Consider the following 144,179-nt stretch of genomic DNA (forward strand, 5'->3'; position numbering starts at 1 on the left):
ACTTTGTTTCCAATAGGTGTTTAGTGAATTCAGGCTATCAAAGCTCGCTTTGAAGTTGTTACTGAATGGGATTTAAACATTTTAAATGAAGAGGGGGGAAAAATTATAATGTAAGTCTGTGATTGATGTGGGTGGAGAGTCAGTGTGACCATTTGGAGACCCACTGAAAGACAGAATCTGAGATAAACTGCTCATGACGAAACTACTGGAAGTCCAAGTATTGAAATACGACGCAGCAAATAAGATACGGTTAGGAAAGCAAGCTATCCAGTCCATGAAGCCTGTGGAGAACATCAGCTTGAAGAAGATGAGCCAAGGGGATCAGGGCTGAAAAGTGTGGCTGGTATCAAAAGGTGCAGCTACTTCGCCAAGTGGTGCCCGCGATGCATACATCATAGCTGCTAGCAGTTTGCACCATGCGAAAGTGAAACAAGGATACCCACACAGCTAGAAATGGTTACGGCAAGCACACGGGGGACTTACAGGTGTTCAGAGGTGGACAGGGCAAAATACAAGGTTTTGAAGTGGTTTGGGGTTCAGGAGCTACAGTGACTTCTGTGGGAGCAGTGTTATCACAAGAGGGAGCTGTCCGCCTGTGTGAGATTGTCACCCCAGAAAAAAACACGCTGCAGAGAAACATCAACAAGGCTTTCAAACCCTGAGAGGGCCAGGAGGCAAGAGGTCCCGAGTGCTTAGACAAGCAGTGGCCACAGCAGGCTAGCATGGGAGGGCATGGGCTGAGCCGGGTTAGCAGAACTAATCCTTCAGGGCAGGCCACCAACGCTGAACACTGCTAGTCGCTCTTCTGCAAGTCAGATCCTGCATTATGTTAATGCTATCAGTTAATTGTTTTTATTTGTAGGCTTTGCTGAGAAGGGAGGTGAAGGAAAGGTGCTTGGTCAAAGTCAAACGTGGTGCTGGTCAGAAATTCATGTCGTAATGCAGGTGATCATGGAGGCTCAGGCAGTGAACAAAGTCAATGTGTGTCAGTCTGCCGTGAGCAGTATCTGAACACAATAGGGCCAGCGGAGGGCATGTGCATGCACATGCACTCACTCCTACCTTTACCTTTGGGACATCATTTCTTAGATAATGAGCATATCAGTGCCCTCAAATGCTGTGTAAGTAGTTACAGGACAAAGCCAGAGGCATCAGCCATTCTCCTTTGAATACGCTGTGGTTTCTGTGACAGGGTCCAAACCCACCCTTGATTTTCATTCTTGTTTCAGACAAGGCCCCACTGCAAGAGGTGCTGAACTCCCATTTCTGATCAAGATCAGTGGTCCAGAGGAACCAAGCCACAGCCCTGAGCTCAGGTCTAAACACTAGCACCTGTGTTTACTACGCATCAGGGAAACCAGCCTGTAACCTCCTCACCCTGAGCTTAGTTTCACCTTCCCGGTTTTCCTCTGAATGCCTCATGCCTAATTTTGGTAGACATTTTACCGTAGTCTGGGACTGAGCTGAAAGCTGTGTTTCCTGCCAAGAATCTTGAGAGGATAATACATACCCAAGCAGTTTGCATCAGTGCCATAGCATCTTAAATGTCCTGTAGAAGACTAACACAATATATTTGTACGCTCTCTGGGCAGGAAGACAGACAGTTCTTCCAGTGGATGCACTAAGGTAAATAATGGTTTGTGCTATATATGTTCAATGATGGGACAAGGCACAGAAGATCAGGCTAAAGGGAGAAAACCACCCCAAGTTGAAAAGTTAGAAGGCATTAAAAATACATACAGAAGAAAAGCATGTAGTCTTGACGATGGAGGAATGGATGGAGATCAGAGGTCTGGGCTCCTTGCTATGGGCTGCTCGACCTCAGTCAAGGCTTCTGAGATCCCATTTCCCCTCCTACCCTTTGTCTGTGCAGATCCCGGGAGCTTCTAGGCAGGTTTGGTCTCCAGTGCAGCAGTGAGGGCACTTTATCTTGGTCATTGCTTCTAAGACATATGATAAAATTACTTCATGTATATATATATATATACACATATACATATATATATATGCACACGTACATAAAACAATCTTCAGGATGCCTATTGGAGCAAAAAACGAATAAATGCAGAATGCCTCGGTAACATGTGGGAGGAGCAGAGTTCCCAGCCGGTTATTAATCCACTTGCAGGACAAGGCTTTTGCTGAAGTTTAAAATTAATTTTTTTTTTTTTTTTTTAAAGAATTTTATCCCGAGCCAGAGGTCTGGCTCCAGCCTCAGCCACCCGCCCGCCGTGACGCCGGCAGAGGGGCAAGCCCCCCCCCCCCCCCCCCCGGCAGCGGGCGGCCCCCGCTCCGCTCCGGCCCGCCCGGCCCCCCCCGGCGCGGCGGCGGGCGGGCGGCTCCGCGGAGCCGCGGGCGGGGGCTCAGGAAGCGCGGCCGCTTGTTGATCGCGGCGCCCGGCGCCGCTCCGCGCCTCCCGGGCCCCGCTCCGCGCCGCGCAGGCAGCCCCTGCGCTTGCCGCTGCGCTGCGGCGCCGCTTGCATTCTTCCATTGCAACATTGCAAACCCCTCCTTTTTTTTTTTTTCTTTTTTTTCTTTCCCCCCCCCTCTCTCTGCCTTTCTTTTTTTTTTTTTTTTTTTTTTTTTTTTTTTGCATGAAGATGGCGGCGCCTCTCGCCAGCAAGGCAGGGTCCGCCGGCACCAACAGCAAACCTCCCTTCCCGGAGCTGGATTTCCGATCGGGAGCCAGGGTGGAGGAATTGAATAAACTCATCCAGGAATTCACCAAACACGACCAGAGGGAGTACGACGACCAGCGAGCCCTGGAGATCCACACGGCGAAGGACTTCATCTTCTCCATGCTGGGTAGGGCAGGGACCGTGCGGGGCGGGGGCGGGGGCGATGCCGGCCGGGGACCCCGGGGCAGGGCTCCCCGATGGTGCGACACCGGCGGACCCTTTCCCCGCGGGCGCGGCGGGCTGGGGGGGTCCCCGGCCGCCTCTCACCCCCATGAAACTATTTTTTCCTGTCCTATCCACGTAGCCTTTAGCAGCGATATATTTGTAAGCGCAGAGGAAAGGCTGGGTCGCAGAGCTGGCCGGTGCCCGAGAAAGACGCCAAGCAAATGGGGCTGGAGGCGAGGCGAGCCCAACCCTGTATTGTTCCCCCCCCCCCCCCCCCCCCTCCCGAACTATTAAGGCTGTAGGAAACACAGATATTTTTTTCTGGACCGCTTATTTTGGTTATTAGACCGGTGGATGCTTGTGCAGGAGCATCCTCTGAACTGCGTTTCTTGCTTAGGTTGCAAAACTTGCTGTGAGTGGAGCAAGTCAGATTGTGGCGGGGGAGTCTTCATCTGCGTGAAACTTTGAATGGCGGGCAGGGATCCTTAAACCAGGGTGAAACATGTGTTGACCCTTGCAGAAATCACCTGGGCTCTGGCACGACTAAGGCTTCTTGAGATTAACAGCGGAATGACTAACGACTCTGAATCTCTAGGTAGTCACTTCCTGATAAATATTTACCTTGTTTGGACTAAGAAATCACTCACAGGAATGCGAGCCTTCAGGATACGAAAGGATGCTCTTTAACATGAAGGTTGGACCTTGAAATCAGCCATCCAAGTTTGAAAAATCTCAAACGTTTTTGCATGTAAAAGAACGTAGGTAAACAGCAGGTGTGGCCAGTGGAAGGTTCTTTGTAGCTCAGAGGTGCACATACACCCTTGAAGCGTATGTGGCACAAACCAAGTGCGTGATCGACATGTACACTGTGAATAACCTACATCACTTTTCTCATGCAAAAGCATAGAGCTATCCTATTGCAATAATAATTATTTTCTGTATTGGGAGGTAATCACTGTAATAGACCACTTCCTCTATAGCCATGAGCACATCTGCACTCACTAAATGAGAATCTACCTCTCCAGCTGGTTATCTTGTAAGGTACCTGGATAAGTATAATAGCCTGCTGTGGGATTTGCACAATTTTGTGTGTGTATTGCTTTTTCACCAAGGGCTGAACGCGATATAGCAGAGTAAATTTAGCTTGAGAGCAGGGAGAACAAGTTGAAAAGTCAGTAGCATGTATATTTATAGTTGCTGTTATAAATACTTTTCCCTTCCTGTTTAAAAACAATGATGTGGTGAAGCTGTGGTTGCATCAAAGCCTGTAGGATTTTTGTTATTGAAAACCTGATCCTGTGGAAGTCATCCACTATTATGATCTGGTACATTTTTCAATCAGGGCTTTAAATAACTGGCTGAGAAGGCAGGGCTGGATGGGATGAAGCAAAGAAGACTGGAGAGAAAAAAGCCAGAGCAGCAATTCTGGGTGTGTGGCTAGCAAGTAGAGAAAACTTTGTATGATCCTGTTTAAGCATTGCTAGTCTTTGCAGGGGACAGGGACCACAGCATTTCTTACTGCCTCGTGGAGGAGAAGGCAATAGAAGAAAGGCAGAAGAACAGGCTGGAGCATGCCTTGTATTTCTGCAAATGCACCCTAATGCCTTGCTGCTGTTCATGAAAACAGGGAGCCTTAGGCTGTTTAGAAATAATGTAAATTAATGTGGCTGCCTTTGTTAATATAATGGCTGGGAGATGTGTGTTCTTCATTTTAAATGTATAGACTGAAAACGGGGTTTAAACAAAAGCTGTATTTCTGTTTAAGTTATGCCTGGCAATTTTCAATGAGACTTGTTTCTGAATAAAAGAAGAGACCTGAGGACCAAACCCAGGACAGAAATGGAGATGGGGTATCTGGTTTGTCTGCGTTAGACCTAGAAGTTGCGTTTGTGGATCAGACCCTTCTTAGCCAGAGAGGCTTTTGAATCTAAAAGGATTTAACTTATTAATAAATAGCTTTTTCCCCTGTGCCTGATCCTTCCTGTATGTACTGCTCTTATCTCATCGGGTGATGATAGGAAAATTAAACGTAGCTTTCCTGATTTAATTACATTGGTGTGTAATTGGTGGATGAATGATAGGCGAGGAGACTTTGTGCGGATTCTCAGATGTTTGTGCTCTGCGTGGCTTGCCCTCTAGGTCAGATTTTTGCTTTCTATTTATATTAACTCTTTTTCATCTGCGTTGTCTTGCAGTGGCTATTAGTGACTGAACTCTGGGAGATCTCAAGAGTTGGGCTATGATAAAATTAGGGAGAGGTACTGCTTGTCATGCCTCTGTCCAAAATCTTGCACCCCAAACATTGGAATAGGACTGCAAATGACCTACCTATCTGGTGGAGGAAGTGAGTATTCTCTGAACATGGGCAAATCTTGGGCATCCCATTCATAGTCACCAAGGCCATGTGGTCTTGCTAACACTCTACGCTGAAACAACAGGTGCCTTTTGGTGCCTTTGCTGGGTGACTTCCTGTACTCCCACTGAGCTGCGCCTGGTGGTTACTTGTCTCTTTGACACAGGTATAACTGAGCCTCAAAGGAGGGGAAGGCTCTATTAATCAAGAAAAGGAGTGAAGGAAAGACAGCCTTGAGTTCTGGGCAGCGGGCTGGCTGGGAGTGACTGAGGGACCAAGTCTCTGCTTGCCAGTTGTGGAGGAAGCTAATCTCCCTCTGGCTCGGTTTTGGGTTTGATTTTTTTTTTTGTGCTTAAAGAGTGATAAAGGAGTATTTTTATCAAGTGATGATAGTACAGTTAATGGTATTTTGTTTTTTAAAGCACTTGTCGCTATTGTGATGAGGGATGCGTAGCACTAATATTAAAAACCTTTTAGGGGTACTTGACCTAGAGAGTATTGTTCCTGCAGTACAAATACTTCCAGGAAGCTTCTTTAATAAACACTTTCTCTTCAGCACCTAAGTAAAAAAGTGTGGTAATGCATGGATGTGCTAAGCTTAAAAAAGCCATTTATTACACTCTTGGGAAATAGAACATTGCATATTAAATAACCCCTTGAAACTTCTAGTGCTATTGCTGCCTCAAACCAGCTCATGTGATTAGGGAAACTGACTCTTGTGTTTTACTTCTTGACAAGAGAAGAGAAAAGAGCAAGGAGATAGGAATAAATACAGGCTATGCAGAGCTATTTTGTCCACTCCAGACACACAGGGGCACTCAGTCATCTAGAGCAGTTTTCAGGCTCTTCAGGTTGGTATTTTGTTTCCCTTTCCTATCATGAGATTTTTTTCTTCTCTGTAGAGTCAGAAGAAGGATGCTCAGGACATTTCATGCCATTCTCTTTCCTTTCATTGCCCCCAAATCAGGGGAAGGACTGGTTTAAATTGGTGCTAAAATGGCTTGCCTTTTTTTATAAGGCCTCTAGTGTATCTTTTTGTCACTTCAGTGGTTGCATCTCACTTCTGCAGGAGCTGCGCACCAGGACAGGTCACACTTAGAGGATCTGCAGCCAGCTGCAGCTTAGAGCTGGTGACAAGAGCTTTAGAGAGCTTGTATCAGCACCTGATACAGGAGAGGTGGTGAGCCTATCCTGAGAGCATTTCCCTTTTCTCTGGTGTCTGCCTGCTGCTGAGCTGGCTGTGCTAGCAAGTGTTTGTGATAGAGGCAAGTCTCATAGTAGAGCCAGAGCTGGCATCAGCAAAAGATTTCTGCTGCCAGGATCATCTTCCCAAATGGAGTGAGTTACCCTGCTGGGCCCCTGCATCTGTAGCAGGGCTTCCAGCTGTGTCTTGCACTGATGGGCCCCTAAAATGTGTGCAGTGGAGGTGCAGATTGCTGTGCTGAGAACACAGGTGTCCTGACAACAGCTTGCTTTTATTAGCATCTTCTACAAAAGAAGCATTTTATGGTTCTTCCCTTTACTCAGAACAACATGGTAGTGTGACTCTGTCGTGTGGGTTCATGTGGCATTTTTTTTCTCTTTCCCTACCTGGCATAACTTGCTGATGAAACCTGCTATTGTAGATTAGTTTTCAGGCATTATTCGAAGTGCTACCTGTTTGTCTGTGATACATCAAGGAGATTCTCTGGTTTCTGTTGTGGTGTTGAGCTGATGAAATAGCAACAGGATTGGAGTGATCTCTCTAGGGTTAAGTCTTTTGTGTGTGTGCGCCTTTTCTCAAGAGAGGCCAATCATGATAGGAGCACACTGTACTCTGAGGCCTATGTTAATAAAGGCTCCCTGCTGGCATTCCCTGTGCTGCTGAATGCATAATGCACAGCTGTTAAAAACAACCTTACTGTATTGCAGATTTTATTTCTAGCTTCTGTTGAATCTCCTCTCCCTGTTTCTGTATTTGCATTTGAGGTTGCGGGGGCGTTGTGTTGTTTTTTTTTCTTAAGGGACAGGGTGCTAGGCTGGTAGAGGAACCCTAGCAAGGCATTGGTAGCTCCTATTTGGTTATAGCTACAAGAAGTCAACCAATTTCATCTAACGGGAATCTTTCTGTGTAACTAGTTAAAAAGGATTGGTAGCCTCCTCTATCTCTTTGTTCAAAGAGGTTACTGCTCCATATATGTGTGCAGTGAAAATAGCTTGAAAATCTTTCTCTCAATTTAAGATGCTTGTACTTCACTTGCTCAACTACTGTTTTGAAACATTAGACAGTGATGCAAAGTATTTAGTGTAATAGCTAGGAACATGTCCTAAGGGCACAAATTCTTATGGCAGGCTTGTCAGACTGCCCACCGCCTGTTCCTTTAGTCTGTGGAAATATTTGTAAAAGATTTGGGTGAATACTTGCCAAGCTCAATTATGCAATTATGTTTTAAGGGCAATTTTATAATTATAGTGGAGGATGGTAACCAGGATACGTGAGTTGTTGGGGTTTTGACTTTTCCTTTTTTCTTCCACGTGACTTTGTGTTAATGCTAAGACATTCGGAGCAATTCTAGTCAGAAACCAGTTGTTCAACTTTCTTTTAGGCAGCTGCCTATTTTTATAGGTGAAGCTAAATTAAAGACAAATACCACATTGCTCAGGAAGGCTGGAGGACATGTTTTATTATAGCTTTGGTAATTTGTAAAACGGATGTGTACTCGGAGACCCAGAGCAGCCGACGGGCAGAGCCCAGTCTATAGGAGACTCAGGATGTAATAGTCCTGCCTGGACTTCTCAAAGGGAATCTCCAAGCTGGGAAAGTTTGTTTTTTTGGTGTTTTGGTTTTGGTTTTGGTTTTGGTTTTGATAGTTGGGACTGTCTTTCTTAATTTTTCTTTGACAAATGCCAGGTTCCTGCTGGCTTTAACCATCTCTTGTACAACTAAAACTTGTGCTTCTTTCCTGGGGCTTTGACATTTACACTTTTCCCCCATGCATGTCCCAGTCCTTTTGCTGCAGAGATGGTTTTCCCAGGCACATCTCTGAAACCCCTCCCCGTGTTCCCTTCTGTATTCAGGTCAGACCCTAGCTGTACTCTCCCAAGATCGGTTAGGTGGGAAACTGCCAGGAAGAAATGTGGTTAAGGCCAAGAGATTAGCTCTCGCCTCCAGTGAAGGGGGCTTCAGTTGCAAGGGCTGCTTCAGCATGACACTGAACAGTGATTGAGACGGCGACTGCACCTCCAGGCATGGCTATGTGAGACCCTGTGGTGGCAGATGCAGGTAGAGGCTCCGGCATAGACCTCAACTCTCTTTGTGTTTAAGAAAAATGACCTGCCACTGAGTCCATTACCTGTGGCTGGGTGATGCAAGTGTATGAAACTAACTTGAGAAGCAAGAGCAGTAGCTCATTTCTTGTGAAAAGAGAGGCTTAAGAATTTAATGCGTTATGTAGGATGACATACCTCCTGAGCTGGGTTTTCCCTTAGCAACTTAGGGCAAGGATGGGTTAAGTTCTATATCCTAAAAGAAAAAGGTTAATTCTGCCCATCAGTAGCTTTGCCTGCTATCCTCTGAACAAGGAGATAAAATTCACTCAGAGTAACAGTCTGTTCAACTGCACAACATGCTGTATTACATTCAGACTTTCTTTAATTTGCTCGTCTTTGGGGTATGAAACAAGCAGTAGCATAGATGGAGTTCCGGGGAAGCAAAGAAGGGTATCTGCACTGCTTTTTTCCTCGGAAAAGCAGAGAACCTATCATGGGAGCTAAAACAGAAGGTAGCTTTGGACATTGTACTCACAGAATATCCCTTATTGAGAAAAGAGGAGTGTGCCTGCATGGCAGGAAGGGTGAGAGAGCTGAAAAATGACCTTCAGGTAGATGTCTCAAGTTATTTGCCCAGGTCTTGTTCTGATCACTAGTAGTGTGATGTGAGTTCAGGAGACTGAACTGTAGCTTTATTGGAACTTGCAACCATGCTTCATAGGTTTCCCCATCCTAACTATAGATTTTATAGCCAGTGAAGGTTTATGACTGCTGTTAGCACAGACCTGACTAACAAAAATGTGAGGTTGGCTTTTTTTTCTGCTAATGCAACTGGAAGACAGTTTATGAGACTTTCAAAATAAATCTTTCAGCAGCAGCTGATGTTCCAATTGACAGATGCTGCTATGGATTTTGCTCTCTTTACTAAAGAGAACTCCACTGTTTGCTTTCATTTCTGCCATTCTGTTGCATTCCTTTTTACTGCAGATAGCAATTGTCCTGGACTGAGTGGATTAATCTCCACCTTAGTGCTTCAGCCAACCTGACAGATCCCTGAATCATGTACTTCTGCATTAGATAAACTTTCTGAGGTTCTTTCAAAGCGCTATTTCAGTGACTTTCTGTTTGTGAGGGAATCAATATGTGCTGTAGCATTCATTTTGAGGAGGATAGGTTCCCTTCTCCATGACATATTTGACTTTTGAGCTTTTAATAAACACTTGATGCTAAGGAAGTTACAACAATCCTGTTAATGCATTATATTTCACCTGTCAGACAGTATGATTTTAATCTAATTTAAAGCATTTAATTAGAAGGTTGTTAATGCATTTTGTTATGAGCCTGCTGGTGTTGAAAGTACAATTTGCATACCACTGAGTGCGGGTGATTAATTTAAGGTTCATAATATCCATGTCTTTGAAACAGCAGTGGTAGCTACTTCCACCCACTCATGTTTAGGGCTGAGGGCAGAAGTTTGCACAGCATTGGGTGGCTTCAGCTCATAGGACAGGAGGTCGGTGGCATCCACTTTGCCCTTAGAAAAATAGTCTGTAGGTAAAGCACCGAGTCAGGACATCCTAGACCTATGTTCCATTCTGAGCTGTCCCCAAATTTACACAGACCTGGACAAATTTGTGAATGTAATGATATTATTAGTGGGACCTCGGTACTACCAGAAGCCTTCCTCGTCTCCACTCTATGAAAGGTGGGGTGGTGCCGGAATAGTGGAACATCGTGATGTTGCTGTTCATCATAGGATGCAACCCTCTGAGACTGGAGCTGGAAAAGAGTATGTTTTTGAGAGTCTAGCTTCAGAAAGTATTTAAATAGTGAAGGCAGATAGTTGCTCTGTCATTGAGTGTTGATCTAGTGGCTTCGAAATCAGGTACAGTTCAGCCTCTGAGAGAGAGATTACAACCTGACCCAGTTAGGCAGTTCTAGCAAGTAATCTTATTTTATACTGAAGGGATCCCAAAGCAAAAGTGGGACAAATTAGTTTAAAGAATGCATCCTGGCCACAAGCTGCGTGCTGATGTAATTTGGCAGAGTCAGGCAATGCCAAGCAGTACAAGGTAGCAGTTTGGGACAGAAAGCAAGGGAAAAATACAAAACATGTCCAAAGCTAGAAATCCTGCTGGGGTAGCCATAAGGAATTGGCAGAGAGTAATTTTTTTTTATTATTTTTTTTGTGTCCAATGACACCTTTCTAAGGGCATGATTTAGATGAATAGTAGAGGTTTGTGTAGGATGTCGTTGGTCTGCTTAGATCTTCTCTACTGTGGCTTGCAGTCAGACCATGCAGAATTTCTTCCAGCTGCTGACGAGAGTGAGAGTTCACAAATTATTTGGTCTGGAACTACTGAGCAGCTGGGGAACACTTGCAGTTGCATTTAGAAATAACAAAGTTGATTCGTGCTTTACTGCATAGTCTGGTAGGCCATGTGCTTTTGTGTTCTAAAAGGTCTTGTCTCAACTCTCCTGTTCATGTTGTAGGATCTTTTGACAGTGCTCCATACCTCCTTCAAGGAAGGGTGTGTTTATTCAGTGGTGCATATATGACTTTGTTTAGAAAATCAGGCGCTGAGGTGGTGAGGAAGGAGTTGTATTAAACAGCTATCAAAAACCCTACGACAAACATTGCAATTAGCTTCTGTGCTTTTGCCTTCAGCGCTTCTACTCTTTGTGTTTTAATGGATCTCGTGAAGAGCTGATGATGCTTTGGGTGACTCCTCTTGGAAATGAATCCTATGCTAATAGCTCTGGCTAGGCCTGATCCACAGACAGATGCTTGGAGATATTTCATGTTTGTTTTGTACTTCACTAATTAATGTATAACTTAGTGGTAGAACAGCAGGAAAGCTACGTTTGCTGACACTTCATGATATAATGATTTAATCCTTTGTGACACGTTCCTGCTGAGTGTCAAAGCTGATAACTCTAATCTCTGTCCCTAGCTCAGTGTGACAGGAACCTGTTCTAGAGGACATTTTGCAGGAGCTTGCAAGCTCTTGTTAGGTACTTTGCCACCAATTCGGGTAAACTTTTTTTTGTACGTTGCCACTCTTGAACGTGATTGTACAGGATTGCCTGGTGCACTGAGGAATCTGGAGTTGAGTGCAAAGGCACTAACTGACTGCATTCAAGTGAAATAAGGCTTGTCCTAGGAGGAGGGGGGAAATACCCTAGTGTTCTTCTAAATACATTTCTTCCTTTGCCAGCATTGAGAGTGGTGTGGTTGTATTGATTCAGAGGTACCTAACCCCACTGGTCTTTGTTATATATGGTTCTGAAGTCTGGGTATGAATGCACATCTGCAGCCAGGGATAGCTGTACAGCTACTCTCCAGCGGTTAGTCCTTGTGACAGAACCAGCAGAGCTTGCATCTCTTCCAGCACAGACAGTGAATTGCTGTTTACTTTAAACTTTTGGTTGAATGATATTCATAAAACAATTTGTAGCTCTGCAAATAGAGGAGGGAATGTCACTGTAATAACACTTCAGGGGCTCTGTTGCCTTCTGTCTCTGAAATTTGCCTTTTGAAAGTTGCACACAGTGTACTGAATGGCAGATCAGGTATTGATATTGGCCCCTTGGTATTAGGCCCTCAAAGCTGGAGTTGCTGAAATGTCTGTATTTCATAGACAGTAGAGCAAACATGTGCTAAGCAATCGGTAACTTGAGGAAAATAAGAGGAATGCAAGTCTCTGCAAGTGCAGCATGTCTTGGAACAAGCTGCACCTTCTGAGTTAAATGCCTGGGTTTTTTTTTACAGTGTGCAAGCTGTAATGCACATCTAAGTGCATTATTGTGAAAAAGGCGCTGTTGCAATTTGACTGAGCATCTGTCAGAGACTTGTTTTGGGTACTAAATTGTCTGTAAAAGCTAGACCCTGTACCCAAATTTTTCCCAATATCCTGTGAATTTTGTGAATGTGCAAATCATGCAGTTGAGGCAGCAATGTTATACTGAAAATAGCCACTTTGACACAGGCTTGTAATATCAGAGAATGACTATGTCAGTGCAGTTATTTTAATTATCTTGGGGAGGATTCATATGTACTGTGTAAGCACTTAGCAAAACTATTTGCATATCATCAGAACTGCAGAGTTAAATTACAAGTTAGTCTGGAAAACCAAAGTTAAAGTTACTTTGATCTGAAACCTAAATTCTGGTTCTGGAAACATAGGGCACTCCTTAGTTACTTTAAAAGATAGACAATCCTTCCAGCTCCTTCACCCAAGCTGCAGACAGGAGATTTAGAATAGTTTTTTTATCTAAGCTGCTTATTAACAATGCAGGTAAAGAAATCGGTGACTAAAAATCTGCTCTGATGTTGAGACCAGTCTTGTAAGACATGGCTTGTGTATATGAATCGCTCTGTTGTTCTAGTGTATGTCACCCTGAGTTCTCAGCTTTTTTTAACTAACCCTTTCTTTACCTTGAAACCTGTATCTGCCTTTATTTTATTCTATTCTCTGTCTTATTTTGCCCCAAACAAATAATTTAGGTGGAAAATACTTGCTGTTCAAGGGCAGTGATGACAGTGCTTTGGAGTGTAGGAGAGTGCTGTTGAGAAGTGGTATAACCTAGGTTTGCAGATGGAGGTCTTCTCTCCTGACAGAGCTGTTCCAGTGTGGTAGACTTCACTTGGCCAAGGCCAGCCCTCCTCAGCAAGGGTTGTAGGAGTCCTATGGAAGAGATTTCTGTACTAGTTTCCGCTGTTGTGCACCAAGACAATAATAAATAACAATCCTTAGTGTTTATGTATACCAATTCACAATTTTCAGTGTGTTCAACACACATTAACTAATTCAGCTGAGGTGCAACTATTCTGTGAGCAAAGCTACTCTTCTTGCTGCCCAGGGGAACCTTTCATTACAGCTGGGACAAGGCTTTTCTTTTTCCAGTTAACTGGAGCTGTTGGCAGGAATGTGCTATACAGGGACAGTGTCTTTCTTCCTGAAGTTTTTAAGCCTTTGCATGTACCCCTGTATGCACAGGAACTGAACTACTCCCAAGTCATATGTGGTACTATTAAGAAAATTTAAATTATGCAAGAGACTAGTCTGTATGTTCTGTGCTGCAAACATGCAGACCCACAGTTAACAGATTTGTGGTTTCACAAGCTGTTGAGATAGCAAAGATCTTGATGCATTAAGTGCATCTGTCTGTGCTTGCATAAGGCCTTGGAGGAACACCATCTCCAGTGGACCTCAAGGCTAAGGAGGGGAATAAACATCTGTCAGTTCCAGCTATGCTGGATCATCAGACCATGTGCTGAAGAGAATTGAGGATGCTTGGTGGGTGGCTTTGGTCAATGTTTCACTAGATCTGGCACCTACTAGAGCACTAATCTGTTTTTTGGGGCAGGAGAAAACCCAACAGAAGGCCTATTACCAGGTAAGAGATGTGTTTTGAGGATGATTAAAGACATTATGTCCTATTGTTCATAATCCTGAATCCCAAACATGGAGTAGTACACGCATTAGCATGAATCTAATTTGTCTGACATTTGACTCACTTTCTGCCTTGGCATTTTATGTATGTGTGTAGAGCTGGTGAGAGGGAGTTTGATGCATCTCTGTCTGTGTCTCTTTGCTGGGCAGGATTGGTTCTACTTTTTATTTGCAAGAATAGCATCTCTTTTTAGCATTCCATATGGGTGACTAGAAGATAAGCATCTTTTTTTATTGGGTCACATAACCTGGGTTTAGTGGTTTACCTTGGAAATAACTATTTGGTAGTCTTTGTAGACTGATGCCTGGTGCTGTAGAGCTGCCCGCATGCTTTTTGGTTATAACCTCTGTATAATCTGTGAGGCTTAGTTATAACTAGGTGATGGCACTTCTGGATTGCCTCTTTGTCTACCCTTCTGGTAACTTTCTTTTTCAGAAGTGATGCCTGCAGGTATGACCTGAAACTGATTGTGAAAGAACAGCATAGATTATAGTTTTCGTATAAATACTTGTATGAACAGGAACACCATTAGCCTCTTAGTGACCTAATTATGCAGGGAGGTAGCAGCACATTTTGAAATCAAAACTCTTATCTTGCTACAGCTTTCCCTTCAGCTAACAGTGCATGGGAGAAGAACAGCATGTTTCTTGCAGGTGATGATTTCTCGTTCTGTGGCTTTGATATCCTCATTTTCTGTTTGAAGCTAATGTGCAGATTGCTAGGTGGCGTCAGTCAAAGTGACTGACTGAGCTGCTGTTGTATGTGAAGATGTCTCCAAGACAACTAATTTCCTGGTCAAACAGCACATTGGCTTCTGCCACAAGACATGTTAAGGGAGCTGGTCAGCTGAAGGAGCAAGATATTTTAACAGTTTATTATTAGCTGTGTAGCTGCCAAATGCAGCTCAGAGTCTAAGGCTGAAAATGTTGCTATTAAACCATGCAAATGAATAGCTTAAAAGAAAAAAGATTGTGCAATTTGACTAGCAGACTGGTTTGTCAGAGAACTTCTACCAAATAACAGGAATTAAAACTCAACCTGCACAGTTCATTTTCTCCAATTGTGGTACATGTTCCTATGCTGGAAACATAGGGAATTTAGGGACCTTCTTTCACTTTTCTGTTTTGTTGTTTTATGTCCAGACTTCCCTGCTCTCTTTCAACTCTGCTTTTTTGGTGTTAGTGTGCCATATTTTTTCTAAAATATACCCCAAAATCAAATGTTTGTTTCCATTTCTCATCTGCTTTAAAACTCGGAAGTGTTCAGTGACTCCTTCCTGTTCTGAAGTTAGGATAAAATAAGCTTGAAGCATTGGGGTGTTTTCCCCTGTTTTGTCCCATCCTCCCAGTCCCCTTTGTCTCCAGAGGAGCAGTGTTACTGGACAGGTGTAGAGCACTTACAAGTGTTTTTCTTCTGCGTTTCCGGTTTTTTTTGCTTTTGTTTATAAAATACTCCTATGGTCCATCCTGTTTCAAGGGACTCAGTCCAAAACAAAATTAAAAAACCTCATATTTTTCCTGCCTTCCTTGCAATGCTTGGCTGTACTGCCTGGCTGAACAAACCCCACCTTTGTCTTCACTTTGGAATAAGAAACAAGCAGGCTTGTTGATTCCTGCTGCATTAACACTATCCTCCTCCCTCACACTGATGTAGTGGTTATCAGGGGGGGTAGGGTGGAAGCTGCTTACTCCTGTTTTCATGAGACCTCCCAGGAGGCTGCCGCAGTGTGGATCTCCTGCACTCTGGCCTCAGAGACCTTACAGCAGTTACTCAGGCTGTAACAACGGAAGGAACACAAGTAAAAACGGATTTGTGCAATAGTGGGTGGAGAGAGAACACTGAGGGTGCTATGCTGAGAGTGCTTGAGGATTTTGAAGTGAAAGTCCAGGAAAATCAAGGAGCTGTATCTGTGCCCTGACCTCAGTCCTGTGGTACATCTGAACCTGAACTCTCAGCTAATAACCCCTGAGCCACTAAGCTGCCTTCTCAGAGTATGCCTGCATGAGCTGGGGAATTTTAGGAATGTGGACTTCAGCACGGTGTGGCGTTGCTGCTGCTCACCCTCTGTTCAACCAAGAGCTTTAGAAGCTGCAGTGGGGTTGGTACGGCCACGATAAAGCTCCATTGTGGCTGTTCGCAGCATTCTTTAACTAAAGATTTATTTTCCCGGGTGAGGTTCCATTAGAACAGCAGGAGCCAACATCAAAGAGCTGAAGAGTGGCCTCTTCCCTTCCCTGGCACAGCACAGCCTCACTCCTCTCTTTACCATCCTCTCTCCCAATCCCTTTGTTTTTAAGGCGTCAAAATTTTAGTGACTGGGATATGGAAAAGGCTGTAGCCCAAATTACAGGGGCAATGGATCTAAGGAAGTAAGAGTCTGTTGGAGGATGGAGCTGGTATCACTGATTCAAACCTCTCTCTTTTGATGTCCCTTCCATGCTGAAGCAACCGCATCTTTAGCCTCCAGCTACTTGAATTGTTCCTATTGGAGGATGTGAGAGGTCTGCTGTTGACCCATATGGGAACTAAGCTGGTCATACAGGCCCCACCTGCTTGCCTTTGTCCACAGCTCCTGTGTGTCTTTGCTCTGTGTGTGTCTCACACAGCAAGGCAGCTTCAGTCTATGGGTTTGTTTTGTAGTGGGTATGGTAACAAGGGGTGAAGGCATGCACTCCTTAGTCCCCGTCTCTGCTTCTGGTGGATTGTAAAAGGTCCTCCTATTTGCTTTGAAAACCTGCTGATGAAGGCAAAGCAATTTGTGTCCTCGGCATGGCAGAAAAAACGTATGACCGCTACCTCTTGAAAGATCCCAACAGTGCATCTTGGAGTCCCAGCCAAACTCTGTTAGCACAAAGTTCCTACACATGCAGGTGCTCAGTGCCACACTTGATAACTAGGCAGTGATTCAAGCTATTTGAGATGCTAAGTGCAATATAAGAAGCAACCTGGACCCAAATGAGAACGCAGTGTGAGTCTGGAGGAAAACACTTAGGGTCATTGATGCTCTATTCTGCACTAAGGAGGATAATGCTCCAATTTTGCACTACAGTTCAGCATTGTTCTGCCTTATTCCTCATTTCTGTCCCATCTATTTGAACTGGGAATTACTGGTTGCTTGAGTACCTCCTTTCCTGACCCTGTATCTTCTCGTTTAGCTCCTGGACAAAGCTGTGGTTTGAGACAATCCAGGGCTTGTGTTCTCTACAAAATACACTTAAGATCATTCCTGGTTGCCTTGCAGCAAATCTATTTCTGCCCTGCTAATGGCCTGGCTTGCAAGCTGACGATGTCTGAATAGGATTTATTATGCTCTGACCATTAAATTTTAAACTGTTTTTAATGGTAGATGTTAAATCACTGCTGTCCCAGTTCCAAGCTCTGTGCAAAATTTCAGAGTTCTTAGGAAGGCATTTCCCCTGCTAGCAACCTTTTGTTTCTGAGAAGGACAACAACAAGTTACAGGACTGTTCAGAGGACAAGGAAGCAGTAGTTTGCTGAGGGACCTGTATGCTGGCCAATGTCCAGGCATCTGTCTGGCTCTAGAGAGCGGAGCCAGGCAGACCTGGTACGGCTGAGATGTGATCGAGAGATGTTTGTATTGGTGTCTGGGTGCAGACAGTCCACTGGGACACAGCGATTGCGTGGCTCTGCTCTTGGCTATGTTCCTCCCTAATTGAAGCAGCAAGAAAACTGAAATTCAGTGTTTCAGCACTGAGCTTCTTACAGCGAGCTATTTTATTTTTGTACGTGTCTAATAAATAGTGAACTGTTCAGTGTTGTGACTCAGTGTGGCTTTGTCCCTCACTCCTGGGAGCATCTGTATAGATTTCCCTTGAGACTGGCAAAACATAGCCGTAAAGTCCTGTGACTCAGTGTACAATGCAGGCCGCTTCCTTGAGCATGACATGAGAAGTGCACTCTTCTAGTGGGGGTTGTTGTCTGTCACCTTTGCCTGGAGAGCACTAAAAGCAGTAAACCAGAATCTAGTGTTTCTCAAAACCACTTAATAGTCTTAAAGCCATTTTCAGCTACTTGCAAAGACAGCTGTGGCAGGTCGGCAGGAGATGACTTCCTGGCCAAGGAGAGGGAGATGCTGCCTTCTGTGTTGGATGCGTTTGCAGGGGAGGCAGTCAGAGCACCGCTCGGGGCTTCCCACTCTTAAGCCTATGCATTTCACACTGCTCCATCTTCCTGGCGGTACTCTAGCACAGGGCTTTCCTTTTCATCAACATAAGTACGATTTGGTGTGTTCTGCTTTCTTTATCCCAAAGCTGGACATCATACAAAAGAGTCATCCAGCACTAGGATGGTTGAATATGTTTGAGATCAGCATGTAAAAAAGACTGCAAAATATTACTGTATGCTTCAGCAGTTTTCCAGAGCTTGTGCTTGACCGAACCACTGTTCGTAGCAGTATTTGCAATGATGGCAGCTAGAAGCAAAGCTCTAGACCCAAGTAACCAAGAGCTTAAAACTGTCTTGTATTTGATAATTTTCCGCTTCTAGAAGATCTGTGCTCTCTAATCTGGGGTTATTTCACTTCACTTACAGTGGGAGAAGTGTGCTATCATAAGTAGAGACTGGTGATACTGGACCAGGGATTTAGGCAAAACTACTTCCAGCAGGAACGCTTTCCCCAAGTGGGTCTGCCTGTCTCAAGATAAATGGAGACTCTGACTTTTTCTCTGCTTATGCTCACACCTGTAAAGTCTGAACAGACCGTTTTAATGGTGCTGCCGTATGGCTTCTTCCCATATTAGAAAGGAAGGTGCTGAATATGGACATCCCAGTGTGCATGCGTCTGTCTGTCTGGACCTGTCCCATCAATTAAACAGGAGCTGACGTCATATTTGAAGGTCAGCTGTTTTATAACCTAATATTACCATTTTTTTTTCCTCTGGGTTTATTATCTCCCTCCAACCTGCAGCTCGGCACCATCTGGTGCAGGCACACAAGGGAGAAAGATTAGAGGAAAGTAAAGCAGCTTTGTTCGCTTCCCCCGTTGCTTCCGATGTACAGAGGAGTCGGCAGTCTCTTACAGTATTGAATTTTAAGTGGTGGGAAGGGCTGGATCCTTTTAGCTGTGTAAGGGAGGCAGAAATAGTCTGTCCTTACCAGCGGTTTGTCAGGAAACGTCTCGTGATTTCTAAGGGACTTATTGTGGCCACAGAGTGCACTTTGCTGCATTTTATTTTATATTTAAATAGTCTTGGGTTTTTATGACCTGTTTTTCCCAGAACCCATGTTTTCCTTTCCTGTAAATTGCCAGAAGCCCTCCTGAATGCGGTACAGACACAGCGCTAACCCAGGCTACAGTCTGCTTTGGTAGTGAAGTGCTGTGAACACCTGAAGTGCATTTAACACCTGACAGAGACGCTAGACTGACACACCACAAGCGTATTCTTCCACACAGGAAGAGCTTCATCTTTCCTGGTAGCACCTGTCTGCACAGACCAAGGAGGTGCACATTTACTTGTCCAGCCTCAGCCTACGGTGAAAATGCACCAGTTGTTACCATTTCATAGGCAGGGTTGGGTTTGCACTCAAGCTTCACCCCTTCTCCTGACCTCCCTCCCTCTTTTTCTCCATCCATCTGGAGGTGTGATCGCTCTCTGTCCAAACGGCATGATTGTTTTCTGTAAAAGCAAAGCTCTTTTCTTTCCAATAAAAAAATGATAATAATTCAGAAATGCTGATCTCCTAGGCCAGCAGGATTACTTGTGAACTAATATCTTGTTGTTTTGCTTCAATGTTGCAAATTTTGTGTTGGGCTATTTTGGAACAAAATGTCTCTAGCCATAAATAACTATTGTAGTTAGCTATTTGGAAAGGATGGCTAATTGGTGCTCAGTGGTTGAAACAAATATACAAGCTGAGTTATGAAAACATTTGGCTGACTGTGATTCATGGTATGTACATGGCGCTGTATCACAAAGCATATAATGTGCACATAGACTCTTTTTTGTTAACCTTTGCTGCTGTGTAGTGTTCTTCTAAACTGTAATTTTGTCAGGTGAAGGACATGTTGTATAGAGAGGGAGCGTTGTACAGAGAGGGTAAGCTTGGAGGATTTTGGGGAGGTTTATTTTTGGTTTTACTTTTTTAAAGAAAAAAAAATATTTTCTAACCCCTCTCATTATATAAAGAATCTTGAACCAACAACAGTGGATGTTCAAAAGAGGAAGATTTATTTGGAAACAAGGAGGGAGTTCAGCGTTTGCCAGTGCTTTAGGTTTAGCTCCGGTTTGTAACAGAAGAGTGTTTGTCTCCTTTCACACATGTTCTGATGCAGTTCTTTCCACTGTAGTCTTTGGGGATGGGATTGGACTTTCTCCTCTTCTAAATCAGTGTAATGCACAGTGTTTCTTCAATATCTGGTTGAGCTTTTCCTGTCCCCAACACCTTGATTTATACAAGGTTCTTCCTAGGGAAGATCCATAGTAAATGGAGCCATGGTTCCTGCATTTCTTAACAGGTGCAGTTTTGTAAAGTGCACTTTTCCAAGTAGTGAGATAAACCGAAGTGTCTGCACGTGACAGTGAAGAGTTTAGAAGACAGACACACACTACAGGGGGCCTCACCAAGTTACCACAGTCATCTTAACATGAGACTTAGCTCTCTTGAACTGAGCTTGAAAATGGTACTGTAGAGTCTCATTTGCAGCTTAACTCTGAAACTAATCGTGGTATTTCCTGTTAATTGCCTAAAACGGTGTTTGCTCTTTTTTTTCCCCACCCCCATTTTGTTTATAAGGCCATTCCTGAAGTAATTTTGATCACTGTCCACAGCAGTTTACAGCACATTTTGTTTCCTGTCCGGACTGAGTCAGTTTTCTGTATGCCTCAGCACTATATAAGTAAAGAAAACCCCTTCTTTGGGCTAGCTTGCCATGAGGGAAGACTAGATCTGGGAGATACTGAAATGGTAGTTGAGGAGGGAGAAGGAAAGCAAATGGAAGGCTTGACTCTTTTTTGCAAGTTTGCTTAAATGTTTTTAGTGCCTGAGAGAAAACGAAGGAGGAATTTTATTATTCGGGTCATAATGTGGCATTTGCAACCTAAAATGCTCCTAGACATATGATTTTTGTACTTCTAGTTGCTCTCTCTGAAAAGTTCTCTCACTTCCCTTTTCAAGGACAGCATAAGACAGCAGTGCTTGGTTTGGATTGTTGCAAAATCCCCCTATCTGCCTGTTCACACTTTTGTTTTTCTTCTAACTCTTGTCTTCATTGGTGTTGAAAGCATGCAGCCTAGGGTGATGAGGAGAAAACTTAAGCTATGGTCAGTCTCTGCTTAACTCTTTGCAGCTTTTCTTTAAGGAGTGTGAGTGAGCAAAGCTACTAAATCTCTGGGTTTGATTTGTTTTTCTTTCTGTCCCAATGCAACAAGGAGTTTTAATCTGCCTTTTGAAGAGCTGAGAGCTCAGGCACTGATCTTAAATGGTGTCCTGTGCCTAGTGTGCCTGATGCTCCTCTCTGCAGGGAGCTCAGGTTCCTCCTCCATCTCTGATAGCTGGCTTTGCTACCCAAGATTTCTGCCCCAGAAGACTGTTCTGCTGACAGATATCTTCATGTAGCTCCTGGTGCTGCAGCCAGAGAGGCCCCCACACTACCTGGTGAGGTCTCAGCAGGGAATGAACCATCAGTACTGTTTCATCTGATACACATCCCAACAAAGCCACCCCACAAGTGTCAGGTTAATGGTTGGCAGCAAACTGGCATTTCATGTTGAAACAGAGGCTTTTGGTTTATATTGCTAGTACCTGTAGGAGTTCTTGGTTGGAGACAGAGCCCTATAGTGCTCAAGTCTGTCCAAAGATTAATGGAAAACTGTGATCTTTGCTTTGAAGATGTCTTTAGGATGTAAGTAGCAGAAGCATTTTAAGTACTCGCGTGCTTTCTGCTGCTTTGCTAACTTTCACTTTCATTGGGTTGTTTTAGCCATTGACTGGACTGTTTGCGGTTACGTGGTTTTTTGATTGCTCCTCTTTGCTTCTCAGCAAAAATCCCTGCTGATCATCTTTCAGGGTTTGTCTTATTTGTTTCTGGAAGCTCCCCTGTTGAGGAGCTTGGCAGGGGTTTGCTCACTGTCTCTAGCAGTAGCTGAGCTGGTTTAGTGACTTACAGAGAATAAACTGGATTGATTTCCCTTTTGTAGTCCGGACTAGAAAAGCTGATTCCCTTGGTCTGCTGTACACTTAAGGCCATGAGCCAAGATGCTATCAGTTTTACCTTCTCCTCCTGTGAAATTGCTAAAGAAAAGATGCTTTCCAGATCATGTGTGTGGAGCAGATGTGACTTATATTACTTGATGATTCAGCTAAAACTGATGCCAAAACATTTCCAGAACTCTCAGCTGGCTGTTGGGTTGAGAAAAGGAATAACTTGGTAGAAATGCTGGACTGGCTCTGTTGTCTGTCTGTAACTGCAGTCATGTCAGGTACAATTCCCTTTGATTAGGAAAGGTCAAACAGAGTGATGGGATGAGGGGTGCACGCAGAGGTCTTGTGCCATGAGGCCAGGGAGGCACTGGAGATGTGTGTCCAGAACTGCATGCTGTCAGCCTGGGAGCGTAAAAGGAATGCAGAAAACTGATTGCAATAGGCTTGGTTAATATGTGGAGGTACTTACACCCAGCCTGTGCCCAAATTATACATGGCTTCTCCCACTTCACGTGTTCCTTTATTGTCAAATACTGTCAGCATAGAGATCACTGGGGTCTTCCTGGCCAAATGTATTTCCTTCCACCTTCTGCTAAGATAGAGGAAATTCTGCTTTTGTAAATAGGAATGTGATTAGCTCACCTATTTTTCCCTTTGCAGTCACACTTGGCGGTCTCCCAGAAAGCCACTGAAATAAGTTTTTTTTGAGGCTAGATGTGTGCACAGGCTCATGCCAGAGATGAGGCTGGGCAGTTGCCTGAAATTCTAACACTGTAAATGCACATTTGTTTGTTTAAAACTTGCCTATATGTAGACTGAGAAGCGCAGAGAATGAGCAGAAGTGCTTGATCAAATTCAGTCAATATGTCTTAACAGCGCGGCTCTTTGGACTTCACTGCTGATGTTGTAAATTGGAGCACTTTAACCCTAAATCAGGTTAAACTTTTATACATGGGTGAAGTCCAAGTGAAGTATGCTGCTGGTGGTGCTTGGGGAATCCAACCCAAAGAGCAGAAATTGGCTGTTTTGTAACCCGTAATAAGGAAGTATTAATCTTGACTGATGAACAGCTGAACCAGACATGTTTTTTACTGCACAGAGGGCATTTATAGTGAATACAGAGTAGCAAGTCTTGGCACTGGAGAACGTGGAGTCTACAGTGTTGTGTCTATGACTGTCAGAAATCACATTTATGCAAAATGATTGCAGGGTACCAGCTGCCTCCAGCAGCCAGAACATGAGGTGCTAGTAGCCTCACCCATGGATGCATCAAAGGGAAGAAACGTCTACAGGTGGTGGTGGTGGTGGTGATTATCTCCCCTCCCTGTTCTCAGAAAAATGTAAGCTCTGTCAGAGTCTTCTGCTGAAATTTATACTACATTCTGCCTTAATAAAGAGAACTAACTATAGAAAGAGCTGTGGTTTGTTTCTGGATTGCTGAGTCAGGAGGGGGGTGGAGATGAGCAATGCAGGGTTGTCATTCTGTTCCCATGGGAAAGCTGTTAGCACCTTGGCACAGTCGTTCCTCTCAGTATCTGTCCCCTGGGAGCGCTCTCTGTGGTTCAGCAGCCGTACCCGCCTTCCAGTAGAAATTGGGATACCTCCCTAATGTTGTTTGGTTCTCGACTGTAGTCTATAAACCAGGTCTCCTGTGCCAGTGAGCAGGGCAGCCAAAAAAACAGTCTCTACTCAATTCCTCTGGTACATCCTCTGGTAATTTGGGAGAGGTCTATGGCATGCTTGGGCTACCATGCTATCACATGTAACCTTGGTGTTCCATGGGAGAGGATGGTCCTTTACACAGTGGGTCGTGCTCCCCATGCTCTGTGCTTGTGGAGTCCAGCTGCTTGGGGAGAGAGCAGTGTTTTCAGAGTCTGGCTTACCTCTTCCTATGTCATTATTGAGTAAGGCAGTTGGGGTGCCAGCTGAGCCTCTCTGGTTTCTTTTGTATTTGATGTTGTGTCTTCTGTTCTCTACGCAGCCACTGAAGATTTTTGTGCAGCTCAAAGTGCAAGGGCTGGTGATTTCAAAGCAGAAGGCTTGATGTCCTTTCAGGTTAGTAAGGGCAGGCTCTGTCAGCAAAATCTTGCCAACATACTTGTAGTTTTTGCCAGGAAGGCTCTTTCCTACTTTTGCCTGTGTCTGAGCAAAAGGCGGCACCAAGTGGCAAATAGACCAGGCTCATACTGCACAGTTTCAATGGCAACACTTTGCTGATCATGAATTGCATCTCTTGCACTTTTTGGCAGTGCTGACAGAAGAGCTTGCAGTAGAGAGGCTGGGTTAATAGTGCTTTTGTGTTGCTACCAGATTCTCTTTAATGATAGAGTAGTTCGTGGTCCCTTGAATTTCACTTAGGACTCCACACATGCTTTGGTGCTAAACAGTAAAATGCTGCATATTGCAGACTGAAGTGTGCCTTGGTAGGCTAAAAATGGCCCAGTAAACACAAACTCATCCCCAGGTGGGTACAAAGATGAAGTAAAATGTATTTACCAAGCTTTTATTTACTTTTACCACAAAGATTTGAAATGGATGCTTGGGTGCTAATTGGATAAAGAGGCTGTTTTGTGTATTTGAAGTGTGAAAGTTCTTAGTCAGTTGTACTCTGAATAAGTTGCTGCAGTATCAGGAGTTTGCAGTTCCCTCCTGAGCTCTGCAACCATTGAATAGTGGAGAGGATACAGCACGCTAAAAACATAATTTGGAGGAAATTAATTTCTCTCTGCTCCACCTCTTCCTGTGAGCAAAAGGAGGAGGAAGACACAATGAAGACATCTGTTCCTTTGAACCCACTCACAGACTTGCTGGGTAATAAAACTGGGGGAGAGGAGGAGAACCTATTGCTGCTGTTCAAGTGGTTGCTAATCGCTGATTGTTGAGTACTGAGCGGGTGAGCTTTTCTCATGTTGACCTTCTTAGGGGATATTGAAAAGAAGCTGGCACTGACCTTTGCCAGGATTTAAATGCAGGAGACTCAGAATCCCTTTGTGCCCCATTCAAAGAGGAGGCAAATCTCCGTGGTAGCCATGCTTTCCTCTCTGCCTCAGGGTAGGTGCCTCTGCTGTACTGACCCAGATGCTGCACTCCCCTTTCCTGGATGAGCCCTTCACTGCCATTATATGACCATGAGCTGGGCTGCAACAACTAAACAGGAGTCCTGCAGAAAAACCAAAAATTATCTTGTCCCCTGGACTCCAAGAATGCCCTACCTCCCATCCACATTTTGCTCTTGTTATGTGTAGGGCTTAAAATCTTGTGGGTGTAAGTATAGGGCTACGGGGTCCTCCCCATCCCCCTGCTCCTCCTGCCTAATCTCATTGTGCTGCTTAGTCACAGCAGAGACCACTCTAATGGGTTTAAGTGGCCGTGCTCCTGGCGGGGTGTGTTGTGCTTTATGTTCAGCCTGGGACGGTTGGTGTAAGGAAGAGATCAGGTTGCACACATCTACTGCTTCAGAGTCCTCCTCTTGCGTCAGCACGTGCATGCATGAATGTTAAGTTTCCCTCTAAGTATCCTATCTGAAAACAAAAGCTGTGTAGTAACCAGCATGTTAAAAAATGCCAAGGGGGTGATACAAACTAATAAAATGTGGTCAACAACCCTTTTATGAGCTCAGCCACAGAATGCAGGGGCGGGTGGTCCCTTAAGAGTTTTCCCAGGCCCTTAGAAGTGTCTTGATGCATAAACCAATGGTTGTGGCACCCACTGGCGCCAGTAAGGTTGACAGGGGCTGTTCTTAAATTGTGGATTTCGAGTCTCCTGTGTATTCTTCCATGACATTCTCCCTTAGCTAGTGAGGAGCTGTCAGAGAAATGGCCGTCTGGGAGACGGTATAAAGTCTATAAACCTGGGATGTTTGTTGAGAGTGGGAATGGTTCTACCTTAACCAAAGGCAACAAGCAGGCAGCTGCTAGAGAAGAAAGATGGCTTTGTGCAATGATGTGAAAACTATGAGCCAAGAGCCTGCTGGCAGGTATTTGCAGGGCTGACTGGGTTGGACAGGAGAAGTCTCTTAGGGGTGTTATGAACACAGAGGTATCTCTCTATTAATGAATGGGACGGAGACCAAGACTGGGCTGAGCAGAGGCATTCAAGATGAGAGAGCAGTTCCAGGGTGCTGAGTGAAATGGCATGTTAATGCATGCCTAGTGATTACAGCTCTCAGCACAGCTGAAAGCTGCAGATACACAGTCCCTGAAAAATTTCTCATACAGCCTTATAGAAACAGTCAGAAGTCTCTCTGGCCTTTCATTTTCTCTCCCAAGGTGCAAGTTTGATGAACCCACACAGTGGAGGAAAAATAGGGACTTTGTTGTTGTAGGTGGCACTGGAGCATGATGACATGATTTAAAGTGATGGGATTCCCTAATTTGTGTCTGTAAACCACATGGACAGACATATTATGTTACGGAGTTGAGAAATGAGTACAGGAGCCCCCAAACATCTCCCTGAAGTGTAATAGGTGGCATAATGCGAAAGGAAGAGACGGCATCACAGTATAGCAGTACATATAGTGTGGCCTATGAAGCTGAGCAAGCTAAGGGCTAACTGACCACAAACTGATCTGATTATGCAGATGGCTACTCTAGCAGTATGTTTGCTTAGTTTCAGTGCAAAGCTATAAGCAGAGGCAAGCAGGGAGGAAGGAAATGAAGGTCAAAGTAAGTTCCTTTATAATAGATGCATTAAAGTGGTTAAAGGGTAGTGGCAGATCTCTCAATAACAGATTGCAGCACATTCCCTAGGCTGAGTTAGTTTTAGTTTTAACAGAGATAGAAAACAGCAGAGCGAAGAACACAGGTTAGATAAAAAGGGATACTCCGTCTACCCAACGAGGAGGAGGAATTCAGGCTGATAGACTTTAATGGCATGCCTGGGAAAGGTTTGATCATATGTGCCAACATCAGGAGCATTCCTCATGCTTGAAACCCATTGCTTATCTGGAGTAAATATGAAATGCATGAAAATGCAAAACTTAGTTAATTTTACTCATTTGTCAGTGCACTAGATGGGAACAGACTTTACAACCGTATTTAGGGGAGGTTACAACACTGCCTAGCAGAGGCTGTAATGCTGTCCAGTCACCTTCATGGAAAAAAGGTTTTCACACTGCAAGGTAGCTTGAATAAATTATTTCCTTTACTGAAGCAGCTTTTCTGGCAACACAAACATTGTGCAACATGATTGTACAGCATACTATATTCTATCCTAGAGGAAGAGCCACCATGGATTTCGTTAGCAGATCATGTAGGGGCCTTCTAAGTTGATAGGATCATCAGGAGTTCAACCTGTACTGAGAGTTTGTCTGGGAACAAGCCAGGTTTGTTCTTTCTTTTCTCTATCAGTCTCTAGCCAGTACTGAGTTGGTAGTTAACATTTGAATGCAACGCTACTAAGTATGGACTCCACTGTGTGCTGGGACTTAGAGGACACTTGAAAGGAAAGGCTGGAAAACAGAACCTATGAATTATTCTTCTCCTTTGTCCTTTTCTTGAAGTGTTAGCCTTGGGCTTGAAGTGTCCTGGATGGAAAAATTGCTTCTAATAATCCACGATGCTATTGGCTTCATGGAAGTGAAATGTCTGGGCAACACTGCTCTCTCTTTGCCCTGCCTTTCAAGAGAGAGTTTGGTGCAGACCCCTATGATGCTGCTAGGAAGAGCAAACAAAGGGCTGCAATAGTGTCCTGGGAGCTGCTGCCTGGCCATGCCATAGTGCAGCAGGCTGAAGGCAGGGATCTGAAAACATTCATGAAGCTCGGTGTGCTCTCAGGTGTGAATTTTACTGTTCATACCAGCCAGGGTGTGATGGGCAGAGGGACCTCTCAGCACCCTGCTTACTATTTGGCTAGCCCTGTGTGGAGGATGGATTATTTCTAATTTGAGAATTGCGTTGAGTCTAGAGCTCCTTCTGGAGTTGCTTCCTTTTGCTTTCCTGTTCAAGAAAAGCACTGCAGCACAGGTAGACTGGATCAGGAGCCAGGGAAATGGACCCTGAGAAATGGACCTTAAGTCTATGATTCTGCTTCAACAAAGAATAAAAAATGTGCTACAAATGTCCCATTAGGCTGCAGATTATTGCCCACAGATTTCTCTCTAGTTGGGAGCTGACCCCCATGCTTGGGAGCTTGCACCCAGATTCCCAGTGAGACCCATGCCAGATGGTTCCTCGGGAATGTGAGTAGCTGCTGTCTTCCACAAAGCGTAAGGTCCCAGCCACTGTGTAGGCAACCACAGAGCTCTCAGGCCCTGCTTTGGATGATGTTGATGCTTGTGCTGCTGTCAGGCTGCCTGGGATCCCGAACAGAGACAGGTTCTGGGGAGTGCCACCCCACAGACTGCAAGGAATAATCCTTTTCTGATGTCTTGGGGTAGTAGAGTTAGAAGAAACCTCAGGATCTTGCATTGTCTCCTGAAACAACCAGACAACTGGTTTTACAGGCAGGGTGGTGGACTCAGTAGGCAGTTGATTCTGCTCTGAGGTGGTTGTGGCTCTAGTCTGACCGGTGTGTAGCTATCTCCAAGGTAGGATGGACAGAAAAAGTGTTCTTTGCTAACAAATCCCTTTATCTTCCCTTTCATCCTGACAGCATTCTTCTATTACAGCTCTTCTTACTAATCTCCCATATATCAGCTTTAATTTATCAGTACACAAGCCAGACAGACTAAGTTTGTCATTTCTTTCCCCTGGAGCAGGATTTATTAGCCAGCAATGCTAGAAGGGACGCGTGTGCCCTGGTGCCTTCCTCTCTTTGCCCTGTTCTCCCTTCTGCAATGGGATTTATCTGGACAGATGATACTGATATCACTTACAGAAGCAATCTGACCAGAACTGTCATTGGCTGGTAGAGAAGGGGGTTTTTTTTTGATCATCAGGCCTGGGCCAGAATATAATCTCTCTCTTCCTTCTAAAGCAGCCACAGAGCAGCCCAAACGGTTGAGTTAATGCTTTGGGAAAGAAGCAGCCTAAAATAATGAACTTAGTTAGGATCCATGGCATTTGTGACTGCATTTTAAGAGGAGTCTCCTCTTTGTGCTAACCTCCTTTTTTCCCTGATGGGAATGGCAGTGAGTGGGGTGAAAAGGATGATTACGATATGAATTCTGGTCATCTTCCATGCTGCAGAAGAATGGAGGCACCAATAAATTTACCAGTTGGCCATTGAAATGCAAGCATTTCCCATGACCCATAGTCAGAGCATAGAGCTTGTTGCCCCATGGCACATGAAGGCCAAAATACAAAAGGGTTTAAAAGAGTTGTGCAAATTCATGGAGAATTTGTCTGTCAGTGGCTATTTAGCATTTACAAGTCTGCATGCAGAAACCTCTAAGCCACACACTGCCGAAATCTAGAGAAGGTGTATCAGAGGAGGCATTGCTGTAGGCTACTCTGCCTTTTACACTGTCCCTGGAAGTTTCTAGTCCTTTTCACTGTTGGACAGCCTGTGGTAGCTGAACGGACCCAGGATTGTTTTTCTGATGTTGTTGAACACTGCATCTTGGTTTGTCACGATCTTTCTCCTACCCGTGTCATTTTCGCCTTTTTCGCAGAGACCCGTCACGCAGGCATCCCAGTCAGAGCCCGCCTGCGTGAGGCATCGTCCTAATGAGTGCCGGAGCTCAGAAGTTCCCTTTTCACACAAGTAGGGCAGCTGCTCCAGTGTGGGTGAGAGAGAAAAGGCAGACGCAAGTATCATGAGCAATGAGGGTGTTTAAAAATAAATGGCACAGCGGTTCAGTTGTGCAGGCAGATCAACTGTTTCGCGTTTTCCACCTGTGTGAGCTTCTCTGATGTGCCCGCCATTGTATATTGCAGCTTCATACCTTCTTATTCTTCCTTCGTTTGCTGAGCCCTTGTCTCTGGCACTTCGACTACAAAGGTCTCAAAGTACGTTAAAGAGGTAAAGATATAAATGCCTCAGTTTTCTGGCGTCTTATACTACTGGAAGTAGAATATAAAGTATATTATCCAGCTCCCTTTTCAGCCCCTCTTTTTCAAGGGACCTGGATATGAACCTCAAGAGTTTTGCTACTGGGAGGCTGATGCTGCTTAGTGTTTGAGTAGTGTCTGCATGGGTGGCTTGTACACCACAGGGCCTTCTCTCTGGGACCAGCTAGGAATGTGCTGTGTAGCAGACTGTGGGTCACAGGCTTTATTAAGGATTTTAATCCAAAACATGTAATTCACAAAGCTTGTCGTGCTGAAACTAATGTTATGGCCAAAAATGAACGGCTCTTAGTTTGTGAGACTGATTGATTGTGTGTTTTTCTGCCTTCCCCTCCTTCACCCCTTGTCCCCTCTGCTACTTGTTTTTCATCATGTTTATCTGATATTTCTTAGTAGACAGGAATATCATCAGCCATCCATTAGATGCTTTGGATCTCTGTTGAAATGGCTTCTTCTAGAAAGGGGTTCAGGCTTTGGTGTCCATCCTGCAAAACTTCAGGATGGAGAGAGGCTTCCCATGTTGGAAATGCTGGTCTGTGACCTGTTACCTGCTGCAGTTGGATACCTTTTGGCCTGGAATGCTAGGCCTGACAGTGTTCAGAGCCAGCTTTTTTCCTCCTACCAAGCTCTTCATACAGCACACTAATGTTGCTGGTTTTCTATTCCAGTTTTCTTTCTGATGCATGCACCTGTCTTTTTTTTTTTTTTTTTTTTTTTTTTTTTTTTCCCCCCCCAGCCCTTGCTCTATTCCTGTCTCCTTAGCACCCACCATGGGGCTTTGGGTGAGACTTTCAAATGCACACTGGGTCAGCCTCTTCACCTCCAACAGCAGGTGAGACAGAGACAGATGGCTGGGTTGATTTTTAAGGCCATACATATGTGTTAGGTTACCATACTGTGTTTTTGTGACTTTAGGGAGCCTGTATACTCGGGGATCATACAATGCTAGTCTATACGCGCTACAAAAATTTGCAGCTTAAGCTCTTTCATTACAAAGAAATGTTGCATTCCTTTAGGATTACTTGTATGTTTCATCTAAACTCCCTTCTGAAAACATCACATTAAAATGTGACTCTGTTACCAAAAGCAGCATGCATAGCCTTTCTGGCATATGCAGAAGAGGTACTATTGGTTTTGGTTTTACCTTGCCTTTATTCCCTAGCTAGTCATGAGTTAATTTGTTTATTCATGTTTATTTATTATTTGCAATGCCCAGCTATATAACCTCATTGCTTACCTCATTCTGTAATTGGTTCTTCCCATTTAGTAGGAAAGAAAATAAGCACATGCTGCAGTTTGTGTTACAAATTGCTGGCATGCTTGTGTGGCTGTTCTGTGCCTTCGTGTCTCGTGAAAGCTCACAGAATAAATGTTTTATAGGATCCAATTCCTACTTAATGGAAAAAATCTTACTGGTTTCTGTGGTATATGGATCAGTCTTCTAATCATATGAAGGAATGTGGCTGTATTCTTCTGTGGATTTTAGCATGACTGTATGCTGAATGCCATAATGACTGCTGCAATATTAGCCTGCATATTTTCCATCAGGGTGTGAAATCATCTTGATGTTTGGAACTGCTCAGATATTTTTCTAAACCATTGCTTATCTCTACATGGGAGCACTGTACTGTAATAGCCTTAGGACTGATTGAATATTGGATGCTACTGGACTGTGAGCTCCCCCTTAATCCAGGGGTTTCCTACAGTCTTTTTGAAAGCTAGGATAGGGAAGGGCGAGGAAGATGTGAGAGAGGTTTTGTTTGTTTGTTTGTTTGTTTGTTTTAAAGGAATTTGTAATGAATCTTTGCAGACAAAAAGTTAGGTATTACAAGTCTGTTAGTGTGGTTTTCTGCATAAACTGACTGATGTCTTATTTTGAAGCCATTCTGTGGATTTCCATCATGTTTTTAATCTTTGTAGCGTTATTGAAGCACACCTAAATGCTACCAAGAAGTTTTCACTGACTTAAGATATGTGGGGTCTCTGACAATGTTTCAATACAATATGTAAAGATTTTTGACAGGAATGCTGCATATACACAGAGATTTAGAAAGGAGTTTTAAACTATTTTTTTTTAATGTTGCTAACACAAAGTAGAATCCTATATGGTGGGTTTTCTTTCTTTAGAAAGATGCTGTCTGGTTTAACTTGCTGCAGTGGATTCACACTGAAGAGTTCATCAGAAACCAGCTACTTTCTCTGCTTCTGCATTGAGCCTGTTGCTTTCATGCAGTGCCAAAATAGTGGCTGCAGATACTAACGTCACGTTTTCTGTGAGAACAGTCTTCTTAATAACACCAAGACCATGCAACTTCCCCTTCCCATTCCTCTGGATGTAGCTTTTCTTTTTCTGCCTGTAAAAACTGGTTAACTTTTAACCTTATTTAGTTTTCCTTGGAACTGACAGCTCCCGCTACTGATGTGCCATTTCTCTGAAACAATTTTGCAAATCATTTTCTTTCCATGGCCGAGTGGATGCATGTCCCTTCAGGGTGGTGGAGGGTACAAGTTACAGTATGCTGGCTGCCTTGTTTTGGTTCCTGTTTCGAAGGGATTTTCCTGTAGCATGGCATTTCTGCAGACCACTTGTTAACCTTCTTGTATCCTTTTGCGTGGCAGTAGGAGAGCCAAATGCCACTGAGTCAGAGGGTTAAACAGATTGTGAGGATCAGCTGCAATGGCTGAATGGGGCAGCAGAAGCCCGTGGCTGAAAATGTGGTGCCCTGAAGTCTCAGCGACCTGGTGCAGCACTACAACAGTTGTTTTTCACAAGGGGACCTACCTTTGACTTTTTCCTGTGGTGAAACAGAGCTCCTTTCATGGGCTCATCCCAGTATGCTGTTAGCGTCAGGACAACAAGATATGTCAATAGTGTCTTCCCAGGCTTTGCTGGCAGATGAGAGCAGACCTTCCTTGGGTAATTGCTGCTTTTTCTGGCTTTTGTTGATCTGAGAGACCCATCTATCCAGCAATGGCAATGAGCTGTAGAGCCCTGACATCCATCCTGTGTGTGGATGTGGCAATAGCAGCTTCCAGGCCACTGATGGTAACAGCTTGGGGAGAATTGTCTTGGCACAAGGAGTGCAGAAGTGCTTCACTGGCATTTGGTGCCAGATGTCTGCTTATTTCTGGCTATTGGAGTAATGTCAGCTCTGGGGTGGGTGTGGAAAAAGGGATTTGGACAGTTAAAAGCAGAATGGGGAAGAGGGGTCAGACCTGTCTGCTCCTCAGTGACTTACAGGATCTTCTTACAGCAGAAGCCTTAAGGAGTGAGTGTCCCGATGCGACACTCCTGGGCAGTTGTGTCATTTGTCCTCAGACTCACTCCTAACTAGTCTCCTTTCTTAACATCCATGTGAAATATGTGGGGGTCTGGCCTCACACGTGCTTGGCACAAACAGAGCCAAAACATGCCTTTAAGCATGGGATACATGCTCTTGCTGGGAAGTCTGGCCAGGAGCGCAACTGGAGCAAGTCAGATATGGATCAGGATAATGATTAGTCCTACCCTTCCCCCCAGTTGTAATTTGCTGTGGTGATGTCACCCTCTGTTCTGACTTCTCGCTGGCATTAATTACAGAGCTGCAAATTTCCTGCCTTTCCTTTTTAATCGCTCTCGGCGAAACTCACAAGTTTACACCCTCTATTTAATGTCTGCCAGCAAACTTCCTCATCACATGCTACAGGGCCTAACCTCTGGCTTGTAGCACCACCTGGAAATAGGCTTGATTGGGAAGCTTGCTGAAGTGCCTTTCTGAATGTGAACACTTCTGGGTTAGGAATGCTCTCTCTGCTTCTCTTGAGCTTATGTCCTTCCATCTCATTTAATTTTGGATCCAGTCCTGAGGAGCAAGAGATAATTAAAGCCCACAGTGCTGTTTCCCCTTCCTTTAAGGGCATTCTGTCCCCTCTAGGAAATGCAATTTCTCCAGCTAAACTGAGCTATACCCTTAATACTACTAACTGAGGAATTGGTGTAGGAACCACTAGATGAGCCTGTTTCTGTTGGAGATATCCTCACTGCTGGTGGGACAGAGTTTGGGAAGTCTGAACTGGAGCAGTTCTGCATAGCTTGTGTGGCATGGGATCTGTCCTAGTCCTGCAAGGACCCTGCAGACCTCCACTTGCACTTCACCACTGGTGGACTCTGCCTGTGCAGCTTAAACCTTGCTTCAGGGGCTCTGGCTTGAACCCAACAGGTAGTGGCTTGTAGGACATCTCTGTCACCCATGGACCCTCATGAGGTCTGTGCAGCCTATAATCATTGGGGTCAGGTGGGAAGGGTGGGAGAGTACCACTAGAGGAATGTGGGAAGGAGATAACAGTGATTGCACTGAGTTGTCAGGGGAGACAAGGACAGGCTGTTGAGGGCAAGTGAGATCCACGGGGCCAGGAATGTCAGCACGAGCTGGCTGGATTTATAACCAGTTCAGAGTAGGCAGTCCTGGTTAAGTGCTGAAGCTACAGATCTGGTCCGTCAGCCCCTGAGCTGGGCTGGTGCTGAGAGAGGGAAAGGAGCCTGTCTCCTTTGTTGGGGCGCTCCTCTTAGCAGGTGGGTATGCAGGGCTGCCTGACCTCGAGCAGGCTACCCTAGGCAGCTTCTGTGCTGTACATAGAAGCTGATGTGGGGTGTGAGGAACCAAGGATCTGCGCTAACACTCCTCCATTTAGACTAGAAGATCATAAAAATAGGGTTCAGATCCTGTTCCGAGGAAGCTAAATCCGGAGCATCTGTAGTGGCATTTGAAGGGTTTATTTTGATGTTGCTGGATGATGTTTGGTCCTGATCTTCATACTTGTTTTGCAGCTGTTTATTTTCCTGGATGACTTCTCAGCCTTGTGCATTTTGCTCTGTACAGACCTCAGCAAGGTGGCCTCGTGGCTCCTTCAGTCAAGCATCTCCCAGTCAATCCTCCTTTTGTTTTGGGTGTCTCACCCCTTTCAAGTGGGGTGCGTCTATCACAATGGATCCATCAGTAACATGAGGGGGAACATATCCCATAATCAGGAACGTTCTGTCTAGAGAGAAGTGTTTATTATACACAACTTGTTAGGGACTGTCAATCAACCAGGCTCCCTTTGTTACTCCATAATGCATCATTAATGATGGCTGCTGCTGTGCATTTAATTTCATTGCACACAAGGGCCTTGTCTCTGTCTCCCCATCCCCTTCCCCGTCTTTATAACCACCAGTGCAGAAGAAATTAATAAATCGATCCAGGGAAGGAGAGCTACAGGCTTGCTATGGGCTATGTTCAGTGTCCTTGTTCTTACTGAATTGTACCTTACTCTTGGAGAAATGTCTTGGATGTCAGTGGAGCTATTTTGGGATTAGTACTTGCTCCCCATCCTGAGGAAGGGGATTGGTATCTGCCCACACACATGCATGAGCATGGATAACTGGCCACATAAAGAAAGAACAGAAACATGAAAGTGATCCGTTGAGTGCCAGGGATGCATATGCCACATCCTTTTCAGCAATTCATTTCTGCCCCCACCCCTCTGGATCTTTGAGCCCTGAGAACATGCTGATGCTTTGCTGATTGTCATTTTGCTCATTCAGCCCAACTCAAATAACTTAAAAGAAGAAGAACATTCAACTCCTCCAGGGCTTGTGAAAGGTGGCTGGGAGAAACAAGCTTACTGGAGGCTATAAATTCACTAAGAAGGTCAGTGCCTTTCCTGGAATTTTTTAGGAAACCACAAATAGTAAAAAAAACCACCAACCCTGAAAATGCCCAGTTAAGACTGTTGAGAGAAAAGGCTAGTTGTAGTGTGGGGGTTTTTTGTTAAATAAACCTAACTATGTGATTTGGGATTGGCCCGTTGGAAGCCCTGAAGCTGATTTTCCCCTACTGTCAAAGTTTGCAGCCGTCATCTGCAGCTGAAATTCGGCATGCCAGTAATGGCTAGGATAATTCTGCCTTCTGGCTGGAGTCTGCTAATTGGTTTTGGTTGGTCTCCCTGCATCGTTTCTTTTTGTTTCAGTATCTCTAGGGCTTTTTTTGAGCAGAGGGACAAGCCCTGGTGTGAGCTATGGATACCAAACTCTTTGTTTTTGTTGCCTTTTCCAGGGTTAGAAATTACTTGGATTGCCTGGTCCTTTCCTGCTCTGTTGAAAATCCAATCCTGTTTTGTGGTCCTGAACCAGCTGCCTGGTGTTTGTCTCACTATCAAATCTTGCATAAGTCTGTGTGTGGTGCTGCCTGCTCATATTATATGTCACTTAGGTGCAGAAGACACTGACTTGTTTGTTCACATGGAAATGGTGGTTTGTGTGGTCATTCCAGCATGAAAGCAAGTAGCGTCTTGCGTTGAGGGTAAGACACCTTCGCAAATATTTCTGCTTCATTCTCCTGGGTTGGTCTAAAGGAGGTCCCCCTCCTTGTCCTGATACCTGTTTCACAGAAAGACCTGTAGCTACTTCCCATTAGCCCTGAGGATGCTGCGTAGCAATGGGAGGAGAAGGAAATTCGGTCAACTTCAGATGGACTTCTTTAATTCTCTCTCCCCGCATCCTTGGCTCCAGGCCATAGTCTTTTGGGATTTCCCCCTGGCAAACAGCTTTGGCAGAGTGCTCCAGGCTGGGTTCCAGCTTGTTCGCCTTTGTCCCGTGTGTATTGGGGCAGCCAAGCCTGGCTGTGGGTTTCCGGTATTGCTGGATGGGATCCCGCTCCTGTCCATCTGCATGGGCACGACCTCTCCCTTGTGTAAAAGCGAGGGAAGAGGAAGCTACTCGCGTGTCCTCTGCTGGTTTACAAGAGGGAAAAGCTTGCCTCTACTGCTCATGGCCAACAGTTTGGCCTTTCAGTCAAGAGTTCCTGTTCTGAAAGGCAAATGCCATGAGTGGAGCTGTTTTAAACACCTGATAAGCAGAGCTGTTGCAAAAACCTTTGATCATTTTCCATCTGAAGGGAGTAACTCACAAAACTGCTTCGCCTCAATTTTCCATTGTAATGGAAAAATAACAAGATTTGACGTTTCTTTTCTGGAACAGAGCACTTGAGGTTTTTTAAAATGTTTTGCATATTTTCTATTTGCTGTTCCTGTACCAAACTACCTGAAATATTTTTAGATTCTTCCTCTTGTGAATAATTTCAGAGATTTTATGTCCTTTGTTTCAACTCCAAAGGAAGTCAAATTTCAGAATGTTTAAATCCTGGTCATAATGGATTACTGTCTTCTGTACTGCTCTGTGGTTTTGTTTGATATTTAGCAAACACAGAATTTAGCACAAAGGAGGGCAAATTTTACCTTCTGTTTCTGATTTTTTTTTCTAAGACCCACCATTTCACTGGAGTCACGTTTCTGGAATTGCTTTCTCCACTCTAAGATTACTTTCTCCCTCCACTCAGCACTGATTCTGGGGCCTCCAGTGGCCCACCAATGGAGCAAATGGTCTTTTGGTGCTGGTCTGTGTGGTGCTTATCTCTTTTCCCAGGACAAGCACATGCCACTTGGCTTAAGAGAGTCACCATGCATTCACCATGGTGCTATAAGTATGAAGTGGCTCTCAGTGTGATAACTTGCGGAGTTTATATAATTTGGCAGAGGTCCTAAATGCACATTGCTGAGAGGAAAGGATGAAGGTGTAGTGACTGATCATTCCTAAAAGAAAAAGAAATTGTTGGCTTAAAATTTTACCGTACTCTTTGGTTTGACCCTGTAGGTTGAATTCAGCCCTTACATTTCAATAAATCATCTAGTAAAAAGGATTTACTGATTTACCTGCTAATACTGTCTTCTCTTCTAGTGGAACGTTCTTCAGAGAAGACCTTGCCATGCGATAATCTGGTAATGAATTTCATCTACAAGACGAACTCTATGAGAAGCTTAACTGTCTAGGTCTTTGTGATGGTAGGAGACTAAGCAAAAAGTTGAGAATGAAACTCTCAACTTCACATTTTGAGTTCTTAGCTGAATTTTGTTCCTTTACACCCAGTGAATTCTCAGGCTTGCTTTATCTTGAGGATGGAGCTATAAACCTTGGTACTTCCCCCCTCATTCATGGCTAGTATGGAGCAAATAATTAATTATGGAGTCTTAAATCGCTGCAGATCATCATTCCCCTTAAATGTCTCTGGCGCTGGCTCACTATCTCTGATTTTCGTGTCTCACCGGTTGCTATTTTTGTGTGTTTCGTATGGAAGAGGCTGCACCAAATAAAGCTATGTGTTGTAGTAAGTGCTTGCAGACATTAAAATGGCTCCCACTCTGTTGTGTGCCTTATAACTTGAATTCCCAGCTCAGCTTTTTCCACATGCCAGGAAATATCTCCTACCTTTGAAACTCCTCTTGAGAGATGAGAGATTAGCTTTATGCTGTCAGGAGCTGTCATTTCAGGCAATTAGAAATAGATCAGCTGACACCTGATAGTTTTGCAAATATCTTGCTTTCCTGCAACTGCTTCATTTCTGGCTGGTTTTGAAGATTACATGCAGGGTAGCTCTTCCTGATTACCCACGTATACTCTTTGTTTCTGCCTGCTTTTTCACTGTTGTTGAAGTTTTTGGTAGCTAGTAATGCTGCTGTGAGGTAGCTTTATTTGTAGCGTAAGAGGGGTGGAAGTGGCAAATTTCTCCCTCCTATTTAACGCAGTCTCTGAAGAAGGAAACAGGAAAAATAAAGTTGTTATTGCTGAAGGCAGAGGCAAATAAAAAAGCAGCTTTTATTATGCTAGAGATCTGTCCTCTACTAGGACTGGAAGGAAACATGCAGCAGGAGCTAGAGAATTGCATCAATAGAGTGAAACTCTTTGCATGCCCTTCGGCTACATCGTTCATTAGGAAGCGCCTGCCAACCCTCTGCTGAGCATGGATCCCGACCCACCTGTCTGGTCTTGTACTCTCTCCATATAGGTGCTTCTGATTTCATCTGTTTCTAGGTTAGATATTGCTGCCTAAAAGACAGTTCCCAGAGGAGACACAGTCAATGTTAGTGAAAGTCTAGGATCTGTTTCTTTGCTTTTTAGGTTGAATTTGGTTTATAAAATCAGTGTGGGAGAAGTGAGGGGGAGGCTGAGCCATTGCATTAGCAGGAGCACAGCTGACCTCTGCATTGCCTCCAAAGCATCCTGTATGTACGTGAAATTACTAACTCTGGGGCTTAATTATGCTGCCAACTCCATTTTGACTTTCTCCTCTGCCTCTGAGCCTATATTTTAACTGAAGTAGAGCTAGCAGGCAGTTAACCTGAGTGCTCTACCTTGGAGATGTGCTACCCTAGATAATAACATAGTTTCTATCAAACTGTTGTTTGAAAGAGGTCTCCTTGACAACTAAGTTTCTTGGCAGGGATCTGTTATCACTGGATGGAAGCTAAACAGAGAGACTGGAAGGTAACCAAATGCCAGGAGCTGGCCTGTCTGCTATGTCAGACATCTTCAATGGTAAAGGCAGAGGAGTGTCTGCCCACATCCATAAATAGTGAGGCAGTGAGGCTCTTGGCTCCCTGTGCGCACGTAGATGTGGGGGAAGGAAAAATTAGTGGTCTCAAGGAGCATCGTGTTCAAAACTTTATTTTGTCACAGGCCCTGAGCCCCTGGGGGAGCCTTTTGTGAGAGACTCTGGGCTCTGGGGCTGTGTGACTGTGCCCCTGATGCATCAGCTGAGTGCTGAAAAAGGCCAGGATTTGGACAGATGGAGTAACGCAGATTGGAGGCGGGGGAGCCTGGCCTTGTGCCAGCCTGTGGAGTGGGGTGGGCAGATCACAGAGAGGAGCTGGCGGGGGGTCAGAGGAGGATAATCCTCAAGCAGTGATGAAGGCTGCAGCTGTTGGTGTTAGAGCATGGCATTGCACAGGTTTTCTGCTGCTGTGTTGTGGGTATATCAGCAGAAGTCTGCCAGCCCTGAGAGCTGTGTGAAGTGGGGTGCTGACAGGCTTGTCCCCTTCCTTTGGTCAGTGTCCTAGGGGATGTTCTGGGACATTCAGTTGAAGGTGGGGGAGCCTGTGCATAGTCCTGGACAGAGCCTTGTCCAGCATGGAGTGGGGTTGAGACCTGTCACAGTAGCTGGAAGGGAAGGCAATGTGCTGCTGGAGCTGGCATTTGGATACGCTGGTGTGTGTTGCCTTAGAATAACTGCTGAGCTCAACTTGCGTTTCTGTACCCCTTTGCGCCAAGTCACAGCACTCTGACCTATCTGAATGCTTCTTCTCAGATGCCCCAGTGGGGCAAGTGGGACGCTCTGGTGGGAATGATTGACTCATGCTGAGCAGGGAAGCAAGCGAGGAGCGCAGCAGTAAAGCTGGTGAGCAAATGAGGGCTCTCCAGGCCCCTGGAAGCCACTTGCTGTTTTCCTTGGCAGAGGGACCCAAATTGGGCTGCACCGCAGGACCTGGCAGGCAGGGCATGGTCCTTGTAATAGAGCCTTTTGCTGCTGCTCTCTGTCACATTTCTAATTCCTCCAGTGCAAAAGTACGTTGCTACTGTTTTGCTTGGAGTCTGCAGAGAGTTTGGCTGGGTGGAAGATGTGTGAAGGGATGTTAGAAAATCCAGCAGAGTTCCTGGTTTGAAAGTGGGCACCTAGAATTGCAGTGAGGCAGGGACAGTTAGGTGCTGGGGAAAGATGCACTGCATCCCTGCCCTCCAGAGAAGAGGTCTTTCTGTCCTGGGAAGAACCTGCTCTGCCCTTGCCATCCTTAGGGCTGCAGGCAGATCCCTTTTTGGAGTATTTTCCCAGGACATCACTGTCCCAGGGAACAATACATAGGATCCTTCTATCCCTTTCGTAGCAGTGCCACCTCTCCACCTCCCTATATGAGGCCCAGTGGGTTTTATTCTGCGATTGTTTTACCTGGTGAATTTGTAGAGAGAGCTGACGCCAGCCGTCCAAGGGGAAACTCAGAGGGAAGAGCAGTGAGCTGCTTTGCTAAACTCGAGGCACTCAGAAGCTGTGAGTTGGACTCTAAAAATAAAAACTCTTGGTGTATTTTTATTTCTGTTCTGTTTTCTTCAGCTTTTTAAGTCTTTCTGAGCCTCATCTCCTTCAGGATATTTTCGGTTCTTTGCAGCTGTGATGGATAGGAATTGCTCATTTCTTTTCATAAATTTAAGCTGAGACTTTTGCTCCATCTTAGGACTCCAGAAACTGAGGTCTTCAGCAAAAAGACTGATGCAGAAGACAAGTAAGAATTGGCAATATGGCCAAATGCTGAGTATCAAACACTTGTCAAGCACCTCCAGCACATCTTTGCTTAGTGCCAGGACCTGAATGCAATACAAACACTTGTCTATGACTCAGGATTTGGAGGCTTTGGGAGGCACAGGCCTCTAGGTGTCTGTTAGGTTGGTATGTGGAGGTGATGGATCAGAATGGATCTTCTGTGTCATAGCCAAAAATGGTTTGTAACAAAACATAACAGTCATTACTGCCCAGCTGTCAGGGGCTGTTGATGGCTGCTGTCTCAAAAGTGCAGACAGGGCTCCATTTTCTTCTCTCTGCTCACTGGGCAGTTTGAGATCTGGCTCAAACTCTGCCAGCAATTCTGTGTGAGAGCTGTCTAAGACCAACCTCAGCCCTGCTTGTTCTCATTCTGTAACTTGGGATGTGCTGGAGCAGGCAGATCAAATAGTTACGAAGGGTGTGAATAAGCCCTGGGAAAGAGCAAGCAGGCAGCTTGTTTTATGTTCGCTTCCCTGTGTTTGTGTGAGTCACAGAGCTGGCAGTGGTCCTGCTTTCACCCCTCAGAGAGCAGAAGTAAGTGTGTAAGAGCCCCACGCTAATTTGCTGAAAATAGCTGAAAGCCAGGCTCTTAAGATACTTACAAGAGATTGCACTCCTCTATCTATTGATTATTTTTCTCCCCCCTTCAACTTAACAGCTTTTAAAAGACAGTAAAACAGGGGAAGAGCATACATGCAGCCCACAGTGTGTGGCTGGCTTTCCCAGCTCTCGCCTTGATGGCATATGTGCGTGACCTTGCAGAGTGACCACAGAGCAGTCAGTGCGATCGTGTGTGGAGACAGACATTTGAAGCAATGGTAAAGAGGTAAAAAAATGTCTTCCTGTTACCTTGGAGGCTGCTGGCATGCCATGCCACTGTCATGGCAGCAGAGGGGCTGGCTCTCCACCGTTGCACACCAGCTCTGCCCTGAGCGTTCAGGGGCCAAGATGGTTTGCAGCTGAGCTGGTGCAAGTCTCTAATGGTTGTGGCATGTCCCTGCCATTCTCCAGTGCAGGGGGCAAAATACCAGTTTAGTGCCTTGCAATGGTGCCAGCTCATAATTGCATTTTTTGTTTCTGTTTTTAATCAAGTATGATGTTAAATTTTATGTTCTCATTAAAGCTTCAGCTTCTGGAGCCAGTAGATGATGCTATGAGAATCCCAGCGTAGTTTCTGAGCAGGGGAAGGAAGTCTAGAAAGGCAGTCTGGCACCTTGTAGTCTGGGGGCAAAGGCAGCAATGAACCCCACGTTCCTTCCATGTTTCCGTGGGCCAAGTCCATACATGAGCTCCTGTTACAGGTTTTGAACACACAGGTTGGCAGAGCAGCCTCTGATCTAGCTGGCGTGTTGGAAAAAGCTGGAAGAATGCTTTGACTTGCAAGGAATACCAGATTTGTGTGATGGCCACATATTCAGGTCAGCTCATCTGAGCAGAAATGGAAGTAAGTGAGAGAGGCTGCCATCACTTAAGCCATTGGTGTGGGGAATGCAGCTGTGGTTTGGGGGCTCACTGGACCAGGGCTGTTGACGTGCTGAGCATCTGAAGCAGACGAGAGAGCCAGCCATCTCCCAGCATTCGTCCTTCATGCAATCAAGCAATTGCTGTTTAGCAACACAGGCTCCCCTGAAGCCCAATTCCTGCGTTTCCTCCCTGCCTTAAGCAGTCTTTGCTTCATTTGTTTCCACATTTGTTTCTTCTGTTACACAAACTCTGGTCTCAGGCCTCTCAGCTGAAATACTCTGGGCTTTCAAAAGCATGACTCTGAATTGCAGACTCTCTGGCTGCTCTCTGCTGTATGCCCAGCTGATCTTACCCTTGGTAGAATGAGCAACAAAGTCAGGGAGCTAGTGAGTGTTGCTCTGCAATGCCTGGGTGTGTCTTCTGAACTGCCACAATTTCGCTTTAAACCCAGACCACTCTCCTTTGGATTCAACAACTATTCCTCGGGAAATCTGCAAGCTTTGTGGCCATGTGAGGGCTCTGTTTGCCACTTCACCCACTTCTGGTTCCCCGGCTATTTTGCGGATGTGTGCCTGTCCTCGGAACCTTTGTCGTCCCTGCTACCCTGACTTCCCCAAAGGAAAGGATTTCCTCCTGTGGTCTGTAAACTACCCTTACACACAGCCCCCTTGCAACAAATGATCTGCCCCTCACACTGGCTGCTGGGGATGGGCAGACATGCCATACACACCACCACGTTCCTTTTAACTGGGATAGAATGGGAAAATGGGTATGGAGATTCAGATTTATCCATCCAGCTCCCTGTTTTTCAGAGAATGGGGGAGGGGGGACACAAGAACATGACAGAACACTGTGTCTCCTGCCCTGGAGCATCAGTGAACATGGAGAGACAGCCATATGCAGTGCTGTCCAGGGGTTATATTCCAATACCTGGAAACTAGTTCTGGAGCTTGAAATGAGCTCACTGGTGGTTTGCTTCTGGGTATGTTTGTCTTGAGCCAGCAAGAGAGGTATCCCAGCAGTGTCTCCCATGAGAGCCTCTAAGCAGTGTTTCCAGGGTGGAGAGTGTTCTGAGGTATGTCTGCTAATGAGAAATATGTGTTTGTGCCATCCATTCTTAATGGCTGGCTTACAGTTAAGGTGTGGGCGTGACAATAGCTATTCAAATACAGCTTCAGAAATATTTGTAGGAGATACCCAGCATCCCCTGAGAGCTGATTGCTGTTGTGTGCGATGGCAGCATTACTAACACTTGCTTGAAGTAGCTAGTTTGCTGCTTCTGTAAACTCAAAGAATACTTGGTTTTGTTCTTTTGATGCTCCCTCATCCCAGATGTGTTGTGCATTGCCAGATGCACACATATCTAAGGCCGCATTCAGTGCACCCACTAACCACTCTGGACTTGTTCCTTTGCTTGCCCATAACTCAGCAGACACACGGACAGTTTGATGGATCTCGGTGCTACTGGTAGAATCATGCTGTAGCCTCCTACCTCTTCCACAGCACATTGCTCACAGCAGAGGGTCTGTATCTTGAATCTCTGAGGAATCACACTGACAAAAGAGGAATAAAATTTCTTTGAGCAAGAAGCTGCTAGTTTTGGCTTCCAAATGTCTTTGCTATTTGGGTCCATTTGAAATTTATTTAGTTCAGAAATTTTATACACTGGATTAAAACATGCAAATAACACTTTACAAGAACACTTTTCTGTTTTTTTTTTCTTAATGCTTTCTTCCCCTCCTCCATCTGGGTGGACTTTCCATTTATTGCCCTGAAACAGCTCCAAAGTCCCAGTCCTGCTCTTTAAAAATATAGCATGGATGTATGTGCATTCCTAGATGACCCCTTTTGCATTTAATTTTGAATACTCCTAGATTACTTTTGTTGTATTCACTCTGTTCTGAGGATGAAACTAAATAAGGGAAACTGATTAGTTAGGTGCTGATTTCACCTTCACCTTTAGTTTGAATCACCAGAGGTCTCTGTCCTTGAACTGAACTAGCTGCAGAACATAGGAACTGCTCCTTTCCCTGTGTGCAGGTGTGTGCTTGCTGTGAGTTTGCTTGTTTTTCAATGAAAAAATAGAAAACCTAAATTTTGAACTAAATTTACCTGCAATGATTCATTCAGAGCACTGCTTTTTTCATAACTTATTAAAATGCATTAGCAATGAATTCTTAACAATGCCTCTATAAACAGCAGTTGTTGCGCTTTGAAGCCATGATGCACACTGCCTGCTCAGTTATGCTGCTGTGTAAAGTGGCATCAGTACTCAAAGAGAAATGACACAAAAGGAGCCCTGTGCAGATGGCTTGGACAAAATGCTGGCCTTTCCCTTCAGTTGTCATGAGCTGGAAATCTGGCATTAAATAGGATTTGTAGACAGGTTTGGTGTCTAACTTCTGGCTTATCCCCTCTTAAACTTGCATCTCACTCCCACCCTGTATGTTGTATACCATCAGAGGACTTCTGACATAGACTAGATGATAATTATATACCAAATCTGGTTTGGTGGAAGATGGCCAGGTGCTGGAGGTCTCTTTCCTCTTCTAGCAATAGTTGTGTCAGAGCTGGCTTCCCCTTCACTGTAAGCCCTAGCAGGTGGCGAGGAAAGACGTTTGTATGCCTGCATGTGGCTTCTTCCCTTGCCCATACTGCAGTGTGAAAACTCTTACTGCCTTTTGTTTTGAACGGTTCTTTTCTCTCTGCTCACAGATCCCATAGGCCTGCTGAGCTCTGCAGCCCAGACACGCTGGTGCATTCGTGCCATCTGCTGTCGGAAGAGATGATTGCATGCAGTACCAGTTTTGCTGGAGTTTTTCACAACTTCTGTGAGGATCTCACACACGGAAGGAAAACGAACATGCACATAGCAAGGGGGAATGTTTCTTCTTGTTAAGGTGGATGAGTAACTGACAGTAAAGATTGAAATAAGATTTGAAGCTCAATATTATGGTCTAAAGAAACCAGCAGCAAAGTAAAATGTCCTCAGCTCAGGAAAGCAAAGAGATGTTTTAGTAGCATCATGATTTCGTAAGACTTGTTTCTGGGAAGGGGTAAAATGGTGCTTCTTCCTCAACCCCAAAGTTCTGTGGAGTATTTCTTGCTTAATTTCCGAATACTCAGAATATAATTTGGGGCAGGGAGTTGTTGTTTAGCAACGAATTCTGTTTTACGGGGTCTTCCTAGTGGTGCCCCCATCTGCAGGCAGAGAATGCCAATGACGTGTTGGAGCACAAGCAAATGTCGCCTCTTTGGGAATCGCCATGCTTCTTCCCTTTTCTGGGCTCTGCCTGTGAATAAGGGCTGGCTGATATCTGAGCTTAGCTTGGAAGTGCCCCAAACGCCATTCAGCATGACACCCTCCATCCCTGGTGGGGCAGCAAATCTGAGAGTTCTTTTTGCCTGATGGCAGCCCTCCTGGTGGGTTGTTTTGTGAGCCAGGGAGGGCAGAGCAGCATGTATTTGGGTAGAAGAGCTTGCTGGGGCCTCAGGTCTGGGCCCAGCAATCATACAAAGGCGCAAGTAGAACAACCCCAGCCGGAAAGGCAGCACAGCTCAGTATATGACTGGTGCTTTGTTGCCAGTTTGGCTTCAGCTACAAATCAGTATATCTCCGTCTCTGCCTCTGACAGCCCCTTCCCCAAGTGCATCCAGGAACAAATAAGTAGGATTGTGCTCAGATGTCTTCTGGGCATGAGCTGTACATCAGCATTGTCTGAATTCGGGGACAAACGTCCTTGTTGAAGGGCGTGCTCACACCCTCACATTCCTGCTTCTACCTTGTGCAATTCTACAGACTGTGTTAGCAAATTTAGGAGGTCTGTAATCTTCTTTGTTTGTCCATTAATTACAGGGTAGGGTGCCAGCTGTCAGTGGGAAACTAGTGGGGCAGTGTTAGTCATTGCTTTCTGTGTAGCAGGAGTGTATTCACACAATATCCATTCCTGTTGTGCTGGGGAAGTGTTTTCATGCAAGGGATAGCAAGCCCTGCAGGAGCTGAGCATCCGCGGAGAAATTTTACAAAGTGTTTTCACGGCAGCATCTCTAAAATATAGGTGAGATTTCTAATTACTGAATTCATTTGAAGGGTCTGTGTTCTCCATGTACCTGCCTCTTCTAAGCTTAACTTCTTTATCAGCACTTGTGAGCAAAGTTTTTTAGCATTTTTCATTATTGCTACAGATATATTAGGGAATTTTTAGGATTAAAGATTATGCATTGTGCAAGACAATAAAGAAGGTAGTTTAATTTTTGAGAGAAACTTCAAATGCAACAGACCTGCTAGGACAAAATTTACCAGTATACTGTAGTTGTCCTTAAGGCTTATTACTGGAGTGATGTGAGATTCTCTGTTAAATAAAGTGTATAGAGTGTAAACAGAGCTTCTCTACTTCTCACATTTTCAGGGGAAAGCTAAGTGAACTAACTGAACTTACTATGTTATTGGGTTTGAATTTTTTGAGGTAGCTGCCTTTCCTCTGTCATCCTTGCAAAAATGCCTGAAGAAAATTAAGATATTGCTATGATTTCATGGCCTGTCTCTTACTTTGTGGATGTTTGGGTTGAGGACACTACCTCCTAAAACTCGGGGGGGATTGGTGAACGGAATCCTGCTCCCCTGAGCTCTTCAGAGTCATCAAGGTGAAGCAGTCCTGATAGGAGATGAGATTTGAAGAGTGATTTTTGGTTGTCATCAGCTTTCCGTTATGACTTTAAGATCCTAGTCCATGAGGTCTTTTGCATAAGTTTCTGGCGGTTCTCTGGACCCAAATCTTGATTAAGTGTATATTCCACTAGATTTTCAGATGAGAAAGGACTTCAGGACTATACTATCAGAGAGAATGGCTTCCTGGAACATACTTTGTGAATTTTACATTTATTCAGCAACAATTGTCCTTTCTTTTCTCTCCTTCACCTTACAATGTAACTATCATGCTGATGAGCCAAGAGATCACCAGGCCTGCTCTAAATATGTGTTGTGTGAGGCTCTGTTTCATGCCAGGTAAGCACAATAAAGGCTTTCTGACAGATGCGGGGCTAGTCTCCTGAGTGAGCAGAGCAGGCAAAATGGGATGAGAGTCCTGGGCAAAGGACCATCAGTGATTCATGCCTGAACTGTTACTAGCATTTCAAGCCCTGTTACTGGTAACAGAGAACTGCTCCAAAAATACAGCCCTCATCTCACTGCAGATGCTTATAGGGCATCAGCTAGCTGTGAGCACCCCCAGCCCCTGATGCAGAGCTCCACCAGCTCCTCCTTCCAGCCAGTTCACACCTTACACAGGAAGGAGGGCAGTTGCAACACCTGGATCTTGCAGGTGACTTATCATCAATACTTTGATCTTATGTGGCTTCTTACTGTTGCTTTCTAAGATCGCAGAGATTCTTAAGAGCACATTTCACCTTCGGAGTCCTGTGCCAGAGTGACAGTGGCATTTTACTGTGTGCCTTCCTGCAATGTGGCCCAGGTTCTACTCTGCTGTCACAGTAGTCCAGTTCTGGGCCCCTCAGTTCAAGAGGAAGAGGGAACTACTAGAGAGAGTCCAGCGAAGGGCTACGAAGATTATTAAGGGAGCATCTCTCTCCTATGAGGAAAGGTTGAGAGACCTGGGTCTGTTTAGCCTGGAGAAGAGAGAAACTGAGAGAAGATCTCATCAATGCTTATAAATACCTAAAGAGTGGGAGTCAAGAGAATAGGGCCAGCCTCTTTTCAGTGGTGCCCAGTGACCGGACAAGAAGCAATAGGCACAAACTGGAGTACATGAAGTTCTATCTGAACGTGAGGAGAAACTTCTTTACATTGAGGGTGACAGAGCATTGGAACAAGCTACCCAGGGAGGTTGTGGAGTCTCCTTCTCTGGAGATACTCAAAACTTGCCTGGACGTGATCCTGAGCAACTTGCTCTAGGTGAACCTGCTTTAGCAGGGGGGTTGGACTAGATGATCTCCAGAGGTCCCTTCCAGCCTCTACCATCCTGGGATTCTGTGGTTGCTTTTCCCTTTCTCTTTTACTCTTTAACTGTTCCAGGTTCTGTGCTTCCTGGCTGCTGCCTGTGCTGCAGGGATAAGAGATCCTTGACAACTGCTGCAGCCGTGGGGTTGGTGCTTGATAGATATCGGATCCGCACAGTGCTTCCTGCTATGCTCTTTAACAGATGACGGTGCTCATCTGTACATAAATGACTATGAAGTCTGAGAATTTAGGGACTGACAGTCCGTGATGCTGACTTTTGTGCTCTGTCAAATATGATGTCTGCGAGATGAAGCTGAGGCAGAAGGGTAGGAGCAATGGGACCTGGACAGGCAGGTTTGGAGGGCTTAGGTTTTCCTCTGTCTGTCTCCCATGGAAAGGGAGGAGGAGTTCTGTTGACATTTCTGCCAAGTGTTCCCATTCATTTCAGGGGAGCTGCTCTGTTTTCTGCTAGCAGAAAATCTGGCCTGTGACTTCTTCCCCTGGTGATGTGGACGAAGAGGAATTCTGCATATATGTCAAAGCCAACCAGCACTTTTCGTACAACTGATGCTGTACCTGGGGCCTTAACAAATATATTTCATATGGGTGACTTGATCTGGCTCCACGTGCTTTGGCAGTGTGCTCAGTGATCTGGTTAGTGCTGCAGGAAAGCTTCCTCTTAGCTTCATGGTCTCAGACACAGTTGTATTGTTTAAGCCTTTTTGATTTCGGCGCTTTCTGACTAAGAATCTGCATGCATTCTCTGCCTCATCTTGCTAGTTCAATCCATGCTTATCTGCAAGGGCAGAGAAAAATTATATTGTGGTTCTGGCATTGGGTGTCTCAGCTGTATTTGGCCTATCTGTCTTGGCTTCCCTCAGTGTTTGGATATAGGATCTGTCAAAGGGGCAAGGCCAGGGCTGTATGGATGGAGTCCAATGAATTCTGGGGGCTAGAGAGAGGCTTCACTTCGTGTCATCTTCTCTACCAGGTGCCTCAGAAAGGCTTCTGAAGACACTTGCTTTCCTTTTGCACTCAGAGGACGAATTTCCCCTGTGTCCAGTGCTCTTTTGGGGCTTGGATGATTTCCTGGAACCATACTTCATTCCCCCTTTTTCTGACCTGTCCCATGGTATAAAGCTAAATAGATTTAGTCATTGGTAGATAAAGAGAATGAAAGTGATTGAAGGGGATGCCATTCTGATCATGACATTGACCCCAGGAGCCACGTTTGATGGATTTTAAGGAAAAATCAAGAACATTAGATTGAATTACAGCTGTGGTTATCCATCAACCCTCTGAAGGCTGTTTGTTGCCATGTATACTCGACATGTAAGTTTTAGCTTTGCTGGATGATTTAGTGAAGAATTTTTGAGTCAAGGACAAATCTCCGGGTGCTCTGCAGCGAGGTAGAGCTGTTATTACAGAACAGGCAGGCACTGAGGATGGGCAGTGTTGGTTCAGGGCCCGTTCATAAGGAATAGTGCTGTGATTTACTCTGGCTGTGACTTATCTTTGTAGAAAACAACTGTGCTGCGGGAACAGAAAACTGGTAGTTAAGCAGCTGGGGAGAGAATTTCCAGTGTGTGGGATAACTGGAAGTAGGAGGCTTGGCAGAGCAGCTCAAAGTGCTCATAGAGGCTCTTGTGTTCTTTACAGGATGTGAGGGTGTGGTGGCATTCCTCTGGGCATAGCCCTCTGCTGGCAACTGAACATAAAGTGGTGTAGCAACTTAGCCCTTTCAGGACAGGCAAGCAGATACCAGACAGTAGTTGAGAAGAGAAAACCATCCCAGAGGAGCCTAAAGTGCTTTTGCAACCTTGGAGTCACATTCTGCCTGATATGTACACGTGCTCCTCTGAATGACTTGGAGCAAGAGGAGAATGTGTTCCTAGGTCTGGAAGGGAACGGCTTTGCTCATCACTGGAGAGCTGCCACGTGTCTTCTGTGAGAGGCACATGGTGCTGACTAGTCAGATTGGGATGAGAGCTTGAGGGAGACTGTGGACATTTTTCTTCTGTGCAGCCTGCAAAACCTTCCCCTATCCTACCTCCACTGATCTTTTCCAGTGTCGTCAACGCCCTTTGTAGAGTGGTGTGATTGGTGTTGGCTTCTTTGGGGGGAATATCCTGAAGGTGAAATTAAATTTTGTTGTTGTCCTTTTCAATGTGAAAGAAAGATGACTAAGCCATGTAAAATCTTGAGTGATCTGTGGAAGGTGCCATGGTTAGGTGGGTTTCTTCATTTCCTAGCAAGCCAGGAAAAGGAAATCCTTTTTGACACGACGTGTACTTTGTGAAACACAGTGCTACAAGGCACTGACTATACCAAAAAAAAAAATGATTTAGAAAGCAATGAGAGACATTCCCAGCAGACACGTCCATCAGTACTGTTAAAGACAAAGCTGCAAATACTGCCTCTGGTTTGAGAAATCCCAAAGCTAGAGACTGCTTAAATCTTGCAGAGGGAAAGTTATTATGCTGTACTTTCCTTGCTTTTAGGCTCTTGGCCTGCAAACAGTCAGCAGCAGTTGCCTGAGACAGGATGCTAGGATAGATGGACATGTTACATACCTCACTGAAGTTGTTATGCTCTTGTAAAGAGCACAGTAACAGTGAAGGGAGTAGGAAAACAAGGGCAAAACAGCCTCTTCTGCAAAGAGCTGTGTGTTTGCACTCAAGAAGCTCAAACTGGTTTGTGCCCACTGTTGCTACTTTGTAAGCAGATCCAAGAGAGGAGTCCTGGTGAGTCTCCCTCCATGTAACATCTTGCTGAATACTTAGCAGTGCTCTATAAGGGTGTGAGCAGAAAAGGCCCTATGTAGCCCTAGTCAAATGTGTGCTCTCAGTCCCAGAGGGTGGAACTGATAGTGCAATCTGTCCCCTGGCAAATTTTGTCTCTGGGATTGCAGTTCCAGGATAAATGGCATCTTGTGCCATTTCCAAAGGGAATTTAATGTGTTACACACACTTAAAAATATGGACACCGCATGGATGCAGTCTACAGTGTTAAGTGGGGTGTAGCAGCAATCTGTTCTTATAAATACCCTTTCTGTCCCTTCTTCTTTCTGTTGTGCTTGTCAGCTGCTCTCAGACCTCATCACCCATGTTCTTCAGACCTTAAAGCACCTCTTTGACTTGCATTTCATGTTCTTTGTAGGCTTTCAGCTTTCAGACACTCTTATCTTAGTTTGGATAATATGACTCTGGAGTAAGTCCATTGGATAAGCAGACTGACAGGCTGGAAACCCAACATCAGTTTGGAGGGTGACTCTTAAACTCTTCACTACCCAAAGCAGAGATGCACAGCGATGCAGGGCCTCCATCTGAAAATCCCGGTTCCAGCTCTGTAAGCAGTCTAGCCCTGCTATTATGGTCTCCGAGACCTGAGCATTTTAGCCATGCAGGTCACTACAGTAACACCGCTGCTGGTTTTGGTGCCGGAGTGGGTTTGGGTGTTTGTGACAGCTCCACCTTTTACTGTACAGGCACACCCTTCAAATCTGGGCTTTTTCTTTGTTTTTTTTTTTTGTTTGTTTTTTTGTTTTTTTTTTCTATTTTCCCCTTGCACCATGAAATACCCCTCTTCGTTGGTATACAGGATTTCAGCTATCTGGGTGACTTCCACCAGGACACATGAAAACTGGAAAAAAAACTGGGGCACTACTTTTAAGATTGTTTTTAAAGAAGACTTTGGAGAAAGAAGCTGATTCCTTTTACGAGGAGGTGCTGGCTCCCTGTAGTGTGTTCTGTCACGGTGTCACAAGATTTCTAAAAGGAGTAGAATCAGTAAGACATCGGTGTATCGGTCTGGAAAGAGCAGCTTCCTTCCCTCACCTCCAATGTTTGGCTAAACCGATACTGGTTCAACCTCCCCACTCCCCTCCCACCCCATGTCTGCTTTCCACCAATAGTGCTCTCAAAGTGTGCTTTGTAACTAAAGAGTCTCCTAAAAAGCTGACTCTTTCAGTTCTTCTGCGTAACAAGAACTTGTGCTGCTCATAAATAGATTTGCAATTACCAAGGGAAACAGAAGAATCAGTGCATCCCAGCTGCATCAGAGCCAGCCTCCCATCCTGTCTTAAAGAAGCCCCTGAAATTCAACACATGTCACTCAGGCATAGCTGGGAGACCTCTGCGGGGATCTTTCCTTTGAACAACGTTCCTCTTCTGCAGGATCTGCTTTTTGCAGCAGAATTGTCAAGGAACCACAGAGTCCCTGTCTAATGTCTTTACGAAAAATGACAAAAGTTCTTTGGTTTTCGACTAGCCTGGGGCTTCATGCATTTCTTACAGCAGTTAAAGGTAAGAATTGCCTGGCCAAAGAGGAGGATCCTGAGATTTATCATGAGCTTACAAATTGGTTCTCTGCTAATAATACCTTGTGTGTGTTTAGTGCCGTCTGATCAATTCCAAGCACTTTCTGAGCATCCAGGAGGTCAGACTTCCTTAGCTTTTGGGGCTTACAGGAGGGTAACAATTGTATACACAAGAAAAAAAGGCATACCCAAGGTTGTGTATCAATCTAGGTAGACCTGGGAGGAAAAATGAAGAGCCCAGACTATGCTGGGTCCTGTGGAAGGATTAAGCAGTAGAAAAGAGGGAGGCAGTGGTGTATGTGGGTGATCCTTAGCCTTGCCTATAGAAGAGACCACCTATATAAGGAAGATACCTTCTCCCTAGGCTGCCAGGGGGCATACACCCAACATAATGGTTTTGGCCACCCTGGTGAGATGAATGGACACTACCCAGTATGTCATCTCCCTGCAAACCTGGATGGGCTCAGGTCTTAGATCCTGGGCTCAGGCTCTGCATCCCTGCATAGGGTGGTTAGTCTCCCAGTGACACATTTCTGCATATTCCAGAAAATGTGCCTGGAGCTGGGGCATGCAGTGCCACAAGGCAAGCATCCCTCTGTGCTGCTTCTTCCTGGAAGTGCTGAACCGGTGAGGACAAATCAGATCTGTTGAATCAAAAGGAATTTGCAGCATTTCTGGTTTCCACAGAGACATGATTGCTTCCTGGAACCCCTCTGGAGAGCTTCCCTGTGTGGGAGTTCACTTGCCCCAGGGCCTCGGATGGGTCTGTGGAGGAATTTAAACATACAGCCCTATTGACATCAGTGGGGACTTTCTGATTTCTTTTATGAGGGGTATGTACCTATGTTTCCTCCCAGGTGCTGGGAGTGCAATAGCAGCAGCGCGATGCTCACTTTCTTTCAGTATAACTTAAAAATGTTTCTTAACACAATGGTTTGGTTCTGTGCAAGACTGGCTGCAAGTAATAGGAGACTTCTGCTGGAGCACAAGCTAATGGTTTGGAAAGGGCACACTTTAAATGCAAGGTCAGCTGATGAGCAGTGCCAGAACACCATATCATTGCTATTGATTGAGGAAATGAGGATCCAAACCTCTTGTTTTGTGGAGATTAAGTTACCTGCAAAGTAAGAAGGAGCAAGGGGAAGAAGGTATCACTGAGAATGTCAGCTCAGGTATTGGATTTCCCTGGAGAAAAATCTCAGTTTTATTTCTGTAGGCTTTCTCCTGGTATGTGAGGGAGAGAGAGGAGCTGGGAGAAGGACACTTCTAATTTTGTCCAGTTCTCCTTTCCCTCCCTTCTGTCCACGTGCATGTGTTGAAGTGTGTAAAGCATCCAAGTGTCCTAGTTCTTTTGATCCTTCACAGACAGCACTCTGTCCCTAGGCTGAACCCATTGTGTTTAGGGTCTTCGAGCAGGGTTGGAGAAGGTACTCTAGCATCTTCTGAACTCCAGTGTGGGGCTGAAGGGTAGGTACCAGGCATGTTTGTTCCATGCTGCAGCTATTTTTAACAGCTGATATTACACAGACTTGTTCTTCTTCTCAAATCAGATTGGATGGCAAAGTCAAGAGGTGAGCAGAGGAGCTCAGTAATTAGGAGCAGCAGCTAACATCACCTTTACTTGCTGAATTGCACTGCACAGCTGCCTGTGGGCTGCAGCCAGCCTCTTGCCATTAATCTGGAGTCTTTTCCTTCTGGAGAGAAGGGGCAAGCTCCTGGCTATATAGCCCCCAGATAAGCTTATGTTCATCATTTACACACGTCTGGGCATCATCATGCCCCTAAAAGCCTTCAGCAGCCTGGCCACGGTATCTTTATGGTTTAGTAACCCCTTGCTTGCCTTCTGTGCTGTGATGTGTAGAATATATTTGTGATATTAAGAAGTTACAGATGATCTGTGAGGGACCACATGAGCTTTCTGAGCCAGCTTGCCAATCCTTCCTGGCACAGGAAGCCTGCAAGGACAGAGTTGTTACAGTAACTCATGGTCTCAGCAGCTTACAGGGAGCCTTGCAGGCTGTGCAGGGAGAGTGGGTGATGCAGGCGTCAAGGTAGAATATCAAGGGTGTGGACTGTCTCCTCCCCAGCAGGCTGAAATGGAACGTGAGCAAGACTACTGCCTTGAGTCTGAGTTGGAGAAAAGGACCAGTGCAGAGCTAGTGCCTGGATCTGGCTTGGCTCCCAGAAGAACTCCCGCGATACGCTTCTGCTGTCTGCAACGTTCTGCAGATCCTCCTTTATGGAGCCTTTCAGAGCACCCCACTGCTCTTTTGACTTCTCTCTAGTTCTTGTGCAGCAGAAATGTCCCTTAATTCAGTGACTGCCCTGAACATCACCCCATTCAGTTTGATGAAACCAGGTTAGACTAGCAGAATGGCATCTTTCTTTGCTTACATTTCCTTTTGGTAGCAATGGTTGCTTATCTAAGGCATCAGGAAGGAAGCCTTCAAGAAGGAAGCCCAAATTAGGAGATGTGTGTGTTAGAAATAAGTTTTTGTCTAATTTTTTTCTTGTGGTTAGTTTCTTCAAAGACAAATCTATGTGTTCCTCCTTACTTACACAAAGCTGGTCATGAAATAGCAGCAGATCCCAGCAGGCACTGCAGTGGTTCATCTGAAATTCTGTAATGGATGGAGAGTATTTTTGTATTGCTTTTTTTTGATGGGAAGAATAGCCTCTGTGTCATGTGCATCAGAGTCCTAGTTCATTCAAGGATGTATCCCAAATGTAGGTGTTATGTAAAAGGAAAATCTCTTTTCTCTGCCTTTGTTCTCCTTGTATCACAGTGCTCAGAGTAGAAATAAATCCTGTTTTCCTGGCACTGAAGGAACAACAATGGAATGAAATTCTGTCTGTAGAACTCATTTGCTCACATGTGTTACTTTGAACTGACTGTTTAGTAAACTAACCAGCAAGCTTGACCTACAGCTGCTGCTCCTAATTCTTATATTCCCTGCTCTTCTCATGTTTGTAAGCATCCTTACCTGTTAACGATGCCAAGTTTTATAGCTCAGGAAGGACTTATACTAATTACACAGCTAGGAAAACAGAGCTCCTTTAAGGTGCTTTAGACAGAATTGGTAGTTGAACACCAATCTCTTACTTAGCAAAATGCCAGGTTTGTCAAACAACTATTTAAAAAGAACGTGTCACACAAGAGATGGCTGCAAATTATACATTTTGCCTGGTAGCAGCAAGAGACTTCTTAAATATCAGTGAACCTATTTTGATGCCATGAGAGCTGGTCTTTCAGCTAAAATGACTTTTTTGTTTGATCCTACAAGTTCTGGGTTTAGTCTTTACAGACAACTCCACAATGCTTCTACAAATTTGATAAGATTATCTGTAATCCCTGTTCTCTTTTCCTCCCAGATGATGATCCTGGTACTGAGATGGAAAGAACAGAACTCAAATGGCCCACTGGTGCTATTATGTTAAGTACTTGGGTCAAGTACCAATCTTGATATTTTTCTTCTTTGTATTTGCACTTACATGCTTGATGAGCTGCAGTGCCTGCTTCTGGTGTGTGTACACATGGTTCTCTCAGCTTGCGTTTGGGCTGTTGAAACTTGGGATGAAAGCTTTGTGCCAGGGTAGTGTATGCCATACAATGTTGGCTAATGGGATTCCTTGAAATCCCTTCACATTTCAAATAGATTTATGAATTAGGGAGAGGGCAGTTTGAACACATTGCAAACCCCTAAAGCTTTAGTGAATCCTGAATTTGGCCGTGTCAAGTATTTATAGAACACTCTATGCCTATTGTAAATTTATTTTCCTCAAGGCGACCTCGTCTCAACCCCCTGCTCCACAGCTTGAGTTGGATCGGCTATGATCTGTTAGCAAAAATTCCTTCTCTAGCTCTGTGGAAGAGCTGCAGATGTTGCTGGTCCAGGCCTTGAAGGGGAAATCCTGTGCCAGGCAGAGCTCAAGGGTTTGGATTTAAACTCTGCAGCCAGCCAGGTAGAGAGTTATTGATGATACATTGGTTCATTTCCTGTAGCCATTGCCTGATTATTTTTTAATATTCCTCCTCTGCTGGTAGGTCTAGAGTTTGGCAAGGGGAAAACCAAGTGACTTCTTGGCAGTATACGGCACCTTTCCCTCTCGGGACACTTCAGCCTTGCAAACTGGGCTTAATGGTGAGCTCAGAAAACATTTTCTTTCTAGAGGAATAGTAAAGAGTACTCTGTGGGCAGAAAGCATTTCCGATTGCAAGGATGCTTGAAATTTGTGTTCTTTTTTTCTTTCTCTGCTATAGGGAAGAGAGATGTCTCTTTTGTGGCAGTTACTACATGACAGTGTTTGCTGTGTCTCTGACTCTACAGGATGGTTCTTCCTGAAATGTTTCCTGCCCACAAGGAGCAGAAGCCTCCCCTTTGCTAGCTGGCGTTTTGTAACCCCTCTGGCAGTAGGGCAGGCTGTGCAGGTTTTGTCCGGTGCAAGCTTTGCTCTGTGTTAGTGAAGGCAGGAGTGCTGTAACGTGGTATAGAACTAACGTTGCAGGAGTGGCTCCTGTTCTTGTTCCTGTTCTTTGGAGGTTGATCATACATGTGCACTGTTATTTTCCAGGCAGATGAGCATGGAGCGTTTAGAAAGCAGGGCTTGAGTCCCACTTGCTGTTGATTGAATGGGGTCAGACTGTCAACTCTATTGCTTCCACATAAAGACAGAGGATCTCTTCAGTCCAAGGAGAGCAACTCATCTCACAGTAGATTCTGTAGTGGAGAACCTCTACCTTTTAGAAAAATCGTATCATTTTCTTTTTCATTTAAAGGCTCCAGCTGTATCATAGGATAGAAGTTTTGGTGCAAAGGGCACACCGCAGAATTTCACAGGACATTTTTTTGTCCTTCAAGTTTAAAAATATTTAGAAAAATACGTAATTTATTGAATTCTATAGGTTTGAACAGTTTCTTCTGTAGGATAGTTACATTCTATCTGCCCCTCTCAAGAATATTTGCAGATCTGCATGGCATGCTGCAGATCACAGCCCTGAGCAGAAAATTTTGGATCAGTGTCCAGTGCTCTTGGAAGCAATGAAACAGATAAAGTGTATTTAACAAGACATTTCACACGGGGGATTGCACAGTTACCCTGAATATTGCCCCAAGACACATTCCCCTTCACACACAGGCCTCTTCCTACAGCCTCCTTCGCTCTTCCAAGGAATCAGTGTTAGTGTAGCTTTAGATTTTGCTCTGGTCATGGGTCACCTGTAGGCAGATAGTGTTTCCTTGCCCCTGTTCTAGCATGCAGGAAAGGACAGGTGAGCCTCTCCAAAAGCACTGCAGTGCCACTCAGGCTAGTGCAGCACTCAGCGCCTTGGAGTGCTGCTGCTGCACTCTTGCTAGGGAGACCTGTTCAGTTCAGGCAGAGTCTGTGATCTCATGGGGATGCATTAGCTCAGGAAAGGCTCTGCAGTACCTGGGGCCATGCCAGGATGGGTGCTCAGACTCTAGTGCTGATCATTTGTGTTAGTGTTACAGTAAAAAAATACTCCTCATGTGTCAGTCTGAGGTTCCTGGGCTGACAGTGTGGCTGGCAGCTTTCTGACTTTCCTTGTCATGCCTCCGTCTAGTTATTCCCACCAATGTCTCTCTAAGACTGGCTTTCCTTGTAATGGAAGGTCTCCATTTGACCATCCTGATATAAAGAAACTATAGTGCCTTTTGAAAGCTACAGTAAGTAACATGTGCCAACAAAAACTAGTACGTTTGGGCTTGTAAGAAATAATATATCCCTTTTACAGTGCTTTTAAGAGATTCAGTCACTGGCCTTAGTTCCCTTGTGCCCTAGATGTGCTATCTGAACTGAGGCTGGGAGGAAATCAAGAGCGTTTAACCAGAAGACGAACACCCTGAGTGAAACAGCCCAGATAGCAGAAGCAGACTGCAGAGCAGTCAAAATGCAGAGCTCAATTTTAAGCCTAATTTGAACATTGAATGAGGTGCTAATATCTGAGATACTGTATGGAGTCTTTTCTCAGTCTTCTGTTCACGTTCTGTGAACAGAGTATAGCGGTATATATAGAATGCACAGTGAAAAACTGGCTTTGTGCAACTGGTGCAGGCGGTGCAGGGTGAAGGCGAGTGTCTGGTTTTGGTGATGAAAATAGAAATCTGTCTTCATGTCTGTGCTCTGGGGAGCTGATCAGAAATTTTTATGGCATGATACTGTCATTACAGCTTGAAGAACCAATTTCAAACCTGGCTTCTCTAATTGCCTGGTAGTTTAACCTGTCTCCATTCCCCCATAAGAGGAGAACATATTGCCTTCATTGATGTTGCCTTGTTCATCAGTAAATGTAAAACAAATTGTAAAATCAGACCTGCTTGAACTAGCATTCATAGCTATTTATTCACTCACATGCAAACCAACCCCCTGATGCTGGTCCAGCTTTTTTCTTATACCAGAGAGAAAATAAGAAGTGAGTCAATTAATATTCTCTTTTCTTTTTGAAGTGTCAGGGAGGTGTTTGGATACCATGGAAATGAGCGACAATGTGGTGAAAAACTGGTTTAGAAAGTGTTTAAGAAGATAAATTTAGTCCTGGAAGTAGCTTTGCTGTGTTTTACCAGAGGCTTCTGCTTTTTTCCATTGCTCACAGGGTGATGTTTAGGATGGACTTCACCCGTTCCCAGGAATGCAGGGAAGGCCCTGCCCCGAGTCAAGTGGGACTAAAGGTCGTCTGAGTACTGGGCTTGATGTATGTTTGTGTCACACAAACAGTGATGGATACCTCTGGTTGCTTTTTTTCCCTGGGATGAGTTTTAATCCTGGTTAAATCCTATATCCCAGATCTGTTTGCCTTCTCCTGAAAGGACTTGTCTTTCTCTCTTTTGCAGGCATGGTTCAGAAACTTGACCAGAAGCTGCCTGTAGCCAACGAGTACCTGCTGCTTTCAGGTGGTGTGCGAGAAGGTGTGGTGGACATTGATCTTGATGAGCTGAATGTTTATGCACGAGGCACGGACTATGACATGGACTTCACCCTCCTTGTGCCCGCATTGAAACTGCATGACCGCAACCAGCCGGTCACGCTGGACATGCGCCACTCGGCTTTGTGCCACTCCTGGCTGAGCCTGCGTCTGTTTGATGAAGGAACTATCAGCAAATGGAAGGACTGCTGCACGATCGTGGATCATATCAATGGAGCTACCAATTATTTCTTCTCTCCAACAAAAGTTGCAGATTGGTTCTATGACTCCATTAGCATTGTCCTCTCTGAGATCCAGAAAAAACCCCAGCGAGGGATGCCAAAGGTGGAGAAGGTAGAAAAGAATGGGACTATCATATCCATAATTTTAGGCGTGGGCAGCAGCCGCATGCTGTATGACATTGTCCCTGTGGTGTCCTTCAAAGGTTGGCCAGCTGTGGCCCAGAGCTGGCTGATGGAGAACCACTTCTGGGATGGGAAGATCACAGAGGAGGAAGTCATAAGTGGGTTTTACTTAGTGCCTGCATGCTCCTACAAGGGGAAGAAGGACAATGAATGGAGGCTGTCATTTGCCAGAAGTGAAGTACAGCTGAAAAAGTGCATCTCCAGCAGCCTCATGCAAGCCTATCAGGCCTGCAAAGCTATCATCATCAAATTGCTGTCCCGCCCCAAAGCCATTAGTCCATATCACTTGCGGAGCATGATGCTGTGGGCCTGTGACAGGCTACCAGCCAACTACTTGGCCCAGGAGGATTACGCAGCCCATTTCCTCCTGGGTCTCATTGATGATCTCCAGCACTGCTTGGTCAACAAGATGTGCCCCAACTATTTCATCCCCCAGTGCAATATGCTGGAGCACCTCTCTGAAGAAACCGTCATGCTGCATGCACGGAAGCTGTCCTCAGTCCGCTCAGACCCTGCCGAACACCTTCGAACTGCCATCGAACATGTCAAAGCAGCCAACCGGCTAACGCTAGAGCTCCAACGACGGGGCAGCACCACCAGCATCCCCTCCCCGCAGTCAGATGGAGGGGACACCAACCAGCCTGATGACCGATTAGCCAAAAAGTTGCAACAGCTAGTGACTGAGAACCCTGGGAAGTCTATCTCTGTCTTCATTAACCCAGATGATGTCACAAGGCCCCACTTCAGAATTGATGATAAATTTTTCTGAGCTTTCATCAATGTTTCTTGGTATTTTTTTCTTTTGTTTTGTTTTTAAAAACTCTTGCAGCGTGCAGGTTTTTTCCTTTGGTTTTTCTTGATGACTTAGTCTCTTGTTTTTTACATATCCAGCGTAGATTGGATCTGTTGAGAACAATCTGAATAAATTATAATTCCTGGTTCTGCAGGACGGTGCAGATTTTGAAACTGTATATTACTATTTCATATGCTGCTTTGATTTTTTTCACCCACCCAGCCCCATTGTCTGTGAGTAGTTTCTAAAGGAGAACATGCACTGTAAACACACATGCCACAGTGTAATGTAGATTTTTTTTTTTTTCAAGCTTGCATAATTTATGAACATTGATTGGCCTGGGGAAGGGACAACTGACCTTCCATTGCTTTGGAAATTCACTCCTTGTTCCATGAGCTTCCATCACCCTAAAGAAATGAGGAGAGATTCTGGGTTGGAAAGCACTACTGGTGATTTGATGAGGCCAGATCTGCTGGGCTGAAGCTCAGTTCATCTGTTCCTCACATTTCTCACACTAGGGGAGAAAGTTGACTTTAAAGATGATGATGCAGCTTTTGGGGGAAAGAGTTGTTTCTGTTTTGATCTACTTTGAATGTAATTGTTCATAATTGGACCTTGTACAGTCCAGAGGGTTGTTTCTGCTGCTTTTCCATGCGGAATAAGGTTATGGAATGTTAGTTTTAGTGTGTGTAATTATTCAAAGCCTTATTTAAATTCTATTAAAGAACATACCATTATAAATGTTAATTGCACTAATGAAATCTCTGCCATTACCTCAGTCCCACTGTTTGTGTTTCTTTCATGAATTAGCATCCGTTATTAGGTCTCAGTATTGCATATTGCTTGAGGCCCCTCGGGTCTCATGGTTTCAGGTGATTTCTTGATTGTCTTTTGTAAAAGGCTCTTCCTTGTTAGCCCTGCTATGTGTGAGAAGTCAGATTTTTGCATTGGCATATTTCTTTGGATGCATACTGTGTGTTGCAGTGCATATTGCATTAATATGTATTGCATGTTGTTGAAACAGGTTTACCGTTAGATAAGGATGTAATGCTAAAGCAGTGGTATGTGCAAAGTGAATCAGCCAGACCTCGAGCAAAGGAGCGACCGTGCTTCTGTAATGCATGTATTAGGCCTGATCCTTTATGGCAGTTACCACTTCCTTGACTCCTGTGGACTTTCTGACTTACCCTGGAACATATGAGGTCTTACTTTGGTCTCATGTTTGCAGAAGTTGTGTTTGTATGTAAACTTGTGGTGCAACAGTAGCCTTGAAAAACACATATGCTTTCCTTTTGTGTGTAGGATAAGATGTATGGTAACAAGGGTTAGTCTGAGCCAAAAATAATTCCAAGAGTTCAAGGACAGAGTGGCTTTTTGTGGCTGGCTGGTCAGTGACTGATATTTAGGCCTTAAATCAGCAATTTGGGCTTACTGATTATCCCAGAGAAGCTGTTCTGATCCAAACCTGATGCATGTTTTAAAATGTGATTATTAGAGCAGGTTGAGGTATTTTTTAAATATTTGACAGACAAATGAGGCGCATATCTAGCAAATTCTAACAGATAAAAATTGTGTATGAAAAATGTGTCACTTTTTTAGTCCAGCCTTTCTGGTAAAGAAACCAGGCTGGTGGAGCAACACACCAGCAGCTTTGGAAACTGCTTTATTAGATGTCAGGGAGGTTTCAATACCTGATCTAGTGCCCAAGTCATGTCTTAAAATGAAACTTTGGCTCCTCCATCTCTTGGGCATATTTGAAAACTTCACCCCATTGCTGTAGCCGAGATGTTCACATTTACCTGAATTTACTGGTGCACACTTACATGAGCCTGAAGAAGCTCTCAGAAATTGCTGGCTAGATGGAGTGGATGAGGATTTAACTTCAAAGCACAATTGGCTAGTGATCGTGATCCCTGGTGCAGCTGCATTTATGGTCCGGGGAAGGACATGTGTTGACTTCAGTGGAAGCAGGACTGGGTCCTTCCAGTGTGGCTATTGCCAAAGATGAGTCTCCATTTAAACCTGTGTAACCTGCCGGGGGAGGCAGGAGAACCAACTGGGAATCCTCTACAGAAGTGCTCGGAAAATGCAGTCGTTGAAATGGTCTTTTCCCCAGTCTCTGGGACTTCCGTCTGTTGGAAAAAGAGTCTGGGCTCCAGGATGAAGTTTCCCATCACCACATGAGAAGGATCTGCTCAGCACAAAGCAGCAGTAGCCTAGCAGGCAGAGTACTTTCCTGGGAATCCCACTGTCCGTGACGGTGCTCCTGAGTTACGCAGAAACACAGCCTTCCTCATGCCAGTTCAATGTCTGGATGACCAGCAGTTTGGCTAGCCCATGTCAAGCTCTGGTGTGTGCTCCTTTTTTTTTGGTTTTAATTAAAAATCATTTTGAAAAGTATCCATCTTGTTCTTCCTGCATTATGGGGAAAATGTGTGTGTGTTGGGTTTTTTTGTGGGGGAGAGGAGGCTTGGGTTTTTACTGGACTGGAAGGCAATTTCCCAGGTAGGTCTGAGAGAACGTTATATCATCTGCCTGGACCACATGTCTCCCAGGAAGGCAGAATCCTAATCTCCAGTAGGTTTTGAATCTCAGTCTACTATTTGCTCCTTTCCACATGCTGTGGCTCAACTTCCTGAAGCAGGTTGCCAGCCCAGAGAGGTGATGTGTTTCTTCATTACCCCCTGCAAGTTTCAAGTGGACCACAGTGCTTTTCCTATTGGGGAGTTCTTGAAAGTCGTTCACACAAGCATTTTAGAGCACTCAACCCCATGGGGTTAAAGACTTGGCCAGTCTGACAAACACTGGAGTAAGAGGGATTTTGCTTTAAACTAGCAATGTAGTCACCTTCCCTACTGACGTCAAGAGGAGACAAGTTAGTGCTGTGAGCCCATGTCTTGATGGGAACTTCAGTTCTGCACCCACTGCTAGGGGGGCTAAGATTTTTTTTTTTTTTTTTTTTAACTTTTGCCCATTAGCTACATTCCTGCTGGCTTCTCCCTGTTGGTGAGTGATGTGGCAAGAAGGTTGGGACAATTAGTGAGTGGCTGGCTGCATATGTAAGAATGTAGGTCTCCTTTATGTGTCTGTGTATTACTGCCTCCTACACTGTTAAAAGGGAGGGGAGTCCCAGCCAGGAGGGTTTGGCCTTGAGGTATCAGAAAGATGGGGAGGAAGCAAAAGTGCCCTTCAGAGGCTCCACTTCCATTTCTCAGTGTGAGCCTCCTCAGGCATGCTGGCTGTGGTCCTACTCTTGGGACAAGCTTTTGGCTTTGCTCTTTCCATAGGGCTTCTGGCCAGTAGCACAAAGGGAGGAGCCGCTAATTTGACTGGTTCCAGTTATTGTCACTTCTGGGAGACCCTGAAGAACCTGTCACTACTCCAGGGGGAAACCTGAGCTGCTGCAGAGCTGACAAAACCATGGGACAGTTGGGGGTTATTCTCTGTGCTGTGTAAGGTGGGGGGGGGGGGGGGGGGGGGTGTATTCAAATTAGAGCAGAAGAGAACAACAGCCCAAGAGCTTTGTGAAAGCCTGCAGTCTGGTCCTTCAAGCATGTTATGTGAAGCCTCAGTCGCTTCTGGCTGGCTGTGATAAATCAGTTTCTCCACGTTTTGGAATACTCTAGCCTGGAGAAATGTTGATGCTCTAACCAGAGAACTACAACTGACTATGAGAGTCACTCTTTGCAGGAGATTCAGCAAAGTATCAGCAGGAGTTTAACCATCCACTGCCTAAAATAGAAGACAATCCCCAAAAGCCATTGGAAGAGCTGTGCTTTAATGGTCTGTCTTTTCTGTTGTCCTTCTGTGACTTGGAGAAATAGCTCTAATTTTGATCTAAATTCTTGGACTTCCCCTGATTGCCTTGTTCCAGTGGAGAGCAGCCTTGTTTGGCAGCTGAGGTGGTTCTGGGCTCGACAGGGACACCTGAGCTCTGTGCCCTTCCACTTCTTGGTCTCCTCATGGAGGCTATAGTACGCTGTGAGACAGGCTTGTGTCTGCTACAAGTTGACAGGTCAGTGACAGTCACTGAAAGACAGCAGTCACTTGACGTGAGATGTGCCCACAGCTCAACTTATGTTAGCCAGTTTTGTGGGCCGTGTGAATTGTTGCCCAAACTCTCTCTGCGGGCACTGAGCTCTAAAACAAGTACAGGGTGGCTGGCTTCATGTAAGATGCTGTCCTGGTGCCAAACTTCCACCAGTAGCTGGCGGTATCCAATCAGTTGTTTAAATTTTCTGGTAAATCTTGGAATACAGAGAAAAATTACTACTTAAAGCCTTTAAGGCCAGCGGTTCCTGAAGGTCACATTGCTCTGCCCCAGAGGCAGTGACTGGTGCTTAGACCTGGCTCCACTCAGCTGCAGCCTCTGAAAACATTTCTGTAAAGAAGGTTTATTTAGGTGTCTCCCCAATCTGCTTGCTGTGTAGCGATGAACACACATGGTAGCTGGGTAATCAGATCCAGTGTCCAGGAGGTGGTGGCTTGGGCTGAAGGGTCACAGGACAGGGCCCAAGTCCCATTAAAGTCCATTGGGACTTGAAAATGCGGTTGAAACTAAGTGTGTGCACTTTGCTGGATTAAACTGATGGTGATCAAACCAAAAGTAAGCAGACATCTGTCGTATTTTATTAACCCATGCATAATACAAGCAACCATGCATAATGCAAGTGAATCTGGCAGAGGCTTTGCTAATTATTATTTCTCCAAAAAAAATGTTTTTAAAGGTGTGCATAGTTGATGCCTAGAATTGCTTAAAAACATGCATCTGCCCCTTTTTGCAGGTTCAGTGATGGATATGTTTTGTCACTTTGTTTTGTATTAAAGCGAGTGTGTTCAAAAGGTCACTGGGCAGCTGAGTGCAATAATGTTCAGATTCTCCTGGCATGGCTCAGTGATTAGAGATATTCAGCATGCAAATAGCTCGTTCAACTTCAGCAAGTACATCATCTCCCTCCTGCCAGCCTTGCTTGGGGTGAGCTAATGGACTTTTAACATTATACAGCTTGGAGAGTGACTACCTCTAATAGCTCCTGATTAAGCTCTCCAGAAAGGCAAATAACCATCGTGGGGCAAAGGCTAAACAAAGGGAGGGGGGCAAAAAAGCACACATACTAAAAAGTTGCTGGCCAGGGGATTCTTGCTGACATGTTTTGTGTTTAGGAAAATTCAGCATTATATTTAGCACATTTTGGCTTTTGAGAACAGTCTGTCAAATCAATCCAAATTTATTTCCTCTGAATGCTTTTAGAATAGTGATAAAATAGCCCTCCATCCCTTCTCCTCCCCCTTTGCCCATTTATAATCTATTATTTTAGGGCTGCTTAGAGGAACTATTGTGTTTTCCTATTATCATTGTCCCTGGCTCAGCACTGTGCTTCCATGCTGAATATAGGCTTTTGGGGGTTATTTTTATCTTACTGACCTTCTGTGGTAGAGGAACATGCTCTCATTCAGTCTCCAGACAGCCTGATTTGCTGAGCAGAGAGGTGTGGGTGCATATTGGGGATATCAGCCTCTCTTTAAACTGGCTCGGCCCTGTCTTTCTCTCTCAGTTTTTCTGTGTTAGGAATATCAACGTGGAAGACATGACTGAGGTCTTGCTAGGCACAGAGAAGACATGATACGTGATTCCCAAGTCAAGCAGGCTCTCGTGCAAAGTGAAAATTGAGCCCAAACAGCCACTTTTCTCCCTGATTCTCAACCCCTGTGACCCCTTTGTTTTAGCTTTCCTTTGGGGAGGTGGAGAGGAGAGAGATGAGCTGCTTTTGTCCACTTAAGTGGGTACAAATCATAGCTTTGGCTTAAGATGTCAGGCACTTCATTGATGGCTCTGTCTCCAGGCCTCCCTATTGCTTTACACCCCATCGTGAATTGGCGGGATAGGGAGAGAGTTTGATGATCTTTTCAGCCAATTCACAACAGAACTGTGCAAAGAAAGGAATGGAATTTTTTCGTGAAGGGCTAGCGACCTCGTATCCTTCTCCTGCCCCCTGTGTGCCAAGGCTCACACACAGAGTGTGCTAATAGCCACTTCTGAGGGCTTCAGCTGATCAGAGAATAAAGGCCAAGGTGCTTCTGTGCAAATCAGCCAGCTTCCCTTCCCAGCCTTTGGCATCCCTTGTGGGGCAAGTCTGCTCCTATCTGAAGTCAGTGCTCTTAGAGCAGACTTTGGCTGGTTGTGTTTGCGAGGTACAGGCTGGGTCTACATCCACAGATGATGGCAGGCCAGAGTACAGCTTCCCACATTGCCGTATCAAGAGATAACTCCACTTGGCTGATCTGAAACAGCACAGACGAGACAATCCTTCCTGCAGGGAGGCCACTGCAAAGTCCAACCTTTCCCACCAGCACTATAACTTGTGTAGTGACCAGAAGACCCCATGACTAGCGCTACTGTAAGGGCACCCTTGTGTCTAAGAGCTTATGAGTGTCACGTGGCAGCCACTATCCCTGAGAGGTGCTGGGGCTCTTCTGCCTCCTGCCACCACGTAGGGTGGAGACCAGGACTGTCAGGACTACCCTGGGAAGGATGGCAGAGGAGGAGGGGGAGTGGTTGAGGACACACTCTCCCCTCGCTCTGACCCCCCAATCTCTGCAACACCACCATAGCTGCAGCAACTGGTTGCAGCTTCTATGTCAAGATACCATTTGTGGTGCTTTCAGGAAGAGAGACTGGATCTTACCTGTCAAAGATGGATCACAGGGAACACCTGCAGCGAGCCCAGTGATTCCAGTGCCTCCCTACTCACTCAGGGAAGTGCTCAGTGCCTGCAAGGCCCTTGACTGTGTGTTACACCTTCTTTGCAGCCATGTAAACTAATGCAGAAAAGCTGGGGCAGTGAGGAACAAGGACCAGAGACAGTGTCTCTGTGAAGGATATGTTTTCCCTCTACCTTCCGTGGTGTCCAGGACATGCATGTTCAGCTGTGATTGTCCTGTGAGGATCCTCCAACTCCAAATCTTCCTCAACTATTAATTACTGATACAGGGCTCAGAGGAGCTGCTTCAGTTGTGGAGTTCAGCCTCCACTACAGTCAAAAACACCAACGCTGGTGTTTTTGATGTTTAGGCTCCAGAGAGTGTACACCCAGTAACAGGCAAAAGGGCTGTAGCAAGAAAAAAAACGCAAAGCTGCAACCTTCATTTAGCTTCCCTCAGAGATTCCTTCTGTTTGCTAATGGTTCTGGCTGGTCTTGGTTGATGTACACAGTGCTATATTCATTACATTATTTTGTTAATCACTGGTGGCAAAACTGGGATTAGCAAGTGTTGTCTTTAACCCCTGGACTGCTATGAATATATATAGATAGTATCTTGCTGAATACTTGAACTGATTGCATCATCTCTGCTACTAATTAAAATGGAGGGAACAATGGTGGGAAGTCATTATGGAAAGCCTCCAGAAAAAGCATGAGCCCATCAGTTAAAGGAAACTCTAGAAACTGAACCCAACAGTACTGAACCCCACCAGCCCATTGTGACTAAGGACTGGTTAAGTCCACCAAGGCATATGCTACCAGGTCAGTAGTACAAAGCTAGTTCCTCGCTTGTTCTTTCCCCAAGACATGGCTCTGTTCAGCATCAGAACTCAGTGCTGCTCAACTCGTTCCTCCAGTCTGTTTCTCTATTGCACCCAGCCTTCCACACGTACCTCTCCAAAGCACCTTTAAATAAACTCTCCAGAGGTGTTCTGCTACACAGTAATGAACTGAAATGAAATAAAATGCTGCTGAAAGGAGCTGGATAAATGCGTTGTCATATTTTGTTATAATCGCTAAAGCAACCTCATCATCTGTGTCATCTGTCTCTCCAGCTTACTCATGGAGTGGCAAGCATCATGGTGACTGTGCAAAAAAGGAAGAGAAATGCAAGTTCATGTGAGTTGAAGTAAATAATTCAGAGGTGCTGGCTTGTTCTGATACAGTGTTACCCAGGGCTGCCAGGGCATACTGGTCCAGCATGCACAGAAATCATGCTCTCCCAAGTAAAAGCAAGCTACGGAGAAAACTGAGCGAATCCTCCAGCCTGTTAACTTTCCAGCTCATTGAGCAGGTGGAAACTCAGCAGCATGACTGTGTAGTGGGATGGAGGGAGGCTGCAGGGTATGGGAGCAGTGTAGGTACAAGCAGGCTGGTGGGCTTCTCAGCTGGTGCTGCTGTACCTGCACACGGGCACCTGTGGTTGCATTACTGCACACCATTGTGCAACGGATTGAATACAGTCAGTGCTTGAGTTTGAAAGCCATTTCTGAATAACAGCTCAAGAAATACAGGGCCAAAAAAAAAAAAAAAGATCACCTAAAAAGCAGTACCTCATGCACAGCCCTTCCACAGAGCAGAGCTGAGAGTGAAAAGGAACTTCATGTGATCAGTTTTAATGTGGTAGACTTAGATTTCCTGCCTAGCTGCCAGCTCACAAGGAACCTTACTCTATTGTGCTCTGCCTGGAAGGGGATTTGTTCTAGCTATACAGCTCTGATAACTTGGAAAGATGAATTCTTGGACGCAAACCTGTGTCCCACTGCTCCAGCTGAATCCTGAGTAACAGGCACAGCGGTGGTTTGTGTGTGGCTGCATATGTCAGATATTTGACCTAGTCTTCCAGATTCCTGCTATGTTAGTGTCTTAGTAGTTCTCCTGAACAGTGAAGATGTCCAGGAGATGTTTCCCACCTTGATGCTTCTGTCTAAAATTACAAGGAAGACAGTACAGTGCCACAGTGCAAGGATGGGACATGTTAAGTAATTCCCATTCAATGTGCTAGGGAATCTTCATAGTGTTTGTAGAACAGGGTCCTGCCTGGTTTGCCTTCCCTGCCTCTCTATGCCCTCACACCCATGTGCACACAGGAGAGGTCTCAGGTGTGGCCTAGAGGTGTTGGGGCCAGCTGCCCCTCCCTGACTGATCACTCTGGGTTCAGCCCAGCAGAGCAGTCGGTAGGTCTGGATGATCATGTCTCTTTGGAGTCCAGTTGTCCCAGTGGCCAAATCCTGTTAACTTCTCACCTTTTATTTCAGGCATGAATAACTCTGGCTAAACAGCTGCATATGCCTTGAAGAACTGTCCTGGTTTGGCTGGGACAGAACCACAGCCCAGCCATGTCAGGCAGGCCATTAGCAGGTTCAAGTCAGCCAGGGCAGCTGACCTGAGTTAGCTACAGGCATAGCCCATCCCATAATATCACGGTCATTATACAGGAGGAAGGTTTGCTGAGGAAGGGGAGCTCCTGTGGGATTCTGGTTGAGTGTTCTCTTGTTCCTTCTCTGGCTTCTCCCTGCTCCTGAGGACTGGATGCTCATTTGGCTGAGTATAGCTCTGTATATCTCTGTTGGTACTGGTGTTATCTCACTAAAATAGGTTCTCACTTCTACCCACAGGTCTGCTCTCCTTTTTTCCACTTCTTCTTCCTGGCTGGTGAGGGGTTGTTGGGTGGATAGAGCAACTGTTGTAGTTTAGCCCTGAGTACAGGCTAAATATAGATAAGAACTAAACTTATCTTTGTGCAAAACTGTGGGGTTTATGAATTGCTGTGCTTTATGACTGGGGATGGGATTTATTTGTCACAAAGAACTGAGTTAATCTGACTATCTGTGCAACCAGATCTGAGGTCTAAGGAACCGGCAAGGTATGTAGACATCGGAGTCGTGCCTCTCCTGCACTGGTGGTGCTTGCTAGCACAGACCTGGTCCTTTATATGCTTGTTTAGTGGTGTGATGCCATCACCATATAATAACTTGCCCCAGTGGCTGACTGAGTCCACATACAACTGCATTCATTCTTCTGACCTGACTGCAAGAAGGTCCTTTAGATCCAAGTGACATTCCTCTCAATAGTTACCACTCCCTTACTGAGCACTTCCTTCAACAAATGTATCAGCAAGGCACTCTGTGAACCTGAAGACCTCTGACTGGGAGCCAATGGGCATCACCAGCCGGGAGGAGATGGGGTGCATCTTGCTCCCTGTTCCCAGCTCCCTGTGCTTGGCTTGGAAATAAGACCCAGGTCTTTTACTGATGACGTTCAGCAAGCAGAGCTGATGTGCCTGTACAGCTCAGCTCTGTGCAGGACCTGCCGAGCACTCACAGGCAAGGCAGCTCTGCACACAAGCTGATCTGCTCTTTCCTTTGGTGGCACTAATTAGACCCCGTGCAGCTCCTGTTTCTGGGAAGAGCTCTTTTAGAGCCAGCTCAGGTATCCCAAGTGCATGGCACTTGCCAGTTTGGGAATATCCACAGCTTAGAAAGCTAAATGTCTCACAGCAGTATTGCAGCCTCCCAATTATTACTGGAAATAACCTTCTGATGTTGTCTGCCTGTGGCCTTGTCCCTTCACATGTCTGGCAAGATAAAATATTATTTTGAGGGTCAGGGTGATAATGGGGAAGATATCTATTGCTCTTAATTTTGCACACAGTACTTCAGCAAACGTCCGCGTTTGCCAGCCTGAATGCCAAAAATGAAGGGAGGGGCGTGAGGATAGAATAGCAACAGAAATTAATGAATGCATTTGCAAAGTAATCTCTCATATGAATAACTCAATTTTAGTACCTGGTTTTCAGTCTAGTCATAGAGAGATTATGTTGATTTGCGCTTCTGCAACCACTGAAATTCCTTTGCAGTCAGTTAGAGCCAGGAATTTCTGTTAAATATACATGTAGTGTTTCTCCAAGCTCATTTGAAAAGAGTGATAGTATATCATTCTCCCAGTGGGGACATAGCTGCCTCCTAGCTTATGTCTGCTGACATGTATTAGGGTTGGGCTTGAACGATAAGCAATCAATAGTGGGAAATGCAGCGGCTGAAACAGTGAAGCGCAGCTCTGATGTTCCTTATGCAAATGTTAACACTCACTAGAGAGCATGCCTGCTCAAATAAGCAAAGAAACAAGACTGGCTGCTCTATTTGCTAAATGATTCCAAATATTTCCTGGCTTTTTTATGGTTTGCATATCTTATGAAAAAAACAAACAAACAAACCCAAACAACAGTTGCTGAAACTGCAGAGGGTAGTACCAGCCAAAATTGGGGAAAAAAGCACCTCTCTTTTTGGGACAAATGTGTGTTGCTCACACACTCAAGAACAGGTGGGCTATCCTGGGCTGTCTCCAAGCATGTCAGGAGACAGCTAGCTGGGTTCTGCCTGCCTCATCTACTTAGTGCTGACCAATGGCTATCCTGACGCAGACCAAAGTGGGCACACGTCTCCCTGACTCGGTTGTCAGGCAGAACTACTGCATGGGCATTACCTGCTTCTGTGTAGCTCCTGGGCACCCCTATGCCCTATCCAACATTGTTCTCTACTAACATTGTTCTCTACTAACCAGCCACACAGCCTGAAGCTGGACCTGATTGCCCAAGTATCTGAGCACTGGCTGCTCACCCCAGCTTAACTGGAGCTTGGCATCCTCAGGATTGCCAGTGGCTGGACCTGGAATTTGCTCATGCCAAAAGCCAATTCATTTGCTCTGAACACAGAGCTGATACATGGAGAGAGACCACTGTTATGACAGACAGGCCCTGAGGGTCTGAGATCACCCTTTTATTCTGTCTGCAAGCTGGAGTAACTGCAGTGATGACTGAGCTTCATAGCAGTACTGACCTCCTTCCCGGTTTGTAATACATAAAAAAGTGAAATAGAAAGAGAGAGAGGAAAAAAAAAAAAAACAAACAAAAAAACAACCCAAACAACCTTAGTTTTCTTACTTTTTTCTTGCCCCTGACCTTTGTGACACACCTGGTTTGGAAAGAGCTGAGCAGGAAAGAGCTGCTTGATCTTGAAGGCAAGGAGCCTTGGAAATGCTGCTGGGCTCAAGTTGTCTATAGCTGTTGATTCCTTGTGTGATAACACTGCCTCAGTCAGCAGTGCCTGCACCCATTCATCTGTGGGGAGCTGTGGTCAGAGTGTAAAGAAAGGACATATCCTCGTGCACAGTCAGCTTTTTTACTACTATCACTAGTAAGCTGGACACCATCAGGTATATAGTGGTTGTAAAACCTTGTGAGGTGTCATGGAGGGAAGGTGAAATGTTTTCTTGGCTTATGTAACAAATTGCCAGGAAGGGTGCATTCTTTTACCATGTGAGTTGAGGGAGTGTAAACCTGCTAAGCCTTGTTGTCCCTGTGCTTTGAATCTGTCCTATGGGGTGCTCCCCTGAACACGGTTTGGGTGCAGGTATGTGTGAAGAGTCCTGTCTCTGCTATTGCTGGGTGCATTGGGCTGCAGCACAGTTAGCCTTGCCGGGGTGCCTGCTGTGAAGCCAGGAGGTTGCTCCAGCTGGGATGTGAGCTGAGCTCTCTTGATCAAGCAAGTTCAGTAGCTTGGTTAGATCCTTACCCAAGGAGCGTGTTATCTGCATGTTGACTTTGGAGTACCCCTGCCTGAAATGCTTGCAGTAGTGACTTCACTGACCCAAACAGTACAAGAGTCATCAGCAGAGCACAGGTGTACTTTTAAAATGCTAATGCATGAGTGTCCCAGGCTGTGTTCTTGAAGTCCTTATTGCCTCCACAAAGTTTTCAGATTTTAAAGCAGACACTGTGCAATGACATGCTCTCCAGTGTACCAGAACCAGTGAGTGCTTACTCAGTGCAGCCTGATTTTTGTCTTATTGTGTTTTAAAGGTCATAATTCCTCACCATGCCTCACCACCTCATTTCTCTACCTTTCTAAAGCAAGAAATAGAATCTGGAAAAGCAGTGTCCTGCTCTTGAGAAGGAGTATTGTTTAGACCACAATTTCTATCCTGTTGTTACAGCTCTGCTCACCTATGAGCATAGCTAAGGGGTATGACTATACTATCCATCTCCACTGACCCTCGACATGGAGATGAGAGCAGCTGCTGCCTGATTTCTTAGCGAAGCCTTCACATGGGCGGTCTTGAGGATGTGGACCCAAGGGAGAGCTTCCTTATGGGTATGTGACTTGTTAAAAATTGCAAACAAAGCCCCAGAGAAGTAAATCCACTAAGTGCTGGAGAAGCTGGTTCTGTTGGTACTGAAGTAAGAATTTCAGGCAGGTCTCTGAGCCACAGATGGTAGGTGCATTTGTCATTGCACTCTGCACAGCCTGATCAGTGGAAATGGGCAGAAGTTGGAGTTTTCACCTTCTGAATTTTAGTAATAGAGTACTAAAAGAAAAGCCACTGCCTTCTTTATCCTGTACCCTCCCTCCTATGAGGCTCTAGCAGCTGCCTCTGGACATTTTTTTGGTGAAATTGTAATCTTTGTTATGGGTATTTCTTAGTTACCTGTTTCCATCACAGGTGGTAGAATGGGAGTTTCTCTTTTCTGGATTCCAACCTCCAGGTGAGTTTGAAAGTCTAATGGGAAGGGTGCTTCTTTATCTGCTCTTAGTTCACCTGATGTGTATAAATGAATGATGAACAGTCTTGCTAAAAATGTGCTCACTTCTCGGTGCCTGACTCAGCCAGCTGTTATTCCTGTTTCCCATCCATGATGTTTAGTGAATGAGGGCTGTTAATCTCCATATGGAGATCAGCAGTGATGCTCCAGATCTTGTCGATTTTCATAATTGCTGGAGGATTTGGTTATCCTGAGCAATAAGTCATCACCTCTGGTGGGAGACAAAATTGTTTCATGCAGCCATTTATATTCTTGAAATGACACTGCCCTTTTACCTTGGAGATTTTTAACAATGCAGAAAGATAGTATTGCATGACCTTGCCTTTTCAGTGAGTGTGAACTGATGGCGGCCAGCAACATTTTTGTCTGTTCTCAGCTCAACTTCTTCCTTCAGAGTCCTCCCTGTTTGCCCTTGTAACTAGAGATAAGCTGGACCCACATAATTATGCAGCATCAGAAATGTAATCTAGACATGTCTTATGAATTGCATTTCTAACACGCCCTTCAAACAGAAGTCAGATGCCTACTGTCTGTTTTCTGTGACCTGTTTGGAAAAAATCTGCGCTGCAACTATTGATAGATACCTGCTTGAGGGACACCTGGAGGTGTCTGATGTTCTCGCAAAAACAGCACAATACTTCACTGAAAAGCAGCTTGTCCTAAAAGGAAATCAAACTCTTCATGGGAGGGCAGGCAGGGGCCACTAGGGACTTTGACAAGGTGATGAAAGCCTCTAAGAGATTAATTTTTTTGAGCAGAACAGGATCCTCTTCAGGCTGTGTGGGTCTGCAGAAGAGATTTCTAAAATACCCTCTCATGCTGTCTGGGAACAATGGAGGACTTGGTGAAAGATCAGGTGCATTTTCTGTCTTTGTGCCCTATCCAGGCCACTTTGTTGCTGAACAAAACCCTGCTTGCTGTGCGATACAGCAGCTAGCCAAGGTTCAGATTCCCAAAGCTGCACCTTCTTTTCTGAGCATCACTGAGCATCTACCTTCTGTTCCAGAATGACAAACTTGTAGAAACACAGGGAGGAAGGTCTCAGCTGAGGGGAAGAAAGAGTGGGGGTGAGCAACTACATGCAGGTGATTCCCATCAATAATCTTTTATTGAGATATTGAAGTCCTCAAAGTTCAAGGTAATACTTACTTCCTGATCTTGTCCCTATCCTTGGCACATACGTTGTTTGGCAAGGATAAGGCAATGGAAAGCTTGGAAGAGTGTCAAGGGAGGTATCCAGACCAAAAAGAGCTACTTGGACAATGCTGTTGCTTTGAGACAGATGAAGCTGCACCTCCCAGCTTGTGACAAATGGGTTAAGATCGTGAGGCTTTATTTTAAAAAAAAAAAGTGTAGATTCTGGAGCCTCTAAATACCCAATGAGATGCTCTGATAAGTGATTGCTCTGAAATTCTGGTTGTGCAGGATCTGGGGGCTCTTAGAACCACTGCAGTTAAGCAAACTATTTGACTGGAATTGTGAGTATGTTCCTTAGCCTTCCCCTCTGCACAAGTATCTTAGAAGTTTGAATCCTTTAAGTGGTGGAAATGAGATGCAATGCTCCAGAATGCCCTGGCTGGGTGGTCAGTGAAATCCTGTGTTGTGAGGCCCAGTGATACTGGGTTATCCAGATTAGACACTGCATCTGATTATCTTGCTGATAATCCTACCCTCAGTAATTTAATCAGGATGGGGATTGCAAGGCCAGGATCAGACAGGAATAATGGGCGATTGCCCCCTTGCGCATCTGTAGTACTTGGAACGCCTTGTTTATGGCAATATCTGTAACGCATCTAAGTAAATATACATGTGTGGTAGTGCTGTGTTGCTACTGACGCTGCAACTGGAGTTCTCACTGTAGGTGAGAAGTCAGTTATCGAGTGGCTTGGGGTGACACAGATTCCTGCATTTGCTTTCTTTAAATTCTCATAAAGTGGGTGTGTGCAGGAACTGATATGTGATACCAATTTAAACAAATTGGGATGGTGAAGAGAATGATCCAGTCCATTAAGAAGAACAGATGGTGTTAACCTGACTGTCAGATAGAGGCAGGACTCCTTGGTGACTGCTGTGGGAGAGCTGGGTGAAGTGATCCGTGTCCTGATCCCAGCTCTGGCAGAGGCTCTCTCTGTGGGTTGGGAACGAAGCTGCTTGGGCATGTGTTTGTAGAAGTGCCTAAAGGGGGGGCTGTGTTCATGTTATCTAATTTAGCCCAAAAGGCAGTGATTTCGACTGCCTGACACCTGGAGCACCAGGTCCTACAGAAAAACTGGTACCCAGTGTATCTAGCTTCACCAAACCTGAAGTGAATTAAGACCTTATTGTGAGACCCATCAAAATGTGTGCACATGGGAATAATAACTACTAAAGGGAATATTAAAGGGCAACTTTCTCCATGTACCCTCTAAACTTGACCCTAGTAGCTAAGCAGAGTTTTATTCAAGGATGGTTAGTAGTGCCTTAGGATTTCGGGTGCATGCTGCAAGATAGAGGCTAGAGGGTAATGGGTGCGCTTGGAGCAGCTCCATGCACAGCCAAGTGTCACAACTTATGTTGGGCTTTTACCACAATGCATATACGTGATCTATTGGAAAAGCATGTGAGAAATGCTAATATGTTTAGAGGTACAAAATATGTATCCCGTGCAGACCCACAGCTTTGCAAGGACTGTTAAAATAAGCCTAGAGTGTAAATACGAGCTTTCGGGAAGTGCTCATGCTGTGTACAGCGCAGGGCATGGAGGAAAAACCCAGCTCGACATTTCTTGTTCCAGCCAGGAGAGGGCAGAGGTTCATGCACAACTCCGTGTGGGCTCGGGAGGCTGCTGGTAATGATGGCATTTCATGGTCACTGCCAAGGGGCTGAGCACTTACAGCTGAGGTGTTTCCCCTCCTAGATCATGACCGTGGAGGCAGCATGGGGCAGCTGTGAGACAGAGCAGTGCTCAGCTGTGTCTGGGGAAGGAGGCTTATCCTGGTGCAGAGATGAGAAGAGGCTGAAAGCAGGGGAAGGAGGAATGAAAAAAAACATGGGAGAGAATGAGTGCTGCAGGAAGGGGAGGAATAGCAGGTGGCAATGGCAAGCCTGGGTGCCAGGCAGGGAGATTAGAGCCTTCCTCCATGTGGCAAACGTGGCTCGTGTCTGCGTGCAGATGCCAGAATTGCAATGCTTCGTGTGTGTAGGAGGGCTGCAACTGAAGAACGAGGGAGATGGCTTAGCTGGAGCTCAGAGACTGGAGGGCTGCCTTGGGAAGGAGTCTGCATGCACTGGCCCAGGGTGTTTCAGTTCAACATGACTCCTACCTGGTGCTGTCCTCTTAGAGGTGGCACCCTGAGCATTGCACTGAGACTGTAGTTTTATTGCTTAGCTATTCATGACATGGGCAATATTCAGGATCAAGCAGTAAGTGTTTCCAGCAAATGCTTTTATTTTGGAGCTGTTTTCCAGTTGGTGCTTTCTTGGTCCTGGCAGGAAAACATCTTCCCAGTGGAAAACAACCCCATTTCTTTTCCCACTTGCTGTTGCTACCGGCTTTATTTTTTTGCTGCTGTCATTTGGCTGCACATCCCATCACTTGGTGTTTCTGCTGCTCTCAGCCTTGACATTACATCTTCTTGTTTCCTTGCTGTCTGTCCCTTTGATTGCTACAGCTGATACCCCATCATCCTGAACCTCTTGCCATCTCATCCCACTGCACTGTGGAGCTTGTTAATTTCCAGTCCTGGTTTGCTCCAGCCTTGGCTTCCTTTGCTCCTGTTACTTGGAAGGTCTCAAACCCTGTTGCCATGCTGATTGTGCTAAACTTTTCCAGTTTTGCCACCTTGCTGACTAAATAGTTTTCCTTCTCTAGCTTTCTTGCTGGCATGGGATTTAGTCACAACTGGCTTCCTGCCACCTTGAGTCAGTCCAAACCTTCCTCCTCTGCCTTCATTTCTTTTTCTGACCAAAATCTCTTCTGCTTCTTCTAAGTTTGAAAAGAAATGCAAGATGATGTGCTCTTCTTTCTTGTCCTTGTCTCTTGAATGTGAGCGCAAGCACCTTCTTCCATCTCCCAGACTCCCTGTATCTATTTGTATCCATGCTGTTATTCTTCCCCTTCAGTCCACCCTCTCTTCTTGCAGCTCTTCCTTACAAAACAAACTTGCTATTCAAGCCCCCACATGTTTCTCTAAATACAGTCTATCTCTGCACCTTGACTTGCAAAGTGCCTTCATCGGTCAGCCCTTCTTTCCCTTCTTTCCTTCTGCTCTTATCACCTGGGATGTTCCTCCTCTGTTCTTCCCTTCCCTCCCTAGTCTGTTTTCCACAAAATCCCTTGGAGGATGCTGTTCTTCCCTTTGGACTTTTCCAATCTAAATTTGTGCAAGTGTCCCATATCACTCTGTCCTTGGGCTCTTTCTCTCCTCCCTTTACATCTCATTTGACTGATTTCATCCAAGCAGTAAATTGCCTTTGAATACCTTGTCACCTCTCCTCAGCCTGAGAACAGGAGGAGACAGGTCTATCCTGAACATCTCTGTGCAGATCCAGCTATCTGCTTCAATCAGTCTAGAGCAGAGCTCTTCAGTTTCCCCTCACCTCCAGTCCATTCCCGCTTCCTGCTTTTCCAGTGACAATGGACATTGCCATCAGTCCCTCAACCTGCATGTCGCTTGCCTTGGATACGTCACTAGATTCTCAGGTCACAGCTATTTTAACGCATACTGCTGTGTAAGGTTCCCTCTCCTGCACCACACAAACCTTCTCTGACATCTTTTCCGTTGCTGACACAGTTTTTCTCCCCCTTGATGGGAATGACTTCAGGAGGAGCCTGAAGTCTATGCTGAATGTTGCTTCCAAGGTGGTCCTTTTCCTAGCTCAGGAAAATATCTCTTGGAGTTGGTATTTCTGCAGAGCCAACCACTGATGCAGCAAATACTGTAGAAAATGCTCAAGGAGCTGTTTTCTTCTTCCCACTGTTCGTTCTCTGCGCAGCTGCTCCTCTGACAAGAGGAATGTCCTCTTAGCACTGTTTGCTAAGGCTGCTGTTTGGTTCTGCTATTTTAGTTTTGAAAGATAACCACTTTGACTAAAACACAGATACCCTTTTACCTCATCAGTCAGCTAAGAAAAAGGTTCTAGAAATGCAGGGGAGGAAAGACTAATTTTTTGTGCAGTAGAAAATGAGATCCTGGGAAGGGGCAATAGTGACTCTGCTTTGACCCTCCTAAAGCACGTGGAGATCAGCTTTGGCGATGGGTGGGATGGCTAGCGGCAGGACTGTGCTCCTTGACCTGTCCTCTCAGCTGGGTGTCATGGCCAGCTCTAGTCTGCATGGCAGATGTGTGCAGCACTGACACAGCTAAAAAGCTCCGCGTGTTAAGTGTAAGAAGTTGGTTTTCCCCATCATGGAGAGCTGTCCAGGTTGGGTTACAGGGCTTCTGGGTCAGAGGAGGATCTTCAAGGCCAAGGCTGGAAGATGGGCAGAGAAACATAAGTCTTTCCTATCCCGTCTAGGTGGTAAGCTGAGTGCTTTCTGGACTTGGTTCTTGAAAAACCTCTGTAACCCAACCTGGACAGCCCTCCATGATGGGCAAAAATGACTTCTTATGCTTAACATGCATTGGACTCTGTAGAATAAAGGAAGAATCTGCACAGGAGCATGTGGTTCTTTCAACTTGGTGCTATGCTTGCTGCAGTCCATTTGAACACCTAACTGGCAGCAGTTTACAAATGCTGCCCACGATATCAGTCTTGCTTTATGCTTTGCTGAAAGGTCTGCAACAAGAGCATAGATGGAGAACTGCTGTAGGGTGAACAGGATTTAAGGAACTTGCTGGCTACACTGAGTGTAATCCCAGATACTTCCTTGAATCTCCACTATTTTCTACATTTATGAAGAAGCCACTGCAATGTTTAGAAAATACTATAGGTTGCTATGTCTGCTCCACGTATGGCAAGAAGGAGGTTTGTACTCACCAGGTACAGACAAGCTTCTTCTAAGCAGTCATGCTTTGCAAGTCTTGGGTTAAAGGTGTGTGGTTTGGTTGTGCAGATGGGTGATGCAGCTGAACTCCCCTGCACCTCTTGGCTATGCTATGGTCACAGCTGCCAAGGGGGGAACAAGCAAGAGCTTCCAAATGGTGTTCATCCTTTCAGGGTCAGGCATGCTGATTTTCATACTGTTTGGGCTGGTTGCAGCCCAAAATTCTGGGGTAGATTCAATGAGATCCCATCAATTAAGGAAAGCAAGATTAAAGAATTTGCAGTTTATGTATGTAAGCAAAGCAAACAAGCTTTTCTATAAGCAAAATCTCAGCAGAGAAGAGCAGAGACAGGCAGTATGTTCTTAGGCTTATTGAATAAACCACTGAAGGACTGCCTGTGCCTAGCAATCCAGCAGATTTGTGGACAGGTGGCAGGTCAAGCCCATTTCTGGATACTGCACTGAGTGGAAACCAGGGTTCCCTCAGCTTTAAATTAGAGCTGTCATGCATATTCTGGGCCTGACTGGTCCTTTCCTCTTGATGCCAGACCCCTCTACCTCCAAGGGAAGTGTCATCCTTGCAGCTCAATCTAGGTTGCCACAAGGGTTAGTATTCTCACCACATAGTTTATCTCTCACTTAAAAGACACAGGAGCAGAAAGCAGCATCATATCTTTGCACTACAGAGCTGCTGGAAGCTGGTGTGGATTAAAATGGCTTTAGGGGTCAGGCTTCACCCAGGCAAGGTAGAATGTATGATATTCACTTCAGGGATCAGGTTTCTCCTACAAGCATGAAGAACTGTCTCCTTAGCTTGCAGCCTTTCATGTCAGGGATGAAGGTGCTCTATGGATGCTGTCTGTTCCTGTGGATTTGATTTTTGGGGGAGAACTGAGCCAGCCTTTTCTCAATTTCTCCCAGCAAAATGCATGAGTTTGAACTTCAGGTTAAGCATGTGAGTGGTTTTTGCCTTTACCATGGCTGTTCAACTGCTTAAGGTTTGTGTCACTGCCTGCTGTAACCATCTAGCATGGAGGTAAATAACTTCACACTTAAGGGTTGGTGTTTCCACTTTTGCAGCTGCGAGGGAGCTACTTTAGTTAGGATTGCCCTCTGCTTTTGTCATTCTCCCTTCTTTGCCCCTCTTTCCCTTGTTTTCTATTACATATCTCGCTTCTATTTGAATCTCGCTTTTGTTCTCAAACATTTTTTTGTGCTATCTGCCAAGAGGAACTCAAGCTCTGAACTAGTCCAGTCAAAGGGCTGTCAGTGGTGCTGGTATCAAGCAGCACTAATCTGCCTCTTGTATTTGGACAAACTCTGAGTTTCAGCTTGAATTATCACAGAAAGATCCAATTCCCTGAAGCATGGGAAAGTTACACTATGAATACACTGATGCTAATGGTCTTGGCCCTGCAGGTTTTATTGCATTTGTTATTTTCTAACGTTCTGGAAAACATACCATTAAAATGAACAGGGTAAATGTAGGCAAGTGGAAAAAATACTGGAGCTGGATGGGAGAGGACTCTTTGTACCCAAGGCTCTGCTTGTCCCCTACCTCAGGGATACTGAAGCAGTCTGTCCCATGCTTAGGATTTTGATGGGTGTCAGTTGGCATTGAATATCCTTAGTGGGCATCTCATAGGGCTATGGGGTCTGAGGACAGAGTTCAGTGCTCTAGAAATGGCTTTTATGTGGTAGGAATAAGGCAAAGAAATTGCCTCCTGGGATTTGAACCTCAGCAGAGGTCAGTCTGCTGATTTCTTGAAATAGTGGATAAAGAACACGAATATTACTCAGCCCTGATGGCTGTAGAGTAATGATGAGCTAATAGTTTTTTATTGTAGGAAATAGGCATAGGCAAATAGGGTTTTAAAATAAATAGTCCATTATTTCAAGCATTTGAGCACCTGGCTCTTAGGAGGGCTGAGCTGCCAGCAGGAAGCTCCTTCCTGCCTCTGCCCTGTGAAGTTGTTCTTTTTCCTTGTGTAAAGCATTCCAAATGCATGCAATTACCTTTTTTAATCAAGTCAAAAAGGAGCTAGTGCTTCAGTAGCTCCATTCAGCAGCTTATCTTCATATTTTCTCTTTTTACATGAAAGTTTTAAGCTTTTATAATGGTATAACAACCTGACTTCAGACACCTTCCTCCCTGTCACCACCTGACAGAGGAGGTGACAAAGTTTTTACTGTACTGAATAACTAGAAGTCTGTGGCGGGGCTCAGAGGATCTGAGAGCTAGCCTTGAAAGCACAAAGCATTTTGCTGTAAGGACTGAGAAGGACTGTAGGGTGAACAGGATTTAAGGAACTTGCTGGCTACACTGAGTGTAATCCCAGATACTTCCTTGAATCTCCACTATTTTCTACATTTATGAAGAAGCCACTGCAATGTTTAGAAAATACTATAGGTTGCTATGTCTGCTCCACGTATGGCAAGAAGGAGGTTTGTACTCACCAGGTACAGACAAGCTTCTTCTAAGCAGTCATGCTTTGCAAGTCTTGGGTTAAAGCTTCATTGGACTTGGAGGAGCTCAGGGTACTCAGTACCTCACAAAACATAAAACTGGGAGTTGAGCTGTTTGGGTCAGATCCAACTACCATTAACGTAACCATCAAGAGTCTTGTTAATGTGAATGCATGTATATGGATGTTTATGAAGAATAGTAGCAGAAGAAAGCTGGTGGTACTCTACCAGCCCAATGCTGGTGCTCAGAAGGACCTTCCTCTGCATCAGTACAAGGATGGTTACCTCCATCCATGACTTTCTTCCATAGTAATTTTTTACTTAGTTGCAAGTAATAGCAAAATGACTCCCTTGTTTTGGTACTTTTGTGACTTTGTTAGTGCTTTTTCCTTTATTAACATAGTGCTGGCTGATTAATCTCAACAACATTTGATCACTAATTTTATGTAAGTAAACTGACTGTGCTTGCTCAAAGGTTGTGGCTTGCTTTGGCCTTTGTTCCATACAAGGAGGTGACATCCACTGATGATGTAGTAGTTACTGTTTTTCTTGTTCATAATCAGAAGCTATGTACATCATCCCCAGGGTGATGGATTACAGCTTGTAGAATGTTGTTTGTAGTTTACCCCACCTATATTATTAAAAACTTCTAGTCTCTGTTTACTCTCTTTTCCACCCACTGTGTTCTTCACTTTTTCAGTAGTGTTAGAGGTCCTTCCTGATGCTGCTGTGTCATGGCCTACTTTCTTGGAACCTGCTGCTTTGGCTTGTGCTTCTCTGAGCACAGCTCATGGCACGTGGACATCTTCTGAGCATGGTGTGGTACAGAGCTGTTTTGGTTTTTGTCCTTAAGGAATCTGTTCTGCTGGCTAATGATGGCAGTTAGCTTATGATGCCCATTGGAATTTGGGAATAGATGCTTCAGAGTCCAAAAAAAGGACTTCCAGAAGCACTTGACTGAGTCCTGCTCCCCATTGCAGCTGGTTTCAAGGTTAGACCCATCCTGAATATCAAGGTTAGTAGTTATTCCTCCCCCTTGGTCAGAATTCAGTGCAGCTCCTTTTTGATTGAGCGGCTCATTGTCTTTGAGGAATGTTGCCATTAAGCTCTGGGCAGGACAAGTGCCTTTCTGTCACCTGCAGTGAGAGCAGCTCTGTCTCTAGCTGGGAAGTCTGATCTGGGTACTGAAGTTGGCTTCTGGGCAGCTTGGGAACAGGCCGAGAGATGTCGGCACCTATATGCATGCTTCCTTGAAATCAAAAGGAAGAATGGAAGCTGGCTTGTGGCCAGTTTTGCACAGAGCTTGGTACAGAAGCCAAGTCGTTTGGCCCTTGGTATCATGCCTCTATGCCTGGGTTTGTTGCCATTTTGGATGGTCATCACCAGAAACTGGCACTGAGCAGACGAGCAGACTAGATGATCTCCAGAGGTCCTTTCCAAACCCCACCATTCTGTGATTCTGTAAATCCCTCCCCTGGTGATCTCCTTCCTCCTGGCACATCCAGCCTCTTGGAGAAGTGCCCCATGCAGACATGGCAGCATGTGTGTGACCTTGCAGGCTGGCTGGTGACTCTGCCCTTGTGAATGGAGGCTCCCTCTAGAGAAGGAGGCACTGTGCCAGGGGAGCAGATGGGCAGGAGCAGCAGCAGCTGGGAGACCATGTACGATCATCACGTGGGCTTACTGTCTGCAGCAATGCCAAAATGGCTACTTGGCTTTATCATGTCTGTGCTCAGGGTTGCTCCTAAGCCAGCCGCTTCTGGAGGTGGGGTGCAGAAAGGGGGCAGGCAGCAGGCTCTGCCCAGCATCCACCATCAGCAGGTTCCTCAGAGGCTGAATGTCTGGGTAATATTTCCATCTCTGTCTGGAGCACCATGTGAGAGCAGCCAAGCTGAGCCCTTGCTGTTTCCTCTCATCTGTATAGGCTGAGCTCTTCTCTGCCAAGTAGAAGCCTTACGTCCCCATTCATGCTGTCCTGTTACTGCTAGGGAGAGGGGTTAGCTCTAGGGACTGCTGTTCACAAAGCGAGTTGGTCTGGTGGGGTGGGTGGGTCCCCAGCAGTGCATACTGGGCAAAAGCCCTGCTGACTGAACAACAGTGCAGGTAGCCCTGAAGAAGCCTTGTGTTGTCAGCCCCACAGAAACGGGACTAACATCAAGGGTGAGTAACTCTGCGTTTCACAAATAGTCATCTCCTTGCTGTGACAGAAGCCAAGGACACACTGAAACATTATGAAGACTGTCTGCACAGGGTGGTTTGTGCTTCGGCTAAGTCACCTTCTTATTTGTACCATCATTCCAGCTTACTCCCAAAGCTTAAATGTAAGTGAGGAAAACAGCTGACAAGCAAGGGAAGCACCTCTGGCAACTCTGTGAACTTGGTACAGGAGAGTGGAGCTCTCCTTCCACTTTGGCTCAAATGGTGTGGGTGGGAAGGAGTCCAGGCTTAGCACATCTGCATCTCCTGAGTTCTGTAATGCTTTGTCTTGCTGTGGTTTAGAGAACAACTTGATGCATTACTGAGGTGCCATTAATGTCTGTATCTTCTCTTGATGCTTGTTACTTGCACAACAGTAGACACAGATCCAACTTTCCTGAGGGGCCAGAGGAGAAACAGGGATCTAATTCAAGCTGAACCAGCTTGCTTGATACTTTAATGCAGGATGCTTGGTTGAAATCTAGAGTAGAGCACAGGCAATATTACATTCATTTCTACTGATAAGTAGTTTGAAGGTGACCTGTAAATGGTAAGGGAGGGAAGATATTCACTGAATTTGTTCTCTTGAACTTTTTCTTTGTATTGAGGAGAGAAGCCTTGAAGGGTCTTCATCTGTTCTGCATAGGGAGGGGCTTCTTTCTTCAATCTGGCTTTTTAAAGAACATATGTCTTAACGCCTTGTGACGTTTTCATAATCTGAAAGGGAAATTGCGGTGTCCTAGACATGACCCAGAAAGAGATCTGACAAACCGTGGTTGAAAATGAATGTGTGGATTGATGGGTTTGGGTGTTTTGCTTGAACTGTGCTCCTATCTACTGTTACCTCAAAGGGAGAAATGCTTCAGAGCTCAAAAGCAAAACAAAAGTTAGAAACTTTTTCTTTTGCCTTGCTCCCCAAGGGCAAGCCCTCTGAACTCCTAATCCTTCTCCATTGAGAGGACACCACAAAGAGAACAAACCCTAGAAAAAAGCAACATACCTTTGCTAATGGGAAGCGTGTTACGGCTGTCTCTTTCAGGATGCTGGCAAAATATATTTCGTATGTTTGGGAAACTTGGTCTTCACATATTCCCATGGCAGTGGGGCTCAGCCTGATGCCTGCAGCTGGCTGTACCTTAAAAGTTGTGGTGTCTTTGCCCCCACTTCTTCCTGTTGAAAATTGTTGTTGATCTTGGATGCCAGGTACCTTAATGTCCTCTGAGAGTTTGCCTGGTTTTAATCTGGGGGAGTTGATAACTTGAGTCCAAGAGTTTTAAAAGAACTGGTTGAGGAGTTATTGAGCACTCTGGTGTATGTTCTGATAGCACTTCAGAACATCAGTAAGGACTTTGGAAGAGTTACTGTTTCATTGCTTTTCAGAAAAAGCACACAGGTTGACCCTGGAAGTGTAGTCTGGTCAGTTCGGCATTGATGGTGGGTAAAGACATAGCAATGGGGAAATAGGATCCCACCAGCCAGTGAAAGAAACTTAAGAAACAACAGAAATTTAATTCTACGTTCTAGTCAAATCAAAGTCTCTCTGCTTTATCAGTCCTCTATAGTGCATTTTGACTCAAAGCTCTCCTACACTACCTCAGAATTCAGTCCTAAAATAAAATAAACAATTCTTCACAACAACATAGGACTTAATAAATGGGTAGGAGCCAGTTAATATGTGAATTTTACATGATGGGTCTTCATCCAGCTGGGCTGTTTCTAGCTGATTTTCAGGGGCATGTTCTTGCACTACTCTGCCATCTCTAACTTAAGTGCCCTACCACCTTGTGGGCTGGTAGCTGAGACTGGAGCAGGTGTCGTTCAGAACTGCCTGCCCTGTGTACTAAGGTGGGATCATGTGCACGATGTTCACTTCCATAATCAAATTCAGGGTTCTGCTTTGGGATGGGGAAGCCTGTAGGCAGTGTCTGCAGGATGGGTTACAGTGGCTTAGAAAGGCGTGTGAGAGCCTGTATAACCGCTGACACTGACTGGTTTGTCAGTGCTGGGCTGTAGGTGGGAAAGTGAATGTAAACACTGGGAGGTATAATGGAACGATAGGAGAGAGGAATTGCTGTTCCTGTATTTAGAAACTTAGGTAGTACTGAAGCCATCTATCCTCTATGTGTGCAGCTTCCATCATGGTGGATGCATTGAGCTGCTTTTTCAGTAACACAAATCATAAAAATAAGTGCAGAACTTGGTTTTACTATCCCCATTGTACCAAAGCTGAAAAATCTGGAAAAAACTTAGGAGCTACAGGAGTAGTTCCAGTGTGGAGAAACTTCCTTACAGGGGCAGACTTAAGGAGCTCAACCTGTGTTCTCCAAAGAATTGACTTGATCCCAGTATGAATGCTTTGTCAACTCCTCCTCATTAGCAGGGGACTGCTTATTTTAAGAAGCAGTCAAGGGGAGAACACAATCCAGTGGCCGGATGCAAAAGCAGAAAAGCACAAACTAGCTCTGAGGTGGGTGTTTTATGAATCAGCATAATTAATTGTGAAACAACGTACCCAGAGAAGGCCCAAACCTGAGACTAGGCATCTCCTAAGAGCTCCTCTCCATGTCTGCAGGTGTTGTGGGCTCAGCTGGCTTGTGTGACACAGGGAGGCGAGGGTGAGTGGCGCGCTCCCTCCGACCTGGCCGGTTCGGGTGCTGCGGTCTGGGGCTGCAATGCCCAACGCCCACCTCACCTGCGGGGATCCGCCGGTGCGCACGCAGCAGCCGGCGTGCGTTCCGCGCTGTGCCGCACGGACGCCGCCTCCGCGGACCCGGGAGATGCTGTAGGCGCCCGGCTCGGGGGCTCCAGCAGGACTCCCACCATCCCCAAGCGGGTGTCTGTGCCCGTGTTGCGTAACCCGGCGCTCCCGCTTTGCGGGGCGCAGTCGTGTGTGTGTCGTGTCCCGTCCCCCCCCCCCCCTCCTTCCCCGAGGCAGCGGTGACCGGGAGAGCCCAGCCGAGCCGAGCGGGCGCTCCCCCTCCGCGCAGCCCGCAGCCGGGGGCCCGGCGGTGCCGCGGTGCGGGCCGCGGAGGCGGGGCGCGGGCGGGGCGCGCATGCGGGCGGTGCCAGGCAGCGCGGCGGGCCGCGGAGCCACTCGCCCCCGCAGCACCGCTCCGCCAGGGACAGCTCCCGCCGGCGCCCAGGTAACGCGCTCCCCCCGCGGCCGCGCTCCGCTCCGCGGCGGGGGTGGGGGGGGCCTGCGCGGGGGGGCGGGGAGGGGGGCTCGGCGGCTCACGCCGTCCCCCCCGGTGGTTGCTTGCTTGCAGCTCCGGGGCTGTGACGGCGCCGTCCCCACCGCGGAGCAGGCAGCGGCGGCCGGCTCTGCCCGCCGGGCTCTCGGGGCTTTCGGCCGAGGAGGGAGCGCGTCTTCCGGCAACTTCCCGGCAACTTCCCGGCGCTCCTAAGGCTCCGCGATGGAAGGGAAAGGTGGGTCGGGGCGCGGCGGGGGGCGGGGGGAGCGACGGCGAAAGGACCGCAGTGGCCGGGCTGGGTGCGCGGCACGGAGCTGGGAGCAGCCGTGCCGTGCCGTGCCGCTGTGGTGGGTCCATTGCAGCACCGGCGGGGAAGCGGGCTCGGGGAGGCGCTTCCCTTCCCACTCCCGCGGGTGGTATTCGGTCAGTTGCGTAGGGGAGTGTGGTGAAGGGTGGTGTTTGTGTGTGGGTTGGTGTTTTTTTTCCTATTTTTTTTAAATTTATTTTCCTTTAGGGTGAGACAGATGTTAGTTGGTGATTTGTTTTCTTAATGCTAAGGATTTGCATAATAAATATGAGGTCTGTCCCGTGTTTTTTTAGTCAGTGGTGGGGAGATTTTTAAGAGATGAAAAGCATTTCATAATTAGAATGGCTTTCAAAAAAATCTCTTTTTTTTTTTTTTTTTTCTGAAACGAGAAGATCAGGGCTATAGGGCTCTGCCCTCATTACGTTGCATATTTAACACATCAGAACATCCTGATAAATTGGGAGAAATGCAATGAGTATTGTGCTATTGAACTGCCCACCTTAGAAAGAGGAAATCGTTGAATATTGCCTACCTAGCTTGTGTGTTTGCATACAGAGACTTATATCTAATCCACATATATGCCTTTGCGTGGGGCATATGTGTTTTGTTTCCATACATAGCGATGTAGTCCTGCATATTTATTTACCTATCTACCTCTACAATTGCATCAGACATCACACATTCAACTGGTACATGAACTCGAAATCTGTAAATGTTAATTGCCAATGAAATATTGATGGTAAATCAGTCCATGCACTGGCAAGGCTAGTTGTCATTCCCACCTAACACTAGCTGCCAGTTCTCCCATATAACACAGATCTGGTAGCTGTTTAATTGATAGAGATCAAGGCAGTGGGAGAATATGGACTATATTAATTCAAGGAAAATGATGGTAGACTTGTATAACACAATACTACATACCTTCCAGGGAGCCAAGCAAGCTATATTTAAACCTCAGGTTTATTTTTGTAACTATCTTGTCAATCAGGGCTATAGTTCTCCTGTGTGGGAATATCTGATTATATGCTGATTAAGGAAGGAAGCTATTTCAATCATATGGAGGCAGTATGTCCTATAAAGTACAGTTTCTTGTGGGTAGTGATCGATAGAATTACCAGGACTTGAGGACAGGTAAGTACCTTTTTTTTTTTGAAAAAGTATATCTGCAAAGACTTCACTTAGATTAAAGGCTCATGGCAGTCATGTTAGCCTTGATATGTACTTTTTTTTTGCCTATCCACACTGTTTTCACAGTTAACCTGAGATGTGACACCTAACCTTTTTGCATGTCCTGCTGGTACATGTCTTGATGCAAAACAACTAGACTGCGACTTTAGTATAACACATTATGTGCCTTGTCATGCACTACACAAGCAGGTGAAAGGCTCTCCGTGGAACTTCTGATGGAGCTCATGTGGCTGGAGGAGGTGTTCAGGGTGTAGAGAAGGTACCATCTGCAATAAAATAAAAGAAAAAGGGTCCAGCTAGCTGGACCTGAGAGAGGGTCATGCCGTTCCTATCTTGTGCAAACAGATCATGACTGTTAGGATGCAGTCGCTGCCTGAGTTGGCAGTGAGCAGATGAACAAGGAAGCCTTTCGGGCCACTGGTGCTTGTGTTTATTAGTTGCAGGATGGGCTCCACAGCAGTCCATGTTCTCAGGGTCTTGACTTTGGTGGAAGGGTTATCGGGGTGAGACAACACCAAGAGTCACTACTCTCTTATCTTTTGCAAAAAATTCTCAGCAGTTTGCGGTTACTAGAGATTTTCCTTGATGGGGTAGAGGTGGGGAACAACTATTCTCTGGGTTTCCTCTATGCAGAAAAAAAGAGCTGTTCAGAGCAAATCCACCAGAAATCAAGGCACCCGAATGGGATAGGTCCAAAGTAGAGATATACAAGCAACTTTGTCATCTCAATGGGAGAATGAGAAGGCAGAAGTCGTCTGCTCACAGCAGGGATCCAGTTGTGTTGGCACTGAAGTAATTCTTGAAACTTCCTTAGTGTTGGAGTAGTATGAGGAGTCCTATGGTGCACAGCTCTAACAGATTAATTTTGTGTATGTGTATAGTGAGGCACAATGCAGGACGTCTCCTCAGAGGGAAGGTATGAGCCAGCCTAAACCCTTCACACCTTCAGCTTTCCTGACTAATCCTACATGGACTTGTAACTGCATTGCCTTACTAGGGACTTGTTTACATTTTATTTTCATTACTAACCAAGCCTCTGCAATGCAAGTCCTGTGTTATGAGATTGCTGCTTGTATATGGTGTTTCCCTAAAGTCATCCCTTGCTTTTTAAATGCTTTCTTCTGCAGCCCTTCTCCCACCCCTCCAGTCTTCCTTGGTGCAAATCTTAGAACGTTTCAAACTTGGCGTTATGCAGATACTGGGGAAGAGTGTGTGCTATATTAAGCAACATAAAGTCTGTTTAAGAAAACCTACTGCCTGGTCCCTGAATTCAGCTGTCCCTGGTGACTGCTGTGGACGTTTCTGCCTAGTATTTGCCATCCCAGGACAACTTGGTTGTCTGAATGTGGCTGGTGCTGATGCTTTGCAATGCCTGCAGTCCTCTGTAAAAAAAAAAAAAAAAAAAAAAGGGGCTAAAGGCTCATCTATGGCACTGCTCAGAGCAGCCATAACTGATTGCTCTGGTTGGACTCATTCATGAGAATGAGGGGAGAAGGACGTATCCTAGGTTTTGTGCAGCGGGGTGCAGGTTTAAGGACTTTGCTGTTAGGACTGTTGCAGCAAAAGTGCGAGCAAGAAGGTCCTGGTGTGGTCTGAGGAGGAGGTGGTGGTGCAGCCCGTGCCTCCTTCTGACATCAAACCTGGCTAGAGATGAACATCTTTTATCTCCTCCCGACTCCTAAAAGATAAATAATTGTAGCACTCTATGGATCTGCAATGTTACCAACCCATCTTGGTGGTCTAAAAGTAACATTTGGCCTCAACTAACTTACAGCTTCTTTGACTTATTCTGTTCTGCACAGTGTCTCCAAACCTTTTCCAACAGTGAGAAGCTTAAAAGTTGTAGCTGCTCCCAAAGCTCATTAGGCAATAGGGGAAGGGAGGGTATTGTGGGTGAGGACTCTATTTTGCATCTGCTGCCTGATCTGTGTTCTCTGAATCTTGCCACTACAGCAGTTCCTGTAGGCTGCAGCAGTAAGCGATACCACACTAGGCATCCCAGGAGCTGGGCTTTGCCAAAGCTAACAATAGTTAATGTGGAGGTTAAAGAATACTTGGTCATTTGCCAGATTCTTCAGTCACAGTCAGAAAGACGCTTAGCAGGGGAAGGAATGTCACACGGTGATGTTCAGACTTAGAGGCTGGGAAAGAAATCAGCCAAGCAAGAGTCAAGCTGCACAGTGTAGAACGTATCCCTGGGCTTCTGGATGGAGTGGAGGCGGGCTGCAGGCTAGCCTTGCTGCAGAATGGGCTCCCTTCCTCTGAAGCTGCTATATGCTTTTCTGTAGTCCTGAAGACACGGGGAAATCCCTTTCTGGCAGTGAGGGAGAAAAGATATATTACTTTTATCTTGTCTGAGGTGGGGACTGGGGACTTGATGTGCCAATGTTGTATGAGGGGCAGGGGCATGCTGCCTGCTGGGCCCTTCTGCAAGGGCCCAGCCAGTTCTTGGTGCTCTCTGTTCTCCCTGGAGGTCAGTGCTGGGCATCGGTGACTGGTACGGTTTCGCCGCCTGGGTGTGGAGCAGGCTGCTGACAGCACAGAATGCATGCAGTTAGCTGGAAAATACAGCAGGACTTGTTCTTGTCAGCTGGTCTCCTGGGACAGCAAAGTTAAAGCACATTGTTGGCTACCCTACTGAGATCTGGAGGTGCTCTTGTCAGTCCTTTGAACCATGGTCCTGCCCTGCTGGGTAGTAGTGTCAGGTTGGAGAGACATCCTCCATGCAGTGGGTCTTCCCTCAGGAACACCGTCCTTGTGCTCAGAAGGCTGTCTGGTAGAAGCCAGGGGATCTGGCCTTACAGCAGTCTGCTGGAGAGTCCCAAAGCAGCAGGGCTTTGAGGAGATGTCTGGAGAGGACATCTCTGCAGAGTGACTGTCCCAGGCAGATGCTGACACAGTAGTGCTATCTGAGTCATGTTCCCTTTCCAGTCACAAAGGCTGGGAGAAGGCTTTTTGCTTTTGCAGAAAAGCCTCAATGCTGTTGTTCATAGATGTGTAATGTTCAGGCCTTTAAATGAGGTCCTGTAAAACAGCAGTAAGAGACGGTTTACCTAGGGCACAGAGTTGCCTTTCTTGGAACTGGCAAACAGGTCTGAGCTCTTTGAATCTTGCTGTCTTGTGGGTATGTGAATGGGCAGGGTGGTTTGATCCATCTCTTCCCACTGGAGCTGCTCTGAAGCCTGCTTGGCCAGACCCGATGTTGTAGGCCGGCTTTCTCTGCACAGCTGTCTGCATGCTACACCTGTGAAGGACAGAATCTTCACCTTGAAGAACTTGTGATCAAAACCCCACAAGAGCCGATGAAAGTTAGGATTGCAGATGAGCTTTGTGGACAAGGTGAGAGAGGGTGGCAAGCAAGAACATGCAGTTCTGGAGATTGCTGTGCACTGTTCCCACCTTTGTGGCTTTCTTCAATGATCAAAGAAAAGATCTTAGTGATCCCAGCTGTAGTTCATGTCCTGAAGCTGTTTAGGATGCTCACGTCAAAACCTACCTCATCACGCATTTTCCTGACACGTGTATTTGTTAGAGGTGAGTCTGCAGCACGTGCTGTTGAACACACGTGCTGAAGTAATGCAGATTGCTTTGGCAAAGACTGGGTCACACAAGTCATCTTGATTACTTCTTTGTAATGGAAACCAAGTAGTGGCACAGTTGCTTTTGTTATGAAACTGTTTGCTGTTTTGGGGAACACTTGCATCTCTGTCAAGATTGTTAGAGGTTTCTCTGAGCAGCTCATTTTCCAGAGGGGATAGCTGCATGCTGTCTGCCTTTCACAGTGATGTGCCATGTGAGATCCAGGACATTATTGATCTCAAACGTGTTACTGTTCTCAAACTGGCTGCTTGGAGTTTGACATGGGGAAGCATGTTTGGGGATGTAAATAAATAAAAATGGCCTGGGTTTTTTTTGGTATCTCCCCCATGCCTCAGGCTGTGCATTTCCATATGGGTACCAGTTTTCTGTATAGCAGGGGAACACTTTGGTTGCCTGACCTTAACACCTTATCTCTGAAGCTGGAGTGGGGTGCTGTGAAGATTGCTTTGTTCGCGTGCCTCACTCAATCTCTGCTGAAAGATGCAGGAGGGGAGTGTAAGGCACTAAGCTAGCACCGCATGCATGGTTTTCTTTAATGCATTTCAGAAAGCAAGTGAAATGTCTGTTCCTCTTACATTAGAAAGAACATTATACACAACACAAGTATGACTCTGTCCTGGGAGGGCTCAAAGATGATAAGAGCTCATGTTGCTGTGTGGGACTAGCAAATGAGCAAATCTTGGTTACGTGCTGCTACCTAGAAGAGCAGATAACAGTCTAGTGTCTTTATTAACCATCAGTCAGTAGCTGTTGAACTGCTGTGGGCAGGCATCTGCAACTTCTGGATGAGAGGCTGACCCAAGCCTATCTGATGCTGGGGGAAGTAGACATGCTACTTCAGAAAGCATCTGTGCTCTAATGGGCCTCGTAATGAGGAAGGAAAAGTAAGTGGCCATGCTTATATTCTTTCATACCTACAAACACACCATGTTACTAAAACAAAGGCAAAAGAGGACCCTGGTAATAGGCTTAAATGTTATAGAAAGGACGACTTAGTCATCTGGCTATTAAAATACCCAAGAAGCAGACAAATTCCTCCACTCCACTTCTGCAAGTTACGTGGGAGCTGTGGAAGTTGCATTTAGCCTGAATGAAACGCTGGAGTAATTTTAAATTATTTTTTAATGCATTATGTTGTTCTGAAGTGCCATATATATGTATAGTGGCTGGAAGCGTAATCTGTGGATACTTTGAGTAATGACCTGCATACAGCTGTTTCATCTGTAGTCCATTTAGGGTCCACAAATTTAAAAAAAGAAATTTGATTTTTAAGCAAGTTTTTTCAAAAGGCTTAGCTTACCGCAAGATTTTTCTTATCTCCTCTTATCTTTCCCTCTCTATCTACTCAGCTATTCAAATCCTGTCTGAATTGCATTCATTTCTAATGTGCCATAAAACTTGATATGCAGAAGCTAGTTATTTAGGGAGAACTGCAGAAACTATTTTAGTCTGTGCCTTTTGACCTATAAATGAGATAACATGATTAATTTTTACATGCAAAACTTGGTGTTTATTAGCATGGTAAAAGGCAATTTGACAATGAAAAATATTCCTGATGGGCATAATAATTAATGCTTTCACTCAAAGTATAAAGATTTAATAATGCTGTTATACAAAAATGATTGAAGAATGAGTTTACTATTTTCCTATCAGTGATACAAGAATGATTCCTTTTTTTTATAGCTCCTGTATCACTGCTTTTTTTAAGTATTCTTTATACTCAATAAGAGTACAAATCATCACGCTAATTCATTGAGTTTCTTCTTCCAGGTCCTAGGTTTGGATGAACCTTATGATTTGATACTTATGCAGGATACACATTGAAAGCTACGGCTTTTTTCTTCAGATTGAATTAAACTATTTATGGTGTCGTCATGTTTCAGTAGAGATCTTGTGGCTTGAGATGATGGCTGTTCAACAGAGTGCAGGAGCAATACTGCGGCGTGCCTTCAGCCGCGCGGCCGAGGGAGGGCTGTATGCATCAGGATGTGTACTTTAAGAAGTAAGGCGTTTTACTTGCTATTTTTAATAGCATGTGCAAAGCAAGAAGTCAGAAAAGTATGGAATAGCATTTCTAATTTGGAAAATTGTTTTTCTTGAGCTGTGCTGCTACTTCTTCTGTTTCACCCCTCCATTGGAAGCTGGTTTAGGCTGGCTTTATCCCTTCAATAGGTAAGCTTAATTTACCGAACGTAGCTACTTGGAGGATTTATGAGGAAAAGCCAGAAGTGCTGAATGTTTTATTAGTATAATGAGGGAAAGCTGCCTTGCTTCTCAGTCATTGAGAATGTATTATTAATGCAAAAACACTTTCCTTGAATTTAATGCTATCTCCAAAAGAGGCTGACAAGCAAGAGGGCCTCTTCAGGAAGATTGAAGCCTATCTGTTGACTAAGTCTCTTATGCCATACTTATTCCAACATACAAGTGCTGTCTCTGATTTTTATTTTTATTTTTATTTTTCTCTGCAAGTCCAGACAGCCAAAGTTTATTGGTAGGATGGGCATGCTCAAGTGTTGCAATAGTCCCTACTCAAGCAAATGTTGGACTAGAAACTTTGAGGTCTCTTCCAGTTGACATTGGTGTCTGACCTGACCCTGCTGAAGAGCTTGAACTCTAAATCTGGTTCTGAACTCTGTATCCTGCCTCTTCCTCCTCCCATTCACATTCTGGTCTGTACCCCCTTCTCATAGCTGAGTGTTTATCGTTACTTGGGACATGGATCCAGATGTGGTCGGAATTTGGCTGCAATCTGTTGGGGGGGGGGGGGGCAGGGGGTATGTATGTGGAGGGAATCACAGGTGGCTGTGCAGTTTGAAAGATCAAACTTGTATGAAATTCAGCAGTGGAATACGCTTCTGTCTTGAAGAACAGCCCTTGGACCTTCATCCTTTTTGATGTGCAGTCCTGAATGTCTGTTTTGGGTGAGAGCTTTAATGAGAATAAAGCTTGTCTGACCATCGGTTAGGAATAGCTTGCAGCAATGACTTTAGAATGGTAAGAAACAAACACAGAACACTGAAACATATCTGTATATATTTCATCATAGGTGGTATTATTTTCAATTCAGCTTAGTTTTCTGAAACTTTGTCTAGGGAAAGATGTACAGTATGAAATCATTCTTTACTTGAAAATGCTTGCACCTGCTGTGCATGCTACTATGCAAAAGTATCCATTTCACTGCCACTTTGGAGTAAGCCCAAATTCAGTCTTATAAATACTATTGGCTCCAACATACTGTAAGCGAGAGGGAAACAGCAGTAATGCCAACAAGATGAGGAAAAATGTAGAATCCAGCACCTTCCAGTATATGGAGGAAAAAAAAAATTACTTGTACATAAAGGAAGACTTGGATTTCCTGATTTGATACTAACAAGCCATTGCAGCATAACTAGGTTGACAGTAGAACAAGCTTCCTCAGCAAGACCTGCTTTTTATAACATTTACAGCTTATTTGATCTCTCTGAAGGCTGAATCTCAGCTTTTGAGATATTTCCTAGTCTTAAATTCATATTCCTTTTTAGTATTGACCAGTGCTCCTGGTTTTCTGAGACTGCCTGTTAACCAGTGCCATACATTAACAAATAATTGCATTGATGAAGTCAGCTGTTAATTTTTAAACTTTTGTATTCCTATTGGTGTGTTCCAGTGGAGAAATTACATACTACAAATTGTAGCCGTTTTGCTGCTGTATGAGAAGCGAGGGAAAAATCGGCAGAGAAGTTTTAAGAATTACTGTCCTGAGTCTTCTTTTCCAGTCAAGATTTTAAAGTCTGTGGAGCTACTCTGGATTCGCACTTGTGTAGGTAAATGAATCATTTGGTCAGCAGGCAAAGGCCAGGTCTCTAGTGCCTTACCTAACTGAAAACACAATGGAAATAATAGTGATTATATAGTGTAAGACTATTTAGATGCCTTTAGACCTTAATTCTTAACTACTTAAAAAGTAGTAAAGGTTTGAAGAAGTAATTTTGTATTGGTTGGAGGGGATCTTTAAATAACAAACAGTTGTGGCTTATTTACCTCTTACTTTCTTCCTGCCACTTTAAAGGCGGTTTACTTTGTTGTTACAAATTATATAGCGTTGAGGCTTTTGTGTTAGCAACTGCTATTAAAATTGCTGTATAGTATCTTCAAAAGTCAGAATATCCACCCCATTAAAAATTACTATTAATTACACTTATAAGTGTAAAGTGGCTCTGTGCTGTGTCCCTGCCGTGGCTACTGAACATAGTACAAGATATCTGGAATTACATGTCAGTTTTATTTGCATGATTCATCTCTCAGTAACACGCATTTCAGGCTTTCCTAGCTAAACTGTATTTGTAGTGCATTCCCCTCCAAAAGAAATCAACATCTGGGAACAGAAGGACTTTGTTTTGGTGGTTTGTTTGTTTGTTTGTTTGTTTGTTTTAAAAAAAAAAAAAAAAGGAAAAAAAATAAAAAGCAGCTAGGGTTGAATTTTCCACCTCCTTTGATTAGAAGGTTCCCAGAAATAGTGAGGACAGGGCTGACATACTAAAGCAGTGCAAGCATGCAGCCATGGGCAGTATACAGCGACAAAGAACAGAATGTGTTTAAAATCTTAATTATTTATAGTAAGAAAATACTGGTTTTGGTTAAATTGTCCCTTCTGTAGCACCACCCTAAGGTTGATGACAGCAGAACTGAGTGCAGATTTTAGCCTCGTGTTCTGTCTGTGAAACTGAGAACAAGATATTGAGGCTGATGCTGAGCTTTGCGTGCATGGGGATCTTCTAGTGCAAGCAATGCTCTATGCTGTGCAAGTCATTTAAATGGTAGGAATTTTTGGATTGATGGCCTGTTATATACATACTGCTATACATATGAAAACACAGGCAGTGCCTTTTTTATTTAAACATTTTCAAGAACAGTGAGTCCAGAAGAGTCTCACTGAATCTCAGCACTGCTAAAGCTGGCATTGCCACCACTGACATGAGTTTATGCTTGGTAATCTCAAAGGCAAGGCTGACGTACAGCTACTTTACTGCTCTTGTTTTCTCGAGGTCATCTTTATTAACCAGAAGCTGCACAGCGATTTGGTCATCTAAACAAAACAGACCATGTCCTGAATGCAGTTTTCTATCTTATCTTGAAAGTGGCTGTGGTGGGCTATTGGCTTGGAGAATATTAGGAAGGACCATACAGGTGGATATGTCCCACTTCTGTCCCTCCCCTGTGCCTTTATATCAATTCTGTAACTTGGACTTTGGCTTGAAGCCTGGCTGGGGCACCCAGGAGATGGGTTTAGTGCTTTGGTCTTCTCTCTGGCTTCTCAGGTATGTGAAGGCTTTGTCTTCTGCAGTGTCCCTGCCTGTGGGCAATCCCTCTTCTTAGTGTCAGGGACTTCTGTTCAGCCTTAGGTGTAGTCGGTGGTCTAGAAAAGGATAATATATGACACTTCTGGGCTGTTCTCTGCCTGTCAGGAACATTGAAGTAAGCATCTGCCTCTTCTCCCTTCTCTTTGCAAAGGAGCTGCCTAAAAATCAGATCTCCTATTTTGCAGAAAATTCAATTTCATTAAGTTTCTGTGCTGAATTGGATTGAACACAATATTTTTCTTACTGTTTGGGCCAGTCAAGGACCTCCTAGACTCTGCACTTACTTATGGGTCCTGCCTTGGATCCATGAGAGTTCGTCAACACCTGTGGTATTATGAACAACACAACTGAGGTTAGAGACTCATGTTTTTCAGCTAAACAGTTTTACTAGATGCTGTCTTTATAAGGAGGTATCACAATAGCCAGCTCTTACTGGTCTCTGAGTGACTGTGGATTTCATGGGATGCTGTTAAGGCCTTTCCAGGTGGAGGTACATATGGACCATAAAGCTTTATTATTGTTTCTAGTTCCTGTATTATTTCCCTAATCAACTTTATAGCTCTTCTATCTGTTGAAAAATGGAGGTTAAGTTGACGGGAAAAATGGTGGTTTACACTTTTCCATTTCAACTTCCTTTATAAAAGAGAAACAGTGTTGTTCAACAAGAAAGAAGAGTCACATAGTCAGGAAAGCCTGTATATTCTTCTCTTCAATATACTGTATTTCAGAGTTAAAGTAACATGTTTTAGTTTGAAGTTGGGTTGAAATTATTTCATTTGGGGAAAAAATTATAGGACAAAACCAATTTTAAACAGAAGAAACAGTAATGCCTCATGTAAAACTTAAAAATTTATATTTTTTCATGGAATTCCCCAGGGCAGTTCAACAGAATCGGTCATGAAATTGCACGTGTTAAATTAACTCTTATCAACTATTTCTGTGCAGAAGATGTCAGCTGCAAATTTCTGCCTGTACTTTGCCAATGGTTACTGGCTCAAATGCCTTGCAAGGGCCATGTGAAATTGTTTAGTTCCGTGAAGATGGCAGATCTGGCCTCACCTGGATGGATTATCTTGCAGCTTTACGAAAAAAGCATCACTCAAATCCGATTGTGTGGTCTTGGTTTGTGAACTACATGTTTTTCACCCCATGTCCCAGAATAGCCCCAGTTGGCACCAATAGCTATGAACTACGTATATTTATAGTGATGCTGCAGGGTACCAGAAATAGTGACCAAAGTGGCTATAGGCCAATGACTGCTGAATGCCCTGAGTGTAGTGAATCAAAAAGCTCAGGTACCTCCTTGAGGGGAAAGTGCAATCATATTGTCTCTAATTATGACCCCAGATAATGATGGAGCAATCCAGAAATAGCGAAGCATGGGCAGTGAACTCCCTTGGTAGAAGACAAACCTGTATAAGTCTGATATTGGATCTTTGGTTTTCACCAAAAGACCTATTGGTCTGTCGATTCTGTTCCTGGAGGGGCTAGTTACAGCTACATGAGGCAATAAATCAGCTCCTGCTGCTCTGGAAAAGAAACCCCTTGGCTGTCTGCTCAGCCCCTGCTGGCAAAAAACCTGTGGGGACGGACAGCCAGAGTATCACACAGCTGTGCCAAGTCTGAGACAGCAGCTTGTAAATCAGCTGGGTTCAGCCCCTTAGGTCTGTGCTCTACAGTGGGAGAATGGCTACAGAAACCTCTGGTTAATGGAATTACAGTGCATGGGGACTGTATGTCAGTATGGCTCTGTACTTTATGTTAAATGGGAGGTTGGCTGGTGCCTGGACAGTGTGTGTTTATGTGTACACTCTAGGGTTGAGGCATATTTTCATTACCTTAGTAGGAGTTGTATTAGGAACCCAATGTGGTTTTAGTGTCTTACCCTGCTGATATGAGACCTTGCTTGGGTAGCATTTGCAATTTGGGAGTGGTTGGATCCACATCTTGATGTTGTGTTGCTGGCCACAGAGCTTAGGGGGCTTTGGAAGGAGGATTTGTTAGTGATAAGGAGGGGGACAGCACAGAGCAGTAGGACTCCTGGGTTAAATCCTACCTTTGAATTTTCAAGTGTTGAAATCACTTTTAAACCCTCTCTGTGCTGCTGAATGCTTTGGAGATTGGTAAGGTAATGCAGCGCTGAAACCAGGGCACTGATGTTTTGTTTTGTCTTGCTAATCCAAAAGGTTTTGAACCATTTTACTACTAAAGCATCTGTTTACCTCTAGCCTAGTGAGGTGCTGTTAGCTTCCTTCTCTTCCTTTTTTCTGAAGTTCATAGCTCAAAGGCATGCTCTGAAACGTCTCAGCTAAGTTTAACTGGAGAGATGCATCCCGTGCCAGCTGCCATCATGACTAGCAAAGTTAAAGTTTACCAGTTCTTTTTTGGATGATGGATGCTAATAAGTTTTCAGCACTTCAGCAACAAATAGAGCAGCAGCGTTTAATAACAGAAGGTAAGAGCATAGTGTCAGGCCTGGAGGTGGCATCCTAAAAAGTGGTCAAAGATTGTAGAACAATGAAAGCACATCTGATGTGTTTCGCAGGATAGAAAAGGACATTAGGAAACTTCTGTTTTGTTGGGTTTTCCCCCCCCTCTTCCAGGTGATTGTTATTGTAACATGTCATCTTGTTCTGTGTTTTTTTCCTCTTAGCTGTTGTCAGACTTGTATGTTTAGGCAGTAGTCTGATGTGGGTATGATATGGTAATGTCCCTCCTGTGCCTCAGACAAAGGCCCTAATCTTGTCCCTAGTAAAGATGATGATTCAGAAGGCACTGGAAAAACTAGAGGTCTGAGAGCTGTTTCTGTAAGTGTGCTGTATCCTATAGACTGATCTGTGTGCTGTATCCCTGAAGGACATTCTTACATAAAGATGGAAGGACTGAAGTAGCAGTCTACCTAATTGTCACTTTTTTGTTACAATTGCTAATCATCTGGCATTTCATAACATCTTTTTCTCCTCCTGTGCTGTCAGCTTCAATACCTGTTTTACAGTCTCACATTCATTGGGATGGCAGAAGACTGGGATCACATAACTGCTTTATAGTTGGTTTGCTGTGAGACCCAGCAGATGGAAATTACCTTGAATGGTAAATGAAGTTACAAGTGCATGTGATCAAATGCTAGTGTGCGTCACTGCCCTCTTCACGTCTTATACTGCATGTGTAATGTTTCTATTAGCTATAACTGAAGGACTCGTTCATTTGTTTGAACCGTTTTGCAGGATACACTAGACTTCTGTCTAAAAGATAATCCTAATGTTTTTCCTACTGATAAGGCCTGATTGATATGCACTTTCTGCTGGGATCTAAATCCTTCAGCATAAGAGACATTTCACTTACATAAAACATTTCATACTTTTAAATATCAGAGAATCTTTATAGAGCTATGAAAATGTTATGAATCTCATAATCTGACTCTTAATTTAAAAATCTACAGATATTTTATAAAATTATTATAGTAATCTTATTTTATTAAGTTTAAAATACTGTAGTTGGTTTGGAGTAATAATCTGTAAAGTTTCCATGCACAGTAAATCTCATTTTTCATGCAGAAAAAAAATCTTCAAAGGCAAATATTTGCAGTAATAGAAAAGGCAACATGGAGAAGTAGTGTCAAAGAACATTATTCTTTGTATGATTGTTTCCTTTCTTCTCCTTATGGATCTTCACTGGAGGAAAACACCCAGGGCTGTGTATGGATGTTTGTACCTTAACAGGCGGCTATTTTTTTGAAGGAAGGGGATTGGGAATTTTGAGTGACAGGTTTTAGGAGGGTTGTGCTGCTTTAATGTTTGAGGTCTCTCAGTTGGCTTGATTTTGTGGGTGGTGGATGCATTTGGGACTGTTCCAGAGAGATCGTTGAGTCCATCTCACCAAACCCTGCCAAGGCACACCACTAGTTAGAGACAGTTGTGTAAAAGTGTGCATTCACCATTGAGGAACAAGGGACCCAAGTCAATAAGCATCTGTATCAGTGGGTGCTCTTCCTCTGTTTGCCTTGCCATGTTCCTTCTGACTTCTGCTGTCATACCTGTCGTGGCAGACCTACCTGTGCCAGTTAGTAGAGCTGGCACATCTCAAGTCAGCATCTTGGGCTCGTATGCATTTGTATTTACGCTGCTAGTGCTTAAGCAAAGATGCCTGTAATGCTCTATACTGTCTGTTTGAATAATGTAGTCATTTCACCAATATAGGGTAGAGCCCCAGGAAATCAAAATATTTCTTCTGTTGTTATGGTGTTAGAGCGCTTTTGGTATAATGTGGCTCACCTTGCATATTCAGCAACTGTCCCAGCAGTCAATCACAAATATTGGCAAAGGCAAAGCCTTTCAGGCCTGGTATAGACTTGAAAAACTTTTGGAAGACCCATCTCCTGCAAAGTTCAAGTCTTTCAATATTAGCTTTTGCCCAGACTAAGAAAAAATGAAATGGGAAATTTGTGGGACATGGAAGAAGTCAGTTCAGCAACATTGAATTGCTTTGTTTTGATACTTCTGTTCAAAACCAGCTCAAGGTCTCAAGAATGTTCAGGTGACACATGTTAATATGACATTTAATGTGTTGCCAAAAGAGCCCAAAAAATCTTCATTCTTGGGGACTTCCGTATTGTCTCCTGATGACACATGGCTTCTGGAGCTGAATCTGGCAGCTAGGTTCCACTATTTCATCCCCTCAGGTCAGCCTGCCTGGTGAAACACCAGCCTCTGTAACATACAGCACTAAGTTGTTGCATAGCTCTTTGCATTCATGGGTATCAGTGCTACGAAAAGGAAGCCAAGAGCTTTATCAGCGTTACCACGTAAAATGAGGCACAGAGTAGAAGCAACTTGCTCAAGGTCACCCTCTAAAGTGCTAGCTTAACTCTCATTCTAACAGTTACCTGTAAAACACCTTTTCCATGATACTCTGAGCTAGAATATCAGAAAATTCATATCTGTAATGAACGACGGGGAGACTCCCTATTGCAATCTGGAAGATGTAGTTCTTCAGGGACTTTCTCTTAATAAGAGGATGGAGGTATGGACCACAAGTTTGAAGCAGTATGTTAGTAGGGAATGGCATCTGAATTTATTAAAAATATTCTTCAACTATTTTGGATTAGTTGAACACGGCGGAACACTCTTATTTGGCCCTGTGTGATAATTCACTGCAGTTACCCTGATGAGACTGTCTCCATGTTGAAAATGCAGGGTATTTTCTTGCACAATATAGGGGAAAAAAGAAATCCAAAAGACAGTTCTCAATGGTGGTAATGAAGGAAGCCTGGGGGCTTGTTGAGGAAGCATCTGTGGACCTGGCTCATAAGCAGTTGATTTCTCTCTGGCTGAGGATGGTATTGTTGCCTTCCTTTGGCATAAAGAAATAGTGGGAAGCTCAGCTTAGAACAGCAGTAAGTCAGCACAGTGTTTATGCCCACTTCTAGCACTTTGAGGAAATGGGATGTTTTCTGCTATTGGCCCAGGTATGTAAATATCTCGATATATACAGAGAGAGCTTAGAGGATGTAGTTCTAAGTCTTAAATGAAGATTTTTGTGGCGTTAAGAGAAAGCTAGGTCTTTTCTTCCTCCACCTGCCAGCATTCTGATAATCCTTGCAGGAGTACAGTGGTCCTTACAAACTGAAGTTCAGTTCCCTATCTGAAAAGCTTTTGACTGCCTCCAAGCATCAGCCTCCCCAAAGGAGTAACACTGACACAGAAGAGGAGTGTACTTGAGGACTAGGCGATGCCTTTGTTCAGGGTGACAAGCATGGGGGTTGTACTCTCGGAGGCATAACCCAGCCTTCAAAACCAGCCTTTGAATTACAGCTTCAAAAACAACTTACCTGCTGGAAAAATCAGGGAGTCCAGGGGAACAGTTACATAATGCAGACTTAAACGTGTATTTTTCCCAGAGATGGGTGTGAGCTGCTTGGTGATTTAGAGGTAAGTGCATGTTCTTTAGGATATGTCTTTCAGTGGGTAGGACCTGGGGCCCCAAGAAATTAGTCGAAATGGAAGCATACAGAAGTATCTACATGTAGGTGACAGTGCTGTCTGTTATGGAAAAGGATATATCAAAATATGGTGCTTATTTCTGTAGTCTACACATATAAGGATATACTTTGTGAAAAGATAATACAGCTTTCCTGGTCCCCTGTTTTTTATGAAGTGTAGCAACTTAGGAATTTGTTAGAAAGCCTAGACTTCCTCCGTTCAGAAAAATAACACGTATATCTGGGCAGGTTTGGGTTTTGCTTTTAGTCTAAATTCGAACTATTCACTCTCAGTGGTTCAGTGTCTCATGGTTGAGTGCTCTGTATGGAAGACAGATATTTCTCAAAGATCTATGCATAGTGTTCACAATATCAGCTGCTGTCTAATCTCTGCTCAGACAGTATTGAAAAGCAACAAACAAACGGGAAGACCCTTCTCAACACTTGAAGAAAAGCACTCAAGATAAGGAGTTTTATAGTGTGTACTTTTTTCAAAAAGCAATGCATGCCAGAAGAAATGATTTGTTAAGTTTGTGTAAATCTGTCCTGCTGGCTGGTTATCTTCAGGCACTGCACCCATGTGACAGGCTGTTTCTTGTGTAAATCCAAAAAACTTGGTTGAGTATTAAATTCCACCTGGAAAGTAGTCAGAAGCTCAGAGTGGACACGAGAACGTTATTGTAGTGCATTCCCTGCATGAACTGGTGCTTGGTAGGTTGGCAGGATCATGGACTATTAGTTTAAGCCCTAGATGCTTCCTTTATGGTGATATCATAAAACCAAAGGGCAGTGCTCCACTCTGAATGTGGGTGGTGGTCCTTGCCTCATAGAGACAGATGAAAATGAGCAGGTTTATCTGGGGCTACAAACTGAGCTGCCTGAGTCAGCGTAGAGCTCCAGGATGCTCATGCTCCTGCAGAAGTCATAGTCATACATATGAAATAGTCCCAAAGCTGGTGCAATCTCACTTCTTTTTCCCAGGCTTATGCCTGCCTTTTCCCAGGCCAGAGGCTTGTGAAACTGTGGTCTGTACTTAGCTGCTGTGGAGGTGTGTTGCACTGTGGCAGCTCCCCGTTGCTCATGGGAGTACCTGGCTGGGGCCCTCTCCAGCAGTTTGGAGTGTGCAAATGGAGACTGGGATGCTGGCTGGGTTTTGGAGTTGTGTGGCTGTTGATTGGGTGAGACAGCTGGATCCAGGGCTGTGCTGTGGAGGGCTTGCTTCCTCCCAGATCTGCAGTCCTGATGAGACAAACCGTGGCTGCTGTGCAGAGCAGTGGGAGAAAAGCTATCAAAAGTGTCAGCTCTGTGATATGTGCTGTGGCACAGTGGAGTCCTGCTTCCATTGCTGTCGTGCTGCTTGCCAGCACTACTTCTGGAAAGCTATTTAACCGTGTAGGGACTGACTTAATCTCCTGCCCCATGTGAACGACAGAAAAGAGGGTGCCAGCACTCCCAACCACTGGCCATCAGCATTACAGATTAGCTTGCCTTTGCACTTCATCCTTGTGCTTATTTTTGAATATGAAACACTGTATACAGCTATTTATAGATTTGCCAGGCCTTTTCTGAAGCTCAGCCTACAAGACAATAACGGATGTTTCTGTCATCAAGAAATGCCTTCCTCTGTTGGTTACTTAGGTTTATTAATTTATTTTGAACCACTACTTATTAGCATATTACATGGAAAGATTATATTGAGAAGTATCTGATAGATCTAGAGGTTCTCTCCTTTCAGTCTTTGCATAGCCATTTGAGGAAACAAACATGACAACCCCAACCTTCACTCATCTGTAGGCCATCCTGCTTGCTAGTGTGCCAGGCAATAGCAGGGAAGCCCAGTGGGATGGGGACACAGACATTTGGTATCCCTCTCTGTCCAGTCCAAGATAGTTTCTTTACAACTCAGGCTTTATCAAAGTATGGGAACAGCTTGTCTTTTTTGGGAAAAGCCAGAGTCCCTTGGATGTTCCAGAGGGACCTGAAAGTTACTGACCAAAACCAAGCTGAGTGTTGTAACTAGTAGGAGGAGGGATGTTTCCTTTCAGTGAGAACCTGCATCCTCTTGCAGAGCAGCAGTGCTCATAAAGTCTCTGTGCATGTGGCTCTCCTCCTCTATCTCTGCCTAATAGAAGAAAAACCCCAGCAGATGCAACTGAATGTTCTGAGGTGTTTCCAGTGAGGAGCTGTTAAAATGTACTTGGGTCTGAAGGCACAGAGAAGAGAGGTCAAGGTTTGGTTACAAGGAGCAGGAATTACTGCATTTTTATTTATTTTTTATTGCAGGGATTTGAGGGTAAGAAGGTCAAGATGAGATTTAATGGCACACAAATCGTTGCAGTTAATGGTAGTCTGGGCAAATAAAAAAAAAACAAACACAAAAAAACCCCAAAAAACCCAACAAAAACCCCCCAGAACATGTATTTGATTCTGTGCAGCTTGAGCAGCTCACAAGTCACTCTCAGATGCATTTGTCCATCAGAGTTTTAACAATGACTTTCTAACCATTCTTGAGGTAACTAGAGAAAGAACAGGGTCAAATCCCTACCCTGAATTTGTATTACCTATAAGTCTTATATGCACACATCTTGAATCCTTCTCAGGTGCCGTAGAGGAGATAAATGAAAAATGTACAGCCTTGAGGAGAGTGGCACTAATTGTTTAAGAATAACCCTTGCTAAGGCAAATAGATTTTAAGGAGAGTCTCAAATGTCTGCCTCAGCAAGCAAATTACCTAAGACACCCTGATAGGTAGGTGCTGAGCTCCAGTAATTCTTTTGTATGGATATAATGAGACTGCTTAGGTCTGCTGCAATATGCAGCAGAAATCACAAAATCGTTGTTTGTCCTACAGAATATGGATCTATGAAAACCTGATTTCCAGCTAGGCACTTTGGAGAAGTTTTAATGTGGATCTGAACACTGTCTTGGCATTGCATGTGCGTTTATGCTTTTGCACCCTATAGATTCTCATTTGCCAAATTATGTCCCACTCTTTGGAAAGTGAATTCATCCCTGAGTGGTCAAAACCAGTCAAAGATGCCCTGAAATAGAAGAAATCTGTCCTCATTGTTCTTGGATGCTTCTGAGTTCTTTTTCCCCTCAAACCTTGTTTTATGCTCTTCTGGAAAGTCCAAGGGACTAGGGTATAGCATTATTGAAGGTGACAGCTTGATTCTTTTCAGAAGGGAAAATAATATTTTTAATTGATTTGTTAATTGCAGATCAGGGTCAGACACTATGGAAAAGTAATTGGCTTATCTTGATCTCATTCCATATTGGACAAGTGTCTTTGTTCCAGCATTCACTAGCTGCTGGTACCCCTGTGCTACACAATGAGACTAGTGGCTTTGGGAAATTAAACAAGCTGGGAGGGGTGCATGGGCAGTGCCTATTGCTGATGGAGTACATGGTACCTGCCCTGGCCAGAGGGGATGGACTTCAGTCTCAGGTGGTTGCAGCTCAGACAGGCTTTACCAGCACAGGTTTCACATGTTTCCGAGGTGTTGTTTAGAGGAGTTTGATTACCAGGGATTGGTGTTGCTAAACCTGTGCAGCTCTGATTTAAACAGCTGATGTCAGGACAGGCAGTCACTGTGTAGCTGGAGAGAGGAATATAGAAGGGGGATGGGGAAAGGTGATAAACAGATTCCCTGGTTCGAACTTCCGAAATAAGCCTGAAATCTATTTTATTCTGCTCTGAAAGAATGTTCTCTTTGCCTGGGAATTAACATGGTTGTGATGCTACTCCAGCTCTTTAGTGGGATTGAGGCTGTGATGTTCTGTGCCCTGCCTCAGAAATCTGCCAGGGCTCTGCAGTTGGCTCTTCTACGTTGTATCGGCATCCTCAGCCTCATCAGTGTTTCAGTTTGAAGCAGCATGGGCTTTTGATTGTAAACCATTTTACTTCTAGGACAGCATGAAGGAAAGTGCATTATGCTTCGCTTGGAGGAGGGCAGGGGGAGAGGACTGTGGCTTTGTGCATGTGTAGTCTTGCAGCACACTGAGCCCAAACCTTCTAACTTAATAGGACAGATTTGCAAATTCACACCTGCAAATTCTGCCTTCCCAGGGTTTTTGTGCGCAAGCTCTTTATTCATGCCCCAGAGAGCAGCTTGCACCTGCTTCATCTCGCCTGTGAGACAGGCAGCTCAGATCAATCGACAGCTTGCGCTCTCTGGTAATAAATGCCTCGTCCTGCAGCACTGACCCCCTTCAGGGGCTAGTGAGACTCACCTGGGTCAGCAAGAGCCAGAAACACAGCCCTGCTCATCTATAGTGCAAATACTGTCACAGCACAAGTGCAATAGTACATGTATAAAGCACTGCTGCTGTCTAAGCCCACAGATCTCCAAGCTGTCAAGAAAAGCTTTTTTTGCTGCTGACTGCATGTAAAACATCAAGGAGCTGTAGTACACAGCTGCCCATAAGTCTGGCCTTGTTTCTACTTCTTCCTAACAGTGGTTCGTGCATTGCATTTTTCCCGAGATGTGAAGCTCAGGCTCCCATAACCATGGAAACCTGGTTTGTCCTCCCTGGTAGCTTCATCTGCACTCAACATCTGTCTCCCTGGGAAAAGGAAGGCTGCAAGCTACAGGTTAGTTGTGGGCACCTCTGGGGATGCTAAAACCCTTGAGCATCTCCTAGCAGGCTCCTGGCCCACTAGAACGAAGCAGCAATGCTGAGATAATGCTTGAGGGGCTTATAAAAGATACGCGAGGCAGGAGGAAAGGTAGGGACTGAAGGAAGGCTTTCCTGAGGCAGGATGGTGTTATGAAGCTGAAGAAGAAAATGCTGCATTTTGGTTGTCTTGCTCTGTGTGTGTTGGCTTGACAATGCTGGGTGTGTGGAGCTTTCTGTTGTGACTTTGATGCTTTAAAAAAAGCCATTTTCCATTTTAAGTTAGCAACCATTTAAACAGCTTGTAGCAGAGAAGGAAATCTGGATATAAGCTGGTGAGCATAAAATAAGCTTTGAGGTGTGGTAAGTGCATCTCTGTGATAGCTGCATGTCTCCGTACAGCCCCTCAGTTATTGGAAGAATGATTGCTGGTAAATGTCTCATAGCTCTAACTTGGTGCTAGCAGTGTTGCAGACTAGTGAACAAGGGGAAAAGTGGGTAGAAGGGTTTTTAAAAGAAGCTTAAAAACTAATTCAATAAGATTCTTTCTGCTGCATTTCTGCATAGGCATGCATGCATCTCCTACGGGCTGCAATTTGAACTTTCTTCTTTGACTTTGAAAGCTAGATGTGGCGAATAAAAGCGAAGCACAGTTACAGGCCTGGACTCCAGGCTTCCAGGAGAAGCCCAGCAGACTACCAGCCTCTCAGAAAGGCATTGCAGGAGCTGGCAAAGCTGTGCTCCTTTCCTGATGCGCCGAGTCCCGTGCCTCTGTTAAATGCCAGAGCAGGCCTGGTGCAAGCAATTGGAAATGTGTGGAGAAGTGCTTTCCCACACCAGGGAAGTGTTTGGTGCAGTGAACCAAACTGCCAGGGCACTCTGTAAACTGGAGGCAGAAGCAGAAATAGAAGCAACATTGTCTACTGGCAAGTCACAACCTCACTGTGTCCATCTGTGAAATGAAGGTGATAATATTTCACTGTGGATGCTTTAAAGCTTAGTGTTTATGAAATGTTCTGAATTTTTGGATGGTACCTGCTGTAGAGGGCGCTTATATTGGTCCCCAAATGTCTTTGTTGACACAGCAGGCAGATGAAAACACTGACATCTTCCTAGCGTACAGTATACAGAAATGCTGGAATTGCTCACAAGATAAAATCAGATGTTTCTAAAACAAACCTATAATATTAATCTGACCTGGAGGTTGTGAGCATGAAGAAAAGGAAAATAGCAGCAGGTAAAATCTGGTGAAATCCAGGGTTGAGGTTAGTGCCTGAACAATAAAAGCTGTTTGGGAAATGCTTTGTACCTCTACTTAATATAGCTGTTGATGTTCTACATCTGAGCACAGAGCCACTGGTCTCTGTGACGGGTCCACATTTCTTTGTGGACATGACAAGCATAAATCTCTGCTTTCTCTGTAGCAGCCTGGTAGGAGAGTTTTTATGCCAGTTGCTGCAGTGTTAGAAGATTGGACCAAATCAAAGAGCCAGTACTCCAAACTCGCCCTCTCAGCAGGGACCCTGGCCAGCACAGCCATGCAAGATGTAGCCTCGTAATAACAATATGCTTCACAGAAACAGTTTTTAGTTTTCTGGCTCCTTGAGTGTTTGGTGAGCAGAGAAACAAATGCCTGTCTCTTGTCTGCAAAATCCAAGTAAAGAACTTGGGAATTGATCCTTGCTGCATGCATCCACATACACAGCAACTGCTGTAGGCTATTTTACTGGTGTTTAGGAATCACTGTTTTTTCCTCCCAGCATTTTTGGTATTATAGATGCTTTCCCACTCCTTTACACTCAGTGAAATGATCTTTGATCAGGATACCTGGATCCCCATCTGTTCAGAGTACTAGTCTCTATTTTCAACCTGGACCTCAGGAACTTTTTCCTCAAGTATACTTAATCAAGATTGCTCCTTCTAATTAAGCTTCAATTAAAAGGCATTTATGACCAAAACCCCCTTCTTTTTTTCCGATGTAAGAGCCAGCTGGGAGCACTCTTTCACTGTAGGAGCTCCTGGGAACCGGCAGTTCCAGCTGTTGGCTGTGTCAGATGTCAGAAGTGCACCAGAAGTACACTGAGCTGTTTCAGTGCTCGACACCACTGTTGGAAGGCACCCTGAATTGCTCCAGGTTTGTAGTTATTTTGTTGTCTTGTGATAGAAGTTTCTCTGGTAAGACCAAACAGCAGCTCTATTTGTCCAGTGACCATGGACTAAAATACTCTGCATATTTTGAATGTATATGTGTATGTATATACACACACGTATTAGGAAAAAAGTGCATGCTTATTAACTTTGCTCCAACAGCAGCTGTTTACCACACTGTCTATGCAACTGATGGGATGTAGTGTTGGCAAATGTTACCTGACCTATCTCTGGTAGCAAATTAGCTTAATTAGACCAATATTGCAAATAGTGCCTTTTTTGCTTTAAGTTGGCTCTGGAGTTTAGCTTTGAACTTACTTGTGTTACTCTATCATCTCTCTATCAACACTTCAGATAAGTGAGTTGAGATTGCAATTCTACTGATACTCAGTTGATCTAGCATAGACATTGGTGTGTGTGTGAGAGAAATAACCCCACCTGGAAGTAGATATAAAGTTGTATCTTCTCTGAGTGCTAGAAAATACCTGTTCTTCTGTCTGTATTTAAGTCAAGATTTGTACAATGACTTTGTGTTGGGTCTTAACAATAGAGATGAGATAATGAGTGGAAGTGAGTGGAAGGTGAACAAGTCAGCATCAGGAACTGGGCATGTGATTCTTGTAGATCCATTGAAGTTGCCAGGGGTGACTTTGGTTTGCTGGGGCTAGTGATAGGTGCTGGTTCTGTCTGCTGAATTGCATTTTCCTGGTGACGTGTTTCTTGCCAACACAAGTCTATTTATGGATCAAATGGTGAATGAGTGACTACTGTTTGGGCTACGTTTGTGAAGCTGAGGACCCCAAATGAATATGAATGCAGAAGTGACAAATCATCCTGAGGCTGCTGAGGAGAATATCTGATGATGACTGCAGCTATGGTGCAGGCTCTACTTACTATTAATATTTTTGCATAAATAAGATAGGTCTGTGAAGAAGTTATAGTTAAGGGTCAAGTTCAGCAGGTTGGCAACTGAGCAGGGAAGGAGAACAACCTGCTGGGGTGGTTTCAGGACACCCTGGCAACAATCTTTCCTCTCTGCTTGTTTGCTTTGTGGCCCTAGTCAAGTCTTGTTCCTTTACTATGCTTTTGATGTGCAGTCAGGTTGTTGTTTTTTTTTGGTTTTGTTTTGGTTTTTTTTTGGTTTTTTTTTTTAATATACCTGTTGAGACTGTAAATGCTTGGCAGGCTGTTCTGGTTTGGCTGGGATAGAATCATAGGCCAGCCATGCTGGGCAGGCTCAAGTCAGCCAGGGCAGCTGACCTGAGTTAGCTACAGGTGTAACCTGTACCATAATGGTCATTATAAAGGGGGAAGGTTTGCTGAGGAAGGAGAGTGCCTGTGGGGTTCTTGCTGGGGTTCCTTCTGCTCCTTCTCTGGCTTCTCCCTGCTCCTGAGGACTGGATGTTCATTTGGCTGAATATAACTCTGTGTATCTCTGTGGATATCGGTGTTATCTCACTAAAATCTGTTCTTGCTTCCACCCACAGGGCTGCTCTCCTTTTTTCCCAGTTCTCCTCCCTGACTGATGGGGGGCTGTTGGGTGATAGAGTGACTGTTGTAGTTTAGCCCTGGGTACAGGCTAAGCGTAGACACAGACACTATTCCTTTTTTTTATCTGTGTATGATACTTGGTGCTTTCAGTCTAGATTCCAATCATTCCTTCAGGGTATTACTGAGCTAGAAATGATCTAGTAGCAGTTATGATGTATGAAGGAGATGAATGTCACCATCTAGGGAAAGCATACCCCCATTCAGGGGAGAGAGAGAATCTGTTATGATTTACATGTTTTTGTAATGTCTCTTAACAAGCTCTCTAAAGCTGAGGGAAATCTGGAGGCAGTGGGTCGATCTTATTAATACATGAAAGAAGGGAGCATAGAAAACAGTGAGGAACTGGGCAAAGCTGGACACCTTTAGCTTCCAGAACAAGCACAAGTCTCGGACCTCTTTACTCCAGTAGTCTGAGACCAGGCAGACGTGGCTGTGGCTCATTCAAAGCAGCCCTAAGCAGCAGTGGTTTGCAAAGCACTGTACAGGGCTCAGCAACTCCTTGCAGATGTGCTGCTTCCTTTCAGTGTCTTTGCAGCTGCAGCACACAATTACACTGTGGCAGCCTGAACTCACTGGTCAAATGTTGTTTGCTATCTTGAATTACTGCCTCTTGTATCAGACAAAGAAATTATGGTGTAGTTACAGATGCTAAAGCGGGTGTATCACATCTGAGCTTGAAGCATGCAGGTGGTGCCACATGCAGGAGGGTGTAAACCTGATATAGTCCACACTAGAGTGAGGACTGCAGACAGCTAAGCAGGTATGTAGCTTTACTTGTGTAAAAGTTAGAGCTGGTTTTGGGCTAATGGAATCAAAACACAGCTTTTCTTAAATACGTTACGATCCAGAGGTGCTGTGCTATGCTCTGTAGTGCAAGTTAAACCAGATTACTGCAGTGGCTTCTTTTGGACTCTCAAGCTAAGAAGTGGCTATGGGTTGGTTTTTGGTGTGTCATAGGCTTTCCTGCTAGAGGAGGATGCGTGCAGGTACTTCCTATGTCAACGTGCCATGTTAAAGGAACATCCTTGAGTCGCCAGGAGACCTTTAGGTGGATTCATGATCTGGCTTTTCAAATGATAATCCAGTCTTGATTTCAAAAGATCCAGTGACAGCTTAGCTTGTGCAGCACACAAGGCAAGGAGAAAAACGTGAGAGCTTCTCTACTTTTGCTCTTGGTTCTCAGTTCCCCCAGAATTTGGAGCTCAGCTGGGTCTGAAACTGCTCCTCTCCCAAAAGCAAGGTGTCACCGATGGGCTGCTTGGCAGTGGCGCATGGCTCCTGGCTCCTGTGACATGGTAAGGTCACACAGGCCATAGAGCTGGTGCTGAGCAGATGCAAAAAGCTGCTTCTCTGAGCAGAGGAAGTCAGGGAATGAACCAAATGGATCTGAGTTGTAATGCCAAACTTCTGGCTGTTCTGAGATTTGAATTTTGGGTTTGGTTCCAAATGTAGAGATGCTTTCTTAAGAAGCAAGTCTAAACTACCCTGTTTTTAAAGCTACCATGTGTGTCTCCATAGGGCTACTTTTGTCATTGCTGCCCTGTGTGACCCAGGTGTGAAAATGCACAATGAAAAGGTGGCAAGGTATGGGCAGGAATTTTCTAGTGGTTGGAAAATGTAGTGCCTCTTTTTAGAAATGAAGTTGAAGATGCTTTGAAAGGTAACAGATTTGATAAATGATTGCACAGTATTTTGCATGCAATTAAAAGACATACGAAGAATCTCAATTTATGTCATACTCAATCACCAGTCATTTCTGGAAAGCAAGTAATGTTTCATCTCATTAGCAGTATATGCAGAGCTAGAGCTATATAACTGAGTCTGGAAAAGGGCCTGATAAAAATCTCTTTATCACTCCCTCCCCAAATCCAAAAAAAGACAGAAAAATGTCTCTGATTAAAAGGTTCTTCAGCTGGCTGGTTGCTTGTGCTTTTTTAAAAATAATAGACTTTTTCCATCTCTTCCTCCAACAGATTTCTTACTACATGCTGTCAGTACCTCTCTTACTTTACTCGAAGATGCTTAATATTAAAGAACTGAAATCCCTTTTTCCTGTTTGAGAAGGCTCCTAGAGCAGCTGAAGTTAGTAGAAGTGAAGAGGAGGTGAACCTAAGCCCATAGAGTTTCCATAGCCGGGTAAAAGCTTAGGGTTCATGAATTTTGAAGTATATTTTGTCCATGTGTTTGTTCTAATAGTTACGTTGCACAAAGTGAAACAGACCCTGAAAGCCCTTGATTTCAATGGTTAGTGTGGAGGCTTCTGCTTGGACCAGCACCTAGAGGTGACAAGCATCCTTTGCAGGAAGGAAATCTGCTTCATGTTCTGTCCAGCCCTGTGGGGTGTGATAAGGTGTTGCAGACCTGCATGGATCTCGGAGTCAGTAGACAGTAGAGTGAGCTCCAGACTGCAGCCCTGCTGATTCAGACCCTCATGTGCTTAATTGGAGTCACTTCTTCAGGTCAGGTCAGGACTAGGAGTTGCTGGTTACTCCAAAATACAGGGAAAAGGATCAGCTCCCAGCTGACCCAGCACAGCCTTCCTCTTCCATGAAGAGTTGAAGGTTGTGCTGTTTCAGATGACTAACAGGCTCACATGGACTGATTGCAGAAACTGAAGCTCATGTGAGCATCCAGTGAGGATGCTCCAGTTTTGTTTCTAGTTATTTATGTCTGCTTTGGAAACATCTTTGTGGGTCTCAGCTACTATGGAGCCTTATCAAGGAGACTGATTTAAGTCTAAAAATTCAGGGGCTCTAGAGACTGAACTCAATGTCTAAGGGAAGTGCAGTTTTCCTCAGCTTAAAATAACTGTATTTATAATGTCCTTTACTCTCCAAGGTCTCTTTCAAGTCTCTGCCTGGGTTGCATTTTTGACTTGTGCAGAGCAAAGCTCCTGTGAGGAAGAAGGGTCAGGAAATTCAGGGAAGGCAGTTTGGGGCAGGCAGGGGGAAAAGCTGATAAGGGTGACGGACGGTTTCACCTTCAGGAGTGATGAACTGTGGGAGAGTTGGCTGCATTGAGGGTCTGGCACAGCTTCAGCATGTGCACGTGGGGATGGATCAGCTGAGAGAAATGACTGCATTTATTCAATGAATTTACATGAGGTGCCTGCGTTGCCAGAAAGGGATGGGCTCCCTCCTCCTCCAAAACATCAGTGGTTCCATGCAGAAAAGGCAGGAGTGGAGCAGCAGGCTCAGCAGAGGGATGAGGCTGGGAATTTTTCACCAGAGCCTTTCCTTGAAGGGTGCTGCGTGAGGCACCCACATGCAGTGTGGGGCTCAACTCCCCCATGCCATTCCTGGGGTCTGGCTCCTACAAACTGAATGAATAAATGGTTACACACAGCAAGCCTTGATGCTGGTTTCTCAATAGGATGCCTCTAGCCAAACTCTCTCTCCCCTTCTCCCCCAGGCTCCCATCCTAGAAATTCACCAGCAGCTTCTCGCACATCTGACTTGAAGTATCAGCTTTGCTCTGTAGTTGTGTTTCCCTTAAAAACTTTGCCTATATGCAGGACGTACAGTAGGAAGCATTGATTTGTGTAAGTGTAAGGGACGAAGAGCAGGAATAGGTCTGTACTGAAGGGCTGGAGCCACGAATGCTTTCATGGTGAGAGAACTGGTGCTTGAGGAAGGGCCATCCTTTGGCCTCCCTCAAAGTATATGACACTCTGCAGAACAAAGTCCACTTGCTTCTGGGCTGTTATTCCTGGCTCTGAGGAAATGTCCTGCTGCAAACCTAAAGCACACAGGAGTCAAAGAGCTTATTAAGAAAACATGCTGAAGAGCTTAAATTACTTATTCCTTAACCCTGCTGGGTTATTAAGAAGGTACTTGTTAAATAAGATGACTAGGCCTGTGATTGGGGTGTGTTTTTTCTAAAGGCCTCCCCCCGGAGCCACTTTCAGCACAACCTATTGAGCCAGAAACATCTGGTCCCCATTGGGAACTAGTGGGGGTCCTACAACTGATGCTCTGCTCCCTCAGCTTCCAGAGCCAAAGAGCATTTGAAGGAAAGCTATCTCGCCCCATCCTTCAAAAAAAAATAAGTAATACACATTAAACAATATTTTATCTTAAAATGGATTTTCTTTAAATAAGGATTGGATTCTTCACTTTATGCCTGGTTATAGCTTTTGCCTTGATGCATGGTCCAGGGTGCTGTTGCCATGCTGTAGGAATGTGAGCTGAGCTGAAGCTCCATGTGGTTTGGGCTCCATGTGAATGTGCATGTTCTGCCCCCAATAGTCACATTTTGTGGGAGAGGCTGAGGGATGAGGTACTGTGATAAATACTAGCTTTGGCAGGGGAATGTTTGCCAGTCCATGGTACAGCAGAGATGCTTCACTCTTAAACTTTCATTCCTGAGAGCTGCCAGAGTGGCAGAGCCTGTCCCCAGAGGCATGCCATAGTCCCCATCTTGGAATGGTGCTCCTGCTGTAGGGCCCTCATGGGACACACAGAGCTGTTCATGCAGTCTGTGCTATGAAAATAATTCCCTGTCTGCTCTGAATTAGTTCCTTTTTTAGCTAGAAATTTGCATCTGAGTCGGGGGGGGGGGGAATCCCATCATGTTTTTAGTGAGTGATGGAGAACCCGTGACAGCATTTACTGTTCTTCTTCAGCCTCACTGACAAGTATCAGTACTAGTAATGTTAACCATTATAAACATGTATTGTTTTGGGCCTGAGTTCATCTGGTTTTGTATTACCTCTCGTTAGGCTGGCTTTACTAAAGGACAGAGCTTTTTGATCAAATTTCTGTTCCTTACGTAGGTACTTGCAAACTGTGATCAGATTGTCCTATTAACCTTCTCCCTTCGTTAAGGAGAACAGATGGTGCTCCTGGAGCCTTTCTCTAAGCTGAGCTTTTGGTTCTTTAATCATCCCCTTGGTGGTTCTTTGCACTGGATCCAGTTTTTCAATATCCTTCTTAAATTGCAAGCATTAAAACTTATCATAATTTTGATGGTATTAATGTCAAATGCCACACACTAGTTGTTGTTTGTTTTGTTGTTTTCTTTTTTATTCGCGCATTACCCATCCAAAGCCCCTCTAAGCTCTCTTGACCACAGGACCATTCCAGCACAGTGTGCTCAGCTGCTGTTTTTCCATGTTGACCAGGAAGTTCCTGCTAAAATCAGTGGCTTCATAGGGTGCTGTTCCCATCATTTCAGTTGCAGGGTGTGTGTGTGTGGCAGCACTGAAGTCTGTAGTGTATTCTTTAGTGCAGCTCCTTTAGCCGTGCAGATATATTGGTTTCATCCCAGTTATTTAGCAGTCCCGCACTATTTGTCATCTTCAGGCTTGGTAAGTAATGATTTTAGGCTCTCTTCCACTTATTAACATATGTGTTTACACCGTAGGGCCAAGGACCAGCCCCTGCCAAGTGCTCGGTGGGAACATACATGTATCCCTGTGAATATTTAGTCTCCACTGCATGAGATGATTTTCATCTATTAATATATGTCATATTATTTCCTCATCTTAATCAAATCATCATGTAGTGTGAAGCTAAATTCTGTATGGAAAATCAACAATGTCATTGTAATGAGTAAAATCGTGTTAAGTAAAACTTTGTTATTTTATACTTTTTTTTTTTTAAAAGTCAGTAATACTAGATACTGCCTGTTCTGGAGAATGTCCAGTTTATACACATTAATTTTATCACTCTCTTGGTTTACTGGAGATCACTGTTAGGATTTTCTCTTTACTTCTTAAAATACTTGGCACATCAGCAGGTTTTGTTTGAGCCACTGCAACTTCCATGAGCCCAAGATATGTTTAAAATTGATATCAATAATAGAATGTTTCAGGATGTTCTTTTAAAACTGTGGTGCAAGTCATCAAAACCTGCTGAATTTAGGTTCTGTTTAATTAGCTGCACTTCAAGGTTCTGCTTAGTTGGTAGTAGAATAAGGAGTGCAGAACTGATGATATAACACATGCATATACCACCTAACTACTGGCCCTGTGCAATAAAAAGTGTTAAAAATCTCTTATAATTTTTTTGACCCCTATCATGATTGAAATAGCATTGGAGTAATCTTCAATTGCCTCAAACACCATCTACATGGTCCTTAATTTTACTAGCTAGATTCACCCCTGTGCCTGCCTTTATTTATAAATTTACAGTTTCTAGCTTTTGGCTCCTTGTCATCACCTTTCCCTTTCTCCAGGGTGATACGTGTTTAATCCTGTGCTTCTAAGTGGCTTAGTGTTGGACACAGCACTTTTGAGTTAGTACGTTGTCATCTCGATGGTAGTGTTAAAGTTTGGAGGGCATTTCGGTAACAGCCATGTGGGATCTCCAATTTTTCCATGCTGAAATCCACTGCAATATCTCTTTTTTTTTTTTTTTTTTTTTTATTCTAATCCATTCTTGCTGATGGTTAAAGAACAAGAGTAAAATCTCAACTTTATCTTTTTCTGAGCTATCATTGACTCAAGGACAGGAAATACAGAGTTGTTTAATTTCTTATTTATTTACTATTCCCAAACAGGTTAAAACAACTGATTTCCTCATATTTCTATTGTGTGACTGTCTGCCAGCATACAGTACTGTCAAGTAGCAGAGTTTTTGGAAATGAGCAATCCTGGCTCTTCTGATGTGTTATAGTCCTCCTTCTGCTGTGTGGACAGATAAAATAAATTAACCTAATAGGAGACATGCAGAGAGGAAACAAATCCTGAGGTTTATTTTCTTCAGTTGTTCGTTTGTTTTTTTTTTTCTTGGGTATCAATGTTTTGCTGTTGGTTTCTCACTTGTCTGGCCAAACCCAGAAGAAATGCTAAGATATACATCATGCTTCTAACAGTTGTTCGAGCATTATTGCCCAAAGTCAGTGTCCTCTGTATCCTAGGGGGTTTCCTGGTTGAGCACTTGTGAGCTGGGAAAGATACTTCTGAAGAACAGTGAGGAGTTCTCTTCCAGTGAATTGCTCGGGTGTGTCTGCATGCAGTGAAGCGCTGCTATTAGTCCCTCAGGATATTTGCCAGCCAACTTCAAGGCAAGATGCAAATTTCAGGGCTTCTGGATCTGGAAGGGCAGCAGGCCATCCTGTTGTTCTCTTGCCTCCCTGAAGAACACTTTCCATCCAAGGTTCAAAGCTGTCAGTGGGAAGGGCCTGTGGGTGTGAAAATCCCTCCCAAATGCATGCATTATGAAAGCACCATTCATAGTTAATAGCTAAAACCAGAATTGTTAACACTTTCACAAGGGCAGAATAGCATATTCTTCCCAAAGTGTGTAGCTTGAGCTCATGTATATGCATAAAGTTAGTGTGGTGCATGGTGCAAAAATCAGCCAATCCATAGCATCAACTAAGGGCACAGCCTTTGAGGGTGGAGGAGCGAATGCAAAGCAACTTGGGCACACTCAGTTTGCTTTCGCTGAAAGCTGAACTGATTCAAGTTGTCTCATGTTGGGCTTGAGCTTAGGGTTTCCTCAGCTCAGTGTAAACAAGGTTCCTTGATTATCTTGCTGCCTTGTTGAGCCTTACTTGTCTCAATTTTGTTCTTTGAGAAGAGAAGGAATTCTTTGATGGTTTGTATGGCTCTTAATTAATGGGATTTTTATAACTAGAATCATCTGATTTGTAGAAACAAATACAGAAAATATTTTTAAAAGGCTTCCTTTGAGAAAACAGTGTCTAAGTGTTATGAATGACCTTGATATCAAAATAACAGATACATCACACGGCTTCTAAGTTAGCCTTTCTGAAATCTCATCTGTACTCTGCATTTGAAGTAGTTCTTTTCACAGATTATCTCCTCCACCCTCGGCGTCTCCCCTTCATAATTGAAAGTTTATGCAGCAGCAACGCAATTTCAATATGGGCAGTTGGAGAATGTGACATCTCTAATTCCCTCCCTATGCCACGATGCAGTGGGAGTGAAGATGTGTGTTGTTACTACAGGTAACTGTGCAAAGACTGTTAATGTGGAACAGTGTTTCACCAGACAAAACATTCTGTATTATAGGTATGTTTGCTTTCAACCTGCAGTCTGCTGTAATGTAGCTTTTAATCAGTAAATATATATGGAATGAAATATGGCCCTTGTCAATGCTGCTAGTAAGGTGCGCTCGCAAGTCGGAACCCTTGAGAGTAACTGCAGGTGTCACCAAGCAAGCACATGCTGTACTTGAAAAAGGGAAGATATCCTCTCGAAAACATAGCCTCAGATTATGGGTGGTTAGGACCTGACACTTTAAATGGTAGTCTAGTGCAGATGGGAGTCGCAAACAGCATTTTTCTCTTTTCGCTTTATACAGTTTTTTTCTGTGCTGTAAGTCTGCTTCATCCAAATGTGCCCTAAAGCTCCAAAGCAGTAGTGGAGAGGGTAGCTACAACGGTTCTGTCTTCTAGCCATGGACTAGAGGTACTGAGTCTCTGTTAATTAGAGCAGTACGGCAGGATCTCGTCTTTCCCTGAATACTGGCATGCACAGTAGTATGCTGTTGGAATCTTTTTCTTTTGCTGAAGACATAGCTACAAGCTTTAAACTTAATGTAGCAAACCAAAGACTTTTAAGATTCCTTGAAGGTCTTATTTGTTATTGAAGATGCTGCCTCTGGTGTATGATGATTTCTGAGAGATGGCTACTGTCTGCTTTGGAGAAAGCACCCTGTGCCCATGAGCAAGTCTGTCTCTGACACCCTGTTAGCAGTGGGGTGTGAATTCATTGCCGAGCAGGTATTATTTGAATCCTCTCAGAAATGACTTGGGGTAAATGATGTTGACTCAAGATCACCCTGAAGAGCTGCATTTTTGCCATGCTTAATGCTGTTTTTGAGATCAGATTTTTAGATGTTTCCTGCTGGAGCCAAGAGCTGCCCTTGTGAGCAAGGTGGAGGCCAAGTGCTGTGTACAGGACATGCCCAGGGGCCAGTCAGCCCCAGCTGGCATGGGGCTGCTGCCTGCCTTCAGCAGGGAGCGGGAACATTTGTTCCTGGGGTTTGGTCTCAAAGCTGCTGTGTGCTTGGTATCACAAAGCTGCCACTGCCCAACAATGAGGTTCAGAGGACTTTATCACTGGAGCAGCTCTCAGGTCCAAGGACACAGGTCCTGTCAGCAGAGCGGCTGACTTTGGGGGTGATGCAGGTCTGTAATCCCCTGGATAGAGTGTCTGTCTCAGAGCATCACCAGGGCTCTTGCTGCAGACCTGTGCTGACTATGGCCAGGAAAATTTACCCCTGTGTCCTCCATCTCTGCTGTGCTTCTAAATCATTGGTACTACAGGGTGAGGTTGGAGCCAAGATCCTGGTCTGAGAGACTTCTGCGAAATAGCTCAGGAAGGAAATTCAGGAGTACCCCTGAGCTCCTCTACAGAGGGATGTGGGCTCCTCTACAGAGGGATGTGGGCTCCTTTGTGGGAGGTGGTGTGGTGGTGGCTACATCTGTCCCAGCACAGCTGCCCTTGTCAAGGGAGGTGTGGATAGGGTTAACGAGCACCAGATTCCATGTGTGTTGTTAAATAGTAATGCATCATTTCAGGAAACTGGGAAAAGTGGTGAATGATCAGTGAATATGAGAATATTAGGGGCAAGTAGCTAATACTTATGGTGTGCACCTAGATACCTTTCCCTAGCTCTCTGCTAATACCCTGTAGGAGATGGGATACTTGTCCATGCAGCCCATCTTTATATTGGGAATGGAGAAATCTAAACAAACTGGAGTTGTTTGTAACAGTTCATGCTTTCTGTTAAACTTCGTGTTCCTCATGGTAATTATTAACTCAAATACCGTGATGCCAGCTCTGTATTTTGAAGCATACCAATATCTCAGTTCCTTCTTGGTGCCTCTTCTCTTTTGTTCAGAAAAACAGTTCTTGGCGTGGAAGATTAAATGTATTTGTTCTCATTGTTAATAAACATCTAGTTATGTTCAGTGACAGGACAATGAATCAGTGCAGCAGCATGCTGAATATGGTGAGGCCGCTTCTCAGACGTGATGCTGCAATTCACTGTGGTCTGAGCACAAGTTCCTCATGGGTGTATTGTTTTCTGCTGTCCAGCTCAGTGAAAATTAATTACAGAAGATAATAAAGGGAACTTTTTTGCAAGCTACATATGCTGTGAGCAGAGATGAATGGAAAAAGGATTTAAAAAATATCTGAGTCCTCATTTTGGAAAAGGTGGAAAAGTTATGTTGGCTAATTCATCCCTTGTGGGATTCTGCTGCTACAGAGTTAATCACAAGAAAGATTTGTCCTTATAGTGTGATATTTCTGTAACAGTACAAACTTGCTTATTTGGTGGATAGAAAAGGCTTTACAGCTTAGCTATTAAAGAGGTGAGAACCAACCTGGCTGCATTCAGAAAGAGATATTCTAATGTGATTTCAGTGTGAAATGGTCCCAGATATTGTGGTCCATGAAAATATTTTAATGTTTTGAAACAGTTTCTAGTTTGGGGATTTGGGAGAAAAAGGTGACATTTTTTCATCTAGGTTCCCCTTTCTTTCCTTTTTTTTTTTCATATTTCACCCAAATTAGACTGTAGGAGAAATCAAACCATTTTGCTTTAATTGACAAAGGGGCAAATCTCTCATCCATTTTGTAATACACTTTTTCTTGTTGTTTGGAGTAACTACATTAATTTATTTTTGTCTCTAGGCTAAGAGTAATCTCCTGCTGTCATTGCTGTAGATGAACGTAGGTCCTGGAGTCTGTGTCTGTGGTTTTCAGCTTTTTCCCTATGGGCAGACTTTATAATCAATAGGACTTTTCTTCCACTGTGCTACTTTGATCCACACACAGGTAGTGATAGCCAGGACTCACCTCCCTTATAAACTGAGCTTCTGTCTTCACAGAGAAGAATCAAGAATTACTCATAATAGTAGGGAAATAAATTCAGTGCAGTGTTTCATGTCTGATTTCTTCTCAGCCGTGCAAATCGTTATCCTAGCAAAATTGAAGTGAATATACTTTGTCCTTAAAAACAATTAGTTTAATTATTTTTTGCTGTGCTGCACTCTGCTGATGGCATATGTGGCCAGTGGGACTTATTTGAAATATGTATGCTCTTAATATCAGCTCAAAAAGAAAGCTATCTCAGCTGGAAAAAATTAATATAATATTAAAAATTAGATTATTTTTCCCATCTGACCTTGCCTCTATTTAGTTATATCTGCTTTTGATATTGAAATTTACAGATTAATAATTGTAGCTGCTTGAGCAAAGTCAGGGCAGAGAACAATTACCAACTGCAAACAAATCCCTCTTCTGCGTTGCCTTTCCCTCGATTGGAGTGCAGTGTCTACAGTAGTGTTATAACTGTACACACAATTACTCGCTTTCCTAATAACTCAGGGAAAACTAATTACTTTTTCAGGGCTGTTTGCTGCCAAAGGAGGGTTTTCCGTTATCTGGCATAGCTGAGGTCTGCTGGGTATGTTTACACTGCATCATTGTGATGTCAGGCCCTAGTTTATTTTATCAGAGCTTCCTCCAGTGGCAGCAGAAGCCCAGCCCAAACAGCACAAAGTTCTGGTTAGGGCTACGTGGGTTTTTCAGGCTGGTTTTGCAGTCTGTGCTGAACTTTACTCGGTCCTTGCTAACCTGCTATCCATCCTTAGCTTGGTCCTTTGGAGCTAGCTTGTCTGGCCCTGATACCTCGCAGTTGGGCTTTCAGTGCTCTGCGAGTGCACATCCTTGGTGTGGCTGTGCAATACAGCATGCTGTGACGATACCGGTGGCACCAAACCTGCTTCGTCCTCAGATGCATGTGCTTTGTTGTCATCAAGCTCTCAACTCATCCTCCCCTGGGCCAAGTTTGGCAAATACTCATGTATCTGCCTGGTTCAGGAACACTGAGATGGTCCAGTTTGTATGGATAAGAGTCACTGTTGCAGGTGCTGGCATGCTGTGGCCGGGCATACGTGGTTCTGCATAGATAATGTTTAGAGATTGAAGTCCAGAGATATTACAGTTTTTGAGAATGTGTAAGAGCAATAAAGGTCAAGTCTGTCAGATGCATAACGGCTGATTGCACATGACTGTAGGTGTGACTTCTTGAAGGTGCTGTTGTAGACAGACCTTGCAGCGTGCAGCATGTTTCCAGAGTATGTGCTGTTCTTGGAAACTTGACCTGAAACTGGCTTTGCCTGTAGGGTTTTGTAGTGGAACAGTCTGTTACAGCGTAACTATCTGAATTTTGGGCTTGGAAAGGCTCTTAATAATCTCATAAATCTAATCAGTGCTGTAATTTTCTGAAAACTCAGGATTCAGTTTGGAGCTGAAGCCAAGTTTCTTGGAGAAGATCTAAATCTGTTTGAGAAGGTTGATCCTTGAGTTAGAAGGGTGATATAAAAGAGGCACCTGGCTTCGCTGCTGCTGACAGAAGTTGAAGAGCTATTCCCCATGCTAAGCTGTTTTTATTTTGCATCTGTAGATTGGAGAGTGCTTTTAACTCAGAGTACTGCTCACCAGATCAAAAGCATGATTAGGAAATTTGATGTTTAATTATTGCCTTGTTAGATATATGAACCTGCTGTACAAAGCCTCCCTCCCTGGCCCCAAAAGTTGTTTCTAAAGGTCAAACCTTGAAATATAGGGGCCCTCTGATTACTTAAGGCATATTTTAGCATTAGACCAACTGATTTGCCTGTGCACTTTGCAGCCCAGCTCTCTGTTCAAGGCTAGTGATGTTTGAGAGCTGACTTACTCCTGCTTGGTTAGAGCACTGAAACCTTCATGAAGTAAGAGGAGTTCTTCTGAGTCTTTCATGCCTGCCTCACTTCATCTCTCCCTAGGTTTCCATGACTGTGAAATGACTGATAAATCGCGGAGCTGTGAAAATGTAGGTGCAAATAACCGCAGTGCTCTCTGAGAACCTTTCCTGTGAAGCGGTAGTGAAAAGCAGTTATATGGCTATTGCTCCTTTGTGCACACCAGCTACAATTACCACTACACCACAGATAGCTACAGTGCTTCTATAATTAGCTGATGACATGGCAAGCACTGGTGAAATAAATTTTCCTTGGGAATGCACCAGATACTTACTTATCCAAACACATACTGCCTTTTAAAAGACATCATAAAAGGGGCTTACTCAGTCACAACTAGCACTATTTTACATGTTCTGTGTGTAAAAGGATTTCCATTTTCAATCTAGTGATATAGCCAACCAGCCACCTCACTAATAAAGCAGAAGGGAGTTAAAGCAGTGACTTTAAATTTCCTTTAAAATTATTTTTGTCTGATAAGTCATTCCAGGAGTGGATTTTGCCATATGCCCATGTTCCTGTTCCTACCAGCAGCCTGTTGGATCTCACACAGATGTGGTTTTGCATCACATCAGACCCTGTCACAACATATGACCCTTCTCTCTACCATTGACTTCAGTGTTGCTTGTCATACATGCGTGAATAGCGCAACATGGAGGAAGTCTTGGAGATGGGGACAAAGCCTGAACAGAAGGATGCCCCCTCTCCTCAGCTACTGCCAGCCAAGCCATTAGAGGAGACACAACCATTTTTCTTTGCACCTCTATTTGCTCTGAGTTTGTCTGCACTAGTTCAGCCTTATCCTGCTTGCATCTTGCCTCGTGCTGTTGGCTGTGCAGGGTTTTGGGGCTGTGGAAATGACTGAGCTTTGATGCTGGAGGGAGGCATGGGTGCTGGCATGGGGACTGTGCATTGCTTGTGGAAGGCTGATGGTTCAGGAGGATAGAAAGGTAATGTCAGCCCTGAGCATCACAGCACTGGGCTCCACAGGGCCCAGGAGGATTCCGCATAGTCCTGCACTGTCCACCTTTCAACCTGAATGGGCCCTGGGCATGGGCAGCAGGAGCTCTGCCTGCCCCTTGACTGGGTCTGAGGGCAGAAGTGAGCTTGGGCATGAGATTTGGGTGGGAAATCCTAGAAATACTCACAGGGCAGTCAACATGGCTACCTGTACCCAAAAAAATGCTTGTTATTCACTTTGATCTACTTCAAAGGGTGTTTCTTATTGAAGAGATGAACATGTGAAAAATATTGCTGTCCTGGTCAGAGGTCCCTTATTGTATGCAATCAGGAGCTAACATTACACGTGAGAATTGAATCCCATCTCTATCAGGAGCTGCTCGGTTCTCAGGTGTGTATTACACCTGCCCTGTTTCTGCAGCTTCCTCAAGCTCTAGCGGAGGCAGGGACTGTGGGACACAGAGATGCTTTTGTTGGCAGGCTGGTAAAACACTTGAGTAAACACTTGCTCCTTTGTATGGTCCAGGAGAATCTCTAATTTAAATTACTGGTGGCTGCAGAAAGGATGCTAATGAAGCAAACCTAGCAGCCTCATTTACCCATGTGAAATCATTACCAGTGGGTAATTCATTCTCCTGGAAAATACAATAATAGTAATGTAATATACAGAACACAATACTACCTTCTAATAAGTCTGACAGGCAGATTGCAGTGTCTATTTAGACTGTATTAGCCAGCCAGCAATTTCAAATGCTTTTATGTGCAGACCCTTGTTGCTCAACTCCTGCTCTTTGCTAGTTGAGCTAAACTAATTAAAGAAAAATGTACTATAGCTGAGAAGTCCAAGAGAAGCTAAAAACAGCCCTTCTCAACAAAACAACCCTCCCAAATTGAACAGCTTTCAGTTGTTTTTGCAGAAATGAAAGTAATTTTGGTTTTTTTTGGAAAGGACAGGGCAATTATGCAATGTTTAATAATTTTGTTCAGGATCTTGGGTTCATAAATGTGGACCTTTATTGCAGACTACAAGCACTCAAAAAGACTTGTATTACCTGGCTTTCTTGCTCTTACAACATGAGGTGACGTTTCTGTTGAGACAAACAGTACTATCCATTTGGTGCATGATATATGGACTGTAGCCTCTGAGCGCCAGCACTTCTGATGTGTGTTTAAAGCTCATTGTGGCTGAAGATTGCAATGCCTGAGGGCTGCCTTGATAGACTTCTTGGAGCATGTAACCTATGGAGGACTGTCCTGCTTCTTGTTTGTTGTGCATGCAAAATACTGCCCCTCTGCCCCCTTAGGCTGATACAAGCTGTCAGGCAGAGGACATCAATGTCCTTGATGGCTGTGGTGGGAATATCTCCTGTTTCAGGTGCTGGAGTGCTGCTAAGGGTCTGCTTTGCTCCAGGCCAGCAAACACGTAAGGGCAATTGAGGAGTGCGTTGCCAGTAGCAGTAATGCCAGTTGTTGGAGAGCTGTGTTTACAGGCTGCCAATGAGTTTGAAGGCTTTACAACTATAGGAGATAAACAAGTTGCAGGCCATGAGGATGTCCCCTCCTCACTTGCATAGCTGCCCAGGGACCAGATGCAGACAAGGAGCGTGGGTGGGGTTGGGGTCTCTGCACTGAATTGCTCAGCAGAAGCACTGTCCTGATCAACCTATTTGTGAAAGATGGTGATGGTCTCGCTGGTATGCTCAGATATGTAGAGGAGTCCTTTCTGTGTCCTGCGCCATCCCATGGGTTGGAAGAGAACCCGAAAAGCCTAATCTCATCTATTTATATGAAGATTGCTTGTTTCTCTTTTGAATATCTTGATCTGAAGAGCAGCTTATCTTTCTGAAGCAGTGAACTTGTGCTTTTGTCTCTCTAGATTGCAGACACCGCATGTAGCTGGGACTGTCGTAATGTGTTCACTGTTCATCTGGGTTAAACCATTGCAGAGAGACTTGGGCAGGTTCAGGCTTCCTCTTGACCTGTTTGAATTTGGCTTAAGTAGGCTGTTCTGATCATCTTGATGGTGAAAATCGGTCCAGAGTGGGAAAACTTTGTCTATGCATGCAATGTAAAGCCAATAACAGGTTACTGTGTTGAGCAGCGCTTGAAGTTGACATTTGGACACTGCAGCATTTAGGCCATTCACTCTGCAGCCCAAGTTTGAAAGATGCATACTCGTTTGGCATTCGAAGAAATATTGGCACAATGTGCTGTTGAATGCTGTCCCACTTCAATTACTGACTGCAAGATAAAACACATTTTGCTCTTGGCTGGCTTCCTTGCTTGCTGATGCTAATAACATCACGAGCTCAGTGTTTCAGGGGTCATCTTGAAAGAAGCAGAGACCTCAACCCCCTGGTCCTGCCTTACTGCTGCTGCTGCCACTGCAGGGAAATGTTGCCAGGTCAGAGACCAGTGTTTGCACTTCAGCAAAGTGAGTGCCAGGTGACTGCAAGGGCTGCTGTGCAGTGGGAGTCATGACCCCAAACAGGGTGGTGGTGGTTCTCCTTCTGAGTGCCAGGTTTCTCCATGCACATCTCATCTTTTATTTTGCACTTGCATTAAGGTCGGTGTGAAAACCTGCAGGAATGCGGCTTTCACAACCACCTTCATTGGATGCAAGGCTGAGGAATACCTGGTTATGTATGCATACATACATCTTTCTCATCCTCTAGGAAGTTATGTAGTCTCTTCATCATTTTGTAGCACTCCAAGGAGCTTCTCTGTCTCTGCCAATAAATTTGCTGTGGTTGTTTCAATTTTGTTCACAACCTGCTTGACAAAAACTCTTTAAAGATAGACTCTTCACAGTGAGGGGAAAAAACACGAAGCTGGTCTGGATCACAAGTAACAGTAGGAGACATAATGCTTAGCCATAAAAACTGCATACATGCCTATAAGCTGATGCATGGAAAACTCAAGTGCTTCCTCAGCTGCCTGCCGCTATGAATGATAAAGATGACAGAAATAAACTTTGACTTGTTCATTAGTGTGAAAATCAAACTGCAAAGCTAGCTTTTACTACACCTCTGTATTGGGTTTGTGCAATGGGGTTCTGTGGGGTAGCAGGAGAGGTGCTACAGAGGTAAGAAGTTGCTAGAAGCTCCCCTGGCTCCAAGTCTGACCCACCTCTGGCCAAGGCCAAGGCAATCAGGGACAATGGTAGCATCAATCAGCACCTCTGTGAAAACATATTTAAGAGGGAAAAAACCTGCAGAGGAGGGAGGAGAGGAGTGGGATGTGAGAGAAACAGGCAGGCAGACATCTAGGTCAGTGAAGAAGGAAGGGGGAAGATGTGCCGGAGCAGAGATTCCCCTGTAGCCCATGGTGAGATGGCGGGCTGATCTGCTGCAGCCCATGGAGACCAACGGTGGAGCAAATGCCCACCTGCAGCTCGTGGAGGACCCCACACTGGAGCAGGTGGCTGTGCCTGGAGAAGTCTGTGACTCAGAGAACTCTGTACTGGAGCAGCCTGTCTCTGGGAGGACTGCAGCCTGTGGGAGGGACATGTGCGGGAGCAGTTTGTGAAGAGTTTGTAGCCCTGTGGGAAGCACTCACATTGGAGAAGTTTGTGGAGGACTGTCTGCTGTGGGAGGGACCCTACGCTGGAGCAGGGGAAGAGTGTGAGGAGTCCCGCTCCTGATGAGTGAGTAAGCGGCTGCATGGTTGATGGCTGGGCCCTAAACTGTGACAACCTTGCTTATAGAGAGTGGTTTTGCTACAGCTATTTAATGCTGCTTATTTCTCTGAGTGTCATTGTCCCACATGAAAAAGTGATGGCTTTCTTCTTTTCTCCAGTAATGAGACCTTGTGCTTTTAGCACCTGATGGAGACTTTGGTTTTGCCTGGACATCCAAGAAAGAAGGAAGAGAAGGGCAACATGCGGTGTCACCAGTGGGAAGTGTTCGTTCCTGCTGAAGTATGGTGGCAATTCTGAAAACACTTCACTGTGAAATGAACACACAAAGGGGTGTCTAAATGATCAACTAGGTATGTCCGCTGACTCCCTTTGGTTCCTTAAAGAGGAACATTGAATAAAGAATTGCTTAGGAATTCATATGTATGCTGCTTTTTAGCAAACTGTGCAAGCCCACAGATAGCAGAGAGCCAGGGACGAGAGCTGCTGCGTACTGCTCTGACTTACCTCAGGGATACTGCTTCATCTCTCCCTGCTCATGCTGTCAGGCAGGCTTTGACTCATGGACATTAATTAATCTAAAATCATTTCTCAGCCTCCACTGTGGAATTTTTCTTTCTCGGCACTTAGACTTCAGTGTGGAGTTGGTTTATTTACCCTACATCCCCCCCAGAGTGGAGAATTTTAATTCTGTAAGCACCAAATGTCTTTTTCCCCCTACATATGGCCTTTTATTAGCCTGCTACTGTAGATCAGTAATTAGCTACACAAGTGATGTTTACAATCATATTTCCTACCTGAGGAAGTTACAGTAGGTGCAGAATGGCAGTGATTCAGCCAGTCTGTATACAAACATTATATCGCCAGCTCTGCTCCTGCTAGTGCTTTATCTCCTGGCAACTTTCTCTAAGGGTGCTGCATAATTGCTCTGCTGGAAACATTTTCATTAATAATGGAATTTAACTTCTTAACATGCTATTAACTAGATTTCCTTCTTTTAAGTTGACATTAGCTGTGGAGGTTCATGGGGCTTTTCATGTGCATGCGAATGTAATTATGTGCAGAACTTAGTCCTGTCACTCGGGGTGGTGATTCCCAGCGCCTTCAGTGAACATTGTCAGCTGAACTAAGGTGAGGCACTTGGATGCTGCAAATCTGATTTCTGCAAAAAGACTTCGTGTTGTTGAACTTCACAGCATTAAAAAAGGCTGCTCTGGCAAAGGGTGAATGTCCTGTGCATCTGTTTCCTCTAGTAATTTTAGTCAGCTGACAAAATAACCTTGGTTGTCTGGAAGTTTTGATGCCTCAAGCTAGTCATAGTGTTTTAAAATTGTATCATCTCTATCGAGGATTTACTACCATACAAAGATCAGTAAGCTCATCTCCCACCAAGAAAAGCTGGCTTGATAAAGCTTTCCCTTGCAGACCTGAGGAATGGTGAGGATGACCTGCGAATCCAAGGGGACCTTGTGTTCCTTCCTAGGAGAGCAGCCACAGAGGGCCCTCTCAGCCACTTGGCTCAGTCCCCCAAGGGAGTCGGTATTTTAGACAGGTAAAAGCCATGTCAGCTGTGGTTATGAAAAAAGGGATTTTGACTGTGTTTAAGTTCCTTAAATTTGCTGAAATCTGTTTTCCTTCTCCTGGTTATAAACTAAGGCAGTGCTTTCAAGACTCTAATTTGGGTTGTAACAAGGCTTATCATCACATTACCTAAACCATTCTCTGATTCTGTAAGTGTTCAAGGCCAGGCTGGATGGAACCTTGAGCAACCTGGTCTAGCAGGAGGCGTCCCTACCATGGCAAGGGGGTTGGAATCTTTGAGGTCCCTTCCAACCCAAACAATTCTGTGATTCTACATCTGGCAATGATGAGTAAAGGGTTTGACTGGAGCATACGTTAATGCATAGAAAACAACGAGACTTAAAATAAATGCCCCCAAAGTGCCATATTTGGCAGTGGCTGCAGGAGATATGTAGTAAATGATGCAGTGCTGCCACTGTGCTTGTGAGGGACAACAGCAGCTTCTGGCTGGTTCAAGGATGTAATTCTGCTGAGCTCCAGCAGTCGTGTGGGCAGTGATCTGCAATGAATGTCTTGCAGCCAGGTTTTCAAAAGTAGCCACTGATTTGAGCTGTGTAAGAGGTTTGCAAATCTCCCTACAAAAGGCTGTGAATGCAAGGCACCTCCAGCACCGGACACAGGAACTTTGGTTCCCTGGGAGCTCAGTGGGCTTGAAACCTGTGCTGGAATTTGATTGTTTATTTGATATTTCCAGGCTGAAGGCAGTCAAGGTGATGAGTGTTTGTAGCTGAAACACAGATCTCCTCTCTCCTACAGGATAGATACCTACCAAAAGGTGTCCTTGCATATTTATTTGCATGTATGCTGCGTAGCTTAAATCATTTGGATGGAAGAGCAAAGTGCCGTTTGCACTAAGACTCAGCTTTTGTAGTAGTCTGGTATTTGTACCACAAGGAGAGCTATTTAAGCACAACAAATGACACTTTCTTTTGCAAGATTGCTCTTTCCTCTCTCTTGCTCTTATGTTTTCCACTTTAATGCGTAACTGAAACTGATTTGTCACTTGCAAGGGTTTTGGTAGCAGCAGCATGATGCCCCTAGAAAGGCACATGTAATAAAAGCTTGGGAAGTTGTACACTTTTTCATTAGTAAAAGACTTCTCGCCCGTAGGCACAAAAGTTTTGTTACACATCGACTCATTAATCAGCTTAAAGAAAGCCAACAAAGTTTGCTAAGAAGCATAGGGCTGTTTTGAAATGAAACGAGGCTGGGGGATACACAGACGACTAATTTATCGTATTGTAGGCAGCCTGTAAACTTCACCAGAGGGCTTGTGTCTCCTAGCCCTGCTTTCGTTTTAGGGGACAGGAAAAAAACCCAACCTGAATGCACAGGTAAAGTCTGTAACCTCATGTTTCCAGAAAGGAGTTAATGCAGAGGACAGGGCAGAACGAGGTAGAGAGTAGGGCTGATTCAAGCATGCAGGAGGGGTCACCTTCTGTTAGAGAGGCTACAGCCATGTTGGCTTTGCAGGCTTCCCAGCTAATGCATCTGGGGAAACACATCTGGGTGCCAGAGCTGCAGGGCTGGAAGATGAACAGAGTGAGGGGAAAGGGAGGGGGCTGCACTGGATGTGGTGTGGGGTCCGTGCTACGCAGCGGCTCCGTTGCAGTCAGTTTTGCCATTGCATAATTGTGTGCTTGCGCTTGCAGCGTGACCGAGGCACGTGTTGGGCTGGACATGGGCAGACAGCTCTGCCGTGGCGTTGGAGCAGCTCCAGCACACCCCTGGGAAATGGCATATGGGACAGCACGTTGTTGGATGCTCTCACACAGGGTGCTGCGGCTGGGCTGCGTCCCATCCTCCCAGGGAAATAAACATTGCAAACTGCATGCTGTGGCTTAAACCGAGCCTGCTTGGTGCCTGTGTTTGCTGTTGTATTCAAGCTTTTAACCAGACTGTGCAGGGACATGTGTGATGGTGCTGAAAGCCAGCCACATTTCTCAAGCAAGCATATCCAAGCCTGTGGCAGGAGCAAGAAGTGTGGCTGTATTTCTTCACTCTTGACAAAGCAGGGCTGTTGCAGCAACCCCCTTGCCACAGTTAGAAGAGGGCTGTGGAAAGCTGGATGGGAGAAATACCTGCATGTCTGTGCTGGGGAACTCTTTTTCTTAAAGGAGTCAGAGGTAAATTTTTATCTGAAATGGCTACAGGTATAAACTTACATAGTTACCGAAACAATTTATATCATTACCCTAAAGAACTGCTATGCTGTGGTTAAGAGTAATGGGAATTTAGGATACTGTGAATAATAGGAAACCCCACCACCACCAAACCACCCAGCAAAACGTGGCTGATAGATTTCTGTTTTGAGACCCCAGTTGGGAGTCTTTGCACTGTGTTTCTTGTTGCTCCGTGTTTTGGGAGGGGTTATTAAACCAGCACAGTGTTGTAGGAAGTCTGGCAGACAAGTCAGATCTTCCTGGACCTGTTAACTCAGGCCAAAAGCCATGACAGTTGTGACAAACCCTGCCAGACCTGAACTAGCCTCTCAGGAGAAATCAGAGGTGCTGCTGATGTTGATCTGCAGCCTGGAGAGCCTGCCCATGGCAGTGGTTGGGTTTCTCTAGCATAGCTGTGCAAACACCAAGGAGACGGAGGTGCTGTTACTTAAGATGATCTAGAAAGATACTTATTTTCCTCTTTTCTTGAAACAGATCTTCCCTAAACAAAGTCTCAGTACCTTAAGGAACACCTGACAACTAGCCTGGCTTTTAGAGCACACTGGGATTTGATGCTGAGTGAAGGCTTGATTTACTTTCAGTAGATGACTTTTCATGGAATTATGTTAGGGAAATGCTCTGTCAGATCAGCAGGGAGAGAAATGAGACTAATCTTTTGGAAATTTTCACCTTTTTAGTCCAAGGTATTGATTTATTAATGAAACAGAGGAAAATAGAGGATTTCAGAATTTTTTTTACAAAAATGCTGAAGAAACAAGCTTGCAACAACTTTTACTTTGAATGAAGAACTAATACAAATTAACTGAAATATTTGTTCAATAGTCTTGATTTTTGATCCATGTGGGAAAGGTAACAAATATGGACCTATCTCAAGACTAGAAATTTGATCTGAAAATCACCTTTAAGATAAAACCAATTTGTTCCACAAGTTACATCTTCCAGCCCACCAAGGAAGAAACACAAATATGTGTTTGTACTTGCCCACTCAGTTGCCTCTTATGTGTGTAGGTATGACATCTGCTCCCAGACAGTCTCTGTAAGCTAAAATCTCTGGTTTTCCTCATGCTATTTCTAGCACATAGCTCTAAGCAGGCTTCACTAGTGACTTACAGGTTTAAAAGCTTTTGCTGTAACTTATCTTCAGTTATATTAATTGGCAAAGTTCTTTGGTTCTTGCTAATGTTTCACTGAGCCTGGGCTGCATAAGAAGGAAATAAATGTCACTGCCTTCTCTAGGACAGCAGGACTTTGCGAGCTTGCAGTTGAACTGAGACATCCCTTGGGATTGCCTTACAGGCAGAAAAAGTCCTAAGACTGCATATTAAACTTCCTATTTTTAACTTTATGTCAGGTTTAGAGAGCATAGCAAGACAACCCGATTTTCCCCTGAGTATTCAAGTAGAAATATCAGTCTGTCATTTTAGTTCACTACTTGGGGATAATTAATTACCGCTAAGGACAATTAATCATTTTAAAGAATTTGTTTCTTGATAAGTATGGGGACAAATAGAAGATAAAAGTCTCTGGCTGACCCTGCGTGAGGCCAAGCCAAGGGACTGTGAGATGTTAAATAATTATTTGCTGCCCTGAGCCTTGGTGATTCAGAGTAGCTTTGGTGGTGTTTGGGTTCGTTGATCCTGTCCTTAATGGGTGAAACCATAACTCAATTGGGATGGACAGTTTCTGACCAGTTTGTTCAGTAGTGGTTCCTGATTTTGGGTGACTGTGGAGAAAGCTCAGTCCGTGGTTTTGAGCCTTTCTGGCTCTTGCTATATGAATGACTTGTTCTTGTTGTGCTGTGTGGGCGGTTGAGGGTGAAAGGGCCTTGTGCCTCCTGGTTTTCTTCTCTCAGGCCAACATCATGAGCCCATCTAGGAGAAGGTGTGACAGCAGCTGAGGTTGGCTGAATATCCTTTGCTGTAGGTGTGATTGGCTCCAGACTGAAAGATCTCTGAGTGCTTAAACCCGTGTGGTATTAGCTGCTGCTCTGCTACCAGTCATCCCATCTCATACTGATTGCTAGATGCTCTGTGCTTTGCAGAGCCAGCCACCTAATGACATGGTGAAAAACGAGGTTGGTATGAAACGCTTTTCCCCAAGTTCAGCTGTGTTCTCTGTGGCCTTGGCAGGCCTTGTTGCCATGATGTTGATGCTCAACTTTAGTGTCAACAAGAAAGTTGAATGATTCTTTTTGCAGGGCTCTCAGCCATGCTATAGGCTTGCTGGAAGAAAACACCAACCTTCAGAGACCCTGCCGCCTTCCCCACGCTACCTCTGAATGTATGTTTGATCTTGGCAAAAGCATCTTTCCACTGGCGCTACTGGTACAAGTTTGATGCACGTTTGTGAAGGCCCACTCATAATCTGATGGTAGTTTTGAGCCCTGACAAACCTCCTAAATGTCACATCTTACACTTCTAGACTGTGTTGGCAGATCAGAGGGTGCACTGATAAACCAGGGAGCACACATGTTATTAGCTTCAGAGTTTTTCCTCTGAGCTCAGAACCACCTACTCAGATCCTGATAGTGTTGAAGTCTGTGGAAGTTTTCTCCCTTGCTTTTGCAAGTGTCTACCAGGGGTTTCTGAATGTAGTTGCTGTTGCTTCTCTACTGACTGCACACGGGTGAATGTCACTGGTTTAATGGAGGATTTAACCAAGAGTGATGTAAAAACAGATTATTTTTATTTCTTCGTTGTATATCCATCTTTTATGACCTACTTGTTCCTGGAATATCGAGACGTATGGTACATACGCACAAGAACAGGGAAAAGCAAAGGGTCAGTGAAGGCAATAGTATAAAGGCTTGTTTTGTAAAAGTAATATTATGATTTATATAATTTTTAGACCACTGGCCCAATTGAGCACTGGTCTGATCCAGTAGTGCACCTACAGTGTTTCAGTGCATGGCCCAGCCCATTGCTCCCAGCCATCCGTGTTGTGAGCTCATCCCAGCTCTCCTTCTGAGGAAAAACATCATGTCCTTCAAGGGGGAGAAACCAGGTGCTGATGATACTTACCCAACAGGCTTGTCATGCCTGTGGTTGCTTCTCTTTCCCTCCTTAGGCCGTGGTGCAGGTGTTAACATAAAACCACAAATCTCTCAATGAGTGTCATAATAGGACTTCCATAGGTCTGTACAGGGCAATTATTACATGTATTGATTTCCAATAAACAGACATTTCGGAGCTAAGTGGAACATATTTTAGAAACATGTCAGATCAAGTGTACTTTATAAATAAATCATAGCTGTGATACATGGTATGAGACTATCTTATGAATAAGTTACACTGCCTGGGGTCAAACATGCTTTCTTTAGGTCATTGTAAATGTGACAGAGAAAAGTCAGTTTTTCTGTCTATACAGTAACTTCTCTAGGAAAGTTGGGCAGACTCTACAGTGGAAAGGAGCACCAGCAAGTTGCTAGTTGTAAAGAAAGCCAGATAATGTTGTCCTGACATTTTTTCACAGAATTTCCTCTCTGGACTTAATAGGCTATACTTTAGGTTTTTAGCACGAGTCCCACAGGCTATGTCGGTGGTCAAATAAACTTCTTTCTCAGTTCACTCTGTCCCCAGTTAAGCTGGTTATGTCCCAGTCTGGCTTCTCTTAAGTCAAATTGTAATGGAGCTGTCTGATGGTTTAATGTTCTCTGCAGCAACCTGTTGTGCAGCAAGATCAATTGCAATGGATATTTGGGATTGTGAGATCCAAGTGTTTGGAATTGTTTCCTGAGGAAGCACAGGGAATAAACGTAGCATGAAAGCACGTCTCCAAGCAGAAGATCCCTCATCTCGCAAGCACTTAAGTAGAAAATATGACTGCCTGCATGCCCAGACATCTGTCACATATTGTGCAGCTGGTATTCTCTCTCTCTTGGGGAGTTCTTGGTAGACTGAAGTGGTGCTTTAGCATCTGACCTGAGTTAGAGGTGAAGTGCTCCATGGATGAGGACAGTGTCATAATGGGGTCTTTGCTTCATTTGTGCAGCAAAAGGCTGGTGCAGCTGCTCTTGATGCAGATGACTTCCTTAGCTGTGGCTGCTTTGCTGCTGGCTGCCTGTATTTTGCCCAGAGCCTACAAATACTGCTAACTGATGCAGTGGCATTTTTTTTTTCCTGCACAGGATTGAGGACAGCTGAGCTTTTACATAAGCAAAGTTTACTCCTACATGCATGCACGCAAGCCCCACTGCTGGCTCTTACTTGAAGCTGGTAGGTTTTGGCTCCAGCCCTCTGTTAATCAAATTCCTGAGTTCCTAGTTTGTTCTTTTTCCTGTCAAACCTTCACTGAGCTGAGTGGGCATTTAGCAAGAGTAAATCTGTAAGAAACACTAATAGAGAGCAGCTGTTATTATCTCTAAAGGAACATCAATATGAATTTTCCTTCAAGGTATTTGTGTTTCAAAACAGAGAGAAAGTGTTTAGACAGCAGCTGGCCCATAGGTGGAAAAGTGAAGCATGTTTAGAGAGAGAGGACTGATTAAAATCCTCCTTCACCTTAACAATCTGCCATTTTACCAGACAAGGAGAGGCAAAGACCTCCCCAGCCAGCTGGCCTGGCTTCCTCTCATTGTTGAAAAACATATTCATGAACTTCAAGTGCCCTCTTAAATGCCGTATTTCTGCTGGGAAACTGTTTCAAAGCCTCCCTGTGCTGATCAAACCTTTCCAATTTCTAGGTTATGTGTATTCTTGGCCATACTTATCTGCACTGGTCTCCAATGCTGTCCTATAAATACCTCAGGGATGATCATATTCCCTCTTGCATTTGGTTTTGCTAGGTTTAAATGGGCCAAGCTGCTTTAGTCTTTGTCGTGCGCAGCGCCGTTCGTCAGCCGATCCTGCTGACCCTGCTCTGTACCTGTTCCAGATGGACTTCAACTCCCTTGAATGCTGTAAAGCAAGCAAGCCACTTTCTTTAAATATAGAAGTTTTTCAGGTTGACAAGCTTAAAGATCAACATCTTGTCTGGCATAAGGCTGCAGTCTGCAAATTCAGCATTTGGACTTAAATAGTTTTTCATTTTTCACACATTTTTTAAAAAAATGCAGTATACACATTAAACAGATGATGCTCAGCAGGGCACAGTATAAGCTGCTTTCTGTTGTGTATTGCTCTCAGTGATGGATGAAATTAGGCTTCAAGAGTCACTGGCAACCTTTCCTCTGGATGTTGTGTATTCAGATCTATGGCAGGGGACATTTTTTGGTGATTTCATTTGCAACTCTTGTGCCAGCACTTCTTAAAGTGCCTGTTTAGAGTCTGCCAACCTCCAGAGAGCCTGAGGAATGTAGAAACATTTGGATCCGAATACCTTGAAGGGTTTGTGAAGTTCAGATCCAGCTATGAGCCTGGCAAGTGCCAACTAATGGAAACTGTCACACTAGCCAAGATTTATGGTTGATTTTGTCCATTATCTCTCTGACAGTGTCCAAGGGCCAGTGCTTCATGGAGACTTCTCACAAATCAGCAGCAGGTCAATGCTTCTGTAGGAAAAGTGTCTTCCTTTAATACCTCCAATATTTGGCTTATTCCCGAAAACCAGAGTGTTATCTTCCTCTTAAAATGTGTCAGCCAGTACCTGTGGATTTTTTTTCTTATAAATAGATGATCCTTTGTGGATTTGTGCCAGTCTTTTTCAACATAAGGCACCATTACAGTGAGCTTCAAAGGTTGTTACAGCTGAATTGTGCAAGGAGAAAATATTGTGAGTATTGGAAATGCTGGGACCCAGTTACAAGTCAGGCTTATTTGTATTTATGAATTGCATGGACAACATAGCACTGTGCAATGCATTCAGTGAAGGCTGAGACTTCTGTAATACAAGTTTTTCTCTGGTCTTCGAATAGACAGTTGGAATTCCATGAATTTATTAAGGCTTGTGTTAATACCTTTAGTTCCACTTTGTTACTGAACCTTAAATTATGCTCAAATAATGGGTAAAATAAAGGATTACCAGGAACATGGGAGTTAAATGATTTCTGATACTTTTTTGGAATGAGTGTGGATGTGAGTGAAGCAGCAGAGCAGCAGTTTTGAGGTAACTAGTTCCTGAAGCTGGTGTAAGCATGATGTTAATTAACATTTTCGCAGTGCCTTGAAAATGTAAATTGCTCCAGGAATGTTAAGTATCATTATTATGGCAGTCTTGAAAAGTAATAACTTAATCTATAAAATTATGAGTCCATTCTTCAGAATTACAAGTGAGGCCATGATGTGGCTGCTAGAGTAGCAAACTGCAATTCAGGACACTGGGTTAAGCTCTTGAGGCTTTTTAGTGGAGTCTGTCTGAGGTCAGCTCGTGGCTGTTCACTGTTCGGTGATAAGTGACCTGGAGGAAAGTAAGGAAGATGAGGACATATCATTTATGGAGAGCCATCAAGCTGCTTGGTGAATTAGCACAAGCAAATGGTATGTAAAGTGTTGCTTGTTAAAGCAAGCATTTGGGTATAGAGAATTGAGAAGGGTGGTCTATTTCTGAGAAACACTGTGTCTGAAAAGGTGCAGGGCCACTGGCTAGTCAGCTGAACCAGAGCTCTCAGGATTTAATCTGAGCAATCCCTGTTCACATCCATCGTGCTTGCACTTATGGGTGCAATAGGGGCGTGACTGCTTCCCCAGCAGTGACGATCTGTCCTGGAGAGCTCCTTGCTGGTAACTGAATTGACAGATACTGTTGGTGGGAGGGCAGACACAGAAATCTGGAGAAGTAGTAATGTGATTACATTTTCTCTGAAATTAGCACTGGTGCATCTCTTGTAAAATACCTGAAGCATTTTCTGATACCTGTAATCAAAAAATATATTGTGGGGACACACACATATCAGAGAGAAGTCTGAGAATAGTGTGAGAATGACCAGAAAACATGACTTGCAATGAGAGGCTCCAGGAATTTGATTAATCAAAGAGTGAGTTGATCTGTTTGGTATCTAGATGGAAAACAGCTCCTTAATGTACAGCAAGATCCAGTAGTTGGAAATGAAAGGTGGGCACATTCTGACCAGAAATAAATTGACATTTAACTGTGAAGCTGATTAGCCATGGGAACAGTATCTGATATTGAGGATTACAGTGAACTCTCTGTCACTAGAAATGTTAAAATCAAGATTGAGTGTCTTTCCACTCTAGCTTTTGTAGAAATTGATTCAGGACTATGTCTTGATCTGTGTTATGTAGAATAGCTGAACAGGTAACAATAGCGGCCGTATTTATTCATTCACTGTGTGGCTTTGGGCAGGTTTGGTGGGGATATTGCAATTCTAAGTAGTACCAGTGAAGTCCCAGCTCTAGGGGTGTTCAAAGGCAAAATTACAACTGAATTTGCCAGGGCCAAGGTTTCTCCTATGCTGACTTCTAAGAGTGTTGAGCACTCCAAAGTCTATTTTTTTCAACTAGAGTTTGCTCAGCAGCTGTGAAAATACAGCAGTCAGCTGGGAAAATTAATATCTTCAGATCTGGGGGGGCAAGAGCAGCCATGTCTTTAAATTTCGCCTTATCCTTGCTGTAAGGATGAGGTTAGTGTCCTGTGAAACAGGAGTTAATGTTGACCATTATCTCCTAAGAGTGTGTATGTGACCTAATGAGCATTTGGAACAGGTCTCACGGAAAGGTGTGTGCAGTTAAACCTGTCCCACTCCAGCACTGCTGGGCGTCTCACACTCACTGTGCTGCATGATGCAGAGCGGCTGAGCTGACCTACCGCCTGGCCAGAAAACACGAGATCTGTCTTGCAAAAAAAAAAAAAAAAAGGCAACAAAAAACCAAGACATCAGGATTTGGTCTGTGTTGCCAGTATCTGAAACTTTTCAAACTCTCTTGTGTAAAACCCTGAGGAGAGGCTGTGCAGGTGATGCATCTGAGTGCTGCTCTGAGCTGGGCAGAGCAGGACTCTGAACAGGTAGTGCTGCAAGAGAGAACCTGAGCGTCACCTCTCCCTGTTTTATTTTGTTGGGCTTGGTTTTTTGTTTTTGTTTGGGGCTTTTTAGGGAAGTTTTTTGTTTTGGTTTGGTTTTTTAAACTGTAAGCTCCATTTTTAATAGCAATTCCACTGAAACAATTTAGTTTGAATGAGTTGGAATTTTCCAACAGTGTCATTTTTACCTAAGCAGTTCTTGGTAACAGCAGAATGGTCCCTGGCCAAGGAGGACCCTTTGAGGTATAGTGCCTCTCACAGGGATGGAAGTGGTTTGAGACAGGTCAGCTGGGCAGGGATAGGAAGCTTGTCCCCTGCATTAGTGTGCATGTTCCTCAGTGCACAGTGAGAAAATAAAGGGGATTTGTATTCTTGAGGTTTCCTTGGTTTGCCTGAACGGCTCGCCGTCATCAGGATATCTGCTAAGCAAGTGACGTTGCTGTTACTGCTCTCTGGTGGGGTGCAGCAGACAAAGAACTAGCATGTTCTAGAAGCTGACAGTATCAAAACGAGACACCCTGTGCACAAAATGCTTATACTTGCACGCAAAGTTGTTCACCTCTTGTTAATGGATGTGTCTTGCATACATGGGGAACCTAAGCATGGCCAGTCACTCCAGCTGAACAGGCATCAAAATTTGACCTATCCAGAGTCACACATTGAAGCAGGAGACAAAAGCCAAGAATAGATTCAGGGTCCTGAACTTCCCCAACCTCTAGAATGGGAGCCAAATTTCATCTCTCACTTGTAATTATGGTCAAAGCCCGGGCTGGAAATGAGAAGCGCTGATTTCTGTTTCTGCTCTGCAGTAGATTTACTGTATGACCTTGGAGGAAAATACGTGTCCTTCTGTGTCTCAGTTTACCTCCCCACTAATGGAGATAATTGTACTAGTATGCAGTAAGCTTTAATGGACTTTGTTCCTGCACCTACTGAAGTTAATGGCTCTCCTTACACTGGGAAGAAGATGTACCGTTTGTAGAGTGTGTCTGGATGAACAGACATTGTAGAAGTGAGACATATATTATTTGTTTTAACATACGGGCCCAGATAATAGCCACATTTGCTTGAGAATCAATTGCTCACATGGATAGTAAGGGATAACAATTCAGTCTTGAGAACAACAGCTGCCTTTGACCCTCCTTGTGCTGCTGCTGTGTGCACACGTGGTCTTACCTGCCCAAGTGCTGCTGGAGCACTTGGAGGCTTAGGGGGGGATTTGTAAGAAATCAAAGACGCAAATCTGTCAGTAGTTCAATGAGCCAGGTGAGTGCTACACCTTGATGCTAATATGTGGTTTTATTGAACAAGTACACTGTGTGGAGAGTTCCTAGCTAAGCAGGGCTCTGCCTTATGCCCCACTTTCCTCATTAGGAAAACCAGCCCATTCATTCCTCCAAGCTAGTTGTTTTTCAAGTATACAGAAATTGGACAACTACTTGCAAAGATAACATTGACACTGACTCACCATGGTGTAAAATGCTGAGCTAGAAAAGTCAGCAGTCCCAGCACCACAGAAACAAGTGCAGCATCACTTGCTACTCTGCATTCCCTCCTGTGCATTGTGGTGGTCTGGGTGGCTCTTCCAAAAAACTGAGCTAATGTTGCAAAGTGTATCTGATGTGTTTGCCGGTAACCGGTGTCACCAAGTGGAATAATATTTCTGGCAAGCGGAACAACTTTTCTCTGTTCTCTTGTTAGTAGGGCTTAGACCTCATCTACTATCAGTTTATACCTTTTGTGCTGATTGTTTCCTAGGCTGGGGGAAATAAATCACCGTTCAATCTGCTGACCAACCAAAAATCTGTTCAAGTAAATTACCCCACAAAGACTCTTTCTGAGCATTTTACTTTGACTTTTTTCAGAACCTGATTCAGAAGTCCCTATTTTGAAGTATCTAGGTTGGTCAGGTTTCACTGTGTTAATATTTCCTCAATACAAGCACTGGAGATCCCTGGAGCGATCACTTATGGATGAATGTGTGGTTTCCACACATAGCATGGTTCTGTGGTTGTCTGATGGAGACATGCAGCTGCATCCAAACCTGTATTCTGGCTCTAGTTTGTCAGTAAGTGCAATGGATTCCTTTGAGATTTTGCCAGGTGAACAATTGTATGCTAAAGACAGCCTCCATCCCAAAAAGCTTAAACTTGGAGAAGACAAAGGGAGATTTTAGTCTCCAAAGTTCCTGTGTCAGGTTGCAATCACAGCGTGCTCTGT

General features: G+C 44.6%; 1 protein-coding gene across 1 annotated transcript; it reads left to right on the top strand.

Annotated features, from left to right (window-relative positions):
* Positions 1-2,594: 2,594 nt before the first annotated feature.
* Positions 2,595-61,024, top strand: MB21D2 (Mab-21 domain containing 2). Its single transcript, XM_086468386.1, has 2 exons — positions 2,595-2,805; positions 59,760-61,024. Exons 1-2 carry the CDS (start codon positions 2,595-2,597, stop codon positions 61,022-61,024), a joined length of 1,476 nt encoding a protein of 491 aa, XP_086324512.1.
* The last annotated feature ends 83,155 nt before the right edge of the window (positions 61,025-144,179 follow it).

Source organism: Leptosomus discolor, chromosome 7 (genome assembly GCF_034619465.1).
Source record: "Leptosomus discolor isolate bLepDis1 chromosome 7, bLepDis1.hap2, whole genome shotgun sequence".
In the NCBI taxonomy this organism is placed as follows: Eukaryota; Metazoa; Chordata; class Aves; order Leptosomiformes; family Leptosomidae; genus Leptosomus; species Leptosomus discolor.

Coding starts and splice junctions, on each gene's coding strand:
- MB21D2 (XM_086468386.1), top strand. CDS start 2,595: ATGAAGATGGCGGCGCCTCTCGCCAGCAAGGCAGGGTCCGCCGGCACC. Junction 2,806..59,759: donor CTTCATCTTCTCCATGCTGG/GTAGGGCAGGGA, acceptor TCTCTTTTGCAG/GCATGGTTCAGAAACTTGAC.